This window comes from Drosophila suzukii, chromosome X (genome assembly GCF_043229965.1).
Source record: "Drosophila suzukii chromosome X, CBGP_Dsuzu_IsoJpt1.0, whole genome shotgun sequence".
NCBI lineage: Eukaryota > Metazoa > Arthropoda > Insecta > Diptera > Drosophilidae > Drosophila > Drosophila suzukii.
The window spans coordinates 17,793,024-17,906,149 of NC_092084.1; the positions used below are offsets into that span (position 1 = coordinate 17,793,024).

The following is a 113,126-nucleotide window of genomic DNA, read 5'->3' on the forward strand; positions in this document are numbered from 1 at the left end:
TATCTTAAGTAACTTGTATAATAGTTTTATAATAAGTATTCTTGTTTATTTAAATGTTTAACCGGACAAAAACCATATAATAGGAACAAAGTATAAAAACCCATTAAAAACCTGACTAACCGAAAAATATAAAATCAACCTAGAAGTTATTAAGCATAAATCTAATCGAATTAATCCTAAATGACCTCCTGACACCGTGATTGACACAGTTCTCAATCAATTTTTGCCCTTGAGGCGGCATTAAAGTGGACCCAGAAACCCAAAACCGTTTTCCAACTTAAAATTTGTTTTTTTTCTATCAGCTTTGCGCTATTTATAGAGTTTGTGCGCACGAAATGCTAACAAGCCAAAAAGTTTAAAAATTATCTTAAAAAACCAGCTTTTTGAGTTGTGGGGGGTGACCGGATCTGAGCTTTGCGGAAAACTCCGATAAATTATTAAATAAACAAGTCGTAAACTTGAACTACTACGAACTACTAATTAGATGGGCCATCAATGTTCTTTTAGGCTTTGCCCGATTCTAATACGAGTTTGATATACCGATCTGGAGATTTATAATACCTATAAAACTTTAATGGAATTAGTGAGGCAGAGTTAATTGAATGGGGGCCTTAAATGGTGACAGCTTCACTTTAATGCGAATTTGGGTTTGGTCTTTTAATTTTGAAACCTGGCTTTCTGGATTTGTGGACCTGTAGGTCTGCACTTTTTGTCACGCCCGATGAGCTCTTTTCATATGTAATCTATTATAATTATTTCAGAGGGGTACAGTGTGTTTCGTGACTGCAAGTGGTTCCAAGGATTTTAAAACCGCCATAGTTTCGTTAAAAAAAATAAAACATATTTGATTAATTTTCTGATTAAAAAAATGTACCAAGGATTTTAAAACCATCATAGTTTTGATAAAAAAAATAAATACATTTCTTAAATTAAAGGATTTTAAATTTTTTCTTTGATAAATTAATTAAATATTAAATGAGATTCAATAAGGTTCTAAGGTTTGCAGAGTGATTGCAAAAAATTGCTTAAGAAACATTGTAATTTAATTCTAATAAAACATTCTTACATATATTATTCTACTGGATTTTCAAAGTAAAGTTATAAAAATGGCTTACCTCATCCCAAAATCAGCAGACAGCAATTAAATTAATATATTTAAAACCTAAAAAGCTTTCGAATTTAATATCACATTACATTAAATTCGAACAAATGGCCTACTTAAGAGCCTTTTTAAACTCGTTTTAGAACAGGTATACGTAAAAGTACCGATTTAAATATCTAACGAAATTTAATTCCAAATATAGAATATTATTGAAGATTATTTTAAATAAATAACAAAGTAATGGCAATGCGGCGTCTACTTTCATCCCATAATTGCTTTATAACTTATACCACCGAAACGCACTGTATGCCTGCATAAATTTAAAGGAACTTAATACTCCCCTGAGAGCAAAAATAAAAAAACAAACTGGTCTTAATTATACAAAATTCGGCAGAAACTACAAAAAACGAAGCGCAGAGACAGATAGATAACTTTACGTTTTGGGGTAAAAGCAAAACGTGTTTAGCTTTCTATTTAAACTATGCAAATTCGCATTGATTATTTATTTCGTGGCTGTGGCAGAAATAACAAAAATAAAACCCCCCCCTTCGAGACCAAAGTAAAATAAAATGAATAGAAAAAAAAAAAACAGCCGTAGAAAACAGCCATAAAAAGGAGCGTTCGATCGATCGGCTCAGGTGGAATAGACATATGCATAACCGGTCAAAGACCACAGAGAACCTGATCGCAACTCGATTTAGTTGGTTCTGGACCCCAAGCAGAATCTCCACTGGGCTGCGGTACGGCGTATTTCCTTAAGTTGACCATAAAATATGATTTAGCCACATATTATTTATGGCCCGCAACCAGATCTCTCTGATTCAGAGCATGCAGCCATAACTGATTTTTAATATTCCATTCAGATTCAATCACGCCCTGGACATGCTCCACTAATGACAACCCGCTCTCGCCAAATAAAAAAAAATTAGGGGCGTTGTCATCTACGCCACCTACAAGAAATTAATATAATATTATTCCGGAGATGATTGGATAATGTGTACGGAGCACGGGGGTTCCTGCAAATGTTCCCCAAATGCAAATCAGTTTGGATTAACGGACAGAATCCAGTTCTATAAGGCTTGGGGGGGAGGTTTTTGTAGAGAGATGTGGGCAGTTCCGAAGATCAGATCGGGTATCAGTATCGCTTGGTTGATGGGTTGTTCCAAAATGGAGCTGCCCAGATTTATGGAACTGTCTTTAAGGAGAGGTTCACAAAGAGATCTGCATATCAATAGACTAATAGATGCACTGATAGATACTGCTTAATTTAGCCAATAAATTGAACAAATTATACACAAAGAGATTGGTTGGGTTTTGGAAACCATGAATTAGAAACGGTAACATGCATGCATGGATCATTAATAAATACTCATATGTGTAGGATAATAAATAAAGCCATGTTGGGTATTATACAGAACAAGAGCAATAGCTATGGGCTCTATAAGATCGAAATAAGAGTATACATGTTTAAAATAAACTATAGCACAGTTACTAAATAATACATATTTAAGTAATTTATGGCAAAGAAAATTTTTTGTTTCTTTGTCTGTTTTTAACAATCATTGTAATTTAAATTAGTTATTTAAAAAAAATTATTAGAATTATATATAATTAGATTTTTTAATTTAAGTAAGTCATCTTTGAATTCACATAACAATTATAATTGTTTAAAGTCTGGCCAACTTTTTTTTATCAATGAAACATTTATATAGAAGTATCTAATAGAATTAACCTTAGTCCAATTTGCTTGCCAACAAATTAAAGCTTATGCAAATTAAGTTTTCTTATCGAATGGCTTCCGTAGATATTGGCCAAGGATATATACGTACTACCTACACTTTTGGGTTAGTAAATAAAAATATGAAAAAATTCCAGAAAAGTTTCCTCTATCCTAAAGTGGAGACGCAGTGTCTCGTCAAAAATCCAATCAAGTTCTCATTTAATGACTCTTCGTCATGCCGGTCAATTTTAGGCCTGATTTCAGAGTATGTTTTTGTAGTCGATTCGATATTTTACATAAATTTTACATCATCCATCCCGGAGATGCCTCAAGGGCAAGAAAAAAAGGAGAGAATCGAATCATTTCGAATCGAACAGAATAGAACCAAATGGCATAGAACTAAATGTTTTGGTTTCTTGGAAATCTCGTTTCTGTCTCCTTATAATTGCTAATTTATTTATTTATTTTATATTCGTTTTTTTTCAGCTCTTTCTTTATTGTTTTTGTTAAGCTTGGAGGGGAAAAAATAAACAGAAATATGGGGGGTTGAAGTTACATAGGAGATATGAATACTCTACGAAATGTTTATGAAAATAGATACCTAGTATCTATGGAATATTTAATAATATTATATAGGATTTCGAAGGATTACCTCATTCAAAATATTTAAGTAAATTAATAGTATTCTATGGAACAATTAATAATATAATGTGGAATTTCGAAGGATGACCTCATCCAAAATAAAAATCACATTGAAATAAATAATATCCTATAGAATATATATTAATATTATATAGGATGTCGAAGGGATCGTAGCTATTAGTACAATTCCATGATTAAGTCTTAGTTTTGTAAACATTACTATCATCTTTAATAAGTAAATAAATAATAAATAACATATAAATAAATTTTTAAAAATGAAATAGGATATTATTAAGAAATGTAGCATTCTATAGAGTTTTTTTGTACTGTAGTATAATTAGTTTCACTGTTTGTCTCATCATCAAGCATATTAAAGGCTTTTTTTGGAAAAATGGTAGCCATTAATGTAAAAATTTAAAATAATATTTGAAATTTGAATATTCGAAAAAGAAAATATTTTTTTCCTCCTCCTAACTATTAGAAAACTATAAAGTTCTTTACCATTTCTTCTTGATACACCTAAAATATATTTTATTTTTATAGTCTTTAGAGTTTCCATTAAGGGTTCAATTAATCTCCAGAAATCAACGAATTTAGCTGGAAAACTTTGTTAATTTTTCCAAGAACCCCTCAAAAGTCGAAATACCCCAGAGATTCCGAAAATCGGCAAAATTCAAAGCGGCCAGCGAAACGAGGGAACTGGGGGCTGCGTAACAAGTTGTTCGATCTGTTAATTTGCCAAAGAAATCACGGGCAGACACGGGCGAAAGAGCGCAATAAAAATTAGAGACAAAAACACGGGCAAATGAAACACTTTCTTTTCTTTTCGCATATATGCAAATGGCGAATGTAAAGCCGTAGATTCACAAAATTCGCCTTTAATCGAATGGTAATTAATACGGCAGCTGCAGGCTTTTACTTGGAATAAAGGCGATGACAATTAATGGGGTGATGAAGAGCTGATGATGATGAGTCAGATCGATTGTTTAGCCATGCCCGTCGCCAAGTGCGATCCACTCCCTTTTCGGCCGGACTTTTGAGAACTCGTTTGGACCTACTCCAAGTGAGACATCAAGATCGGCTTAAAATCGTAGAAGACAAGACTTCGGGGCGTGTGCAAGTATGCATAACAAATGCGATTCGATATCAAAGACACAACAAACACCAAACACCACCGGGTTATTTTCCAAGGCGAACTAACCAACTAGTGGACAGCCATCAGGCATCTGACAAGTCGCTGAAATGGCCAAAACGTTTTCATTAGGCCAAGAAGATCGGCCGGCAACCAGAAGAAGAATCTAAAGAGACTCTTCTCCATCGGCGGGGTGATGAAAAATGAATGCCGTGCGGCATTCGGTTAAGTTATTAAGCTTAAAACTTAAATTAGAGGCACCATTAGCGATTATCATTAGAGCTGCGTGTCCGGTCCGGTTTGATTTCAATCCTATCTCCTCGATGGGAAAATAAAATTTGATTGACTCGAAAGCTGACAGCTATAAACTCGCCACTTTTCCTTGCTCAATATGATTTTTGCTTAGATTCGGAACTGGAAATATGCCATCAAAACATCGGTTTATATTCTAGGAATCGCTTAAAGCTCCATATCATAAAAAGTTCAAGCACTAATTTACTATCTTAAATTTCTTGAAATGCTAAGCGATTCATATAAAAATAAATTGCACAAGCAAAAAAACAATTGTGTTTCAAAAACTGTCATGTTAAATACTTCAAAATCAAAGAAAAATGCTTTAAATATTAAAAAAAATTATTGTACTTGATGAATTTGTACTTGATAAAATAAATATATTTTTTTCTGTGTACCTAAAAATTTAAGTCATTATATTTATAAAACAGTTAAATATGCTTGCATATTACGGTGATATATCAGGATTTCTATTAACTGTTTAACACTAGATCTTTAAAATGGTCAGAAAAAAATAACCGTTAATTAATCAAGAACTAGTTCATTAAAAAGTTGAACTCGGATATTTAATATTTAATAAGGTGATCTATTGGAATATGAATAATTAGAAGAAGGAAAATAAAAGTCAAGGCCCAGCATGATTTTGCAAGTTCTTCAAGATGTTATAAAAAGTTATAGATCAGAGACACAACTGAAATTTCCAAGTAAATCTCAAGATCTTTTTAAAGAGACTAGATCAAGATAAATAGAGCCATTATTGTAACCAATAACTCAGCAAATGAGGGAAATACAAAATGCTGAAAAGCTACCCCGCCTATGACCCTGTGCGGGTTAAATGGCTAGATGGCATTTTCGGGGTCCCAAGACCCCCTAGACAGACACTGATCCGCCAGAAGAATCGTTTTTGATAAATTTTGATAAGACCAAAAACGGAACGACTAATTAAGCGAAGGCTAAACGTTGAGATCTAATGCATTAGCATATGAAACCCAAGCATGAGAATGGGTCGTCTTATCAGTGGAGAAGAATCACCCAGTCGTCTGAAGAATCGGTTTGAAGATTCGCTAGTTCCATTCAGCAGTACTTTCGGAACTTGGAACCCGGGTGTCCGCTCAGCAAACTGGTCGCCCGAAATCGTTAATCGTGAATCGGCGCATATTTTATCGTTAGTATATATATTTTATATATATTCCATGCTTTATAAAAAATTAACGCAGATTTAAATTTACGCACACACAGAGGGAGCGAGAATCATCATTAAACGTGTATGCTAATTTGATGATGGCGGTTTTCTAATTTTGTTGCCCCGAAAACCAGATTTCTATGCTGCGATCTGCGATCTGCGATCAGTCTCCGTCAGCAACCGAAAAGCCAGAAGAATTGTCCAGTAAAATGTTACATCTTCTTGGGGGCTGGAGACTGAGCCAAGGGAACTGCCCATCAATTCGCAGATGAATGATGGCTTATGGAGCCCCCCTTTTTTCTTTTTTTTTTTGGGCTAATCCCCTCCCTCATATTTTTTTTCCAATTTTTTTTTTCTGTTAGCCCATCTTAACGTTGACAAACTTTGGCTTTTTTTCGATTTTTTTTCGATTCTAAGCGGCTGCGACGCCGGCAGAGGTTCAGTTCGTTGTCCGGTTCCTATTTCTGCCGACGTCGCTGCCGGCGTCGCAGATAATACCATATATAAGGAAACAAGAAGTGGCATCGTTTGTATTTATTTGCTAGAATCTGTGAGCATCGGAACTGTCCGAGCCGCCACAACAAAAAAAGAAAGGAGTAGAGTCCTCGTTTCGAATTTTTTTTCGCCACACAAACACACAGAAATGAAGAGTTTTGTAAGTGTCTAAAAGTATTAGAAATCTAACAAAAAAATTTGAAACATTTTTTTTGTGGTGTCCGAGAAAAACAAAAAGGATCAAGTGAAAGTGCGCGCAAAAAATGTCCTTAAAAAGTGTGAAGATTTTCAAGAAACAGAAATGACTTTAAATATGATTTGGAAATTAAAAGAAATTATTTTAAATTTTAATTTAATTAAAAAAATAAGTAAAAATAAATGAAACGATAAAAGTTTTGACCCAGTCTTTAAGGAAAGGTTCATAACTAAATTGCTGGGATCACCTTGAGCAAACGCACAGCTCATCAACGTCAAAACAGACGAACGACAAATATCGAAACGGTTGGAACCCATTATGATTAGTGCCTCGGTCCGAAACCAAATCAAATAAATCACGGCAAATATTGGCAAAAAATAAAAAAAGATATAAAAAACATTAAGAGAATCGCGAGACAAGGCGACGCTATGCGGTCAAAAACGCCAGCGAAACGCGTGCGACTTTGATTAATTGCCCGCTACGGGGAAATGCAAAATACGAATCCGAATCCCAATCCGAATAAATCGAAATTGAAACGTTGAATGAACGCCTGTGATCCACAGAATAACAAATATAAATGTTGAATCTATCGACTGAAAGGAGTACTAACCGGAAACTCTTTCTTTCAGCTGATCCTTTTGGGCCTCGCAGCTCTGGCGGCCGCCGATGTCAAGCACCTGACAGATCGCAACCTGGACCTCTTCAAGTACAACCCAAGTGACGTCTACACCCTGCCCGAGGACATCGATGACGACAAGCCGGCGGTCCACTTCAGCGGCGACGTCATGAAGGCCAAGACCGAGACCCTGCAGAACTACAATTCCGGCAAGAAGTTCAAGCTGGAGTGAGTATATTTGGAATATTTATCAAGAAAGTAGCTCAAGGAAAGGGGGAGAACAGATTGACAGAAATAATATTTATTAAGGATTATTCTGATGATTATCTCTTATAGGTCTTATTTTTCCAAAGCTTAGAGATCTTAAATTTATATTTTAACCTTATTAAAACCTTATTAAACCTTATTCTTACAACATTTTTGCAAGTTATATAGCGCAGAAGACTTTATTTTTTCAATCCTTATAGATTGTAGGATTTTCTAATACAACATTTTAAATATTTTTTGTAATATTACCTCAAAATCATTAAAACTTATTTTTCAATCCTTATACACTTTAGGATTTGTTAAATACAATAATATATCTTATTTTTGTTTTTTCAATTTCTTTGCACCATGGTATTTTAGTATTTAATCCTTATATGATTTGGGATTTGTTAAACAATCGTCAGTTCACAACTTAAATTTGTTATTTTTATATTTCCTAAATGGCTACTAAATTTAAATTTATTTTTTTGCAGACTGAAGACCCAGAACGGCATCCAAGTGAGCAGCGTGGGCAAGCTGAAGGACGACAAGACCTTCGTGGTCAGCGGTTCCTACTCGTTCACCGGCGCCGATGGCAAGCGGTACAAGACCCGGTACACCGCCGATGAGTTCGGCTACCATCCCATCACCGAGCTGGATCTCGACATTCCCGAGTGAGTATTCCATATTCAAAATAAAAAAAAATATGAAATTCCTAAAAAAATTGGGATACATTTTTACACAACATATGATAATCTATTTAGAAGAACATCATACAATCCCAGTAAACTAAAATAGTATTTTATATTTAAAGAATAATATTTCATTTGTCTAAAAAAAATGCAAAATATTTGAAGGACTTAAGATATTCTAGTAAGCCAAAAAATAAGCGTAATAATAATAAAATCTCAAACGACTTTGACTCCAACAAATTCGTTTCTTATATTGTATTTCAAATTGACTAATTTATTTATATTAAAGGGAACTACAAATTATACATTTAGTTATCTTACAATATCAAAAAAAAATCATTTTTAATCATTTTAAAGAAAAACTTACTATAATATTTTTCCAGCCTTTGGATATTGAGTAATACTTTCCAATTGAAAGGGATTAAAAGGATTGTATTAAAACAAACATATCATAGTTTCATACGAAAAAATCTTATAAAGTATTAAAAACTTTGATCAATATTTTCCAATTGACAGGAACAAAGAGAATAGGATAGAAAGTACTAGGAATATGAGAAAGATTTTAAATGATTTACAAATAAATAAGAAAAAATGATTGGATATATAATACTATAATATTTTCCCTTTCTTATGTAGGCCCCAGCCCTTGGGAGTTGCCGCCCAGCGCCAGACCGTCGACCCCAGCAGCCTGCTGGGCAACAAGAACCGCTTCCAGTTCCTGCAGCAGACCCTGGACTCCGAGCAAGGACCCCTGAGGGGCAGTGGCCAGAGCGGCGACGACTACAGCTATACGTCTCCCTACGGACACGGCTACGACTACCAGCCCCCCCAGGTGCCCCTGTCGACGCCCTCCCGTCTGTATCTGCCCACGGCATAAGGTGGCTGAGATATATAGGTATACCCCATCCAGAGGGTATAACCCATCCCAAAAGTACCCAAAATACCCCCCAATCCCGATCCCCGATTTTTCCCCAGCTGCAAGTATTTAGTTTTTTAAGTGCAACTCCAACAGGCAAATGAAGAGTAAACAAGGCAAATTCACAGAGATAGCGAAATTTTTTTTTATCATTTTTTAGTGTTATACACGGAGCACAATTTTATATGATATTATATATATATACACTGATATATGTTATATATCTAGGCCCACACACACACACAAACACACACGCACACAAAAAACAAACAACACACACACACAAAATCCCGACAAAAGACACAAATACGAATCTATGTATATACACTGAGTGATATTAGTAGTAAATAAAATGGCTAAACTAACGATCAATGTCTTAATTGGTTTTATTTGGGAGTATACTAATGAGAGATTTTATCGGGGGATTAGAATTGTTTAAAAGTTGGATAGACTTCTTATGAAATAAAGAATTTGATAGGCAAATGAAGTAGCTCAAGACTTTTACTTTTTATTCCGTCTTCGGGTCTAATGATATAGTATTTGCAATTTTGATATTTTTGCCACGTGAGTGTGTGGTTTCATTAAATTAATTTAAGAAATTTATAAAGCAGAGCGATATGGTTTTTTATATTGAAAGCCTAAAAGCATGCAATAAAGTTTGAACTCATTTTTATACCCATACATTGTAAGAATAAAACTCATTGAAATACATGTTTGTATTTACTGTGTACAAAATCGTTTATTTATAATAATAGGTTGGGCCAATGCATAGAAATTGCTTCTACTCGTGATTTTCAGAAGGTTCACGGAAGGCTTGCTAAAAGAAATGCTAACGTCAAGTTGCAGTTTCTTAATTGGTCAATCCTATAAAGGTTAGGCAACATATTATCTTAGTTTTGGGTTTTTTTTAGCAAGATCTAATTTGAGATCATTTTTGAGTGGATACACTTTTAAACTTTTAAAAACAAATTTATACAACACGGAAACAAAAATTAAACCATTTCGCTAATTTATCAGAAGTGTGAAATATCTTAAAAATATAATTTTGGAAATATAAATAAAATTAATGTTTGTATGAGCAAAAAAAGTTATTAAGCATTGTATTAATTTTAAAATGATTCATTGGTGACCAAAATCGGTTTATTAGAACTCAAAATAAAAAATAAATTTGGAGAACCAATAGAACAACAACTGTATCACACAAAAAATAAATATAAATGCCTTTTTCCTTATTAAATAAACTGGGTGAAAGTAACCTATTTATTTATACAATAAGGGCAATAAATATATATCCTATGTTCAAAACTTATTGATAAACAAAAATATTTTAGTACAGCAACATTGCAAAATAACAACAAACATCGCATTATGATGTGTATAAACTGGGAATCGTAATGCCTCCAAAAGTGCGAAACATTAGTTCTAAACAAACTAGAACACATTTGGTACATTAACATATTTAAGGGACTTCAAATAGAGAAGTTTATTGTATACCTAATTTGTTTTAATATACAAGAGCAGGGCTGCTAGCTCAGCCTGGAAGTATGCAGATGATAATGAGGCACAGTGTTCCTCAACTGGCTCCCAGCAGCAACTCGATCCGCTCCCTGGCCTCCACGAAGGCGGACATAACCTCGTCCAAAGTGGTGGCCCTATATGATTCCGTCTTCGAACTGGACTTGCCCTCCTCCTCATCGCTGTCACTATCGTTGGTATCATTCCCGAGATCCAGCTGGAAGTGCAGCTGGCTGGTGGTGTCCATTTGGCGCTGCTGAAGCTTCTGCAGCCGGAGCAGCAGGGATCCCGTGGTGACCATGGCCATCTTGGGGTTCAAGTCCAAGCGGGAATGCATTTCGGGTTGCTGGTGCACATCGAAATAGGTCTCGAAGTCGAAAAGCTTACGGCCGCCTATGAAATACCGATTGAGGGCATCCAGCCAATTGCCCAGCGGTCGGATGCACTGCAGCCGAATAGATTCCGCGGGCAGGGCGGAGGTCAGCGAGATGGCATAGTGGGCGTAGCCCTCGCAGCGCTCCCTCTGCCAGCTGTCGATGCTGATCACCTCGAAGTACAGATGCAGCAGCTCGCCGGGCTGATGTTGCTCCTCGCAGAGGATGGTCACCTGCCAGCAGTGACCCAAATTGGCGATCCGCCAGTCGCCGGCATTGCGGCACGTGGCTGTGGCCCCCTGTAGGGGATCCTCACCAGAAACAGCCTCATAGATGGTATTCGCCGGCGGTTTGAGATAGTATCTAACATGAATGTTGGGATTTTCGAAGTACTGGGCCTCCTTAAGTTCCAGCAGCAGGGACACCCGCTTCGTCCTCTTGGGCGGCATTTCGAATTGCAACAGAGTTCGCCTCTCGCTGGCCTCTGCCCGCCTTCGCTGATAGTAATCCAGGATCTCCAGGGCAGAGGCATCGTCGGGCAGATCCTCCTCAGATTCCCCATCCTCAGTCTCCTCCTCCTTCTCCGGCAAATTTCCCTCATCAAACGCCACCAAGGGTGTGGCATTCTCGAAACCATAGGCATACAACTGCCGACAGTCGTTCTCGCGCTCGATTTGCACCACATAGTCCAGATCCTTGGCACAGGTGCTGAAATCCGGGTACACATACAGCAGACCCTGTTCCGGATCGTATCGTATGCTGATCAGCAGGGTGTCCTCCTGCAGATCGGCATAGATGTACATCAGCTGGTAGCCCTTGCGATGCAGTTCACCAGCTTCGTCGGGCAGCATTTCCTCAGCATCGCCATCCACTAGGGTGTGTATGAGACAAGTTCGGGCCGCAAAGTTGGGATCATCCAGCATAGAAACATCTGACATATTGGCCGAGGACAGACCATTGCCCACAAAGGGCACTAGAGCAGTGCTGTTTTTTTGCCTGCGCTTGGATTTCCGTATCCTGCGACGCACTCTAATGGGTTCCGCATCCGGATCTTCGTCTGTTTCCTCTTCCTGCTGTTTCTCCAGTTTTCTGAGATAACGCTGCTGCAGTTCGAGGGTTTCCAGGGCCCAATTGTGATAGCGCCGCTGGAGTTTCGAGGCACAGCTTCCGGGATCGACTTTGTGGCGTTCCAGTTCCGACTGGCTGAAGAGCTTTTGCTGCCAGGCTATGCGTATTGTGGCGATGGCGCCATTGCAAAGCTCCCTGTTCCTCTCGTAGAAGGGGTCTCCTCCAGAGGGGCGATTGCTGTCGCTTCCCCCGATGCTCCACGAGGGATTGCTTTGGGACTCCACATACTCTATGGCCTCCACTCCCTGCTGCTGCTCCTCCTCCTCCTCTTCTTCCTCCTCCCTCTCCTGCTGCCTCTCCTGGGCTAAGGGACTCCGTCGTCGCCTCACTATATTCCCGGAATTTTCTCTATAACCGATGCCCACATTATAGTAACTGCAGTAGTAGCCCAAGCGATGAATACCACCAAACGAATCATCGTCCCGGGGCACGTGGATCAGGCAATCCTGCCAGAAACTCTCCTCCGACCCGGGATAGTGGTCACCATGCTCGTTGGCGGACTTAGCTCCCACGTACTCGAATTTCGGAACCGGAAGCCATTCGCTTATGTGGCGCAGTTTCAGTTCCAACTGCAAGTCCCCGACGTTGCCACTCAAGCGATAGACTCCTGTGCGCCTAATGTCGCTTCCTTGTTGCATGATTTCCTCCTGATTTCCTTTAATTTATTATTTCTAGATACAAGGCCTTCTAAGTTTGGCCTTTGTTTTGTTTTTGATTTTTGAAATACCGTTGTCAAGGCAACTAGTCGATAAAATACCAAATACTATCGATAGTTGCCGTGACAACAGTCGAGGGCTGACCACTATAGTAGGGAAAAATATAGCTTGAAAATAGCCAAACTGTTTTGTGACAACATTGCTCTTAGCATATTAACTAGGTTTAAAGAGATATTAAAATCAAAACCTATTTTTTATATTTTATGAAATTTGTATCCTTGTTTCTAGTTTTCTTTTTTCATTATAGGCATTTTTAGATTAAAAATGGGTTAGTTTTTTAATTTATGAAAGACCTATAAAAACTCAAAATCTGGTTTCTTATTAGTTGGCTCATAAAATTTCCATATTCATTAAACTCTATTTCACCTTCCTTAAAAATGTGTGATTTAAAATACAATATGCAATCAGTAGTTAAAACAAAGTTAATGCCGGTAAGTATTATTTTTTTAACTTTGATATGCATTTTAAATATTCAGAAACATATTATTTATTAAATAAAAGTATTAGGATAAGTCTATTTTATTCATAAAACTTGTGTAAATTAATCTTGAACATGGCAAAATATACATTTATAAAAAATATATTAATTCGGCTGGAAAGACATCGAGTCAGCATCCCTGGAAAATACCAGCTCCGCCTTGGTATTTTCGATAGGCAGGCCGCTGGCGCCATCGATTGCCGGGCGAGCTTTAGCGCCGTGTTTGTGTTATCGTCGGTTGCTCTTTGCACTCCACATTCCTCGCTTCGTTTTGGCCGCCAGTTGTGTTTTCGATTGCTCTGCGTGCTGGTCGCTCCTCCAATTCTCCGACTCTACGACTCTACGATTCTTCGATTCTTCGCGGCTACTCCAACTCCCATTCATCCGTCTGCTTGATTGTTTGTTTTCTTCGCTGCACTTTTGCGCGCGCGCAACCGCCGATAAACAGAGAAAAACCAGGAGAAAATCAGCAAGAAACACTGGAAGTGCATTTTTAATAGACGATTCTGTGAATGTCTCTCGATTGAAACATTTACTTTTGTTTTTTTTTTAAATTTTGTTCTGTTAAGTGTTGAAAAACTCAATTTGCAACGACCGCAATATAAACTTTTAAGCAAAATGCAGCAGAAAGTTGAAGAGGTTAGTACAATCCCTTGATTAAATGATATTAGTAAAAGCTTTTTTTAATTCTAAGTATATTATTACATATCAGAAAGGTGTGAATAATAGTTTTGTTTGATTCTGTCATATCAGGTTTCTAACTTTTCTTCTTCTATAGACAAATTATAAATTTTCCATGTTCACAAAAATAATATTTCCATTTCTTGTTAACTATTTTAACAATACACCACCAAATATTTACTGTATATGATACATTTAAATAACATATAAATCAATTCTTTTCGTGAGATCTCTTTTATTTTTAAAAATACGAGTATAAAGTATACACTGAAATATATCTAGATTTCATTAGAAAGCTTATAATAAATGTCATACGCCTTTTATTTCCAAAACTTGTGATAAAAATCTAACATTTTATTGTTAAACAAATATAGATCTAATATTGAAATGATAGATTTGTAGGTTTTAATGAACGGATGTCTCCAAAATGAATTAATACTCATAACTAGTAATAATTATTGAATTAGTAGATCATTTTATTACCTTAGTATTTTTTTTCCATTCCATTCCTATTGTTTTATTTTTACGTGAAAATATCAGAACACTTGAAACAAAATTGTTTATAAAAAATTAAAAAAAGTTCTTATAAAATGGGTTTGGTTTTTCTTGATACACAGAAAGAAAATATCTTAGGTGGTTTACAACATATGGTGGTTTTAGACATATGTAAATATAACTTTTTATATTGATTTGCACAAAATGTGAAACATTTGTATTCGTTATTTAAAAATTAGTAAATATATATTTTTTATGCTTAAAACTTTTCTTAGTTTTTTAAAATTCTAGTCTGGTTTTAAGTTAATAGAGGTGTTTTTTATGCCATCTGATAAAAACACTATTGTAATTATTTAGAATACATAAGTATTTACCACTATTCACATTTAAAATTTTAAGCTGCATATTTTTGTTGTGTGTACTATTCTATTTTTCGCAGTTTTTTTTGTGGTTTAGCTTTTTCTCCTTTTCCTCCTCCCCTAACTTCTCTCTTCGCCTCCCTTTTCCTGTATTTCATTGAACTTAGTACGCCCCCGATGCTGCGCTGCCTCTGCTGGCGTCGCTGCCGCAGCTCTGCCGTGACGTTCCATTGACTGATTTTCCCGACTTTCCGCAGAAAAACAAAAAAAAAACACACAAAACAACAAAAGCAACACCAACAACAATGCTTTGGCCACAATTGTAAAATGGTTTTGTTTTGTTTTTCATTTACATGTTGTTGTTCTCTTGGTTTTTTTCCTTTTTTCTTCTTCTTACTTTGCCCACAGGTGTGCATGTGTGTGCCCCCTATTGTTGTTTTTGTTGTTGCCGCATATTTGCACAGTTGGTTTTTTTTTTGTTTATATATTTTTGGAGCCGTCTTGATCTTTTTTCTTGGGGGCCAAAACCAAAGTCATGGTAAGAGCTGTGAAATTTGTGATCGCCATTGTTTGGACTCCAATTCTCTGCGTACTCCACCTCCTCTTTCTCTCTCTTGCACCCTCTTCCGAAGATGAACACATCAAGATCGGGAAGAATTGGGCCTCAAGTCTGAAAAGTGTGCCACAAATGTCAGGTTCGATAAACAATCTGTTCCCAAAATCATCCACATCATGCCACAAAAAATAAGTCAAGTCATTCTATCTATAGGATTTTTAAAAAATTGGATACTATTTTATATTCAAAAAGTTCTAAGTGGTAGAGTTCCTATATTTTATCAATTTCTTTGAAGTTGAACAAATTTTTAAAAATATTAAGTGCGGAAAATTATGTTTTCATAGATTATCCATTTCTAAAATAATGTGAAGGATTAAAGAATTGACTTCATTGAACGTTATACATGTATAAAAAAGTTCCATTGATAAAAGTTCCTATAATATATCAATTCAGGGAATGTTTTCTTAAGCAAATTTGTTTAAGTATTAGGTGTGGAAAATGTTATTTTTATAGAATATGCATATCTAAAATAAAGTGAAGGAATAAAGACTTTATATAAAAAAAAGTTCTATTGATAGGGTTCCTATAATTTATCAATTCGGGGAATGTTTTCTTAGAAGTTAAACCAATTTTCAAAGTATTCGGTGAGATAAATGTATTCTTTATAGACATAGCATTTCTAAAATAAAGTGAAGGATTGAAGAATTAACTTCATTGAATAATATATATAGAAAAGTTCTATTGATAGGGTTCCTATAATTTATCAATTCGAGGAATGTTTTCTTTGAAGTTAATCCCATTTTCAAAGTATTCGGTGAGGATAATTTTATTTTCATAGATTTAGCATTTCTAAAATAAAGTGAGGGATTGAAGAATTGACTTCCAGAAATAAGAATAATAAGAGAATAAGGAACAGCTGCTTCAAGAACCGACTAAAAACCCTTAGCAGAGATTACCGTAGCGCCCCGAATAAATAAAGTTCATATATAGTACACGACGACTATTCTATATCTAAAAACATAAAATTCATTTTAAATAAGAAGTACAAAAAATGATTATATTTATGTGGAATATAAAAACATGAATACAACCTATAAAAGGTGAAAAAAGAAAATTAAGAATAATGTGAAGCGTCAAAACAGCTGTTTAAGCAGCTTACTCAACAGCCCAGAACCCCGAAAAAAACCGATGTTTCGTTTTGAAAAACCTTAAAGACATGAAACACGGAACCGAAGAGACAGAAAAAATGCCTTTTTGGCCTGGCCAATGCCAGTTGCAAGTAAAAGTCGAAAAACCTGTAGACACGAGGCACTTTAGAGGGGAGCATCGAGCGAGATGACTGTCCATGACCCAAATAAAATGCCTCGAGAATTGCAATGGACAAGTCGACAAATGATCGAGGGGGCGACGCAGGAGCGGGTTTGTGAGGGGGGACCATGGTCAAGTGATTGAGACTGGCCAGCAGTCGATTGGCCATGGCAACGGATTGAGCTCGAGGATCTCCCCGATGCGATTCAGGCCAAGCTGAAGATCTGCACTCGATCACGAGTCCGTCTGCGAGAAGAGTTAAGAAAAGCGTCGAGATAAGAAGTCTGAGACCGAGAAATGAAGACTCCATTCCTAATTAACCGGGATACACTCAGACAACTTTTTATGATGATGCCTACTGCTTTGCCGTCGATAGAGAAAGATTGAAGCCAAGGAACCCGCAATGTCTTATCAAGCTTTCAATTACTCTTTTTTAATGATTATGAAACTCCCAAATGTCTTTTTTATCCCATTTTATTGTTTTATAACATTTAAAATTAATGAATAGAACGGTTTTTTAATATTATGTTTCCGAAGTAATCCGAGAAATTAAGAATCCATTCCTAATTAACCGGGATACACTTAGACAACTTTTTATGATCGATAAAGAAAGGTTGAAGCCAAAGAACCCACAATGTCTTATCAAGCTTTCAATCATAGTTTTTAATGATATGATAATGATTATGAAACTTCCAAATGTCTTTTTTAACCCATTTTATTATTTTATAATATTTAAAATTAATAAATATAACGATTTTCTAATATCATTTGTCCGAAATATTCCTCTTTAAGTGTTAAATGATCAAGAATTTTAAAATAAAAAATTTAGAAATACAAATTCGGTAGAAATTTTGATTCATACTAGAAATGGTAATATTATAATGGAACCTTATATCATTGAATCTGCCAAATTGATAAAAATATGTAGAAAAATGTAATCCAAAAACTTAAGCATATTAATTTCCTCTTTCCTGTACAATACATTCTCCAAAACAATTACATTTTCTTAGCTTGAGCATCTCCCCGTGTTTTCCCAATTTTCCGGCAGAAAATGCACCCAAAAAATAAAACGAGCAGAAGAAAAACCCCAAAAACCGGTTAGAATTTGATGCATCATTTCTGGTTGCTGGCTGGTCTATTAAAATTTCGCTTTTTTTGCGCATTGCGGACGCAGACGGCGGGCAGTAAGATTTTCACGTCGAATTTACCCGTTTTGCCAATTGAAAGTAAAAATGCCCGAAACCGGTCAGCCAAACAACGGAAAGCACCGTGAGATCCTGACACCAGCTTTGATAAATGCCTAATGAATGTCTTTATGCAGCTTCGCAGGCCATTCAAAGTTTTGTAAAAAATGGAAATTACCCAAGTCGAAAAACATGAACATAATGGTTGGATTGGTTGGTGGGGGAAAAGATGATACCGATTACCTGGTCTTGTAAGAAACTAAAAAAAAACCCCCGCCCAAAGTTGCTAGAAGAAAATTGGTTTGCTGGCGATCAAGGTGGACAAAAGCCACAAGGCGTATCGGTCTAAAAATCCAAAGAACCCCAGAACTCGAAACCCCAAAAATTCAAGACCCAAAACCCAAGAGTCCGATGTAATTACACATAAACGCAGATGGTCAGGTGGTCAGATGAAAGAGGTAATAGCCGAAAGTAACTTTTTTTTTTTTGGATGGGGAAGAGATGGCCCAAAGCCACAAAAGCTGGCTCAAATGAAAAACGCAAACAGCAAACGCAAAGTACGCTGAAAAACGAAAAGTAACTTGGAGAAATACAAAATAAAATACAAATAAAATAAAACAAAGCTCGAAACTTGTCGTGCGTCGATCGCCAAAGGGGTGGAGGTGGAGAAGGTGGAGGTCAATGTCTGGGTTCAACGACTCCTGACCTCTGGCAATCTCAAAAAAAAATATTAAAAAAAAAAACAAACAGAGAAAACCCCAAAAACAACAGTTATTATTGAAGCACTCAAACCGAAAAGATGAGAGATATTATCTTGAAAAACTGGAGCAGTTGAAGGTAGCCAAAGAGAAGATACATAAAAGATATGGAAAACGTAGCGAAGCCAATGGATCTGAGAATCCCCTGCAGTCGGATATGTTAATTATCTACTAATTATGGGTGGCTAAGCCGCACTGGATCGTATGGTAATCTGGAAATGGAGCTTAACAAAATAAGTCGTTAAACGATGTGTTTTTAATCAAATTATAATAATCACTTGGGGATCTTGAATTGTGGTATTTTATAAGTATAGAGGTGTATCCATTATGAACAATATCTCTTTATGTATTCCACAAGACAATGTGAATATTACTAAAAATGAGTGATTTTCATTTTTATTAAGTCAATCTAAAATATATTTTCTATGCTTAAACAATAAACCAATTTAAGATCTAAATCTCGAAGTAGTATTTCTGTATTCTATATAATTTTCCCTATACTTCATAAATATGATTATAACTAAGTGATCCCCAAAGAATTTCCGATTTATTAGCATCTATTCTATTCTATCATTTTTCATTCAGTAGTCCCATACTTTTTCTTAATTCTTTCTTAAATATGTCCAAAATTTGGAATCAGAAAAAATCTACAATAACTAATGAGCTTAAAAGGAATTTGATCACAAGAGATCAATCATTTTTGACCATCAAAAGAACCTATAAGAATTGTGATTAATAGAGGATTCCCGACTATTTCCATCATTCTTAGTATATCCATCAATTTTGGGGTATTATCTAACCCAAAGGTAACCCAAAAAAAACCGTTTAAGATCTAACTTTTAATAGATCGCTAAAATGACTAGCCCTAAGTCAGATTAGCTCAAAAAAAATGAGAGTTAATAAATTTGGTCTTAGCACTTGGTAAGCCCTAAGCTTTCTGGGAAACCCCCACTCAACTCATTTTCTGGGAACTCTCGACTGCATCTTGGAGATCATTTCAACATGTCGAGTGCAACGGGGTTTTTCTGCCTTTGACTATGACCACAAACAATGGCAAATAAAACAAATATTATGCATCATAAATTTCACCGACAACGAAACAGAAAACCGGTTCGCTTTTCAGTTCTGGCAATGAACTCAAAAGGCAAAGACCCAGACCCAGACTCTCTCAGATGAGATGTGGAATTGAAATAATAATGCCGAGGTGTAAAAGCGAAATGCTACCCGATTACGAAATCGAATGAGCCGCAGTCGAATCTGAATAATAATAGTAATAAGAGGCACACATAAACCCATTCGTTGGCCGATTAGAAATTCAAATGAGTGTGGGGCAGTTCGGTTTCTGGGGTCTGGGTTTCTTATGAAAAGTGAATGTGAATGCGACGAGACCGTTAGGACTGAGGCAAGCATTTAACTGCCCCACAACAATGCAATGTTTTCCTTTATATATTCGGCTCTGTTTTCGAAAGTGATTTGAACTACATTTTATGCGGCAATCGGCGGCTAACGAAATGAAACAAAACCAAACCGAAAACCTAATAATACCATATAGATACCATATACATACCATATACATACCATATAGATACCATATAGATACCATGTGGATACCAATATATAGCGATGCAGTCGCCGCGTTTCTTAATTGATCGATCGCAGCTCGTTTACCGTTGGCCGGCTGATATAATTGCCGGCCGCAAGTCGATTTTATAACTCCAGACCCGACTTGGCCAGAAATCAATTTGCCACCAACCATACCCCATAAGCCATAACCCAAAAACCCTGTCAATCAAAGTGAAAGAAGTCATCGCTGTCGTCGTCGCCGTCGTCGATTATCTCACAAATACAGATACTCCCGATTGCAGCGACCATAACACATAATGGCTAATAAATCGCTCGCAATTAGTAAATCAATTGATTGAACGGATTGTACCTCCGATATCGAATCGATTCGATGTCATTGGCTGTAATTTCGGTGGGACGAGACTTACTGATCCACGATCGCCGATTAGCTGGGTTAGTTATAGGTTTCCAAAATTGATTTTTCGCCATGGTACTCCAACTCACCAATTTTCTGTGCACTGTAAGAAACTATACAATATATACAGATTATTATCATCAGATTTAAATGGTTCAAAATTGGATATTTTAGACAAATTTACACATTTTTGAACCAATGGATATTTTATTAGGACGTCTCACCATTTTCTAGAATAAATTTAAAGTCTTAGAGGTCATCATTAAATTGATTAATTTTTATTATAAGATTAAATATTTATTATGCAGTAAAATGATTTAAAATATTTTATTAAATTTTCAATAAAATATTCCAAGAAAAACTCAACATTTATGGGATCAAAAAATATTCCATTCATGGATAATGTTCCGATTTTACCATTCACCTCTTTAAATTCTAAACATTTTCTTTTGGTTTTTTCAAACAGTGCACTATGGGCAAAAAAACCGTTTTTGGTGCATAAACTCTAGTTTTTAAGATATTGACTTGAAACTTTTTTTGGTGTATTATTTAAATTTAAACAAAATTTTGGTTTTTGTTTTTTTTTTTAATTTGTCCACCGCACAGTGGTTAAAAATACATTTTAAAATAAGTAATTATTATAAATTATAATTTTAATCCTATTTGGTGTTACATTATAGAAAAAAACCGGTAACATATTTGGGATCCATTGTTACATTTGAAGAACACTGAAAAAAAATTCGATTAATTTTTTTTAATAACTCAACAATTTTAACTTACTCTTTTTATTTTTTCCTTGTTTTTTAGTTTTCAATATCGTCTGGTACCTCTTCCTCTAATTCTATTTCAAAAGTGTCACTTACATCATCGTTACAATTTTCTTCATCTGTGTCTTCTGTGCCTGGGGATATGATTGGCGAATCCAAAAGATCTACAACCTCTGCTGGCAGAGGCATCCGGTTGGTTTTTGTTGAGCAAAAACTAGATAATAGGGGATCAGACGAATCCATAGCTCTGTGAAAAACATCTGACATATTGTCAACCCGGCTACATTTTCTGGCATGATCTTTTCTGTCAGCCTTAAAAAGTTTGTGTCTTGCTTCTGATGCACTTTCTGCTAAAGAGCCAACAGGAACAATCGATTTTTCAATGATTATGTATCCATGTACTAAAACTTTGTGCACTGTTGGCGACATGGGGTACCAAAAGTAATTAGCCATATACATAGAAAAAGTTTCTGAACAGAATATTTTGAATTTTTCCGAATTTATAGGGTAATGACAATTTATGGCGATCAGAATTACATGTAGGCGCTGAATCAAACTGTGATCTATTCCTAATATAGAGGACAATAATTTTGGGTTGGAGAATGCCCGCCTCGCCGTATTTCCGTCATTTGTATTGCCACTGCCGTTTTGTCTCGGCTTGTCCACATGAAGCCCCATATCATTCCAAAACGCTGCTTGAACTTTATGTTTACGTGCCTCCAATTCGATTTTGTCATTTCCCTTGACATGCCACTTTCTAAGCTCAATTCTGTACGATATTTTGAGCAAGAATTCAAAAAAGCGGATCCACGCATGAAGGGAACTTAATCCATATTGATCCGTATGTGGCTTCATATCAAACGTTTTGGAGTTAAAATCAGTAATAGTAAGAAGCTGGGTGGGCTTTGCCCCACACATTGGACACAACTGACAGGATTTCGTTCCTGTTAATATATTTAACACCTTGCCGTCTATAAGTGTCAGGTGCCCATCAAATTTTACAAAAATTTCGGCTGATTGATAAGGATGCACGTATATATCCAGGTTTTTAATCTGATTGTCCAAGTTTTCATTTTCTTTTAATATAAGAGACGTTGTTTCTTTTACGTAAGCAATTTTCACAGGACGGCAAAATCTTATGGACTGAGGCGATTTATTTAACCAAATGACCCTTTGTTTCTGATCTATCATTTTTATAGGAGTCATTGATGTAACAAAAAGAGAATCATCTAAAGATTGACCCTCTGCGATGCTAAATTTTTGTTTGTATAAACTGTGACCAGTAGACCCATCAAAACCGTAGCTAAAAATAAGAGTACAATGAGTAACATCTGAAAGTACTTCACAAACTTCCTTTTGCATCAGTAATATTCGTGAAGCGGTATGGTTCAATAAGTTTTGCAAGGAAACTTTGGCTTCATTTTCGGTCCATGCTATTCCAGCAGGTCTACATTTTAATTTCTCCTCAGCTATTTTCGAATAAGGGGGGTAAATATCGCAGCCATGTTGTTTACTAATTTGTTTTACATTTATGTATTGCTGCTTAGTAAATCCATTTTCCATAAAAAAAGCGAATGCCTTTTCAGAAGTTATTGGACTCGGAGCCAGCGATTCAGTTCTATCACTTTTTTTAATAATTTCATTTTCTGTTGATTTTCTGGCGGAAATGTTAGCAGCGTGTAGTAACAAAGGAGTTGAATTTTCATTTTCTACCGCAAGTTCAGATGCCAACTTTATTTTGAGTCGTTTACCAGCAGCTTCATATGACAATTTTGGACGACCACCTTTCTTCTGTGGGGATTCATTTCTATCAGAAAGTATAGTCATATTACCGGCTAGCCACATAGCGTGTTTTTGTCTAAATCGCTTTATGTTTCGGCAGCATCGAGGCAAATGTTTATTTATGTAATTTATAAAGTTAGTAATTTTAGTTGATATTGTTTTTATTATTGTTTCATTTTGATGATCGGCATTCAATTTGTCGAATATGTAAGTCTCCAATGCTTCTCGCGAGCGTTTGTTGCTTTCCCAAACTGCAAGAAGAGCCCCGTGACCAAACACATATGTCTCTACATAAACGCAAGTTTAGCGAAAAGGAGCAAAAATGAGCAAAAACGATTAGTTGTATGACAATAAGGACACTTTTGTAATCAATTTCTCGTTCTTACTCTTTTGCAAGTCTGTGCTATTAATAAGTTATACTCCACAAAACACAAACACAATTGTAAGTTCAAATCTATAAAGATACACATATAAAACAGTTCACAGGTGGACAACAAGACACATAAAATCAAATGTTTAAGCTAATTTGCATTAATAAATACCTTTGCAAGGAATTTCCATTTTCATATTTATTAAACTTTTTTTTCACAGAAAACAACAAGCACGTAAAGTTCGCCAATTTTTCGCGCCAATTTAACGACATAGCAAAGCCTCTCGAATAGCTGACTTTGTTGGAGTGGCAATACTACAGAGTTGCCACCAAAAATTTTTGGAGGGCGGTTTTTTTGAAATGAAGATGTCTAGATTCGATTAGTATGGGCCATTCATAAAAATTAATTAAGAAAATAAATAGGTTTATGCACCAAAATCGGGTTTTTTACCCATAGTGCAGTGGTAAATATTATTAGCCAAAATGATTGGGATATTACACTTTTTTTTTGTAGCTTACATTTCGATAACTGAATAGATTTATTTGAAAAAAAAAAGATTTCAAAAAAAATATTATATATATATAATTTTATAAAATGTTATCCAACACTAGAACTTTTATCCTGTAGGTTGCCATGACTGTTTTGAATAAATCCAATCAGTTTGTCGGAATTTTAGCAAGTATTATATGACCATTTGCAGAGTTCAAATTTCCCGTGGCTCCCCTATATCTAAAAATATGAACTCAGAGTGCATTTTTTTTCCAACGTGTGGCTACGGAAATCGTTGGCCAGATGATGAAAGATGCATGGCTAGTCCCCAGATCTTTTCCATTCTTTTCTCATGATCGCTTCGCTTTGAAAGTTGTTTTCTCAAATCAACTCAACTTAACTCAAATCAACTCGGATTCAACTCACCCCATCCTCAGCACAAGTCATCGAAGAAGAACGTGCAGGAGAAATAATGAGATTTTACATTTTCTTTTTCTAGAAAGTTTTTCTCTTCTGTGCAGCCTGGCCTTTTTTTTTTTGTTCAATTTTCTTGCTTATTGTTTTTCCAGTTGTTCAGATTTGTGTTTTTTTTTTGTATTTTCTGTGGCGGAAGAAGGAACTTGGGAAGTCGGGGAAGATGCAAGTTCATTGCGGCAGATGTCACGCCTATCTATAGTATATACATATCTTGCAGTTTTTCAATTACCATTTGATTGATTGCCTTCGGGGAGATAAAAAGGTTTCGCCAGTGTGAGAAATGTCAGTTGGAGATGGCCTTGTTTTTGCTCTGAACATCAGAACATCCATTCATTTGGTGTCGATTAGTTTGGAAAGATAAAGCTGAGTTCCAACTGGGAAGTTATCAGTTTTGGAATAGAGGAAGATGTCACGTTTCATCACTTAGTATTCATTAGAACTAAAAACAGATTGAATATATAACACCATTTAGGCAGATATCATCGGGAACTTATGGAGACACGTTATAAGATAAAGTATCTTTATCACTATTGTTTAGTTATATAGATCATATATTAATAGATGAAACTTAAGAGCTACAAATAAGGCTTTTTAAAACCTTACTGGAAAATAGACTATTTGGAAATGCACTTAAAATTGGGATTTTTAAAATAAATGTAGATTGACTTTAAAGATTAGGTTGTCTTATAAAAAGGAACTACTTAGTATTAATCAAAAAAAATATTAGGTGGTACATATAACACCTTTTAGGCAGATATCATCGGAAACTTATGGAGATATATTATATAGATCATATATATATAGATGAAACTTTAGATGATACGAGTATAATAAGGGGTATATATGTTACCCTAGAAGAAATACTATTTCTTTTTTTTAAAAAGAATGCAAATTGACTTTAAAGATTAGGTTGCTTTATAGAAAGGGATAATTCTTTGTTTGAAATGATCAACCGTCAATCAAGTGCTGTCAATTAAAATTAAAGTGCGAAAAAAACCCAAAGACTTGTGACGAATTTGAATAATTCAGGCCAAGATAAAGATAAGTCATGTGTTGTTTTGCAATGGCATGTCATGGAAACTATTGGAAAACTTTCCCCCACCCAAGGGTTCAATGTGTCGACTTCCCAGGCATTTCTTGCTCATAACTGACGCTCCCAAGCAGCGAACCCAAGCCCAATCCCAAACCCCCAAGACCGAACCCCAAAAACACTTTCCACTCCACTCCATTGTGTGGTGGTATATTGATAAAATATGCCTGGGTGACCTACCACAATTTGTTCGTTTCGGCAATGCGATTTGCATGGGGCAACCTTAACCCATTGGCACCGATGTGCGCACTCTACTCTCTCTTTCAATTAGCCCGCCGGCATTCGAACAGCAGTGCATTTTCACAGGCCTCACAATCCAAATCCAAATTCAAATTCAAATCCAAACCGAGCCATGCAAAATGCCAGTCAGCCCATCTAGTAGAAATATCAATTAGATTTGCCGGCAGAAGAGCCGCTTTCGATTGCATGTCGGATCGCTGGGTGGGCGGGCGAAATATGGTGGATAGGAATGGTATATATGCTATATGGTATGGTATAGGAGGTGCATTTTGTTTGCTCGACTTGCTAACATTTTGTGCTACTTTACATTTTTCCACACACAAATGATGAGGCATTGCATTTCGGATGGATAGATGGATGGATGGTTGGATGGATGGGATCTTTCTTTTCACACAGCTCTGCGAGGCGGTGGGTTCCATTGGCTTTTGACTGCGAAAATTTGAATGAAAGCGGGAGAGACAAGTGTCAATGGCAGACGTTGGCAAAAGCGTGTCGCAATTTCCACCATCAAATCTAAAAAAAACCAACTAAACAATGGGCCGTGGCTGTACTTTCTCCGATTCCAATTGAATACGACCGAAAGTATGGAACGATATTGTATGGGGTATGGTATGGTATGAGAGATATGGTATGATATAAATGGCATGGCGTGAGAGTCGCCAAATTGCTGGTCCCAAGTGCAAATGCAATTGTCTCGGCTAAATCGTAAGTTGTATTGCAAAGCCAGTCAGATGGTATGGTACACCAGATATTGACGGCTCCATATAAGTCAAGGTTCTATTGACTTGCGGCTTATTGAGTGATAAGCGTCATTATCAACACTCAGTGTCAGCGATAAGGTTCTTTCAGCCCCTATACCATGAACATTCCATAAACGAAATACTGTTGCCATTACCACAACTTTGGCAATTCATCAATGTCAAGGTGTTATATATGCATATATGTGGGCGGGGCTGGGGGCTAATTAGCATATGGCCGGCTTTGGGGGCATTAAGTATTGCTTGATAAGGTCCATTAGCCGGAAATGTTATATATACAGGTTTTTAGAAAAACCTCTAATTTTGATACTGGTTCGAATGGTTACAGGGTTCCTTTTTGTCTTATCATATATTGTAATCGATAAGTATTTATGACATATTGATCCGTTTCATAATATACCATATCAGAGATGGCATTATGTTGATAGAAATACGGTTTTTATAGATATTTCCATTCCTATTTAAGAACCAAATAGGTGCAGGCCGCAAATAGAAGGCCAGCAAGAGAATATAGTATAATATTAATGATATCAGCGTCTTTATCTAATCGAAAAGCTCTATTGGCCAAGCAATATCATTTCGCCAAGAGTACAATATTTTTCCAAATAAAGCCACAACTTGGAAAAATAACTACAGATTTATTACGTATTAATTATAGAGGTGATATCGTTTTGCCCTTACAGCAAGACCCCAAACTCTATAGTATTTCTTGGGCCCCAGAAGAGTTAGGAAAAAGTTTCCAGCCATGATGACTCAATTTGTTAACTGAACTTGAATGTCAGACCGATTGCAATTGTGGGCTCTATATGTATATCGATAACGAAGTGATAGCTGATAGGGCCTATCAGTCGGAACTTTCCTGCATATGTACATATTCGTATGCTGACAATTGTGTGGGCAAAGTGTAAACTGCTTTATAGACACCTGCTAGGGGCGCCAAGTTCCCCGGAATCCGGAGATAATATTGCACCAGAGGCCGTGTAATACCACAGAGTACATGGTACCCCTGTATGCGTAAATACATGGTGGTGCTATTCCGCTGGAATATGGAATATGGTGGTGCTAAACAAACGAAATAACAAGTGGGGAATGTCGGCAAATGGAGCAAAGGAAACCGGCGACCGACCAGATAAGATACTTTGGCAATTTACTTGGTCGAAAGTAATTGAAAATGCCGTTGCCAATTATAAATGGCCGGGTGACTCAGGCACTGCAGCAGCACTGTGTATTTCACCGGCGTATTCGGTGGTTTACCAAAAATAAAACAATTTGCTGGAGAACTCAATCGAACTATATGGTACTTCCCAAATTGGTTGTTTGTTAGGACTGTGTTTATAGCACAAATACAAAATATCAAGATCAATTTGAGATTAAAGTAAATGTATCATAAATATAAATTAATACTGTCAAATTAATATTGGAAATTTTATTTCTTTATTTTCTGTCTATGTGATAGAGAATAGCTCAAGGTGGCTACTTAAGCTCAAGAGTCGTTTTCGAAGTTTCAACTACGGTATATATATAGACCATACTCGATTTAACATTTGCGAATATATTAACAATGACTTATCCGTTCGGTGCACCCGTACACCTTAATTATCATGGGTGGTCCGTAGATATAATATTTAGGGTAGTACGTCATAAGACCTATGTGACCTTGTATGACAAGATTGGCTTAACTTTGTGGCCCACCCAGGTGGTCCTTAAGTATCTTAACCAGGATTGTAGTAGCCATATTCTTGTCCCATACACCATGTCTTATTTTTGTGGCGTCCCTACTTAGGATATTACGTTAAGAGAACTACATATGTGACCTATTGGTCGAAAGTTTTGTTTGATAAGCTTCGTTTAATTTTGTGGCGCCCCCGGGTGGACCGTTGATATCCTACATAGGATGGGACGTTAAGATACCTATGTGAGCTATTGGTCCAAAGTTTTTTATGTATGTAGATAGGATGAATGTAGGGTAGTATGGTAAGAGACCTAAATGATCAACATCGCAAATATTGCTCCCCTGTGGATTGCATAACACCAATGCAGCCGACAACAGAACCTCGTGCCATCCAGTTTATGGCCGCCTTCCCGTCATGAAGCCATTTCCTCTGCCACCTGCTGCTGCAAAGTGCCTCGAATGCCGCTGTCCATTTGCTTAACAATGCCTGGGTGTTTAACGGTCGAAGCATTACCACTAAGTAGCTCCGTCATCGTCACAACGCCTGTCACACAAACACGGTAACATAAATAAGCCAGCGGAGACAGTTGGCCCCCATCCATTTCAAATGGAGCTAAAGCTAAAAAAGAGTCACCAACTTAGCATTTGCATTGGACATTTCTGCCTTTCGCGTAATTTATCTCTGACATGATTTGGCAATTGCCTTTCTCAGTCTAGCTGAATTCAAATCTTAAACCCACCTCGGTGAGTAGTCAGAAACCGACGTCTCCGATGCCATTTTGTTCCTAAAGCGTGGGAAAGACATTCCCACATTTGTTATGCTTGTTATAAGTACATTTAACTAAATTAGACGCAGATATTGTTATTGTTTCTGTTTCAACACATGGCTGGTTTTCGCTGGGCGAATTTGTAAAGGTGTGGGCGGTTTAGGTCTCAGTTGACCTAGTTTCTTAACTGTTTTTTTTTGGGTATATATCTTACAAACTGCTAATTAGAAATACATTTTCCCAAAATATTTTCTCCTACTCCGAACTTTTGTTATATAGACAAACTACTTGTAAGTCACTGAAAATACAATATTTAACTCACAACTATGAGGACTTCTAAAGATTTCAAGATAATAAGTTTTCGGGTGGACTTAACTTAACTAAAATTTATTGTCATACAGAAAAACTATTTGTAAGTTCCTAAAAATAATTTCGACTCATAAAATACAATTATTGGGGAAGAACTATTAGTACTTTTAAGACTTCAAGATAAGACAGTTTTGTTAGGAAATGATTTACAACCACTATCAATGGCTTTACCTTGCCATTGATTTAACACTAGGCAGTGTCCACAGAACTTATCTGCCTGCACTATCAGTGAAATTCTAGAGAAGTGCATAACCGTTAGACTAGAAAACCCGGCTAACTTGGAGAAAGGCAACAGCGCTACGATAAATTTCCATAGCACTTGGTTTATCATAAATATGCACAGCCTTTCACAAGACAAAAAAAAAAAGAGAAAAATGGAATGCAAGGTGTTAGGGGAGTTGGGGAAAATATAGAAATAGCCCAGCGACGATAATGATAATGATAATTTTTACGATCCATGCCAACTGACGGACAACGGACAAACGGACAACGGACAAACGGACAAAATATGACGCTTATAAAGTGCAGTTAGCATGTCTTAAAGACGTCTAAACCGTTTACCGTTCGTTGGCAGTGGCTAAGCGGCCGCTAAATGTCATAAATGCGGACAATGGACAGCGGGGCATTTCATTCACAAAAAAAATATTATAAAAAGTAGAAAAAAGAAAACCGCTGCCCATTCAGTTTGGCCCAAGTTCAGCTCCAGTGGGTGTGGATCGTATTGGTTATAATGGGATAGTATGGATAGTACAGCTCGTTATCGAGTGGGTGGGGTTACCGAATGCTTAACGGTTGGTTGTCTCAGTTGGAAAATGACCAAAACCGTTCAGAAATGGGGGCCATTGTCACGTCTTCTGGAGTGTTGGCACTTTCTCAAGACAATAGCCAGTAGCCAGTGAAATGGTTTCGCTTTTAATCAGACCCGAAAAAACAAAAACTGAGGTAATTCCCGCCTGTCATTGAGGCGCACTCTCTTGACGCACCGACAGTTAGTATTTACCCCATCGATCTCTGTTTGTTCCGATTCCAGGTTTGCCAAAAAATAAACAAAACAATACTGAAAACAAAAACCAGAGCAAATAGCTCGAAAGCGAACAAAGCAAGTCAATTAACTTTGCCCGTGTATCTTGTATCTGAATCGCGTCTGTTTGTCCCATCCGTAGAAGAATCTTGCGGTTGTCGCGGCTCACCGACAAAGCGTTTCGCAAATATTTGCCATTGTCTTCGCGTACATATTTCAATCAGTCAGCGACACAATATGAAACACAGTTTCAATTACAACAGCCAGCTAAAAAAAAAGACATGGCAATTACAAAGGCCCAGATATGTGCACCCCAGCGATCTGATCTGGCCAGAAGAACAGACAACAGATGCCCAGGTAATGCACAGAGAGAAATGAAGGTTGACTCGAATTTGACAAGAATTATTGCCATAATGTTTTTAACAACATACAAAATTGTCTTGTTTATTCTTTTTAAAATATTGTGTTTTATATTACGAAATATTATAAACTTCAAACGAAAAGGTGTCAATAAAATAAAATTACACCTTAAAAAAATCAACAATATTGTAAAATTAAGAAAACGAAATTTTCTTTGTCTAAAAAGGTTAAACATAAGAATGGTGAGACCGTAAAAAACACAACGAATAACAGTTTTTTAAACTCTACAATATCTTAATAAAAAACTCTTACACTTTTTTTTATTAAAAAAAATTTCGAAATTTTTAAAATTTGAATGCCAATTTTGGTAGGTTTAAAAAACGTGATGAATATAATCTTCCCTTTAATGGCATTGAAGATGGATTTTTCTTAACGAAGGCCGAATAACAAAAACCGTTTAAAGAATTTTATTTTTAAGACCCGGGTTCAAATATCACCTCTGATTAATGAACACATAAAAAAGTGTTTGGCATGAACGTGATGTATATTATCTTCCCTGTAAAAAGAAAATGCATTTTATTTATATAGACTCAATGAAAAACACTTTTAAAACAATTTTATCTTAAAAATCCGGGTTCAAGTACCACGTCTGATTAAAAACACGTAAATACATATTTGGCATTAAATGATCGTGGTATTTTCTTTCTGTGGACTTTGTATCTTTTACGTGCTTCGTGGAGCGCCCCAAGTTCAAACACGCAACTGTCAGCTGCACTTACAGATGCAGATACATGTGTATACATGGGTTGTTCTTCGGTTCTTCGGTTCTCTGGTTCTTTGATTCTCCAGCTCTTCAGTTCTTCAGCTCTTCAGTTCTTCGGCTCTGGCGCTTATTTGCCACACCGCGTGTCAATGGCCCAGACCAGATGCCACTTTTCCCTGGGAAGAGGTTCAGCTGCCCCTGCATTTCGCAGTGGATAGATGACATAATGTGGACGCCTCTTGGACTTCCACTTCCACTTGCAATATGTGCTACTATACATATCTTGCAGATATGCTGGGCACGTTTTGTGGGTCTGGCCATTGGCATGCGGCTCTGGATCTACTCTGCATTCGGTGACATAATTTGTTTGGCTTTGTTGTTTGATTTCTTTGTTTTACTTCTTTTTTTTAGGGTTTTTTTTTCTTTGGTATTATTGTTATGGCATTTTCTGCGATTCAATGTGGTGCGGATCGCATATTTGGTGGGCTGAGTGCTCCAGTTGAGTGACCAGCCAACCTATTTGCATGGGAAATTGGCTTGAAGTACCAGCTGTTATATTTTTTTTCTCTGCTAATAATTGAAAGAACAATGTATCGATATTTTAAATTACCTTGTTTTTAAATTTTTAATCAGCGTACAAATTGATAGCCATTAAAGTCAAACGATTACTTCCATGTTAGTTTGTTTGTTTTTTAAGGAGCTTAAACAAGTCCTCCTAGAATGATACTCTAATATTTGATATTAAGAAAATATTTATTTTTATTAACATACAAATTACTAGACATTGGATTATATATTTATTTTCTACTCAAAACATTGAATTCCAAGCGTCCTTTAGTTAAAAAATTGTTTTTTTTAGTAGTAAAACATTTATTTATCTAAAATCCCATTGTAAACATTTAATTCTAAGCACCTTTTGGCAAAAAATAAATATTTCTCCTCAATTTATTATTAGATTCAAGCTTAACCAAAATGATTTTTTTTTTAAATAGTTGTATCTTGCCAACATTTTCTTAGATTCGAAAGTTAAGCATACTGTTTTTTATATAATACGATGTCATTAAATGGTTTTTTGTAAGAACAAAGAAGTAAAGAGCACAGAATAATAAAATTACCTTATTTTACGTTGTTTTTAGTGACTCCTTCTTTTTTTTATTGATACGAGATAGTTCTGGAACTAGAGCTGGGTCAGTACAATAGGTTTCCCGGACTGAATCATCCGGCGTGTCTATCTTCAGAGCCGAGTGCTCGGATCTCCCGTCAGCAGGCACTTAATTTAATGACCGACTAACTAACTAACTGTCCGGGGCCAATAAAAAGCTGGCCAAGACCGACAACCGAAGCCAAATTAATGGCCAAACAATCCGCAATCAAGTCGCCGAGAGTAACGAGGCGAAATTGAAAAAGCAAACTTTGGTTCGAGCCCCTGATTTGGCCAGGTCACGCATTGTGGGCAGGAACAAAAAAACGTAAATAAAGCAAAAAACTTGAAGGAGCTCGGGAAAAAAGTGATCGAATCGATGGGCTTTTTATCAGCACTCGCCCATTTGATTTCAGACCCCCAATTTCCCCTGCTCGCTTATCGCAAATTCATTTTGGTAAACACACACACACATAGGTATAAAAACCTTTCCGCCATATAAGATAAGGTTCGAATGAAAAGCCGCACGAACTATTTGTCCGCGAATTGCGCAAAAAAGAAATATCTTTTTGGCCCCAATTCCCAGCAATCCCACCCACAATCCTGGCCCTCCCGCCCCGCCCCCTTGGCCCACTTTTGGCCATTTATTTTAGCCTGTTTTCGCGTTGTTGACCAATTTGCTAGGTTTTTTTTTTTTTGGTTGCTAATGGAGCGCCCAGAGCTGGCGACGTGACTATGGCCATCATTTTGGCTGGTCTTTGGGTTTCTTGGTCTTTTGGTCTCTTGGTTTCTTGGCTCTTGGTTTTTTGGCCAAACAATTTTTTTTTGTTTGTGGCATGGCAAATCTACAAATCTAATGACAGCCATCGCCGTAACGGTCCACTCCTAATGGTATTGGTAATGCTAATGATATGGCGTCATAATTGACACATGCTCCAAGTGCATCCGCCTTAGATTTCCCCGCCGTCTCTTTTTGTATCTTTAAGATAGTATAGTGTATGGATCACGATCTGCTATGGGTATGCAAAAACTGGGTCGATCGGATCGTGGCTAAATCAGTGCCGAAAGCTCGTTCAGCTAGAGCCCATATTCAGTTGGGCAAAAAGATAATGGCATTGGCAAATACCTCCATGGGAAGTGAAGGTCTTAAGTTGAAAATAACTCAAAACACATCTTTAAATTGGATTTAAGAAGCAGCTAAGAAATGCAATCTTAAAACTTCATAAGTTCTATAAAAGATTTTGTCGAAAAATCAAGGTAAGATAGGGGGTCTTTAAAAAAGGTGCTATAATTTAAATTTGGCAAACGTAATTGTGATATTGTTAAACTTAAATAGACGTATTATTTTAGAAAAAAAGCGTATAACTTTTTGTGGCATATCGTATTTGATTGTAGAAACTGCTCATAAAAAACAGAACCACTAAAAAAATGAATCAACTTCTTGATAAAAAATCCTTAATAATATATATTTTCTAAAAATGTTTTTAAAGAGGTATTATACTTAGACTGGTGATAAGTTTTTAGTTGTTTAGTAAATAGATGAATCATTTTTTTTAGGAAAATCTCCAAGTAAAAACATGTTTATTTTAATTTGTTTTTAATTCTGGCTTACAAATTAACAATGACAAGTTTTAAAGTTAAAACCAACTAAAATGTAGGATGGTTTGTTTTCTAAATTTCTGTTTTGAACAGCAATCTAAACTTGCTTAAAATCCAAATCCATAAAGGAATCTTTCAAAAGTTGGTTAGTATTTCGTAGTTCTAAGGACAGGATATTATGGCAGCAATCTTTATATGCCATCTGGCGATATCCCCTTTGAGTCTGCTGTCCGAAATGCCAAAAATGTTTAGTACCGCCCTTCGTTGGCAAATGTAATGTATTGTTTTTTCTTTTGTTTTGCATTTCTGATGTTGGTTTTTTGCTGGTTTTGGCGGCTTCTTCATTGTTTTTTATTTGTACAATTCTTTTTTGCACGCTTCAGCTGCAACTGCGGCGGTCACTGAGGAAAACGCTAAATGAATTGCCCCAAATACGAGTGTTGTACGCGATGATCACGAAGGTGATGATGACGATAATGATGAACGCTATGCTAATGCTGATCGCTCGCCTGGAAACGACGTCGGCAGAGCACCAGCCCAAGCAAAGCAGAGAAGAATGCACGGGAAGAATTGGTGATCACGGCGGGATTCGATCTTAACTTGATCAAAATGCAAATAAAATTTACTTGGGTCTATTATGACCAGAAAATGATCTGAAAGTTAAGCCATAATATTGGTGAACTATAAGAAAATAGACTGTCATCTTTAAGTTGATCTTAACTCACTAAAAATCATATATAAAGTGGTTTCTGTTTTAAAAATTAGGTAACTACGAAGAGTCTATAGATACATCAGATACGTGGTTATAACTTAACGTGCATAATGCGTTATAACCTTGACATTTTTATAAACAAAAATTCAATGAGTGTAAGGATTATGATGTTTTATCATTATATGGTTATTCTTCCTATTGATAATATTATATCATATTGTATTCATTTGAAGTCTAAGGTTTATGTTGGTTATTAACCTATAATTATAAGATGTTAAACGTTTTTCAACATTTACATTTGTTGAAAACATACTTTTCTAAAAATGCTTACCCTATAAGATCAAATACGAAATCAATCATCAATAAATTAAAAAAAAATGTTTTCTGTGTAGCTGTATTGTTGCCAGAAGTGGATCAGTTGCCAGACAGAGATAGAGCTTAAAAGGGGGCGGAAGAAAGGGGTGGCGGGAAGAAAGAGCCACAGTCACGGTCACGTTTCTTGTCACGTTCTCCCGCTGTTTTTCGTTTCTTCTCTTGTTTCTTCTCTTCTGCTGTTCGTACCCCCTAATTCCACCGATGTGGGTATACGACTTTTCCTATCCGTAAACTAATTGATTTCCCATTTTGAGGTTGTCAAGTCAAAGGTGCTGTAAATAACTCAGGCTTTAGAAACTTTCTAGGTAATTTATCTTTATCGGGAAGGGATCCCCTGCTGTGAAGTGTATGATATCTATTTTGCTAGTGAAAATGTTAATATATCACTGAAATAGGTACTGCCAAACAATCTAAGGTTATTTATTATATTCCAGTAATATTTTACACTGTTCTTTGGGACACGAACTGCTGTAATAGAAACCTATACAATTTAAAACATGAAATGCTTTTTCTTTTGATTAATACATAATTTTAAATTTTAAGATGAATCATTAGTTATATTTGTAAAATGCATTTAATATACTTTTCAGTTAAATTTTGTTTGATAATGGGAATATGGATATGTAATATAGTCAATCATGTAAATTTACTTTGGTACATTTTCGGCAATTTAAAAATATGTCGAGAGAACTTTATTTGTATAAAAACTATATTGCTATATTTTGATTCAATTATTTGGAAAATTTACCAAAAATAATATATTTTCAGTAGAATTGTAAACTCTTTTAAAAGATAAAATGTTTTTTGGTTTTATGTATATCTATAGATATAATGCACTTACATTTCGTCAAGTTTTTAAATTTTTTATAGTAAGAGGTATATATAAGGCCTTTTAACTCTGCTTTTATTGGTAATTGTATAAGAAATTATATATTTATCTTTAAAAGGCATTTTAAAAATTATTTTATTAGTTGTTGTATATGATATTATATATTTACCTTTAAGATAGTTTTTCAATCTTCTTTTTTAAAATTTAGGCATTTTAACTCTGCTTTTATTGATCGTTGAATAATAAATGATATCTTTATCTGTAAAGGGAATTTTAAAACTAATTTAATTGGTTGTTGTATATGAAATTATATATTTATCTTTAAGATAGTTTTTCAACCTTCTTTTTTAAACGGAACATTTCAGGCATTTTAAAAATAATTTCATTGGTTGTTGTATATGAAATTATTTATTTATCTTTGAGATAGTTTTTCAATCTTTTTTGGTTTTTTGCTGGGCACTTTGAAGTCGAAACCACTACCATCTTGTTCTTATTTGTTCGCTTTTCGTTTCTCGTGTTGTGTTGTTTTCCCCTCTTGCCAATTTGCTTTCTGCCTTGTTGCTGATCTTGTTGTTGGCCGATCTTGTCGTGGCAGCAACAGCAGCAGCAACAAATTGCCCCAAAGTCTTTGGCTTATTTGCTTGTGGCATGCTTTTCGCTGTTTCTTGGTAGGCTGCCTCTGTTCACGCGACCCATTGGGCGTTTGACCCCGGCGAATGTGGCATGCAAATGGGTTCAGACTTGGACAAGACTCGAATGCCGCATGCCGCATGCCGCATGCCTCTTTGACTGGCAATTCCATTCGCATTTGCATTTGCATTTCCCCTTTGCGGTAAATTTGCTGGAAAAACGCGCGCCAAAAGTGACAGCCGGTCGAGGAGCAGCTGTCAACTTGACTTTAGGCAGCTGCCGCCAAAAGTTGCTGCAGTTGCGGCGATGTTGCCGCAATGTTGCCGCTGTCATTGCACTTGGACGCCAGCAACAAGTAGCGCCAAACGGAAGTATCGTACCACTTTTTTTTCACTTTTGCGTTTTGGCCATACATACATATATACCCTTTCTTTTTTTAGTGTGAAAAACAGTGGGTAGAACCCTCTGCAGGAAGCGTTTCCCATCGGGTTTTTTCTTTAATTAAACTTTGAACTCATGGTATCGCATTACTGTTTTGGTTCAAGACAACAAAACTCTTGGGGGAAAAGAAAAGATGCATAAAAAATCAACCACACTTAAGGGCTTCATTGAAAGTATTTACAGTATTAAATTACCCTAACTAAATGGAAACAAATTGCTTGTGAACATAATATGTCTAATCAAAAATGATGGACTACAAATTTTTTGTACCAAATTTCCTATATATATTTACATGTTGTTAATAAAAGCTTTGTGATTATTTTAAATTGTAAATTAAAATATTAACAACAAAATTACAAAGCATATTTGAAGTATTTAGACTTAAATGTAACATTTAATTTAAAAATATTATTGGCATTCTAGCAAAAAAAAATATTTTTGAGAAAATTAAAAGTATAATTATAGTATAGTAAATATCGTTGTATATAACAGATGACTTAATAAGTGTCAAAATAATTTATCTAAATATAATATATTATGATAATATATTATTTTAATAAGATTTTGGATAAATCGTATTTATTTTCTTGATAATTTGTATATGATTAAGTATTTCTGGTAAGGCTATTCCCCACTTCGATATCATTTATCAGTTTTCCCGTTTCTTTTTTCCAAGCTGTTTTGTTTTGTTTTTAAGTAAGTGAAAACGACGTCGTTAAACGCACATTTCGATTCGATTCGCCGACGTTTTGGGTGCCCAACCCAGACAAGTGAGTGAAAATCTGCATCGAATCGATGAGCTATGATGATTTTTCAGACTTTGACTGCGACACAATAATTTATATCGACTCGGACGACCAAACAAAACAAGACAATGGGGCGGAGAAAAAGCATAAATGCCGCATTCGCTCATTGGCGAGCACTTGGCGACTCTGAAAGGCTGGCACTTTCTAATGCGACAACGATGCGGAAGCCCACCGACGACACTCCACTGCCAACAGCAACAGTACAGCAGCAACAGCACAGCAGCAACATCAACGGCACAGCAGCAACACACACCTGCAACAGCAACATAAAATAGTTGGGAAGCACCCACATGGCGGTGTCACAGACCCCACAGACCTTTAATGCCACCCAAAGCCAACTCGGTGACCCGAAAAAGCTGGCCCCAAACCACCCTTATGAAGACCCCTTTCTTCCCTGAAAAGATGGGAAAATAATCATATATGGGCGTTGGGGATGGAGACCCTGTAAGTGCTGGAATTACGACTGCAGGGGAAGTATTTAGCCGTCAAATGGATGCTGATTGCTGTGGGAAAAGTTATTATTTCAAAAGGGTAGATGAGAGGATTGAGAAAAGCAGACTGAGAATAACTTCAATTGGTTCTCCCTCTCATTATGGGATATTTTTAAAAATATAGAAACTCTTTTTCTTAGCTTAGATAATCTATCATACATAAATTTATCTAATTTAGGGTACTGTATTACTATTTTATAATTTTAAAGTACATGAAAGGAACGATGCTTCTTACTACTTATACAATAAATGCAAAATTATCAGTATTCAAATAGTTTTGATTCCATATCTTTCAACACAAAACTTTATTATGACACAAATACATACATTACTTATCTTATCTTTGTCAGAATTTTCCTGTTCTTCACCCATTAAGCAAATATTTAAATGGTTAGTTTTTCAAATATCAAACTTTGGCATCTTGGTTCCAATGAACTATACAAATAATGTTCCCTAGATATGATAATATATTATTAGGTGCGCAAATGAATCATAACTTATAAACATAATAAAAGCTCTTTATTTTCCAAGTTTAACAATGGTTATAAAATAAAATAAAGAAATTAGCATGCAATTTCTAAATCTAAAACGAAATAGCCTGTCACTATTCATTTGAGCCCCGCTGTATGTGTTTATTGTGACAGTAAAAACTTGTTAATTAGCCGACAAATTCCTCTAAGCATGTACGCAGAATATAATAAAAACAGGCGCTGAAAGTGAGACTGCCAAACACTTTTACTCTCAATGGGTTGTTTTGGCTTTGGTTTGGCATTTTCAAAACCGATTCAGAAACCGCGATGCACAGAGCAGCAAAACAAAACAGTCAACGAACCGGAGAGGAAGCACCGAACCACCCAACCACCCAACCACCCAACCACCCAACTTTGTTGTCGATGTCACGCACAATAATCGGCTTAGGTTACGCTTGGGTCCACTCTGAACCGCTCTGCATGTCTTTGGGCCACCCTCAACCACTGCGAACCACTCCGAAAACCCCTCCGAAAACCACCCATCTCAACTCCACGACGTGTGTGGCTCTTGGCGGATCATTTTGGCAGCACGATCGAAGCCAATCAGCGGGTTATGCAAACAGCGGATTTGTCTCCTCCGATTTCGCTCAAGATGCAGCTCACGGATGCGGGTGTATCTTTTGTGCACTTATAGAAAAAAGGAGTAAATCCAAAGATTTCTTAATCAATCAATTACTTCCATTGTGGTTTTTATGACTTTTACATATGAAAATGTATTTAAAAATATTTTAAACATTAATCTTAGTATAAAATTATTTTTTTATGACATGAAATGTTAAAAGTATCTAATATTTTCACCTTGATTCCAATATTTTTAAATTAAATTACGCAATTTATTATGTTTGTGTATCTTATTTAAATTTTTAATACGAAATGTTGAATTCAATATGTAGATATTTATTTTTACTACTTAATTTTTTTACCAGTGTATCAATGCATCTTGCGGCTTGCAACTGTTTCGATTTGAGGCGGATCGAAAGTGAGTGGCATTCGGTTTGCGGCATATTCAATTACATGCATCTTAGAAGTTCGAAGCGTAATCGGAGCAGCTCGAGCACTTCCTCCGTTTCGGGTTACGAATTGCACTCCAAATGAAATTAGCCCAAGTTCGTTCTTCGATGTTCAGTCAATCAAAGTTTAGTTGGGTTTTAAAAACTTACTTACAAAATAAACATATCTATAAGCACTTAAAGCTAAAATAAGAAGTCCATTCATTTAAAAATAAAATCTTTTATTCTTATAATAAATATAAAAGTAGGTTCAGCAGTTGTTTTAGTTTGGTTTAGTTAAGTTTTAGTTTTTAAACTGATATTACAATGATGATTATTATTTATTTTTTAAATTCTAATGAAACTTTAATTTCTCTAACTTTCCTAATAAAATTCTTTTAAAAATAGGAAGGGTTCATTGTCTTGTTTCTTATAGTTCTTATAATAATACTTGTATATTAATATCCATGCTAAATAATATTACAAATATAATTATATTTTATTGTACATGTTCTGTCGAATTATCTATATCTCAAACTTTACTTCTTAAAAATTTGTAAAAAATATAGAACAGCTTACTCTTATCACAGAGATTATTATATATTTTTTGTAATATATAGTGCATTTATCATATCCCAAAAATCCCCACCCAAAGTCTTTAAAAATTGGAAGAATTTTTTGTTCGAGTAAGCGAAGTTCGACTTAATAATATAATAATAATAATAATAATGTTATAACTGAATATAATCTTCTGAGCCCAAGAAGCTTTACTCATCTCAGTACGTTTACCCTTTGTTCTTGCAGAAAATCGATCCCCTGACGCGCATCCAGGAGGAGATCAAGGAGGTGGTGCGTCGCGAGGAGGAGTACCGCCAGTTGGCCACCCTCTCGTCGAGCACCACACCCACCATCACTTCCGCCTCCTCGGGGCAGCTGGTGGACTTCGAGACCTACACTGTGAATGGCAATGGCAATGGCATTGACTTTGAACCGAAACTGGAGCAGGAAGAGGAGATCAGGGATCAGGATAAGGATAAGGTTGAGGAGCAGGGTGTACTGGTCACCGCCCAGCCGGTGACCACCTCGCTCCTGTTGCCCATCGACGAGCTGTCCAACACACCCTCGCTGGCCTCCAGTGTGAATAGCGCCAAGGAGGAGAGCCTCGATGGCCAGCACTCGGATGACTCCGGCATCTCGGCCTCCTCGCAGAGCAACACCAATGCCAATGTTGTGGCCAAGCAGCCACTCAAGCTGACCGTGGTGACCCGTCAGGAGCAGCGATACATTGGACCCAATTGCTACAACTTGACCCCTGACCCGCCGCAACAGAAGCTAATCACTCGCACCATCTCGACGCCCCAGCTGAGTGGTTTGCCCCAGAAGCGGCAGTTTGCCTTCGGTGGCGCCACCAAGGGAGTGATGCAGCGCTTTATAGCCTCGCATGGCAAACTGGGCCCCACCAGCCCACTGCCACCCGCCTCCCCATTGACCCTGACCCTGACCAATGGAAATGGAATTGGTAATGGAAATGGTACACAGAATGGACAGAACAACAACAACAACAACACCCTCAAGCTGAACACCCGCACCGCAATGGCCTTCTTGGAATCCGGCGGCTCGTCGACGGCCATCACCTCGGTGACCCTCTCGCCGGCGGCCATCGAACGGGACTCGGAGGGACGACCCCTGCGACGGGGTTACGTGCCCGTCGAGCAGAAGATCCAGCGAGAGCTGCAGGACCTCAAGTCTCGCGAGTCGGAGCTGAAGCGCCTGCGCAAGATCAACAGGCAGAACACACTGAAGGCCTCCCTGGACAAGCTGTGAGTACCTATAAGTTATAGGGAATTCTGGAATACTAGTTTTTCATTTTAATAGAGCCCTTACATATGTATACTACTGTCGGCAAAAAGTAAGATGAATTTCCTTTTTCGATTTTCGTGGTGTGGTGCACCATGAATTTCTCAAGAGAGATACAAAAATAGAAGATTTCGCTATACCGCAAAGCGACTATTTGGCATGTTTTGAGGATTGGAAAAAACCTTGACATAGGTGTATTTCATCGGGGGGGGATTATTTTGAGGGAGATGAAATTGATTTAGAAGAAGAAATAAAGAGGAGCAGCTCCGGAAATAGTTGGAGTGGCAGGAGGCGCCACCGGTTGCGAAGGTCTAGCTCCGGAGGTGGTTGGAGTGGCAGGAGGTGCCACCGGCTTGGATGAACTTGCTCCGATACGTGGCGTCTTGGCGACCCTGGGAGTGCGTTGTACAGGAGCAGCTCCGGAAATGGTTGGAGTGGAAGGAGGTTCCACCGGTTTGGATGAACTTGCTCCGATACGTGGCGTCTTGGCGACCCTGGGAGTGCGTTGTACAGGAGCAGCTCCGGAAATGGTTGGAGTGGAAGGAGGTTCCACCGGTTTGGATGAACTTGCTCCGATACGTGGCGTCTTGGCGACCCTGGGAGTGCGTTGTACAGGAGCAGCTCCGGAAATAGTTGGAGTGGCAGAAGGCGCCACCGGTTGCGAAGGTCCAGCTCCGGAGGTGGTTGGAGTGACAGGAGGTGCCACCGACTTGGATGAACTTGCTCCGATACGTGGCGTCTTGGCGACCCTGGGAGTGCGTTGTACAGGAGCAGCTCCGGAAATAGTTGGAGTGGCAGAAGGCGCCACCGGTTGCGAAGGTCCAGCTCCGGAGGTGGTTGGAGTGACAGGAGGTGCCACCGACTTGGATGAACTTGCTCCGATACGTGGCGTCTTGGCGACCCTGGGAGTGCGTTGTACAGGAGCAGCTCCGGAAATAGTTGGAGTGGCAGGAAGCGCCACCGGTTGCGAAGGACCAGCTCCGGAGGTGGTTGGAGTGACAGGAGGTGCCACCGACTTGGATGAACTTGCTCCGATACGTGGCTTCTTGACGACCTTGGGAGTGGGTTGTGAAGGTCCAGCTCCGGAAATAGTTGGAGTGGCAGGAAGCGCCACCGGTTGCGAAGGACCAGCTCCGGAGGTGGTTGGAGTGACAGGAGGTGCCACCGACTTGGATGAACTTGCTCCGATACGTGGCGTCTTGGCGACCCTGGGAGTGCGTTGTACAGGAGCAGCTCCGGAAATAGTTGGAGTGGCAGGAAGCGCCACCGGTTGCGAAGGACCAGCTCCGGAGGTGGTTGGAGTGACAGGAGGTGCCACCGACTTGGATGAACTTGCTCCGATACGTGGCGTCTTGGCGACCCTGGGAGTGCGTTGTACAGGAGCAGCTCCGGAAATAGTTGGAGTGGCAGAAGGCGCCACCGGTTGCGAAGGTCCAGCTCCGGAGGTGGTTGGAGTGACAGGAGGTGCCACCGACTTGGATGAACTTGCTCCGATACGTGGCGTCTTGGCGACCCTGGGAGTGCGTTGTACAGGAGCAGCTCCGAAAATAGTTGGAGTGACAGGAGGTGCCACCGACTTGGATGAACTTGCTCCGATACGTGGCTTCTTGGCGACCCTGGGAGTGCGTTGTACAGGAGCAGCTCCGGAAATAGTTGGAGTGGCAGAAGGCGCCACCGGTTGCGAAGGTCCAGCTCCGGAGGTGGTTGGAGTGACAGGAGGTGCCACCGACTTGGATGAACTTGCTCCGATACGTGGCGTCTTGGCGACCCTGGGAGTGCGTTGTACAGGAGCAGCTCCGGAAATAGTTGGAGTGGCAGAAGGCGCCACCGGTTGCGAAGGTCCAGCTCCGGAGGTGGTTGGAGTGACAGGAGGCGCCACCGGGTTGGATGAACTTGCTCCGATACGTGACTTCTTGGCGACCCTGGAAGTGCGTTGTACAGGAGCAGCTCCGGAAATAGTTGGAGTGGCAGGAAGCGCCACCGGTTGCGAAGGACCAGCTCCGGAAGTGGTTGGAGTGGCAGGAGGCGCCACCGGTTTGGATGAACTTGCTCGGGTCTTCGGCTTCGGTTTGGCCTGCTCAGCGCCCTTGTGCTTCAGATCGGCCTTCTTGCCCACCTGATCATCGCGAGAGGTGGGCAGCATTGGTCCCTTGCTCGAACCCGGCTCCTGGCTGGTCTCCTTGGCCAGGAGCTTCGGCGCCTGCGGGCTTGCCTTCGCACTAGTCCCCGGCTGGTCGGTCTTGTCCGGCTGCGCCATCTCCTTCTCCAGATTCTCGGTACTCTCCTTCGGGATCTTTACCAGCGGGACGGCCCGCTCCGGCTCCGCCATGTGCAGATCCTCGACACTCACGTTGGAACGGTTGGCCATCGTGGCAAAGCGTTGGGCCTCCACCAGTTTGTCCCTTGCCCAAGCTAAAACAAACCACTCACAAAATCCTTGCCTTTCAATCTTTCCCCGAATTTCAACTCACTGTAGGCCAGGTCCAGGATAACGCCACGTGTCGACGGATCCGCCTCCAGTCCAAGGTCCTTGAGCAGATTGTTCACGAACGCCATATCGGCAAGGAGATCCAAGTTGCGCTCGGGCATCTTGTAATTCGTTTTCTTCGCCATCGTTAAAGGGAATAAATTTTCCAAGTGCCTTCGGAATATATTGACAAGTGCTTTCAAATGTCATGACAGTTTGCCAAGGCCAACTTGATTGGCTAAAATCGTTTTAGGGTTGCAGGTTGGTTGATGGGAACTCTAGATTCATGGTATTTTCATGGGGATTTGCCCAAGAAACTTTATTTAGTGGGTATGTCAGAACAATGCACTAAAAAATATATAAAAATATATATATATATTATAAAAAATGCGAAAATGGGTCAAAAAATAAATGTTCCTCAAAGTGATATGGATCGATAGCATTTGTAGCAAGCTGTTCAAAACAGTCGGTCTTTTAGCTGTACGCCATGATTTGCCTTAACTACGACTGAAAAACCACTAAAAAATGAGTATTTTTGACCAAATTCTGAATCCCAAAAATAACCAATGTACCCCCTTATAAAAAATGAGAAAATGGGTCAAAAAATAAATGTTCCTTAAAGTGATGGGAATCGATAGCATTTGTAGCAAGCTGCTCAAAACAGTCGGTCTTTTAGCTGTACGCCTTGATTTGGCTTAACTACGACTGAAAAACTACTAAAAAATTAGTATTTTTGACCAAAATCTGAATCCCAAAAAATAACCGATGTACCCCCTTATAAAAAATGCGAAAATGGTTCAAAAAATAAATGTTTCTTAAAATGATTGGGATCGATAGCATTTGTAGCAAGCTACTCAAAACAGTCGGTCTTTTAGCTGCACCCCTTGTTTTGGCTAAACTACGACTGAAAAACCACTAAAAACTTAGTATTTTTGACCAAAATCTGAATCTGAATCTGAAGTTAATGTTTCTTAAAGTGATGGGGATCGATAGCATTTGTATTAAGCTGCTCAAAACTCCCTGCCTTTTTTTTGTACGTCTTGATTTGGCTAAACTGGCAGCATAGGAACTTAAGCTTATGTGGATATACCTATTTAAGAACTTCATAAAATATTAGTGATATCTAAATCACATTTAACCCTGCAGGCAACTCAGCACAGACGACGAGGCCGATGCGGTTGACGATGACGAGGACTCCGAGGTGGAGCACTGCTACGGCCCGGGAAAACTGCGCAACGCCCAGTCCACACAGGAACTGGACAGGAATGGGTGAGTTAGCATAAGAAAGCATCCAAAAATCATAGATTTTAATAACCAATTCCGTTGCAGAAACGAACAGGAGATCGTCCACAAGCCCTCCGGCAATCGCAGTTTGAATGCAGCCGCCTACATAGCCAATGGATTGAGCAATGGGAATGGCCACGGAATGCGTCCGGCGATGTCGCTGGCCCAGCTCTGTGACCTGACGCCCGAGGAGGCGCCCTCGTCGCGGGGCCTCATCGCCCAGTGGGAGAGCCTGATCAAGAAGAACGCCGAGGTTGGAGCGGTCGAGGCGATCATCTAAGGAACTAGGGTCCGGAACCCCCTTAAAAACGATAGAAAACAACCTACACACACACACACACACCAACGATCTGGTGCAGAGCAGACCAAATTATTATTGTAGTGTCCACACTTATACACTTGATCCCCTAACTTCTCCAAGATCATGTCCACGTCCACTTCCAAGTCCTCGTCCTTGTTCTCCTCCTGCGAAAGCTGCTTATCAACGAATTAATCTTAACGCCTACCAATGGCAATTGAAATTATAACTAAATTGAATTGCCTGTACTTAAAGCGATTTATGTGTAATTTATAATGTGTACGCGTACGTGAACTGTCCGAGAACTCTGTTGTATATATATAATTCTTCGCGTTTCCAGTGCGAGTACAGTCGACTTGCTTATAATTTATTACAAAACAACTTTATATATACCTTATATAAATATATATAAAAACTAAATACTATATGTACGAAACCCATATGCGAAAACGATTTAATAAAATAAAAAAAAACACAAAGACTAGAATGAGGAGAATCTATTTTAAATAAAACTCAGTTGGGATTTGGGATGGAAATAAATTTACAAAATATAATTTTTTAAAAGATAGAAATACGAAGAATACCCAAGAATTGGATTTTCCAAATTCTGTTGACCAACACTGAAATTATATTGCGGGCTTTTGGTTCAGCCTAAAAGTATGCCACGGATTTTACACCCAAAATAACCACTTCAGGAAAAAAAACTCGTTTGTTTTTTGGAAATTTTCATATTTATTTTTATTAAATACATTTCGTTTGTTTCGTTTGTTGTTACGGTTTCTGTTTGTTAATTTCTTGTTACGTATTCGCTCTGTACTAATTGAATTAATCAGATATTAGGGTGCCGTAGATAGAGAGCGCCTCTAGTTGGAGTACAAGGTTTCGGTTAGAGTAAGCCCGCTGTTCATCATCCACAGACCCACTAAAAGTACGTTCTTTTATTTTTATACACAACAAAACGGAAGCGATCGACACTCAGCGATTTTGCACTACGACCTCTTCTTCGATTGCAAGTGTAAACGGTGCCCGAGTGCTGCGATTATCTTGGAATTTTGGTTGATTTGTTGGTAGTTTGGTTTGGTTGTTTGGTTGGTTTGTTTTTTTACTGCTACGGAAGCCTCAAAATACATTGCTATGTACGTCGTTTATGTATGTGGATTTGCGGTTTCTATGTGAAGTTGAAATCTTAGCTTAAAAGTTGTATTGCAAATAAAATCATATCGACTTGTATACATCATATCATATGTGTCGTCGTGTCGTGTTTATATTCTGTATATTTACAAAAGCCGTTTACAAACTGGCCAAATGGCTAACAAATCATGGGGGGGCTATAAACTTATGGCTAAATTAGTCAAATCATAGATACATAACCGAGATATAAACGTATTCGCATATTGCACACTGCACATTGGATTGCTTGAGTATTAGAAATTAGGCAACAATCAACATATCGAAAATAAGATAACGCGCTGATATTCACATACATATGACTAGAATAATACGTTTGGCACACACATATATATAAACATAACTCTGGGTGAGATACTGGAAATCAGTTGTATTGCTCGGCGGTACGAAGGTTGGAACAGAAATGACTGCCAGAAACAATAATTAGTTAATTAGCATCCTGCCTGACACTTGCTTCTCTCTTTCGAACTGGAACTGGAACCAAAAAACCATTGACTGCTCTTTAATATCGTGTATATATATATATAGATGTATATATAGAAATATAAATAGTAAGTATATATCATTTTTTAGCATTCATAATATATATATATATATAGTTTGCCCTTCGTTCGCTCGCTCGCTGCCCCGTCCTCAACTAGAAACTAACACTTAAACCGACATTTCATATGCGTTGCTATATCCTTGCCTCGTCCTTAACCATCCATACCGATCGATCGATCTTTTAATCCAACCTATCCTATTCGATCCGATCCGTTTCGATCCTTTAACCAAAAGCGCTTTGAGCGTTCTATTTCGCGTACCTCTGACCTACAGCTAAGACAAAAAAAAGTGACATCGCTGCTAAAGTTAGTTCTCATTTATATAGATATACATATTTTAGATTCCATTTTTTTTTTGTTCGTTTTCATTGTTTTGGTAACATAAAATTAATCAACAAATTTTTAGAGTTGCTTGCTAAAACTTTTCTTAGTGTAAACGTGCCCTAAGCGATGCCCACTGGCAGCCAACAAAAAAATAAAGGATTTAAGATCTTGAAATAATGGTATAAATATCTGAATAATCGGACGATGCTGGGCGTTGCCAGTGGGCGAGTGTTTCAGTGTGTGTGTGCTACGGAAAGTTGCATAAGTTTCGACCATATAATCGCTATGTGTGTGGGTGGTGTGTTGTTCTACCGTAAATCTCCTGCCCCTTTAAATCTTCTGCTCGGTTCGGTGTAAACACATCTAAAAAACTATGCTCCTCTGCATCGGTACCATCTGGATAGGTACCTCCAAACTCCACCAGCTATTATATCCGCGCCTTCGGGTCGTGTACCACTACGTTTTAGCAACTGTCGTCAAGTGCTCTTTTTGGTATCCATATATATATATATGCTTGTATATATCGTCTTGCTTGTATATATGCCTTCTATATAAATATCGTTTGTTTGGTATTTTTTTTTTGGTTTTGGTTTTGTAATTTGCTGGTATTGTCTGAATGTGCTACGTACTTTAAACGCTAAACTAGTTCGTGTGTCAGAGTGAGTGGGTGTATTCTTTTTTTCGTTTGCTCGTTTGCTAGTAGACCGACATACAAAATTCGAGGCCACAAAAAAAACATGAAAAAATTGCCATCTTTCTTATACCAACTATCGCATATATAACTAGTGCATACACATGTTCACATAGGTTCCTAAGTCCTCTACAGGCTATTAATATGTAATTCTGTTTGGTTCCCCATCCTGGTTATCCCGCTCCTTGGAGTCTCTCCTGGATACTCCCTAGAGGTTTCCCTCTCCCTGGAGTTTTTGGATCCTTCCTAGAGGTTCCCCTCCTGGTTATCCCTCTCCTTGGAGTTATTGGATCCTCCCTAGAGGATCCTTTCCAGGTTATCCCTCTCCTTGGAGTTCCTGGATCCTCCCTAGAGCAGCTGGGCAATGACCGGCTCGATGAGACACATGTGCTCGGCTCCTCGAACGGGCAGCCGGTTGAGGCAAAAGTGACGGATCATCTCGGGAACCGTCTCGAAGGGACGGCTGAACTGGCCCAGGATGTACTGGCCGGTCTCGTTGCGCTGGATCCGCATGTGCATGAAGCCCTTGGCGCCCCTGAAAAGGAAGGAATTCGAATGCTTAGTTTTGAAATAACTAGGGTAATATAATATCTACTTACTTGAGTGATAGGGAATAGTCCTGCTTGGTTGACTCGCAGTTGCGCACCAGGAAGGATCCCTCGGACAGCGGACGCAGCGTAGTCTCCGCCTCAACTCGCGTGATGGCACCATGGTACCATCTACAAGATAGAAAAGAGAAAGAATATTATTAAAATACATAAATAAAATAACTTATTTATATATGTTCATAAAATTATGAAGAAAAACGTAAGCGGGAGAATCAAGAAATGACTCATAGACATGTTTGAATGTAAAATTTCTGTCTATCTCAGACAAACGGTTTATTTCCCAGCTCGTAAGTGCCGATTAACATTTCTCGGACAAATAAAGTTCTAGCTAAGGAAATTTGTTTTTAGTTTAAGCGTCAATGGGAGAGTTAACTTTAACAGGAACTCGGACTCCCAGTTTAATCTTCTTCAGGGATTTGAAAAAAAACAATTTGCTGTTACGAAAAGTTTTTCTAGTCTTTGACTTCCGACAAGTTAGCTAACAGTTACTTTGACAGGAACTCGAGAAAGCGGCCGTTAGCCCTGTTCTACTCCACAGTTTTCCGATAAATCAGCCAGTAACTAACTCATTTTAAAGAGTCCAGAAAATCAAATTGCCCTTAAGACAAGTTTAAGGAGTCTCTGTGTTATTGAAAAGTAATGGCTGTCAAAAACTTTAACAGGGACTTGAGTAATCGGCCCTTAGCTTAATTGTAACATTGTCTTTCTGATTTTCCGAAATTATAGCAAATAACTTACCCCTGCCGCTCCAGTGGAATGGTGACATCGATGAGGTCCACTGCGGTGACATATCCCTGGCTGAGGTTCATGTTCAGCTCCTTGTTGCTATTGAGACCCCTCAGATCCAGGCTGCCAAACTGCTTTGTGGCCTGTCGCGACTCGTTCAAGTTCAGGGTGAGGTTCTGCCGGAAAAGTGCTGTATCTGTTTGCAGGATAGAAATCCATGGTTAGTTAGGCTAAAAAACTTTAAGTACAGTCCCAACTCACCCAACTTGCTGGCCAATTTCTGATCGTCGCGCATCGAGTGACTGGAGGAGGCCTGCGAGATGCCGCTGGACTCGGTGCTGTGCATCAGCAGGTTGTTGATCTCGGCCTGGTTGGCCCGGAGGCGTCGCCGCAGCTTGGGCATGTCGAAGGGCAGCTCGCCGAGATCCACGGAGGTGGCACTGCCCGAGGTGCAGGCGGCCTCCTGTTGCAGCGTCTTGCGGCGCCTCAGTTTGGGCATATCGAAGGGCAGATCGCGCAGATCCTGCGGAATGCCAGCTGATCCTGAACCGGCTGCCCCTGATCCCGATCCCGAGACCGAGACAGATCCTCCTGCTGTACTGCCACCCGCAGCTGAGTTTCCTGCCCCCGAGCTTGAGCCCTCGGCTCCGATCAACTGAAGCTTGGGCAGCGTTAAACGCTGCAGGGCCAAGGCTTGGGGTTTGCCCTCCTCCCGGGAATGCAACGATATCCCACTATCTGAACCCAAGAGTTCATCGGCCAGCTGGAGCAGGGCTTTGTTGGGGGCAGCACCACGACTGCGTGGTTGCTTTAGGGAGGCATTCACCTGAACGTTCCCTGCTGGGGCACCAGTTGAATCCTCCTCTTGCGCCGCCATCGGCGCCTGGGACGGCTGCTGTGATTGCTCCGAGGCACTCGCGGAGGCTGGTTCCTGCGAGGATTTGTCGGAGATGGGACTGAGGATGTGCAGCTTGGAGTGCAGCAGCAGGGGCGCCGGCCGCAGGGGATAGGCCACACTGGAGCCACCACTGCCACCACTTCCGCTCTCCGAACTGTGCGAGCTCAGCGAACTGGAGTGCCTGGACTCGGAGCTGGAGGTGCTGCGATTGCCCTCACTGGTGCTGGAACGCAGGGATTCCATGCTGCCGCCACTGCTCGAGGTGGCGATGCTCTCCGTGCTGCTGTAGTTGTGACCTCCAGCTCCTCCACTTCCTCCTCCGCCGCTGCCAGCTGTTTGTCCCTGCCCCTGGCGATTCCTGCTTCGGCTCCCAGCTCCGCCATGATGATGATGATGGTGGTGATGATGGCTCGACTGACCAGCCTGATGATGACCCTGGGCACTGCGGCGTAGTTCCAAGACCCTGCCTGATTCCAGGACAAAGGATCGTGGCCGTCGGGCTGCTGCGGATCCCGTTGCAGAAACGGATGCCGAGGCGGAACCCGAGGCCGCATTCGAATTCGAGTTGGTTGAGGGCGGATTCACGTAGGCGCTGTCGGTGAGACTGTTGTCATTGCTGCTGCCGCCGCACTGATGCCGCATGGACTGGATGGGCAGGCGGAGATCCCGCAGACGTGGATGCGCTGGATTGGCGGCAGGCAGATTGGGTGCACTCCGTATGCTGTTCATGTTCAGGTAGCGCTCATGTTTGCCTGGGAATTTCATCGGCAGCGGTGCTGTCGATGGTGGCGATGGGGTATAGCCGCGCACCGGAAGCTGTTGGGTGCTGGACGCACTTACTCCACTGCCGGCGGCGCCGGATGCCTGGTTCTGATTCTGATTTTGCTGGTCCACCTGGCTGAGCTGCAGCTTGCCCAGCTCCGCCTGCACCTGATGCACCTGGACATGGGCCTCGCCCGTTTGCTCCTGCAGTGCCTGATTCTTCGAGTTCTTGGCCCGCTTGCACTCTGCCCGCGTCTTCGAGGAGGAGCCGGTGATGACCTTGCCCATGTCACCAGTGCCAGCACCACCATTGCCATTGCTCAACTGCAACAACACCGAACAGTTGGTGATGCGATCCACCTCGTCCAGGTCGTCATCCGACTTGGCTATCTTGCAGTCGAAGGCCGTCTCGTAGATCTGCCGCCGCCGGCTGCCCATGATGTCCTCGGAGTCGTCCTCTTCGTCCTCGTCCTCGTCGCCGTCCACTTCGTCCTCGTCGTCGCCGTAGAGATCGAGCGATGGATTGCTCAGCGTCGACGGTTGGGCAGTCGCTGTCGCAGTTGCAATCGATGGCTGAGCTGGCTGGGCGCACTCGGCGCACTCGTGGACGCCATGCGGATGCACATAGAAGATGCTGCGCGGCCGGAAGTACTCCTCCTCCAGATCATCGCCGGGCTCGCTGCCCCGTCCGCCGGCCAAGGAGGAGGAGGCAGGAGCGGATGTGATGCAGGCTCCGCACACGGCTGCTGGTCCCAGCAGGCGGTGCGGTGGCATCGGCTGGACCTGGACCTACAAACAGATAAGGATATGATGATTAATTTTGAATAATAACAATTATATTTATTCATTATTTAAAAACTACTAATTTCAGTATTTAATATGATAATTTTTTTTAAAGGCATCTAACTAACGTTGTAAAGTATGGGTTACATTTTGTATTATACTTTGATTCCATGGGTTTAATTGGAAAATTAATCAACTAGTATATCAACAGACTAGGATGGTGAATTTAATGAAGGTGAATTGTGATGGTGAATTGAATATCGAATAATTATCATTTATTTTCATTTTCCTTTTTATTTTTTTTTTTAATGGCGCCCAACGTGGGGCATTTGGTTGTTATAGATCCTTTAACATTTCTGTTCTACACACTACTACTTGATACTTGATTTTATTATAAACATTTGCAGATTATTATTTCATGAAGTTTTTTAAAAACCAATCAATTATAATTTAAATATGTACCAATAACTCCTCTATAAAAAAAATGGCGCCCAACGTGGGGCTTTAGTGGCTGTAGCTTCTCCTACCTCCCTTATAGCTTCTAGTTTAAACTAATTTACAGATTTATACTTTATTAATAATAATCACTAATAAAGTATCTTTTAACATATATGGCTCACCTGGATCTCCGCTGGAGCCGGTGGCGGTGGACAGCACTTGAGCAGCTCGCCCTCGCCGGCGTCGCAGTGCTGCAGCTGCAGCTGGAGCTCGCTGCCAGTGGGATTCTGTCCCTGGCTCTGATTCTGAATCGGGACTTGACTCTGGTTCCTTGGCTGGACGTTGCAGGTCTTGCGGACTAGGGCCAAGGCCCGGGCGTGCCACTCGCGTCGCTTGAGGCACTCACTGCAATCGGATTCCTCGGATGTGCTGGTGCTGGGTGTCTCGCAGCGTATGATGTGGACACCCTCCTCGGTGAAACTGTACCGCTTTGGGGTGGACTGCGAGTCCTGTCCTGTCCTGGGATCCTCCTCCTCGTGGCTCTCTGCTTCCGGCTGCTCCTCCGCCGCCGGCGGCACATCCAAGCTGGAGCTCTTGCGATAGCCACCCAATTGACTTTGTGTGGACTGCGGCGGTTCACTGGCCGTCGACTGGCGGCACTTGAGCTTAAAGTCCTCCCTATCCTTGTCCCGCTCCTTGTCCTTGTCCTTATCCTTGTCTTTGTCCTTGTCGCGACTCTTGAGGAGATCGGAGTAGTAGTAGGGCGAGGGTTGGCGCTTGTTGTGCTCCGCCGGAGCAACGGTCAGTTTGCGTGGACTGCGTTGAAGTTGCGGTGGAAGCGGACGCACCAGGTCATCGGATATGGAGTCCGGAGAATTGAGACCCGCCGCCGTTAATGGAGCAGTCTGGGCAGGAGGTTGCGGCACGGGCAGAGGCTGCTGCTCAACCTCCTCGTCGATGTCCGCCTCGTCGTCGGAGGATTTTGGCGCTGAGGAGTCTGCAAATGGTAATAGAAAGGGTGGATTATGAGATTTGCTCAAGTAAAATATAATTTATGTTTTAGCTTTTAATAAAAGCTAAGGCTTCAACATTTACCTAACCGATTATTTAAGTTACTATATGTTTCTAATATTTAAAATTCGAACACAAATTTAAACCAAGGTCTATTGTTAAATTTAAGTTTAAATCGCAGTAAGAAATCTTTATCTGACAGATAAAAAACTAGAACCTTAACACCACATTGAAATTAGTTGATGAACTTATTGATTCCGTTTCCATAAGTTTATAAACTTAAGATCCTATTCTTGCTTTTATAGTCTTTGAAAGAGGGAGTTTGGGTTAAGATATTTTCAGTGATTGGTTAACTCTGCTCGCTGAGAGTTGCCACCTAGTCTCAAAATGTATATATGACTTAATGTCGATTATTCCTATGTTTAAACTTGTCCTCCCTTCAAGTAAAGTGCTGTTTTAAGTACAGATGAAGAATGCGGTCCTTTGCATGCCATTTACACCAAGCCTAGTCTTTAATTGAATGAAGAGTCTTCGCAGGGATTTTCCTCTTTGAAAAATCTTGTAAGTAAAAGGACAACGTCTGGTTAATTTTAGATGGAGGGCGCATTTTTCCGAGGCACTGAGACGGCGCTGACAGTTTGTAATTAAGTCGCAGCGACGACACTGCGGCGCCGCAGGCCACGCAATCGGAACGCAAATGGAGTTGACGCAGTCTATTTGGCGCTTGGCTGCCCGCTGCTCCTCCATCTCCTCCAACCCAACCAGGTCCACACCCACTGCATCCCGGAAAGAAGACGACTCTATATTACTGCAGTCTTCCTCCAGGTTTTTTGCACCCTCTTAATCAGAGGCTGCCAGTTTCCATTTTCCGCTTGGATAATCGAAGTAGCCGCAGCGGGAAAAGTTGTCCCGCCTTCGGCTTTTCCTAATTGCCACTAGCCACTTGCAATGGACTGCTAGTTAAGATCCCTGGACCATGAACGCCTAATGAACTTTGGATGAATTTAATTGAATTATTGATTTAAAGTGGTTGTTCTTGGCTTGAGAAAAGTTTATAAAAGCTGCAACATATTTGCTGCCAAGTTAATTGCTAAAGAGATGGATTATCTTCCTGATTTACTTTCGATAGCAAAGTTTGGTATTGATTTGTCATTAAGGATGATTCATTGTTATTAAATTAGCCCGATTAAGGCCTATTTCTCAATGTCATGTTAAGGTTCTGGGTTTTTAACAGTCAGAGAAAGTTGAAGAAAAGAAAGAGAAAGGTGAAAAAGAAGAGTTGGTGAATTTCATGACAGAACATTGCCTCATATTGAGAAACTCGATTTTACCGAAACTCATTGGCAAAAGTTAACGTGACATTGAGAAATCGGGCCATATAAATTTTTTATAAAAAATAATACAATTTATTTAAAGCCTTAAACAGCCATTGCCAAGGCAACATTTTAAAAGCATTTACACACCCTATTAATAGTTTACATTTTTGTATTGCTATGGTATTTGTTTTGCAAATTATGTTGCAGAAGTTCATTTAAATGTTGCTACTGATTTAATTGGATTTATTTGCAATTTATTTGTGTGCTGTTGGCTTTTTATTCGATTTAAACAGTTTTTTTTGTAATATGAGATTTTCATGATTTAATTACTTTAATGTGCCATTTATTTTAAATTTTTAAACGTGATTTATAAATTTACTTTAAATATAATTAAACAGACATACCTGAATTATATTGGCTATTGCGTTTATCCTTCCTTAAGTTGCCGTTGTTGTTGTTGTAGGTGGAATGTCGCTGTTGCAATTGCTGCTGCTGCTGCTGTTGCTGGGCACTTCGGGGCGTTGGCAATGTCTGTTGCTGCTGCAACTGCAATTGTTGCTGCTGCTGGTGGCGCTTGTGGCCAGGGGCCGATCGTTTCTTGGCCTTTTTGTGGTAAACCTTCTTGTGATTGCGTGTATCCTTTGGATCTGAATAGCCTTCGATCAATTTAACCGAAGCCTGCTTGATGTTGCTGTTGGGCAATGGCGGATGTTGCAATGTTGCACGTTGCTGTTGTGGCTGCTGATGTTGCTGCTGTGCCCCTACTGGCAATGTATTGTTGTTGTTGTTGTGCGTACTCGGTTGGCTGTGTGTGTTGCCACCGTTGTTGTTGTTAATGCTGCTGCTCAAGTGCTGGTGTTGCTGCTGCTGTTGCTGTTGCTGCTGGTGGGTGGCCAAAATTGCAGCTGTTGCTGCTGCTGCTGCCGTTGCCGCCTGACTGGGCAATGTTGCCACGGGGGCGGGCAGCGGGGGCGGTAGTTGAGGTGCTGCTGCTGCTGCTGTTGCTGCTGCGGATGTTGTTGCTGCTGCTGCTGCTGCTGCTGGTGGTAGCTGCAACGCTTGTTGGGCTTCACCAAATGGCAGCTGTTGCAAACACAAAAAAACATGTAAAAAAGAGAAAAGAATGAAAAGGGGCATTAGCATTTGTTGGCGGCTAATTTGATTTGCATTTCAATTTGCAATTTCTTTGGAATTTAATTGAAAAGAATAAAGGCGGCCAGCGGCGAGGAATGTGCGTGGCCAACGCGTTTGTGGCTTTTATTGGGTTTCCCTGGTCGGTAAAGCCACGAACTACTGCCCGACCGCCAATCGAATCAAGCCAGCCCCAAAAAGTAGGCAACACTTTTTAAGCCAGCTTTTTATTGCGGTTCGGTGGCGTATACGTAACATCTGTTGGTTTTTTCATTGTGCTATGAACTTTATTGTTTTTGTTTTAAGGAAAATAACCCAATTATTATTTTTTTTTATTCATGTTACCAACTATTTTCATCAAGGTATTATATGAATATTAAATTCATTTATTCTTCATGGCTAGAGATCATATAAAAACGGTTTTTAATAAATTAAATTCAACAGACATCTGTATGCCTTCTGTAGAACTGTATGATTTTTGTACTGAATTGTAATAACAACCTATAAACACTATACTAAATGCCATTATTATAAACTTAAATAATTTATAAGGTGTAAAACCCTGCCTTTCTTTTAAGAAAATTATATCAAATATCCATTTGTTGAACATTTTACTTAGTTATCTAATGAATGAAACACAACAGTTATATTTCCCCTGGATTGAACTAAACACGATTCATCTGTCATTTGTCTGGGATATATTCCCCCATGATGGATGGTTTTCATTTGCCACATACCATTGCCAATTCCCATTCCCATTTCCATTCCCCAGCGCCAGTTTGTTCATAACAATTCCATGTCAATCACAATATCCTTTCCTACTTGTTTGTCCATCCCCATTCCCAAACCCCAAGCTCCATCTCCTCCGAAAACAATGTACTTCTCTCGATCCACTTCCGTTGAGTTTGACAAATAGCTGGACATTACGAAACTGCAACATCGGTGACATTAACAGGATCCTAATGCGTGCAAATTATGAGGCACTCTCCTCTGGCCTGTCTATAACCTCACCATAACCTCACAAATTCAACCATCCCCCCCCCCCCAGAATTCCTGTTCCCAACCATTATGTTAAACATAAATTTCCGTTTACATGGCCCTTGTCCACTTTGAAAGCCCATCCTGTGTGGCTGGTTGGGTATTCCTGATACGCTGCTAACGGAAATTGATGTTTGGCCACTGGCGGAGACAAGCTGACAACCCTGCCCCCAGGGTTGCCATTGTTCTGCACGAAGACTGCAGATGCACTCGAACATTTTTAATTGAAACTCATAAATTACAAGTGAAGTGGGGAACGGAGGGTTCGTGAATCAAAAACATTTTTAATGAATTTGAACTTGAAAACGAGTGCGCTACGATACACCGCCTGTGGAACAAAAGAGGCGTAGATTGTGAGGGGGGTTGCCAAGGCAGATTGATAATGGGGTTGTGGCCCGTTAACCAACAGAAGAAGGGGTCTCTCGGTGAAGCCATCCATTCACATATTCCTGTTTAAATATTTGCCTTTGATTATCCACAAACGATATAAGCAGACGTTTATGTGTGTAGTATACATATATATATATACTCATGCACGATTGCCCTTAGAAATCTGAGAGGAATGGGGTATTTCTAGAATAATGAAAACTGTTGGAATCCATCCACCTTCACTTCCGACTCCACTTGTCTGCGCTTGTTGCCGCAGCAACGTGATTTTTGTGCCAACTTTAATGAAAAAAAAAAAAGAAATCAACGCAAACGGGGAGTCAAAGGAGGTCTGATGTCCTGTCTACATATCTATCTAACATCTCTACCATTCCCCTGGTTTAGCGACTAATGCTGATGACGACCTATAGCTATGCTCTCTGGCTGGACATCCCTTAACCATTTAACCCACACAAGTAATCTGCAAACGTGTAAGCTGCACTGAGAAATAAAAATGAATTTAAGAGGCGGTTAATTGTCAAATTATAAAAATTATAACTATAATACCTTTATAATAAAAAGTCTAAGAAAAATCCAAACAACTCTTCTTTCCTTTAAGGAACTTATTCCTTATTTATTTTTATAACTCATTCAGTTCAATTAAATATTAAAATGTTAGGTCCCTACCATTTTTAATGATTTTTTGATTTATTTTTATGTTATTTCCTTTTTTGTAAACTCTTTTAAAAAATAAAATAAGAAGAAATAAGTAGAAAACCTGTATATTTACACAGCACACAAAATAAACACACATGATCCATAAAATATAAAGTAAACTAGTCAATAAAATACAAAATTGTTAATTATTAATTACTCTCAGGTTAAAGGGCAATTAAAAATTACCTATAAAATCAAAATAAAATCACCAAGGGCTTGAAAATATGTGAACTAATCTCAGCAGTGCATATAGGACTTCCTGTAACTTATCCCATTAAATTCAAAGATTTCCCAAAACCAACTTCTTTTGCAGGGCATCTGATGCTCTGTCAAGGAATGGAATTTCATACCTCAAGCGCAGACAACGCGGCGTATGAGTGATATCTAAGCTGACGCTGTCTGTTCATTTCACTCCGCTGTTCCTATTTTGTTTGCGGTGGTGGAGTTGTAAAAAATAAAATATATACATATATATATATATATATAAACCATAGCCAAGTTATTGAAATAAACAAAAAGCACGCACACAGGGACACAAACGTGTCCTGACTGCGGCCTTTGTGTTTGTGAGTTATCGTTGAATATTACTCCATGGAGAGTAATAGCAACAACTGCAAAAGCCAAACGAATTTCTTCCCTTTCCCTTACTTTCTTTTTTTTTGGTTTTTGTTTTTCAGAGCCCACTTCAGAGCCAGACGCTCCACATATATCGAAAAATGTCGCATTCACTTCCATTAAAACGTGAGTTGCCAACAAAAAAATGGGAAGAAAAAAAAACAATGGCCAACACACACACACATGAATGGTGAAAGCTATTATGGCATCATCACATGGATGTTTCTACACTTTGATTTATTTAAATTCCATATTTAATTTAGAATTTTCTTAAACAAAATTTCCTGTTCTTTTTGGAACCTGTTTTGTATGCGTAACTAAAAAAACAACTATTTATTCTTGGTTTATTAGTGCGAAAATCATTTTTTTAATGTTTATAAAAATTAAAAATAAATTAAGTCAACATAAAATAAAATTCTCCTTTGTATTATGTTTTTTTTAACTATTTTTGAATGATAAATATTTATATTTCAGAAATCTACTGCCTTTTTATTCTCACTGTAGCTTCATTCTCTCTCTTTTTATCTTCAATCTCCGTCTCTGTCTCTCCAATGTTTATGCCAAACAAAAGTCATAAGATAAAATTACATTAATAATTGTGAGGAGGCTCACACGCATACGAAAGCGCACACACACACACACACACATTAATATCCTGGATGGAACATTCAGAGGGAAAGAGAGCGGTATAGGGTGAGAGAAAGAGACGGGGGCAGAGAAAAACGAGCATCGAAAGGCGCTAAACGTTATCGCTTTGGGCCATTTGCTGCCTGAATATTTTTTTTCTGGCAGGAGGATGGACAGTCAGGATTACGTACATATAGAAAAGCAGGAGAAAAATAAGGGAAAACTGGGGAACAAATTAGGGAAGATTTTATTCAAAACATTTATGATCATTTAATTAGCTGTAATCTTGTTATTCCACTTCCGTCATATTAAAAACTGGACTTTAAATTAAATATGCTATGGTTTATTGGAAAAATTTACTTAAAAGTCTAATAGTATTTTTTATATTTTTCAGTATTTAATTTTTGAAACATTTTTTGGTATTTTTTGGGTGTTTAGATTTATTATTTATTTAAAATAAAAATAGTGTTTACTAGTCTAATCATTAAAAAAAGTTAAATAAAAATGATTTAATTGTCTTTCTTTTTGCATTTTAAAAATATATATTAATAATTTAATACAAACTGATTTAAATGTTTATAAGAAATTAAAACTAGGTATTGTTTTAAAAGAGTCTGCATAGAAAAAATTGATATAGAAATAATAAATTCAAGAGAATTTAAGAGCTAGTTATAAGCAATAAGTGAAAGTGAATTACACATTCAAGTGGAAGAATATTTGGGCATAGAATATTAATCCCTGAAGTAATAATATTTACACCCATTGATTGCTCTTGCAGTTGTTTGTTATTAATTTTGGGCAAACACTCGGCTCCAGCTTATGGCCCTCTGTTTGAGTTGCGAGTGTTTCTGGCCCACTTCCTGCCATCTTAAAGATTGAATCCTTGGCACTGATTTAGCCACTCCTCCCCACGGAAATTGTATCAATCTGCAGAAGCCCGTCGAAGGTCGTTGCCGCAAATCTTATTTTTTCGCTTCGCATGCCTCCATCCAGACCATTTGGCATTTTGACTTTGGCCCAGACACATCCACATTCCGGGCTAAACAAATTTCAATAAAATGAATTTCAAGTGGCAGGGAGGCCAGCTCCTTGATTCTGTTGTTTCGCTTTCGGTGCCCTGTGTTTTATGTGCGCGCCTCATGCGGCTTTCCTTTTCATTTTTAGTGGCAATATGCAAAAGGGAACAAAACACCAAACATTTCCGTATGGGCCATAAAAAAGCGACGCACCCCCCTAGGGGGATGCTTTCTTTTTTATATAGAGGGGGTCGGGGGTTTTTGGGGGTCGGAGGCCCGACGATTTTTTGGTTTTTGGGGCATCATTTGATTTGTGGCACGGCGCATTTGCTGCAGCCCGAGGTTATCTCTCGCTCCATCTCAGCGGCTTTTCTATTCGTTTTTTCTCTTCCTGTTATTGCCTCAGAGTTGGGAAATTTAAGTGGCATAAATAAGACAAAATGTAGCCCTAACAAAATAGTTTATACAAAGGTTCCTTGATGAAGTTGTCCTTTGGAATATTTTATTAAAGCCTTAATAGGCCTTCGAAGGAAAGGAAAATGTAATCAGCACTATCAAACCACATCAGTGTCTCTATAATTTCTATATTTTGTTTCTATATAACATTTTATTACTGTAGATAATGTAGTAAGGCATACGTTCTTGTTTTGTATGTCATCAAATACATTTATCTTTTACGAATTCCATATAACACTCAAGAAACCTTCATATCGATTCGTAGCGTTTCATTAATTTTTAAATTCAGTTTTCAGGCTTAAACTAGTTATGTATATACTCTTGTTTAAGATCTCATTAAAAAATATAAGTCTATTTAAACCATAAAAACCTTTCATATTGATCCTTAAAAACATTAAAAAAAAAATCAAAAAAAAATACTACTAACTAACTAATATTGAATTACTTATGAATAATACGTATGAATAAAATAAAAATACAATTATGAAAAAATATTACCCACAATATCAATCTACGTTCGTAATTTAATTGACTCCAAATTATATTTTTCTTTTTTTTGGAAAAATGAAAAAAAAAATACTGAACTCTTAGAAGTCAATTTTCGTTTAAGAAAACCCCTGTTCAATCATGTTTAAAAAATCTTTGAAAATTATTTATTATTTTTGTAATGTGTAAAAGTCAGCCAAGTTGTATAATTTAATTTTTTACCTCTAAATCTGGCTTAAAAGAAGCTAAATTGGCATCACAGCTTGGCTATTTTCCTATCTATGACCATTTTTTATGGTCAGCCACCGCCCGCTGGGCAGCTCCGTTTGTTTGTCATTTTGCCCCCAACCTCCCCGTTTTTGTATGTTCGCTTATTTTTCGCCTTTTGCCCTGGCTTTACCATGTTTTTGTATTTTTGTTTTCCTTTTCTTCCCTATTTTTTTTTGCAATATTTAGCCAATAGTCCGTGCATTGTTTGAGCAGCGCTTTGTTTGTCCGCCTGCCGCTGCGGGATAAGCCAAGAGGAAAACCAAACAGGACCAAGGGGAAAACTCTGGGAAATCATAAAGGAGGAGTGAGCTTTTCATTAACGCACTGCTGATGCGGCTGACGTTGATGCGACTTGTCCAAAAACCCAAACCACCACTCAAATCGACGGAGCGTGCAGTTTATCAATTAGCTGTCCAGAGCAGTTAATTGCCCCATCGCAACCGCCCAACCACCCAACCACCCAAACCACCCAAACCCACAAAATACCCATCCACCCACTTAACGACCAAGGACTTACAAACTCTGTCTGCGGACTGGGGGCTATCCAGTGCTCGGGATTCGCTGGTATCGCCTCCGCCAGGCACGGATCGAAGCTGGACGGTCGTTTTTTAACAAAGTCTACGGGCAGGCTGTAATCATCACAGATGGCAATCTGGAATAGAACGACAAAAAGAGGGATAAGCACAATTAGTCAGAGTTGAAGAAAAGCCACAGAGAACGACCCCCCTTGCTAAAAATAACATTCGCAAAGGTTGCTAAAAATATAAAGTTGTTTATATAACACAGCCACCGTGACCAACGCGACCTTGTAAAGCCGGTAATGGTTGTTATATAACCAGATAAAATAATATTTGTATACCTAAACATCAGAAAAGGCTATGTTTTCCACTTTTACATCCTTATTATTTTAAAATGGCAACTAAATATATATAAATAATAAAATATATCCTTTTATAATGTATATAAGATGAACTAATTAAAAACATTTTTAAGCGTATATATGTATAACTACAAGTGCATAGGTTTTATAATAAAACCATTATTTGTTTTAAAACTTTATTTTAAAAATATTAAACATCTTCCAAATAAATTTAAACCAATGATACATATAATATAATATGATACATATAATACTTCATACAGATCTTAAAACAATTTTAAAGCCATATAGATACAGTACACAGAGATCAATATCTCAAATTGTTGTAATAGATTATAATTACTTAATTATAAATATAAGTTCCTAAATCTTTATATATATTAAATTGCAAATAGTTCCTAATGAAAAAATAATTTGCTTATAAATAACCATTCAAATATATAAGATACATACCACATTTCTAAACCTTAGAGTATTTTTCACATAACGCTCTTCACGCAAATAAAAGCCATATATATATATAGATCAATTTCTTGGCTATTCCGAAACCTTAAAATAAATTTTTGATGGTTTATGCCTCGGCACATATATGAATACCCTTGAACTGAATGAAAGACGGGTGTATAAAAAAGTGAATGCAAGCGAGGGAAAAACAATAACGAACGCCACGACACGTGCACCTCAAGTGTGTGGACCTCCCCAGCTTTTCCTTATATTTTCTGCCACTCGCCCCATTTTCCCACCCACTCTATCTTTTGGGCCCGAAAGCAGACTTCTTGCCGTTTGGCTGAACGTCTGCGTCATCAAAAGTGTACAACAATGGCTAAATTACAGTTACAATTAAAAATGGCGACGATGCTTTTCCAGCTGGCTCTTTTGTTCGGACCCCCCCCCCCCCCCCATCCTTATCATGCCCGCCCACTTTTTCCACCTGAATCCAAAGTATCCAAGTCCAGATGATGCAAATGTACAAAGCTTTGTTGCCGTTGATACGAAGGGAAAAGTCTTGAGTATTGCAATTAACGTTAAGTGGTGGAGCGAGCAGGGGGTGTTATATGGTATAATATGGTGCTATATGGTGCTATATATATAGCGGGTTGGGTTGGGAGAACAGGAAAAGCAGCCAGGCTTAGCAGCTGATGAAAACGAATCGAGATGGATTAAAGCGGGCAACAAATTACCGGCTTAAGTCAAACTTGTTTCGGTTATCTTACAGTACTCTACTTAAAAATTCATGTAGTGCAGCAAGTACAGTAGGTGGCAAAGGGTTGGTAGAGAAAAGTTATTAGAAACCCATAAACTAGACATCACGGTTAGTCTTACAGTTAAGTTTATACTTTGAGTCAAACTGGTTCGTTATATTTCCTAGTTTGGACAAGTTTATTTTAAGCTTATTAAAGAAATAAGTACACTTAAGGTACACAGACTCTAAAAAGTACAGTTGACTCCAATGCTCATAAGTACATTTTTGTGCAACTGTTTTAACTTTCAAATATAGGCCTATTACATTTTCATAACATATTTTACAAATATACATTTTCTTATTAAGGAAATTTTTCATGGAGAGTCTAATATCAAATTCAACAGCTTTTAAAGCCACAAAAAGTACAGTTTACCCTCATTTTCTAAGTCATTATTTTGCTTGTTATTTGCCTAAAAATAAATGTAATAGTCAAGAAAAAGTACAGTTGCGTACAAGACACTAAAATTTAAAAATCTCAGTACAACAACTTTCCCCTTTTTAAAGTTGGCTCAATGCAAGTACAGTTAAGCACAAAACCTAAGCAACTTTAGATTTTCACACTGAATATTCCCAAAAATATGAAAATAAGTACAGTACCGTATAAGAACACTATAACAAGTACAGTTGAACACAAAAGCTATGAAACTTTAACTGTTTTACGCTTAATATATTTAAAAAAAAGAACTTAACACTATTTTAAGTACAGTTGCCACACCTGTGCTTAAGCTAATTACGTTAAGGCTGTTAAGATTATCTTATCCCTTGGAGCAGTAAGAGCACCAAGCACTATTTAATTGCTAGCTTGGGGAACTTGTTAAAGTCCTCGCTGCAAGGTCACCTCAGAACTCAAGAAGGAAAACACAGACGCACGACACAAATTCAATCAGAGAGTAAAGTTTCCGGGCAGCCAAGCGCGAATGGGCCGTAAATCCCAGTTCTCGAGATCTGTGGGATGTCGGGGCCTCACTTATAGCTACCTCGAAGTACACTTGCAGGCGATAAAGTTGACGACAAGTGCGGCAATACCATTCCAGGCCGGAATGTAAGTAACCACCGTCGGTGGCCAGAAGCTGCTGCGCCACATCCCCGGTGACATCGACGCAATCGCGGTGGAAGCGACTTCCGCAGGGACCCGCACACTCCACCGCCGCCTCGTCGGCATTAAAATCAATCCAACAGAGACGACAGAACATGTTGCCAATATTTTCAGCCACCGGGAGCAAGACAACACTTAAGAAAATTACAAAAAATAAAAATAAAAGTTAAAATGTTCCGAAACCGTGCGTCTCAGGTGTTGACATGCGAACGCCATGCAACGAAATGAAATGAAATAAACTTAAAATCAACGGTGGAGCACTAGGTCTGGTCTTCTGGTCCATGGAATGAAAGGGCAACTATGGCCAACTTTTGTGCACAGATGTTGTCGGTGATGTCCCGGGGCCATGATGTGCAATTGAAAGGCCAATTCAGCAGGAGGAAGGACCCGGCGATGGTGTCTTGCCCGGGCAATTGGCCGGTTAGTGCACCCAATGTCTGAGTCTGGAGGTGTTAACATCCACTGACATGGGTCAGTTGGGCTGTGGGCACATATATTACCGACAGCATTCATTGGCCATAGTTTGGATAGTTTAAGGGGCATTCAAAAGCATTCTGAGATGCGAATTACTTTACAACACTAGAACACTGTAAAAGTACTGTAATGACACTTAAATCATTATCCAACACTGTTATTTTGGTACTATTTTTTATATACAATCAAGATAATACTTATATATTTTATAAAATCAGGAATTAACTTTTACATTGACACTGGCATTTGTTGGGCAAAGTTTTGATAGTTTATGGGACATTGAAAAATATCATCGCTTTCTAAAATAAGAATCTTTGCACCAATTGCACAATCTTAATTCATGATATAATTATTATAAACTGGTTTCTTTTTTACAGTTCCTGCTTATCCTTGAATGAATTATACATATATTTTATCAGGGAAATAATTACTTTCCACTTCCTAACGCCTTTACAACACTGGATTGCTTATAGTAATATAAAGCACTGTAGTGTCAATTTAATCATTATGCAACACTGTTTCCTTACTAGCGGCAATTTATGTTATGTTTATACCAATAGTTATTATAAGTATTATCAAATATCAAAATTACAACTCTACTTTGGTCTTGAAAAAACAAAAAATCAATAAATATAAAGAGCTTTATCGTTTATTAACACTGTCAGAGCATTAAACCCACTGTAATAAAATGTTGTTAAGCGCGGAAAACATCTTGTTTCTTTCAGTAAAACTCAGTCAATAACAAACCCTTTAAGAACCCTCAAAAATAATGCAAAAGCAAGCTGGCAAAACCACAGATGCGGTGTAAAATTGGCTGCTCCAGTGAAAGTTGGGTGGTTGCGCTCCACCTTCGAGGGGAAATCAACTGGCAGGACGGCAGACATCGCCACGATGACGATGACTCACTAAAGCAGTACTCATTGGCTTGGCCAACGTCGTGATTGCCACTTTGGCTCTGGGCCCTCGACTCTCGGCTCACGGCTCACGGCTCTTTGAGCCAAATGCAAAATGCAAAATGCAGAATGTGAAAGGCACACACCCACGTTGCGAATCCGGAATGGAAATGGTTACGGGGATGTTGGTCCTCCTGGGCTGCCTGCCTCATTGCCCCGCTGTCTGGCTGAGTAAATATCATAAATTTTAAAGGCGGCATTAATGCGCTCGTTTCGCACAAGAGTTGCAGGTAAAAGCTGCAAGGCTGCCAGGCCATTTTCGGTGTTGCCTGCATTTTTTTGTTGGATTTTTTTTGTTGTATTCTCCTGCATAACCGCAGGCACTTTGGCACTGGGCCCACTGCAACGAGTCCTGGCCACATGTTGCCCTTGTCTCCGCCAACTGGCTTTTGTGTGACACATTTTGGCCGCGCAGGAAATGATGCCTCGTTTCTTGGCTCTGGGTTCTTGGTCCTCGGTCCTCAGTTCTCGTTTCTCGGCTCTTTCAACTGGCATATTGCGGAGATTGCGTTGCCACAACACACAAAATCGCTTGCATCTTGTGGCATTCTGGGTCCTCTAGCCACTATCAAGCGGGCTTTGTGCTGGCTTTGATTTTTATTAAAATGACACCGACAGGTAGCACAAAAGTGGTCGTGCTGGTGGGTGCCTCATATGCAATGCCATTTCTATCTATGCACATTGCTCTGGTGACCTCAGCGCCTTTCACTGAATAAATGGATGGGTATTGAAAGGAATGCAAGCCATTTAAATGTGTTTTTGTGGCTAGATTCTGTTGATTTGGCAAAGCTCTTTACTTGGATGTCCTTTGCATTTAAAAGTAAAACTCAAGATCAAAGGTAAGAAATTTTCAAGCCTACAGTTTAGGTTACAAATATATACATTGATTTAAAAACTTAGTTTTTTTAATGCGACCTATACAACAAATATATACATTTGTTAACCTTCTTAGAAATTTGGTCGTTCAAATCTTCTGTTAAAAATAAAATTATTATATAATCTTAAATTTGGGAAATATTCATTGAATATTATGAAACCCTACAATTCGTAACATTTTATTAGATTTTAAAAACTGAATTTTTTAACGTGACTAACAATATTTTCATATATGTGTTGACCTTTGCACAGATTTGGTCCTTCAAGCCTATTAACAAGGGGAGTATAAAGATATAATGATAAAATAATATCCATAATCTCCTTTTTTAATTTGTTGAAAACTCTAAATGAATCATTAATAATTCAGCTGGAAGCCCCATTGATAAAAAAAAATTCCCCATCCAGTATATACATTCTACTATGATCTTATTGATATTTCGATGACCCAAAGATACCTGTCCAAATATATTCGTAAGCCTCAATGGCCAACCCTTTTATTACTGACAGCTTCAATGGTGACCCCGTCAAACATAGATTATTGACCTAATGAAGAACCCATTTCTATATGACAATTATCTGGTATCTTAATTGAGTTAGCTGGAAGCATTAGAGGTAGTTTTGGGCCAGTATCAGTGGGTAATCTCCGCTTATTTCGGCGCCCTTGTCACTCTCTTTCGCTAATTCGCGGCCCTAATCCAGATGTTTAGCTTCGCTAATTGGCAACAAAGACCCGGCACCCTTTGACCTTTGCTTGGCAATCCGTTGGACAGTCTGCCTGTCTGTCTGCCTGATTGATTGATTGATTAATCGATTGGTTAGCGCAGTTCCCACCTTGTTCCTATCAACTAGTTGGTTGTTATGCGCTTCCGTTTGCCGTTTGATTGATTAGTTCGTCGGAATGGGGTGTGGGGTGGTTGAGGATAGGGGGCCAAATGGGCCACTTTCAATTACCAATTATGGGTCGAACACAAGGAGCCCTAAGCCCTAAAACCCAAACCCAAGCCCCTGTGCCCTTGTTGCCCTTATGGCCTTTAACGCTCAATTGATTTGTTTGGTTAATGCGTGGTCGATTACAGGTAAATTTCCGCCCTCTGACCGGGCAATTGCTTCGCGAACTGTTTACACACTCCACACACCACACACACACACACTTATTTTTCCACCCCTACTATAACCCATCTACCTTCATTATGTTTGGGAAACTTTTTAATAGCTCTTCGGACAAGCATTTTGCGGCATATGCGCCGGCAAGTATGCAAAATATTTTTAATTTTTTCCGCTTCTCCACAAGTCCCTGCAAATCCGACCCCTCTGCAGCGGAACCATTAAAAATGGCCGACGCGGCCTCGTCAATGGGACATTTGGGAGCACCAGACAGGACCTGCACTCAAAAAAAAACTGATGAACTTTTTATTATAATTACACACACAAAAATATTCAAGTCCATTGTTCTTGAATTGAGAACATTCGTTCTTAAAACCCATGTATGTACATTTTGGTATCAATGTTCTCAATATTAGAACGAAATAGTAAGAAGAGAAAAGTTAAATTGAGTATATTAAACAACTTTTTAATAAGTACACACTACTAGTTCGGCAGAAATTTCTCGGTGTATAAACATTTTTCGTCAGGTTTACAATAGGCATTTTACAGTCACTTTAAATGTCATATATCAAAATATGTAAAATATATTCTTAAATTAATAATATATAACAATTTGAGGATTTTTAAAACTTAATTCATCAGTTGTAAGCCTTTAAGAAATCATTAAAATCATATAACCAATATAATGCATTCTTTATTAATAAGCTTTTGTTTCAATATATATACTTCGCAAAATTGAGTTTTACATTATAAGAAAAAATATAATAAATATCTCTATAAAACTAAGGTAAAAACATTTCTTCGCCCAGATAAATTTTAGTATTATATATTGTTTTTTATTTCGTTAAATAAGAAATATAATTTTCTTTAGCTACGCATTATAGTTTCTTAAAAGCACAAAAACCTGAATAATCCTCATGTTATCAAAATATACCAACTAGCTAAATACCAAAAAAATATACCTTTTTTTCTTTAAAGTAAGTATTTTTTAAAAATTCATTTGGTATTTAAGAGAGAAAACTTTATTATAATAATACAATATTAACTATTACAAAACAGTTGTATCAATTATAATAAAATAATAATAACTCAAGGAAGTCATTTGCAACTTTTAAATGCTATGTTTACATATATTTCTTTAAGTGTTGGAGCAAAACGGTAAAAAGCAAAGTTTCAAGTGCTCTCCCCCAGCGGATTCAGTGGATTCAGTGGATTCTGCAGGTTGAGGGAGGTCGCTGAAGGGTGTCATCTACAAAGCGTTCCCTCGACTGCAGCCGTCACTTTCCGGGGGTTTCGAGGAGGGGTGAGGGGTCTGGGGTCAGGGGTGAGGGCAACCCGCTGACTTTGCTTTTGGGGTTGCACATAAATTTTAATTAAATATTTTTCGTTATGTTTCGATGTGTTTCTGTTTGTGTTTTTAAAGCGAGCCCAGCCCAGACAGTTGATGTGGCACGAAAGCTGCGGATGAGTGGTGCGTGGCACCCGTATCTGTGCACCACTTGAAAAGCGCACCACCTGACTGCCACGAGCAGACCCAAACCAAAACCAAAAGCCAAAACCAAACCAACAGGAAAATAAAGGAAAAAAAACATGAAAAGAGGCTGGAGGTCTATAAATTTCAATGTCGCAACACTCAAACCCAAAGCGATGCGTGCCGGCAGACAACTTTGACTTTGCCAGCGAGTCAAGGGTGGCAGGAGATCAGGAGTGCAGCAGGCCAGGAACCATCCACACACCCATCCTAAACTCCATCCCCATCCTCATCGACATCCACATCCTCATCCACGGCCAAGTGGCAACGACCACCCCTTTGGGCCACATAAATTGTTTGGCCAAATGTAATGAAAATCACAAAAAATGCGAGACCCAAGAAAAAAATGCCCAATTGATTGCGGAAACGAAGTGGAAATACTCTAAAGGTCACAGGTTCACATAAAAAATGGGAACATTGTTTTACAAAGCTTATATTATTGAGGTATTGTATTTATTGGGCAATCTTTAGGAAAAATAACATCTATTAGTATTATTTAAGAGTGTTATGACACTTGCTTGTTTTATTTACTCTAGATTTATTTTAGAAAGTCATGGCAAGCTTATCTGTTGTGATTAGAAATTTGTATTATATAAATATATGATATTTAGAATAAAAATCCTGAAACTTGAAATTAAGTGGCATGTAATCATAGGAACAGCGAAGATAAAAGATGATTATCTTTTGTTTGACAAACTATATCTTATGATGTTTCGTTCTAGCTTACATATGTAGGTAATCTGGGATGGGGCTTACATAACCGACCGTGTGGCCCAATGGATAAGGCGTCGGACTTCGGATCCGAAGATTGCAGGTTCGAGTCCTGTCACGGTCGTAATACAATCTTTTTTTTTTGTTTTTACTTTAACCTAATGTTTTTTAAGCGCTATTAAATAATACTTTGGAAAATACCAACGAGGTACTATCTGTGTAAAATTGTAGAAGACTTAATTTTAATTTTTTTTTGTTTTCCGGTTTATAAGACTTCGAAGAGTTCACATTAAATCCTACATATTGCTGTGAATAAAAAAAAACAATAGCCTAAACTTTGTTTAGATAAGAAGTTATAAACTGTTTCCTAGTATATATTTAGTAAATTTGTATAGTCTTCTCAACTCATTGTGATTATCATAACCCAAGCAGAGATTAATAATTCAAATAATATACCTCTTAAATTTTTGCGATCGTTTATTTTAATATTTAATTAAAGCACAGAACAAAGAAAATATTAGCCACTTTTTTATTTTTTTAAAAAAGTGCCTCGAAATGGAATTCAGACATGTGTAATCTTGTTTGAAATATTTTGATAACCTTTTTATAGGGTATCGAAGAGGTTAAATCGACAAGAAGGCTGCGAGGGGAGACCGTAAAATAAATAAATTCATTTGTGGCCGCTGACCAAGGCCGGTTGAGTTTTAAATACTACACATGTTGCTAAATGTATGGCTACGAACGCCCCCTTCTTTTCTTTTTCCCTTTTTGGAGGGCAGTGCAAAGCGAAGCCAACTTCCTGTTTCCGGTACGAAGTCGCAGTTCTACAGTCCTAGAGTCCTGCAGTCCTATAGAGTCCTATATAGACCTGTAGTTGGTATTGGTATTTGTATACGTATTCGGGCTCCTTTCGTTGCCACCACAGTTGAGCGAACATTGGAAATTGTTCTGCTCACGGGAGCAGAAGTTGAGCGGGTGGCACTTTATCGAGTGGGTGAGTGGTTCAGTGGGTGGTTCGGTGGGTGGTTCAGTGGGTGGGTGGTTCAGTGGTTGGGTGGCTGTACCGAACAGGGCTTGTAGTTTTGTGAACTTTGCAGAAATGCAGTGACCGGAAAGTTGTAATATCCAATCGCCACTTTATTTGCGAATATTTCCACCCATCAGCCATTTTATCCCTGGAGTCCCCCCCCCCACATTTTGCTGTTGTGCCTTTGTTTAAATGGGCATTACGACGTGGCGGGGCCAAATGAATTGCCCATTGCCGAGTGGCCATAATTGAGACCCAATGGCCATTCCCATTCCCATTCCCCAGATCGGAAATTACAGTACAGTCGCTCCAGTTAGCCGCTAACCTCAAAATGCAATCAAACTTTGGCAGTTTGCGGACCGTGGACTATGGTAAACGAACTGCGGATTGTGGGCTAGGTCAGCCATCATCCTGGGCCATGGGCCATTATCTAATCCGAACTCTTCTTTCTTTTGCACTCGGCTTTTTATGGTTATTTCATCAATTTGGGTGGCTTGCAGTTGACCACATTTGATTTGTATTCTCTGTGATGGACATTTTCTAATGGTTTTCGGTTGAAATTGGATGGCCAGTTAGTCATAGTTGGTCAGCTCCAAGCAAACAAGAAATTTAATTACAAGTTGAGGGGAAATGAACTACATGTTCATTATGGGTGAGAACATTTCCAAACAAATAAGAAATATGAATATTTTCATAAAAGAACTCCACTGAAAAATAATCACATGGTTATAGGCATAGTCTTGTATTATATTTAAATATATTATTATACTTAAATACATGATTTATTTAATACATATTTAAGTCAGGACAAAAATACTGAATACTTAATAAGAAATATAAATATATTCAAAAAAGAACTCGACTGACAAAATAATCGCATAGTTATCGACAAAATTTCGTATTATATTGTGTTATAATAAAAACAAAAACGTAATATTAAGCATATGATTTATTTTTTAAATATTTAAATCAGGATAAAAATACTAGATACGATGATTGTTATATTATCTTTAAACATTTTGCGTCGTTAAAAATCTCTAAATTAACAATTGCTATTAAATTTATTTAAAACCTAAATTAAATATGAAGTCTTTGGATATTCTAATTTTTTCCTTTAAGCTCAATTTGATGCTAAAATACTTCTTTGATCGACCGTTCAAAACGGTACACAAACTTCCCAAAAACCTATGGAAAAACTACTTCGCTTCTTCTGATTCATTTACCCTAACTAACTTATCCACTATAAGGCACTAAGACAACCTCAATTTTCAAGGATCTCAGGCATTTTTGAATATTTCCTCTCTCACAGCTGGAGATTCTCCCGAAGAAGGGGCAATTGCCCGAGTAAACCGCAACCCAGGGCCCTAAAAACAACCCAATGAAATTGGATTTCCTGCAGAAAACCTCACTATTTTTTGTTGTGGCTCCTGGGAAACCCTTTTTTTGTCGAGTCACAAGGACACAAACACACACACAGTTCGGCAGGGCCTGACTAATCTGGCATTTGATGGGACAGTTGGCAGGTTCCACTGTGTCACCACCATTGAGAGACCGCACCACCACCACCACCACCACTAGAAAGAAGCAACCCAAGATGTGGCCATATCCTTTTTCCACTCCATCCAATGCCTGAAATTCCTGAGCATATGGGTCCAATTACGCAGCATTTCCGGCGCTTCCTTGGGGGAACCCCCCTTCCCACGCCTTATAAGGGATATACATACATAGAAGTATGGCAGCGCATCAACAAACACTTCACGCCTGACATTTGACAAGACATTCTGGGTTTTTCTTGGTTGGTTCTTCCTGCATGACGTCTACAAAATGAAATAAGCGGGGAAAAGAAAGAAATCCAAATGCGAAAAAATGGCAATAATATTTTTATGGGCATAAATAATACAACAGCCAGAGGGGATGGTTCCTTGGCCTGGTTCCTTGCAGAAGGTTGGGTGGGGGGGGGAAAACTGTTTTTCACGCCATTTTCCCTTTGGAGAGAGAGAGAGAGTTGGTGGAAACTTTTGGGCTTGGCTAACCGCACGCATTTAATGTCGGCAAAGTCGATTAAGCTTTGTCCGCCGCCAAAGGCAGCTGCTCACTTGGAAAGGGAACACCACTGCCAAGGACTCGCAGGACATCCCCCATCAGGATTACCCCACCGAACAGTTAATGGCTTGTCTATGACTCAGCCACAGCTGGGAATGGACCCACTCGTAGCCCCCTAGTCTTAGCCCATTGTCAGTGTTATTAGTCCGGCGAGCTCAAAACAATTTCCACACAAAAAATTCCCTTGCCAAAAAAAAAACCATGGCAATGAGCTAGATTTATCTAGAGTAGCGACAGAAGCAGCCTTGGAACGCCAAATTTATGGCAAGCAAATTGAAAAGATTGCTTAGCGAAATTGAAAAGAAATATTTAATTTTTAATGCAGCGTATAAAGCAAGAGAATGCCAAGAAAAGCTTCAAGGCACTTTTAAAATATTCTTAGGAGTAAAATGATGGGCAGTGCACACTCAAATAATGATACTGTTAAGCCAATAAAAAATTAGTGTTACCAGCTCAGAGAATTTAACCATATATAGGCAATTATAATATTTATTTTCTTTGTTATTTTGATATATTTTTAAAATGTTATTCGAGAGGAAATCAGTTACTTAAAGGATTTATCTTCAAATTATTATTACACCTTAATTTATTATTTTGGCACCCACATAAAGAATAAAGCTGTAAAACCAAAAAAAAAATTAATGTTACCAGCTCTGAGAAAGTATAATAACCAAGTATAATATTTACTTTTTGTTATTTTGATATTTGTTTTTAAAAGTAATTTAAGAGCAAAATATTTGCTTGAGGGAAATTAGATTACAATTAAAATAAGAAGCCCCACATAATTATTACCTCGTATCCAAAAATATTCACCCCACCCAACCACATATTCAAATATTATTACAGCATATTAAATTTCAATATGGCTAGACTGGAAAACTTCAAGTGGATAACTTATAGGTTTGCACAAGCTCCCTTTTCGTAATTGTTGCTAGGCAAATAAGTTCCGTTTCGCCTGCTTTTGAGATGTCTCAAAACGTTCTATTGCCGAAAATATTCGAGGAATTTAATTTATGAATCTGCACTCGAGGGTTAAGAGCACGAGGCCCTGGCCGCGGGGTTAAAACATCAAAAAACGGAGCTCGGCATAATGCTAAGCAAATACGGCATTTCTGTGGATAAGCCTGAGTGAAGGCACCACCCACACAGCCTCCCAACCACCCAGAAACCCCACCACCCACTGGCCCCGCAAGATAAACAAATAATTGACGATGATGTGAGGTTGATGTTTTTCGGCGAGTGGAAAAGTCGCTGACAGGTGGCAGCCGTACACCCAGCCACCCGTTTTCGGGGGAAATCCCACACTTTTCCAGCCTTAATCCCTTATCCCTCAAGTAAATGTTTTCATTTCGCTGTCGAGACTAACGGCAATTTGTCTGCTCTTATAAGTGCCTGTCTGTGTGGAGCTACACTGATAGAAATAGTTATCTACCAGAAGAGGTAAATTTTAATGTAATTTTAACAGTATCCATCAAGCAATTTAGGATATTTTCAAATACGGAGCCTAAAAATAAACCATACTTAAAATCATATCTAGGGATTTCAAATCACTTATGAAGCTGCCTGAAAGTATGCAAAGAAAATTATAATATGGCTTTTTAATGACAAAATATTGTGTTGCATACTTTTAGACACCTCTATAATGGTTTTTCAGTCAAGGCCCATAAATATAATACGTAAATGTCTAGAAACTTGGACTTTTTAATGACTAGCTTTCTTTTTCTCTGTGTATCACTGCGTGAGTGTGTTTAAGGATATACAGCTCATTAAATACAAATCAGCTTAGGCAGCAGCCGCAAATGGCGCACATTTTTGTACGAACCACTAAAGAAACCAAGAATGTGCCCCACTGCAATTAAACAGACACCACCCATCACCCCCCAAAATTTCCCACCCGACGGAAAGGACAAGTGTAATCCCCCATGCTACCTCCCCCAGAAAAACCCTCGAGGAAATTTCACTTAAGCCGCAGGTAAGACCTGAAACATGGAACACGCTTATCAGACAGACGCCATTGGACAACTCAATTTGCCAACGCGGCGGCCAAAGTCAATTTAAAAAGCAAATATAAACGAAAATACCCCATCCAAAAAAATTTTTGGGGTTTTTATGAGGATGGTCGGTGGGTCGGTTTTTCGGTGGGTGTTCACTTAAGCCGAAGGACATAAACAGCAACAAGAGCAGCCAGCAAAAACCTCATCATCGTGGTCGTCAACGTCCAGACACTAATTAGTAATCCTTGACACGAGTTCCTTTGTCATTAAATATGCTACATGCGCACCACCCATTCAAGCAAACCCACTCATCAAACCACTCAGATGTTGTTGTAATTATTTGTCCACAGGTATTATGGTTTTGGAATGGAATAACTTTGCTGGGTATCAGGTTGTGCCAAAGCGACCCCAGGAGCTAAACATCCAGGCCACCTAATCCTCGTCCCCATTCCGAAAAAAAAAACTCCTCCCCCATTCCCACCGCTTTATCCCCTCTTATGACTCTATCTATTCCACTTTCCGGCAGACATCCATGAGTCATAACATCAACAAAAATCTATCTTAACTACGCACCAACACAGGGACCGTAAAAACACACACACACACGTGCAAATTATGAGTAATAAAGGATGTACACTGACAAAATAACTTTATAAGACACTAGTTTTTACAGCTTTGTAACTTACTCGGTCACATTAGATCTAGTTTTCGCTAGATGGCATGGTCACACTAAGATTATTAGATTGAATGAAATAAATAAATTAACTTATTTAATTATTAATTCATTCTGAATCATACATAGTTTTTTACTTCTACGTAATTATTTTTATTAAAAAAAAAAAAAATTATTTTTGCTTATAAAGAATATATACTAATTTAACTGAATAGATTCTTTATTTGAGGATGAAAATTTAGCTAATATGACATAGAATAAGACATTTTTTTACGCAAATGTTTTTGCCTTTTTGATATTTAACAAACATATGCACTCTTATTTTTTTTAGTGCACTGTGAGTGGTGTACAAGATCAATAACCGAAAGAGGCTACAACTAAAGCTGATTCCCAGCTGGGCCAACGGCATGAAATACCATTTCCATAATCTGACAATTTGTAATTCATAGTAAATATGAAAATTTGATGCGAATTTGCTGAGATTTCTTCCAATCTCTATCTCACACTCGCACCCACATGTGGCCACTTCCAAGGGGCCGGCAAAAGCCAGGGGCATAAATCAGATTTATATTTTTCTTCATTCACGCTGCACACTTTCCGGCTGCAGCTGCCGGCACAGTGGAGCCAAAAGAAGCTTTAAGTATATTTAAAATATAGAAACTATGTATCTGTATGTTAAGATAAATAGTTTTCCTAAGATTTGTATAGGTTTAATAAAGCTCAAGTCTAAAAAAAGGTTTAGAGTCGGTACCCATTAGCATTTCAATTTCAAAAACTTAATTGTATACGGTTGTTGATTATGCTTCCAGTTAGGATCTTTATATGGAAAACTTACTATATTAAATCCACATTTTTAAATCAAATATATCTTTAAATATGTATTATTATATGTATTATATGTAATAAGGTATTTTCAAATTAAAATAGTTCCTATAACCCAAAAACGTTGTATATTATAAGATTGGTTTATAATATTTCAAAAAGTAGTTATGAATTATTTTAAAGTTTTTGGAGAGACGATCTTGATTATGATTTTGCATTTGGGTAGCCTAGGAATTTGAAATTTAATTTCTAAATACAAGCTTTTTAGTTTTCATCTGAGTTCCCCATTTTTTCTGCACTATTTGATTTCAGCCAATCAAATTATTGTAGCATACCATAGTGCAGAAAAGCCATCTGTCTGATTCGATTCTTGGGTTCCTTTTGCCATCTGAGCCTTCTTCATCTTCTGGCTTTCTTCCTGCCCCGCCTCCTGATTTTTCCTCTCCTCCTCCTCCTCCTTTTTATCGCCTCTTTGCCTTTGGCTTATTGAAATGCCGTCGATGTCGCTGTTGTCGCCTGTCGGTGCAACGGAAATGTAACCGCAAAAATTCAAAGCGGCAGACGCAATTTGTTGCGCACATGTGACGACGCATTTGTGTCGGTGTATGGGTGTGGGTATCGGGTGTTTGTATGGGTGTGAGTATCTGTGTGAGCCGGTGTAACGGCGTAACGGTAGATATAAGGGCACCGGCGACGATGACGCATTATGCCCCATGTGGAATCTCTGGGGACGGTGACTGCTGCACTGAGCGAAAATATGACCTAAACGGGTTTCCCTATTTTTGGGTTATCATTAGTGGTTCTTTTACTTTAATCTCTCGAAGATTATTCAGCTAACGAACATTTTAAAAATACTAGGTTTATTAAAACATTCAACTTTTAAAGGAAAACTACGAACATGAAATGAACCACATCGAAAATGGTATAGTACCTGGTATAATTGGATTTTAAATCATTTATTTATTATTATAAATTGTAAATATAATAATAAGATAACAAGAATTTGGAGTTATTATAATAATTATTTTTGTAGTATCTCTAAAAATGTATAACTAAGATATATATTTATAGTTATACTTATCTCATCTCATAGAGATATTGTATATAAAGTATTTTTTTTTCGGTGTACCAACCATTGACCGTCTCTCATCTCTCTCCACCCCCTTTCTCCGCCCCCTTTCACCAGCCCATCCCACTTTTTCCATTCCCCTTTGTGCATATTTTATGAAACATAACACTGCCCGGTAAAATCGAATGAGAGGCGGAAATGTAGCAAACTAGATTTTTTGGCACGTTTACAAGTGTGAATTTAAGCAGGAAGAAGGGGAGAAAAGGGCCAGAGAAAGTGAGAGAAAGCGAAGGAGGAGGAGGAGGAGGAGAAGAAAGCGAGAAGCAGGAGCAAAGCAGAGAATGCAAATTAGCATAATTCGCAATTTGAACACGATGGCGCCAGCCAGTGGTCACTCACCGAGCGAGACCGCAGCGCCATCTGTTGGCCAAATGCCGATGGTCCCTCGTTATTGAAACGTATTTCACATCTGGTATTCGGCTGTCCTACGTGACAAATCAACGAAAATTGCTAAAGAGGAGTGGGTTTTGAGGGGCGTTTGAGGGGGTGACCGCAACACGGCTGCCGAAAGCAAAAAAAAAATCATACAGCTAAGCGCACTTTACATAACTAATAGCTGCAGATGTTCTGCAGGCGGTATTATTCACCTATTGATACCTCTTATATAGGAAATCAAGTATACATGTTAATTGAGAACCAATGTAGCTAAACAATGTAGCTAAACTAACAACTTAATTAAGGTTTTATTATAGTACTCAAGGCTTCAAAATGGTATATAGATTACAAAATGTTTAAGGATCTGTGTCTTTTGTGAAAAACAGATCATGGAAACTATTATTACATCAAAATAATATATACATTATAAAGTATTTTTAGGATCCTTTTCCTTTCTGAAAATCAGTTCATTGAAACCATTATTATATAGCAAACACCTTGTGAATAATAGGGATACTTAAGTTCACCATACTTGTTAATATTAAAGATTTTAGTATTAAATATTACTATATTTTTATCATATTAAAAAAGTATATTAAAAGATTAGAGGGTTAGGTATAAGGTTGTTTTTTTAAAATGCCTATTAACCTTCTCATTAAACCATCTTCAGCATTATCATTAAAACCATACATCCCAGGTTTCGGGTCCTCCGATTACTGGGTATATGCGAACATAGAACAACATGGGTCACATACACATAGGCAGACAGACGTGGCACATGGCATAAATAAGCAATTTGGGCAAACTGTTGCCAGCTTTTAGGCGTAGACTCATTACTGTCAATGGCCAACGGAAATGGCGAATGGCAACTGGCAAATGGGGAAACGGAAAATTATGAGGGTTTGGCCCCACCTAATGGACGATCTATATTTCTATAAACCGCACCAACCCGACTTTCACCCGGCAAGTTGTTTACTGCCCCAGCACTTGACACATGACAAGGACAAGTGGCCAAGGAGCTGGAAAACAAAACAAGTTTTAGCCACAACTCACGTCTCACATGGCAATGGTTGCATAAGCGACCAAAAAAAAAGAAAAATGAATCCACACCCACTTTTACCCAAAAAACAACTTCACCTTATCGGAAAACAGGAAAACTTTTTTCATTTTGGCGTGAAAATTTGTAAACATCAGCAAATAAACGAAACTTACATGTTGAGGGGTTCTTTGTTTTTTTTTTTTGGATGGCCCTCACACGAAAAAGGGGTGAATATTTAATAGAGCAAGTGCCCAGGTAAACCTCTCCAACTTTTTCGGTTCTTTTCTTTCATTTACCAAATGACAAATTGCGCTGGCCAGTGGCATTTCGGGTGGGGGGTTGGTACAAAAGGTGTTTGACTTAACACTTGTTGTTACACATGTTACACCCCCACCATTCCACACCATATCCGGCAATTGTTGTTGTTATTCTACACCCCCCAAACCACCTTCTCAAATATATTCCCACATATACGTTCATATATGAAGTAAGTTTTTCGAGAGACCCCAGCTTTCAACGCAATTTACCCGAATTACACTTGGGAGGCATTAGCCAAAAGATTTTTACTTTCGGAACCATTGGGGAGTTTAGGGTGCGTAATTGAAATTGAAAAAGTAATGTTCCCAACGTTCTCACAATACATATATGTAATATCATTAAGTGTTGAATATATGATGAGCTCATCTATCTGAGCGGGGAATTATTTACACCTGCGAAGGTGTAGCCACCGTTGGTAACAGATATGTTTGGACTCGCAGGTGTAAGGCATATTAATAATGAAGGTTCTTCTCTAGATTGGGTATACAATACTTATATAATGTACTCAAATTTTCAATCTAATATTCCAAAAATGCCTTTTTTTATATATATTCATCCATTCTCTATAATTTAAATAACTATATGTGCATTATATTACCTATAAGTAAAGATTTTATATTTTTCGTAATATATATCGTCTAATTTATATTGAAAAACCAATAACCCCTTGACCTAAGCAGTAGAATTAAAATTAAATACATTTTCAAAACGCATAAATGAATCATAAAATGCAACCCCTCCCCTATTCTCCCACATCTTAATCAGCTTTTTTAATAAGCAATTAAAAAATGTCATCGTTCAGCTATCGAATGGTTACGCAACCCTCTAATCTTTAATGAAATAATTGTTTGAGCCATTGAGCTATTCAGTCATCAGTCGGAAAAACACTATGATGATTCATTGTATTTGTTGGGTAATAAAACAAAGGCGTGCTCTGTTTAGTCAAAAAGTCACTTTAGTTAATTAACATAAAGTCACTTAATGTCGGATATAAGGTAATTTAATTTGTGAAACTAATGAATCATTAAATCACCACATAGCTGGCATTCTATGAGTTTTGTAAAGAAAGGAGAAATTTACTTAGCATAGAGTAGAGACTATTTCAACAGATTTTTTATATATTTTCTTATTTCTTGTATGAATCATTCTTTTTAAGTAATTTTCCTGTAAGGCAACTCCCAAATTTCTTTTGACAATCGAGTGCCTAATCAATCGATTGACTTCTGCCTTTTTTTGCTGACACCTGTCAGGGATGTTTTTTTAGAGGGATTCGCATACAAAGGATGAGATGAAGCATTTTAAAATTCCACAAGCGTTTTACACCCAACTCCAAGACATATTTTTCTTTGCCTTTCGAATTTTCTTTTGTCATCCGGTTTATTTATATAAACACTCAACGCGTGGACGTGTGTGAGAGCTTGTCAATTTTCATTTGGTTTATCGCTGGGACGCAAGTTTTCCACTCTAACGCTGTCAGGTGGCAAATGCCACTAATGAACCCAAATGAATGGCAGACACTTACAAAGCAGTTTACAACACTAACTCCTGTGTGGAGAAGGGGGCTAAAAAGCAAATCGGGAGAGAGAGAGAGAAATGAAGGCAAAAGCTAAAGCAAAAAAGTGAGTGGGCAAGGAGGGAACACCTCAAGATTGAGACCCGATAAGCTGGTTACTTAAGACCCATGACAAATGTCAACACAACACGCTCGGCTTGCATTTATCAACACTGGCTGTTGAGATTTGCAACAGCTGCAATCGACAAGTGCGGAAAAGCGGGGAAGGCGGGTGGAAAATCATGGGGCTGGGGCTTCGAGGGAGTTACATTTGAAACTCCGAGAGTTTTGCATTTGAAAGCCGGAGGCGAGGACAGCAGCAAGACTTCCAGGACAACGACAGCCATTAATCATTAGCGCAAAAGTGCGACGTCTGTCTAAGGAAATGGCAGCAATACACACGAAAAAATATCAATTTACAAGGGAGGATAAGGTTTAGCTTATGTAAAACAGTCTGTAGTATTAGAAGCTTTGACCAAAAGAGAATTTATAGGCAAAGCTTAAAAGAGTGTTAGTCCTTAGGGATTTTTATAGTAGTCTTATATGTTTTGAAACAGCTTAAGATCAAGTTATGCCTTTAAACTATCTCATATCCAATCGATCATTGTCTTATATCTTTTTCTCTGTGTAGTTGAGGCTTGGGGTATTGGTAAAATGAGTGTGGGCAAAAGTATAACTCTGGTTGGAAGTCCCAGGTCCAAGCTTTTCCGCTAAGCGGCTTCTGACTGTTCTGTTGCTTCTTTTGTCAAGTATTTTCATCTCTTAGCCCCCATCCCGGATTTTTCGTAACTCCCCCTTTTCGACAACAATAGACTGGGCCTAAAATGTTTTTTATCTCGGGCCGCAGACGTCTGCATGAAAATTGCGGAAAATCACTTCATGAAACACCGACTTGTACCTCTCTGCCTCCTTTTCTTCACATAATTTATTATTCATGTCCTTATATGCAGAATGTTCTCGGGGAACACGTACTTTTCACTGGGATTATATAATTTGACAGTGGCTGGCATAAGTAATGCGACAGTTGCCTTTTTCTTTGGGGGCAATTGTTGTACATTAAATAAGCCTCAAATTGATGGCCAAGCCATTTGTTAATATTACGTCTGACCGAAAATGTAAAGGGATATCAGCCGAAAAAAAATGGGCTTCTTGCTTTTTGATTACATTTCATTTTTTTTTGGGTTGCGAACTCTATTTGCGGGATTGACATCAAACCCCCTCTTGAAAATGAAAGGAGATCCATCCCGGCAACGCCTTAGCTAAGGAGAAACTTTTCCCCAATTTTCCTGCTATTTTTGGAAAATTCATTTGCATATTTTTTTCGGTTGCAGCTCTTTCATTAAGTTTGACAGGCGACCTCGAGGCTCATTAAAAGGCTTAAAACTTGACACCACCGCCGTCGACCCTCGCTTTTCGCTCCTTTTGTCCTCCGGCGAAAACTGTTCAAATAAAATAAAAACATTTAAGCGAAATTCGCATGACACAGGCCAAAGTTCTAGGAATTAAAATACTCAAGCTTAATTAAAATGAATACAAAAAGTTGTTAACTTTCGTTCAAAAGTTTGCGTAAAATTAAAAAACTTTATAGGCTATTTAGTAGGCGTTTTATTAAGAGCTCTTAGTGCAACTGGGCATTTAAAAAAGTACATGATATAAAACTAAATCTTTAGAAATGGATACATTTGGTTCTAAATAAAAATGTTACAGATGGAATTTAACCATTTATTAGATGTACATCGATTTAACAAAATTAAATTTATGAAATCGAGTTCTGTGTTATATTTATCAAAATGCCCTCATTCTCAGTTTAAAATTGTCACTACTTTCATTGATATTACAGAAAATAAGTTACCTTTCCTTACACATAAACTATTATTTTTAAGAAATTGGCTATATAAACAAATATATAGTGATTTTGGTGATTATTGTTTTCAGTTGCAAAAAAAAAGTAATATTTTTTAATTTTTTCACAGCAAAAACTAAAAAAAATTATTAATTTCGAAAAAAGTTTGGTCAAAAATACCTATGTAAATGGGCACCTCCTATCTTTTCTTTATGAGTCCCATTTCTGGTCTTTATCGATTTGGAACATGTATTAATGACAAAAAAAATAGTTTGTTTTAGGAGATATTGAAATTAAAAACTTTTATAATTATTTGAAAGAGATGACCAAATATTACCATTCAAAACATCCAAAGATATATAACATTAAAGCCTGCCGAAATTCCTAAAAGTATGCTGCAAAGTTTTCTCACTGATTTCGAAAAAACAATTGGTTAAAAATATATATGTAAATGGGTACCTTTTATCTTTTCTTTAATAATCAAATTTTTTGTATATATATTTTTAAAACAAATAAAAAGAATTTTTTGCGATAGCTTTATGTATTTAGGACTAAAATAAAAGGTTTTGCTCGAGAGATCATTTATAGTATTTATAAAATATATTTTAGACGTTGAATACTTATATAAGTATTTGTACAAAATGACCAAAGATTACCATTAAAAACATCTAAATAGCACAAAGCCTGCCAAAATTCCTAAAAGTATGCTACAAAGTTTTCTCTAAATGATGTACAGCTAACGAAAGTACGCAATTTGAACACACACGCGTAAAAACCAAAACAGGACAAAAGGTGTGGCCAAGTGGCAGAAAAACGCAAAAAAACAAACAAAAAACAGTGGGCAACGGAGGCGAAATTAATAAACACAATGGGTCAACTATAAATTACAGGCGCTCCAATTTGATGCGGCTAATATGTAAAGACAATTTAATTAAATGCGCAGGCGAGAAAAGTGGAGCAAAAAAAACAAGAAGGACGAGGGGAGAGAGAGGAAACAAACGAAAGAGAGAGGGAGAGAGAGGGACTGGGGAAAACGGAGGGGCCTTCCCCCAAAACGATGAGTCATGAAGGTCATGACGAAAGCAGCGGCAAAAGTCGCTGCCAAAACGCGCCGCTTTGATTAGGCGCTGTTTTTGTTGTTGCCGTGACAGGTTGACTGCCAGACAGTTTGGCAGCACTCTCTCCCGCTCTCCCACTCTCTCTCTCTCTCTGGGAGAGCGAGCAAAGTACCGCTAGCAGATGAAAAATCAATTTCGCAATGTTACGACGTTGACTTGCGCACATGTTTGTTTGTGTTTGTGTTTGTCCTGCTATTATTATTATTATTAATTTTTTTGCGCCCTTAACCATCAGCTTAAATTACGCCAATCAATTACCTAGTATTCGCCGAAAAGAAAATCACTCACCTCTTTAGCACACTTTCCTCGTTTTCACTGATATGTGTGTGTGTGTGTGTGTTTGTGTTTTTGACTTTACACTGAGAGTTTTCCTCACTCACAACAACAAAATATTTAGAAAAAATGTGAACAAGAATTTTACAGTTTTTAAGCTGTTTGGCAAGTCACTCTTCGCGGCTTAAGTCTTGATTTGTCTTTGCGTATTTCTTGCTATTGTTCTTCCAATGGAGTCACTTTTAGCAACTGTAGTTTTGTTCGTTTTAATATGTTTTTGGGCCGTCGGCGGCGACGTGACAACGACGCCCGCGTTTTTTGCGTGCAGTTGCGTCCGTTGCAAAGTCTGATGCTGAACTAACGGCACTTCCACCGACAGCCGCCAAGTCGCCTCGCCACTCTCTCTCGCTCTCTCCGCCTTTCTCCCGCCTGCCCACTAAGGCTCTCTTCCGCTGGAGAGGTAACAACCCCCGCAAGCGAGAGAGCGCCGGAGAGAAAGCAAAACAACTGAGAAAGCTTTTACCGGTGTTCCAACTTGGAAAATACCCGGTACTTACTTTTAAAGGGTACTTGGGTGGATACCAAAGAGGCGAACCGTACCCAAGTTCTTGAACTTATTATTTATTTTTATAGATCTCCCCGGTTTATAATGGTTTTAAGTAAAGAATAATGGTTTAAGTAAAGAAATAAGGTACTTAATATACATATTATAATGTTGTAGTTCATTTTGTTTGATTAATTTTGATAATGTTTTTATGTATCTTACGTTATACGCAATTAATCCTCAGAAAATAGGTACTCCTCTCATATATTTTCATTTCATAGTTATTAACTTTTTCTAAATTAAATAAATGTGTTATACCAACAAAAAATAACTGATTTACCATAAGTAATTACAATTAAAAAAAATATTTAAAAATTATCTTGTTAAAGTCAAGACTGAATACAATAAAATAGATGAAGACATTGTTTATGCACTTTAAAGGATAGAAACCAAGTAACACTAACTACTTAGAAAAAAACTTAAAATATATCTAAACAAAATTACCAATACAAAATTAATAAACTTTACGGAGGGACTAAATTCAATACTTATAGAATACAACATACTCCCGTAATCTACGTCTACCGGGTATCACAACAAGCACACGGATGCGGATACGGCACGTGCGGCGGCACCCACAACAGAGCGCAAGAATGGGCAGGAGAGAAAGGACGAGGAAACGGGAAGGATTCCGGAGAAGGACAACAACAGAGATGCGCACCCTGCGTTGCCGGTTTCCAGAGTCTGCGCACAGTGGCAACTCTGCAACGCAACTGATTCACAGTGCGGTCGAAAAGTACTCGTACAAAGTAGGGACAATATAAGAAGTGATCAAATCTTTTTCTCAATCATATTTTAAATTTGTTTATTACTGTATTTTAATATTTTTAGTTATATATAATATTTTTATATAGATTTTTTCGGACTTCTTACTATTTATAAGCAAGTATTTCAAGATAACACCTATAAATTCAAAATTTGAATTGAAAAAATTGAATTTTAAAGGAGTATTGAAGTACATCCTAATTAAGACTGCGCCTAGTTTTAAGAATTATAACTAATATTTTTTCAAAACAGATCTTTATTTAAAACCGGTCGGCCACTAACTTACCACGACAACTGTGCCCGGAAAGGCAGAGAGAGAGAGCGAGCCGGAAAGCCCTCGAGAGACCGCATCGAAACGAAGAAAGCCGAACTCACCCGAACGAAGCCGAAGGATCGGAAGAGCGACTAGCATAGCATACTACAGAGCGCAGCGCGGCAACTCTGGATGTGGCACTTGTGTAATATTGGCAATTAACTAACTGAAAATGGGGTTGATTCCTGAATGCCAGCTGGGCGTAAGGATGGGGGCGGAGTGGCGGGGAAAGGACGCCTTGGATGGATGCTTGAAATCAGTTGAAATCTGATTATGCATCAACTTTATTGCCTAATGACTTGCATCTAACTCAAAAGCAATCTGCTGGAAAAGCTCATTGCTGTCCTGGAAACCTGTGCTGAAAAATGGTGCATCCTTTTTGATCCTTTGAAGGTAATTTTAATAAAAATCGAAAATTAAAAAAAAAATAGACATTTACATTTAAAAGTGAAATACGTTTTTTCCTTTCTGATCCATTGGAGGTAATTATAATAAAAATCAAAAATTAAAAAAGAAATAGACATTTATATTAAAAACTTAAATACGTTGTTTGTTCCAAAATAGAACATTTTAATAATAAACATTTACCTTAAAAAACTAAAAATCGTTTTTTATTCCAAAATATTTATTAAAACATATGTATGAACATATGTATGTAGTATGTAAATTTTATTTGGATCAAAATATAAATAGCTAGGTAGGTTAAATTGAACTGTTAATATGTTTTATTGCATTTTAAAGTAAAAGGAAATTGCCTAAGAAATAATATTAAAACCTAATCTAAATTTTCATTTTATTTTTTTTTTAAATACAAAATTGTCTACAATTTTTACAATTGTGTTTCCTATGGGAATAATTGAGCCGTCAAAAGTAAATTTCTTATTTAAATAATATATAAAGAGATGATCTTGTTACATAAAGACGTAGTTTTTCTTTTGAAAAGCCGGGGATAATAGGTACCCTACAACCGAGTTTAGTAATTCATCAGGAACCCTGTCATGCCCCCACCACCTTTGACCCCGCCAGCAATTAGCAGACGCCTGGAAATGAATTTTCCGCACCAGGTGGACGTCTCCGCCCAGTGATCCCTCAGCGTGTACCATGTTTTCCCATTTTTTCCGCACTGACAGACGTACGTTTCAATTATTTGGTGGACCTCTCACGCGAGATGCTCCAAATTCGCATGCCACAACAACTGACCGTGGTCCAATAAATCATTTGATTTGTACACTTGCCAGCGGGCAGGGGCGGAGTTGGGAAAATGGTGTGGGAGGGGCGGGGGGGGTTTCGTTTTGGGGGCTTCCAGGGGACTTGAACTCGGGGCACGTGGTGTGCGTGCCTTCCGGTGCTAAATCAAGGCGAGCGCTTTCGAATTGTCTTACCTTTCGGTGGAACCATGGACATGGTCCAACCAACCCACCACCCATATAAACCCCCTATCCAAATGGGAAAACAACTGTAGTTAATATTTATGGCGATTTAATCTTCTCACTTGAGCGCTGCTCAGTTAAGTTTGATAGAGACGAACCCAAGGGGGGGTCAAAGCTGCCCATCTCTCGCTTTTCCCCTCAGGATGACCCTTTTTTTTCCTGTTTACTGGTAGTGATCCTTGGAGCAGCTTTTCCAGCTCACAGTTTGTTTTGCGTGTCCATTTAATTTCCGCCTGGAATTGCTTAATCAAACACAGCAGTGGGGATAAACCTTAACCAACCCCCCCCCACCCTTGAAAAGCCCCGCCCCTGACATCCAGGCATCTCATCTCCCCCTTTTTTTCTCCGAAACTCTGAACAAATCGCTTGAGTTTCATATGGACAAACGCCAAAGTTGGCTTAATGAGTAGTTTAGCTCATGTTCCCACAGCCATTCATGGACGGGGAAGTCAACTTTTCTAGGGGGGTTGGGGGTGACTATATGAAAAGGTGCTGGGGGGTGGTGGTTTCTGTGTGTGTGGGTTAAACAAACAGCAATGTGCATTAGCAACAAATTGTTATTGTTGCCAGGCTAAAGGCGATAAGAACAAAAAGTTAAAGTTCCTTTTTTGGGGGGGGATACAAGAAAAACAGGAAGGGAAGAAACCAAATAGATGAAGATACTCATGAAATTATTACACTTCTCTTTATGAATCTATGAGAATTTGGGAAAATATATTTTTAAGCCCCATGAAAATGCATTTATAAAGATTTGATGTATTAACGAGTGCTTAGTAAATCTTGCATAACCTTTGAAATGGTATAATAGGGCTTCTTATTCAGGAAAAACGGAGAGGGAAGTCACCAAAGAGAAGAAGATAATCATGAAATTACTAAGAAAAAATTTAAATCTAAAACAATATGTTTAAAATATTATTGTTAGTCCCCATTAAAAGGCATTTATAAAGATTTTTTGCATTTACGAGTATTTAGTAAAATTTGCCTAACGTTTTAAAGGTATAATGGGGATTCTTAGGTTAATCCCCTAAATTCCGACGTATGTGCTAAAGTATTTTCACTACTCCCCCATGAGTTCACTTTATCTAGCTGATCACATAATCTGCCGACTTTCAACTCCAACCCCATTAAACGTATCCAGTGAAGTAGCAAATCGATGTGGAATGGAAATCGGGTCTTCAAGCTCTAATTTAAATTAATGACACACAACAATTGGACACGCCCCGTATGAGGGCCTTGCAGCCCTTATTCTTTATTTTCAATTAAACAAATAGCTGAATTTGACATTTTTGTGCTGCGCAATGGCAGGAAAAGTTCAAAGGAAAAATCATAAACGGAAATAACAAGTCGATGAGGACGCAAAAGAGGAGGAAAAACGCGATAAGAGCGATGACAGGCTATTCCCAAACCCCCCCTCCGCACTTTTTCTTTCGACGTCACTGAAGTTCTTATCGCGATGGCATCGAGAATCCTGCCGGGAACGATGGGAGTGGAACAGGCTCTTGGCCTAGGCAAATGTTTACTTTTACCCCGCACTTCTTTCTTCTTTGTTATCCATCTCGTTTCTTTAAGGCGATTACTTAAATTTCCCGGAAAATGAAAACTTGGACAAAAATGAACACATTGCAGTTGGGTTTTATGATTCAATTAGCCACAGACGAGTGAATTCTTGGGGGATAAGCTAAGCCTTCTGCAAATCAGATAAAAGTACTGGGAAAAATAAACCTACCAAAGGTTTGCCTAAGTTCGAAAATGTAGTAAGTTCATAGCATGACTCCCTAATCAAGAAGCCCTAGAATGTAACAAAAACTTTACTAAAGAAATTTTTTTTTGTAGGTTAGAGGTTTTTAGTTTCCACCGCTTACTTAAATTACACTCATCTATATTTTGAAAACTAAGTACAAGTTATATCAAGCATAACCAAAATTAGCAAATCCCTTCCAACACCATCCAAGATAACCAGCTTGCTTTAAAACCCCAGATTAAGTTCAGCCAAGAATCCGTAAAGCACTGACCAAGTACCCTCTGCAAAAAACGAGTACAAGCATCGAGTACCTGGGTACAGTCACCTGTCAGTTGTCAGTGTCAGATGCATTGTAAATTACAAGTTCATTTGCGACTGGCATTACATCCGCTTAAGAGCTTAAGCCGGACCGACTTACACGAAAACTTTGCCAAGCTGCATAAATTATGAAGCTATGGAGTCAAGCGGGCAAGCAGTGGGTTAGAAAGAGAGACAAGGAGAGAATAAGAGGGGGATGGACTGTGGACAAGGTACAGTCACCGCTAATGGAACATAATGAGGAGCCATTAGCGAGTGTCGCGTCTAACTGTGCATTATGCACTTTTTGGCGCCAGCGAAGCGTTCAATTGGTGTGTATGTACTTTGGTTTTAGTGTGGCTGCACTTCATGTTCGTTCAATGGGTTTCCTTTACTTAAGTGAGGCTGTACTTCACCTTTAGTGTGGCTGCAGTCTAACAACATACTGGGCACACTTACATATGTGCTACAAATTAACTGACACGCACCAACTAATGAATGATCTGCCCCTCAAGCATCATTAACGTCGCAGCTTCACTTGCCACGCTTTTATTTGATTAGTTCATCATTTATTATTATTAATTAATGGATGGTTTTGCAGCGCTTGTTATTTATTATTAACCATTATTAAATACCCCAAACAATAACAAATTCGACGCGATTATCACCATAATTGCGGATATGGACAGAATTCAATTTGTACAATATTCTTTGGTGGGAAATCCTAACAAACATAATAAGCCCCTCGAAAACCAGTTTCATTCGTATATTTATTTCGGTTTTTGGGTTCAACTGCAGCCCACTATCGACTTGTGATGATGCTGCAAAAGTATTTTTAACCATTAATCCCAGTTGAATGGGTTTATTGTGGGATGAAAATGCGATGCGAATAAATGAGGAAAGTAAAACTTAACTGACTCAGCTGAAAGTTGCTAAAGATATATGGTCACCCTTGAACTTATCAAATCATTTAGGATCCCCCATCGTTTTCACAGCCATTTATTATATTCGGTCATGTTATAGTAAACAATAATTTTTTAAATTGTTGTTAAATTGTTTTCATTTCCGTTCAATAAAGATAGTTGACTAATTTTGTTAAAAAATGTATGGAACGATAAGAAACCCAATTAGGTTCCACTGAATTTCGACATGGACCATCAACCCTGAACTTTTGAACCTTCTAATACCCCCAGCTGTTTCAACACCTATTAATTGTCATAAATCTTATTCACAAATCCATTGAGGAATTTCGTCAAACTTTGCTACCGTTTTCGGCCCATACAACATCATCAGATCTTAATCGACTCCGCTCTTCCCCAACATCATCTGTTCATCAACGTCCACTGATCCCAATCAGCATCATCATCATCATCATCGTCATCACAGCCGACTTTGATGCCCCTCGAGTTGTTTTGTTAGAATCGAGCGGCGACTTTTGTTGTAATGGCCCTCGAGTGAGGGCATTTTTGGGTAGCCCCAAACACTCGAGCCAGCGAATCGCGAACCGGAACTCCGCAAAAGTGTTTTTCTTTTTGCATTTATCGTATCTTTTTTACGATTCTACCTTTAATAGCAGACAGGCGCGGAGATCTTAGATTATTTGAAACAAATAGAATCATGGATCTGCTCAAAGCCTAAAATTAGAAAACTGTCAAGCAACAATTGGTACAAACTGTAGGGGGTTTCAATAAAGTCCACAATGCGAACAATTTTGCTGGCTTAAAAAATTCAATATTTCTTACACTAGTTCCTCTATTAATTCATTGTATTTTAATTTGCTTTTTACGTATTTTTAGAAATTAATAATAACCGCATTAATAAAATAGGACAATATTTGGAAAGATTTACTTTGTATTAAAAAATTATTACAAATTTCAAGTGAATACACCACTAAAAAACAGATTTTATTTTGAATTCCATTATTCTTTATCATTTATTTTTTAAAAATGGTACTCAAGCTCTTCCTTTGTTTTTAATACATATCTTAAAAAAGATTATATTTTTAAATAAACTAAAATTACACGTTTTTGTTATTTTATTATTGGTCTACAAAAATAAAATCATTAGGTTAACAAAAGAATTCTTTAGTTTTGTGAATATGATAGGAAATTGATTTATTCTAAATCATTCAAATTCTAGACAATAAATTGGTGATTTCAACCTTTAAAATATAGCATATGATTTCAAATTATTATTACTATTACTATGGTAATTATTATTATTATTATTAAATTTTGTGATCTGATTCTGGCTTAGAACTTCAATACTACATTCTTCAATATAAGTACTAAGTACTGTAGAAAAATCCTAAAAGTCCCTATTGCAGCATGTCGGCACACAAAAGACAGCCCCAAAAGTTGACCCCTCTGCCCAGTTGTTGCTACATATAATTAGTTTAGCCGCAGAATTTTGACCAAGTGCCAAGTGGCATGTACTAACAATATAACAATATGCACCACTCAGCGGGCTGCAGACCAAAAACCGAAGCCACAGCCTCACCCACCAGAGCAAAAAAAAAGAACCAAAAAAGGGCGGGCCTTGGGGGGATCGCAAAAAAAAAAAAAACTATTCCAAAAATTGTTTGCTGGTCGCGTCTGCCTTTGGCTAATTAAACGGCCAAAGCAAACACAAACAGAAAAAAAAAACCAGAGAAAAAACTAAAATCTGAGCCAAGCAAAAAAGGCAAAGAAGAAGTTGAACAGAAAACAATTAAAACCGAGCATGGAATGTTTGTCGGAGTGTGAGTGTTTGATGGAGGGGCTATAAAACCAAATCACTCCAGCGGATTCGCCAGCAGTTGCCGTTCGAACGTTCCCAGATCGAGAATTCGCATCCATATATCATCTATCATATCTATTATTTTTTTGTTGGTTTTTTGCAAGTGACCAAGTGTGATCTGTGATTCTTGAAAGCAACGAGAATATGTTGCGACTCCAGTTCTTGACCATTGCCCTTGTGCTCTTGGGCTTTTCCTCGGCCGTTCTGGCCGGTCGTCTTAGCCAGCGGTACTTGCCCACTCCGCAGGCCAGCCAGTTGCACTACCACGGCGTCAGTGGCCAAGGACACGCTCGTCCTGGCGCAGGAGCCCCCTTCGCCGGCGGCTCTGGTTTCCAGCGCCAGCAGCAGCAGCCCCAGATCCCCATCGTGAGGAGCGACTACCAGAGCGATGCCAATGGCAACTACAACTTTGGGTGAGCTTTTTACTTAAGTCTTGTAACTTTAATCTGAATTGACATGTTCTAGAACTAGCAAGTTCCCCAAATACAGGCTCTTGAAAAACTCTAACCATAAAATTCGACTCAGAAACCCCAAAATTTAAGAAAAACCGTTCTCAAAAACCCCTTTTTGATCTTAAAAGTCAACCAAGAACGATTTAATCTCAAATTCTCAAAATCATGATGTGACTTCTTTCATTTCTGTTTTAAAGTCGCTTTATAATGAGTCGCTTATAATCCTACTTAAGAGAAGTTTCTTCTTGATTTCAAGTACTTTTCCTCTCAAATATGTTTCTGACGAATTTTTGAGTCAAAAGCATTGTTCTTCTTTTCCGTATATTTATATAATTTTTGTTTTAAAGAAAAACACATTGACTTAATTTACTGGAATGTTAAAAAAATTATTACCCATTTAGAACAATTATAAAAACTTAGGAAAAACAATTTCAAGTTCATTAAGCCTATAAAATATTTTTTTACAGTTTGTATGTCCCAAAGAAATACATTTTGATCTTTAATCCATCCACTAGGTAAAAGAAAATAAGTATAATTAGCAGTAAACTATCTACAGAAAATGTACATTTAAATTTAATTCTATACCCTTTAGAAAAGTATATAAGCTAAGCACAATAAGGAAAAACATGTAGATGTTCCATCTATAAACTAGAAATGCCGAAATAAAAGGCATTTTACCTGTTCTCAATTCTTATACATTTGACAAAGCTAATTACAAATCCATATTTTCCCAGCTTTGACACTGGCAATGGAATCCATCGCGATGAGACCGGTGAGTTCCGCGGAGGCTGGCCCCACGGATCGCTGGGTGTCCAGGGATCCTACTCATATACCGGCGATGATGGCAAGCAGTACACGGTGAACTACAAGGCGGATAAGAATGGATTCCAGGCCGAGGGAGCCCATCTGCCCGTTTCTCCATCGGTTCCCGCTGTCCCAGCTGGGTGAGATTTTTAAAATCCACTATATAACTATAATATTATATATTTCTATTAAATATTATGTTTTTTCTATAAATCAGACGCAGTTCTTATGGGGCTGGTGGCTACCGTGGATCGGCTTCGTCGCATGTTGCTGCTCCTGCCCCGGCTACCCGATATCTGCCCCCAGGATATCGCCAGCGTAGACACTACTAAAGGATATATCGATGATATAATCGATGGAAGGATTAGCCCCTAACAACCAGAAATTTGAATTTTAAACTGTAAACCTTAATAAATTGACACCCTTTTTGGAAATTACCAAGGATTCATAAATTTTAATGGTATTCAAAGTAAAACTATTTTGTATTATATCAGATTCGTTAGCTTCCTTATAAAGGTGAGTTAAAAGGTTTGACCTTTTTAAAAATCAATAAAATTTACATTTTAATATAAAAATGTTTTCCCCTTTTAATCGCTATTAAATTGGCTATCCAATATTAAAATATACATATAAAATTCGTAGCAAAAACCGAGGAAATTCCAAAAACCGCCTTTGTTGCCAATTTGAGCCAACAACTTCTGGGCCCCGCCCACAAAAGGCTGCCAAAAGAACACACGGCCACGCCTCTTTGCTGTTCGCCTTTTTTTGTGGTCTTTTGACTTTTGGCCAGAAACCAAAATAAGTGCTCAATACAAACACAGAGTTTTGATGGAAGGAGCGAATTAATATGCAGTTAAGCAGTTACAGTCTGCAATCAAAACAAGCTAAATCCCCACTTTTGCCACGTTGCAAACTTTTTTGGCCACCCTTTTCGGGCAAAAAAGTCGTAACTTTTTGGCCATTGTCGCCAGGCATTAATCATAAGTAAAGCCAACTTTTACCAAAGTCTGAGGCTCTGTTTATTTTTTGTCTCCAAGTCTGAGCTTTGAGTTAAAGACCCTCAAAAAAAGGAAAAAGGGCACAGACAAAAGGTGGGAAAACATGATTTAAATATTCTAGGTTGAAGAGATTTATTGATACTTATCTAATTATAATTTATAATGCCAAAGGATAGGTTATTATTAATTATAAAATAAGTTATTAGTCATTAGGAACAGAATCAGGGAATATTTATTAGTTATAGACAGTAATTATGGTTAGTCTTTAAAGAAGGTCTTTGTTCTTAAATAAAAGTTATAACTGTCTGTGCTAGCAGATCTTCGGTTTCATCATATCAAAATAATATATGATTCTTTGTTATTCGAAAACTTAGGAAAAAAAGGAAAGCCTTTCACCGCCTTTTCAAATGTAAACGCTCCCCGTTTTCCCACTTCTTTCTCTCATTTTCCCTCCCATCCTCCTCTTTGCTGTCAATTTTCCTTCTCGCATTGTCTCTGAACTTTCTTCTCATTTCTTTTTTTCGAAATTGTTTTCGTTGATTTTTCCCAAGCTATTCTTGTGTCTTTGCCTTTTTCTAACAGTCGCCTGGTCGTTTAGCATTCGCATTCCGTTTTAGCATTAATTAAAATTACACTGAATTGCTCGGGGCATCAGGGGGATTCCCAGAAAGGAGCAAGATTGGGAAAAGGGACGGGGCGGTAGTGGGGGCGATGGGGCAAAGGATGTTCACATAAATTAAAGGCGCTTATGAATTTTATAAATTATTTTCCACGTTGCGGCCTCGCTTGGGAAGATGAACAATTGCAAGGGGGAGAAGTCTGGGATACGTGGAGGAGGTCCTAGCTTAGATGGGAAGAAGTGGTACACTGGAAGAAATTATTGTTTTAAAATGTATTTATATTACTCTACATTAGGGGTGAAACATAAATCACCACGTGCTTGAAATCACTTCTAAACATCATTCTATAGTAAAATATAGTCGTTTGAATAAATTAATTGAACTTCTGAGTTGAAAAAATATTGTTGCCTACTTTTAGACACATAAAATAACAAAGTGATTTTTAAACCCACGTGATTTGAATGGCACTATTTTTGTTTTTATTTTAAAAATGTTTAATTAAAAATATTACAAAAATTATATTTCTTAAGACTTAAACTTCTTTTAATGCTTATAGAAAAATGAGTTGATTAACTTATAATTTATTTTATATTTTTATACTAAGTCATTGTTAAATATTTTCAGATAAAGTTAACTCCCTCTCAGAAACAAAACATTATTTTCTTTATTTTCAAAATTTGAAAACCTTAACTTAAAATTAAATATTGACACTGATTTTTAGTATATTTTATGTAAAGAAGAATACGATTATTAGTTATTAATTATATTCAATAGTGATTGGTAATTTGGAATCAACATCTTATTAAAATTACTTTCAATTCCGATATATTTTTTCGGAATTATAGATTCATATGATTTCTTTGAGTGCATAAGGACCGGCCATTATGAACAGGCATCGTTCTGAAAGCGCCCGAAAGTAGGCAGCGCTTATTGAATTTCATTAACATGTGAACTGGGTCTCCCATCCTTGGGGGCGGGAAAATCAGAGGTTCTCGGGGGTGTGGCAACTGCAATCATTTGCATGCATGTCTGTGCATGTTTAACTACATTTCCACCCCCTCCATCCACAATGAACTCACTTAATTTTATGCCAAAACAATGACACGCCATAAATTTAAACGGATTTGGCGTTGTGCCGCGAGCAAAAAAAAAACGAAGAAACGACCAGGGAAGAAGCAACCCTTAAACGAGGGGGGGCCATTCGACGACTCATGGGTGTCGTTCCAGGGGGGTTCGGGGGTACTGACATTTGCCAGGGGCAAGAAACACACTTTCAAATAAGTTTTAATGCCAAAGAAAATGCTAAAATCACACACAATGACACGAGAAAACAGGCTAGAAATTCCGCAAATGCAAATACATTTAGTATAATGTCAGGTGTTTACAATTTGAATAGACTTAAAATTAATTAACAATCTTTTAGGCAAGTAAACCACTCATGTGTTAATTATTTAAGTCTGCAAACTATCAAAAAATGCTTACAAGAATAAAAACACATTATATATAGATAATATATTTTAATGAAAATATTTATATTATTAGACTTATATTTGATTGTAACATATTGATTGGTTTGGCAAACACTTATAATGGTGTCTAAAAATATACATTACAAATATGAATGTTCCCTATTGACATGAATTCATAGACTTCAAAATTAAAATAATTATTGTTGCATACTTTCAGACACCTCCCACTTAAGAATTTAAAAAAATATTGTTGCATACTTTCAGATACCTGAATTGTAGATTTTAAGACCCTAGGGGTTTCTTTAAAACTCTGAAAATTATTCCGATTTAATTGAAACATATTAAGCGAAATATAATCTAATAAACAAAAGCTTGACCCCTGCTAAACTTTAACCCTGAGCTTAAACACATTTTTACTGCATATCAAGTATAATTGCGTGCCAATCCGCCCCAGGTGGAAATTGAGAATGGCGAACCTTGCGTTTGTGTCAGTCAATTTCAATGTTAATCCACCTGTATTCGGAATGAATGTGCTACGCTATGTGTGTGTTGATATTGATATCGCAGTTGCACGCACATTTTCCCCGCAATTTCCCCCTTTCGCCACATTTCTCCCCTCGGCAGTTACATTATTTAGCCTTAGCCAGAGCTTTTCCCACTTTTCCCCGCTTTTCCAACACGGGTGAGTCATCTTCATTGGCAATGCGAAAACGTTGTTACCCGTCCCAGCGGACATCATTTTCATTAAAATTTTAATAGTCTGTGTGTGTGGGCCCCACTTTGGCCCCCCGATTTTCCCCTTTTTGGCTCCCACAGTGTGTAACACGTAATATTATAAATTTAGCAAGTTATGGAGGAAACAAAAGTGCCTTTAGCTCTTGGGGGGAAAATATACTCGCTCTATAACGTTATTCTGAAACATAGAAAATCCTATAAAAAGTTTGTATTAACAATAAACAATAATACCTTTTAGAAACACTTTTAATTTAGAAAATGTTTAATTATCTAGTATATAATATATTATTATATTTAATATAGTGGTTTTAAGAGCTTTACAAATTGTCATAACGTAATCTTCTAGTTATATGTATATATAACATATAAATAATTTATTGTGTAATCATAAAGTCTATATTATTATTCTTTATATAGTTGTTTTAAGAGCTCTGCAAATTGCTATAAGTTTATCCTTTCCGAATTTTTAAAAAAAATATATATATTATTTCTTTGATTAAATCTTTTGTTACTTCTGCAAGCTAAATATTTCTCAAAAAAGAACTAAGTAATTGAATAAAAAACCATAAAACTTTCTAATAAGCACAAAGATCTCGGGGAAACTATAAATCTTTACGCACAAGCCACCTCGTTTTCCCGCCAAAAATTTCCCCTCTCTTTCCAATTCGAAAGGAAATAAATCGAAGCGAAATGGAAAACAAGAAATTCCAATAAACTAATTTGCACAAAGCGTCGAGGAAACTTTTGGCAGCTGGTTGACGGGAGACCTTATGGACCAAAAGAAGGACTCGAGCAATCTTCTAAGCCCCCCCTTTTAGCCAAGCCCCTGCCAATCTGCTTAGCCCCCCTTTTTACCAACCCCCCAACTCCTCTAAAAAAACTTTTCCCCAAGTATTTGCGTATGAATTTTAAGCAGCTGGAACAAATGCAGAGCCAATAAAAGGGATAAAATTGAAAAGCAGCCAGCACATACAATATATATAGTATCCCTTCCCTATATATATATGTTTATATATACAATTTGCATATGTGTTCGTTAACTGGCAACGGTATTCCCTGCTCGTAATTGTAACTGCTCGGAAAACCCAAAGCTTTGGGAAAATATAAAATTTCCATACATAAAAAGCGTAAAGCATCTTGTTGCGCGTATTTGGTATAATAAATTAGCATCGCGTTTCGCATTATTGACTGGATTTTGAATAATAACACACAAAGGACCTTTCGACCGGCAGGATAAGGAAGGTGCCGCCAAGGAATCCACGGGATACATGTAACTGTAGACCGGCGACAAATGGAAAACTCGAGGCAGGACCTCTAACGAAAGTGAACAGTTTTACACGGGGAGAATTTGTTGTAGATTTCAAAGCCAATTCTTATATATAATAAGTAAAATCTGAATTATTAGAAAGGGTTAAATACGAAAAACAAAAAATTAGTTCTATTTATTTTCACTACACTTTTTTTTGTCTAGAACCAGTTGGGAATTATAGTTGCGTAGAACATAATATATTTTGAAATAAATATTTTTCAGCAACTGTTAGTTTTTGTAGTTTTTCTGCAATAATCAAGAATCATCGAAATAATCGATAACAATCGAAGTACACCAAAACAATTTGAGTCAAGCCTGTAGTTCAATTTTTATATTTTTTAAAAAATGTAAATATTATAATGTCTGTTCGATTTACAATTATAATTTTTTCCAGAACACAGTTGGGTATTATAGGAGCATAAAACATATTCTAAATATTTTTCAGCTACAGATTGTAAATCAAAAAATCTATTGAAATAATCAAAAACAATCGAAACAATCGAAGACAATCGAAATAATCGAAAACAATAGAGTAAAAAAGTCAAATTTAATTTGATTTTTTCTCGCAGTGCATCGCATATCACCAGCACAAAGGCAGTGCCATGTATTACATTCCAAATGCTGCTATAGAGAAGGAGATGTGTAGAATTGGGCAGAATATCCTTCTGGTGTTTTGGGGCGTTTCACACAACTCAGCACAATTGCGCACATAAATTTAGTGCGCCAAATTATGCGGCGGGCGGAGTGAAGAAAAGTGAAGTGAATGGCACACTCAAGTCGACGGCATGACGCCGCGGATTTCACGCAACGATGGGGAAAAACAAAAATAAGCTCAAGCTAACTTTAATAAAAGCAAATTATTCAAAAAGAGGAAATTATGAAATTGAAATTAAATTAAATTATGACCCAGTTCTAAAAGAAACCATTACGTGACTGGAATTAATCGATAAATACAAAACCATAGGATTACGGATTATTAAATAAAGAACCTGTTCTACAAATCTAGTTCTAGTTATAGTTAAATTTTGGTATAGAATTTAATTTAATAAGTCATAAGCACTTGTTAAATTTTAAAATTGATAGAAGTGAGATCAGAAGTGAGTTCTTTGGTCCCCAGCTTCATATACCCCTGATTCCACTGTACGAGGAAGGGCATTCCACTTCTCCCTTAACCTCTTACAGTGTTTCAATTTTTTTGGAATTGTTTATTTCTTTTTTTTAGGTTTTTGGTATGTACAACATGAGATTTTTCTCATGTGTGTTGGTTGGACAGTAGTTCTCCCTTCACCCTATTTTAGTTCTTCTTACCTCCTTCCTTTTTACCACCTTCCTATGCCCTTCTTTTTCCCTTCCAAACCCCTTCTTTTTCCCTTTCCAACACCCTAGTTTACCCCCATTTTTCCACCTCTTTCCCACCTCCCCCAAACATACTCATTTGAATGTATTACAACAAGTTGAAAATGTTGCAGAAAACACTCCAAGCTAAAAAGCGCCCAGAACGAATGCTGCCGACATGAATTATTTAGAGCGCCAACTGGGTTGAGGATGCCCGTGCCCCCCTTTTGCGCCCCCTGCCGCCGCCCATGTGTGTTTGATTAAATTTGTAGGAGAAATTATAGAAGGTACGGGTAAGCTCCTTGAAGTTGAAGCAAGTTTCGGGAACTTGACTCGGAAATTAACTCGTTTTATTGCGCCTTTTATGGAACTATCCAAGGTGAAGTTTCATTTTTGGGGGAGTGGCTACTTAAGTTTTATCTACATAGAAAAAGATTATATTAAATGATTTTGATTTTGATTTTCAATTTATAGTTATAAATTTCTTTTACAAAGATAGTAATTAATTGGTATTTCATTCGGATATTAAAATACCAATGGAAAATATATTTAAAAAATTAAAATACCAAAATGGTATTTTTGAATACCAAATGATTTATATAAAAATCGAACATCTAAAGTTTTATCAACACAGAAAATAGTTACATTAAATGTTGATCTATGAGATCTATGATAATATACCAATTGAAAAAAGTTAGTATTTTAATCTAATATTTAATTAATAAACTTTGAAAACTATAATCATATTTAAATACCAAATAAGTATTTTTGAACTTTTTATTTCCATGAAAATCGAAAATGGTATAAAGTTGTATATATGCAGAAAAAATCATATTCAATGCTAATCAATGAATATATTCCAAGCCATTAAAATACCATTTTAAAATACTAAATTCCGACTTTTTCATATCAATGTATATATATAAAATATATATAGATTTCCCATCGCGATTGATCTTATATTTTTTGTGTGTAGCAAGTGAGCCTTCATTTCTCGCAGATTGCTGACTGACAAGGCAATTCCACGTTATTGCCAACAATAATTCACACGCAACAAACGATGGATGGTGGTGGGTGTTTCTGGGGTTTTTTGGAGGTCGGGGGCCACATCCACCCACTGGGGTGGCAATCAACAATTGTTGCATGAATAAAGCGACAAGCGGACAGGACATTGAGGCTAATGATTGCCAGCGCACACAGATCACTGAGCAATCTTCGGCGAAAGTGTGGGGAGTGCGGAAGCCTTCCACAGCCTCTAATGCTCAAAATTGTGCCATCAAAAATAATGCGTAGGCGGGTAATTTTCCTCTGAAACACCCAACACCCCCCCAAAAAATTTCCAGGCACTTGCTGGCCCAAGATAACGCATTAGATGATGGAAATTTTCCGGGACAATGGGAGAAAGCCTGTCGTCAGGCCATTGTGGTTCTCATGGTTGAAACTGGAGGCCAGAAAAGGGGCGGAGAAAGTGGGCTAGCAAGTGCTGGAGAAAGCCAAAGGTGAACATTGACAAATGAAGGTCCTCAAATTGCGCAGAAATTGAAATGGGGCAGCGCCCCCTTTTGCCAAAAAAAAAAAAAGAAAAACCAGTTGGGAATTATAGGAATAAAAAATGATTCAACTGCCTTTGGCTCTCGGTGAGTTGTAGAAAGGACATTAGTAAAGCTTAGTTAAAAACGGTCATTAGAAGATATTTCTTTGAATAAGTGAAATTTTAATTTAAATTTATAACAATTAGCAAATGATACATTAAGTTAAAAGTGTAGTTAAGACGTTCATTTGAATGTAGTATTGGAGTTATTAAGAGTTTTTTTTAAAATTCTTTGAACAACGTACATGTAAAAGTCAATAAACAGAAGCTAAAATATTTTCTTTAAAGTTATATTAAATATAAATTTGTTAAAGATATTTGCTTTAAAAAATGTACATGTAAAAGTCAATAAACAAAAGTTAAAATATTTTCTTTAAAGTTATTTTTAATATTATTTTTGTTAGAGATATTTGCCTCAAAAATATATTGCCACAAATATTTTTTAATACTTTAAACACTCAAAGAACTGTTTTCTCATCCTCGTGGTAAAACTAAAAGTTAGTTCTTAAACCAAGAAAACGTATGGAAGTTTCCAGTTTAAAAACTACTTTAAGCTTATCAGGAGAATAAAAAAGTCCCTTAAAGTGCTACAAAAAACAAACTTTAAATACTCCCCAAAAATAAAAAGCCCTTAACCATTTTTCCAAAAAACATCCTTCAGTTATCCCATAAATTGATAAACTGTTTCACTTCATGTTTAGGTCAATCTAATTTGAATAAAGTTCAATCAAAGTCGAATTTAATTCCCCAAAGTTAACCCACCAAGCCCCGAAAAACCATTAGACGAGGTGTGCTCGATTATGAAAACAATTTGGAAGTTTATTCACTTTTGATTGGGTTGAACTACTTAAAGTGCCAGGTAAATTTTCAAATGCCATTTGTTTCCCATCCCAGTTTGTTTATCTTCATTTTTTTGAAGCGTTATTCTGCTGTTCCACTCATATTAGGGGAAATCGAATTGACAAGGACAGCCACAAGTGGTTGGTTTTATTTTTTCAGGAGTGCCTTGAGTTGGGGAAATGGGAAATATCTAGGGACTCCAACTTCGTTGCCTGATTAGTGAGAGTGCCCCTCACGTGAGAGTGTTGTCACTGGGCGCCTTGGGGTGCATAAATCCAAATCCCAGCCCAACGGATTGCCGGATCCGTCTGCCGCACAGCTGATAAATCCATCAAAATCCGGAAGCCTCGACAGTCGGATGGAGAATTGCACTCCGCCGATTTGGAGGGAATGGGATTATTTTACACTTGCTTTTTTGGGGTATTTCGGGCCTCTTTCATTGGGATTTTATATCAATTTTATTTTTTTAGTTTAAAAAAAAATCATTAAAAATAGACTAGTTGAAGATTTTTACATAAGAGAATGCGTTTCTAATTTTCAAAAAATATTTAAGCAATTTCTATTGAAGATTATTAGTTATAAGAATAATTTACTTTAAGGGCATTAAGCTAGAACTGAAATATTATTAACATTATCCTGTAAAACAATTATATAAATATATAAAACAATAAGGCCAATCATTTAGCTATAGACAGTTACGTTTGTCTGTTTTTTATAGAATTATTAATATAAGTACACCTTTTTTATAATTTTTAAAAATATTACAAAATTGTATTCACGATTTTGAGTATGCACACATTTTATAAATCGAAGTATTTGTTTTACAATTAAATAATTTTGTGTTATATTTAATAATTATTTATTTTAATGTATTAATATCAGCACACCTTTCTAGTTATTTTTAAAAATATTAAAAAAATGTATTCACGATTTTGAAATATGCAAACATATAGTAAATCGAAGTACTTGTTTTAAAATTAAATAATTTTTGTATAATTAATATTTATTTATAATTATGATATAAGTTTTATTTAAAAACTATTTTTTTAATGCTTTAAAAATTCGTTGGCAAAATACTTGTCTTTGTTTTATGTTTGACCTTAAAGTGATAATGGCATCTAACCACAAAACTGAATATTTTATATTTGCTTTAAAGCAGAGTATGGTCAATATAGTAATTATGAATGTTTTACTTAGGGGAGCAAAATCACCTGGTTATAAAATATTCAATTTAATATTAGGGATTTATAAGAGTATTTTTTGATTTCTTCAGAGTATCAATGATGGTGCTGGAACACTTCTGCCATCCAACTTGTCCTGTTTACTTATTTATCGAGCGAACTGCGGCAGGTGAGCAAAGTTTTGGATTTGTACTTCCGGCTTTGGATTGGTTTTCGGTTGGGGTTTGGGTTTTGGTTTGGGTTTCGCCAAGGGTTTACGTTTACTGTCCACGCAGCTTATCGAATCGGACAGCTGACAGTTGGACAGGCTCGCAGGAGCCACTACTTGGATAGATGGGTGGATACACAGATGGATAGATGGATGGATGGATGGATGGATTGGAGGTTTCTCGGGAGGATGGGAGCGATGATGAGGCAGCGAGACAGCGATTTGAAGTGCTCTGCAGACAGAGACCGCAGCGTACTTAGACAACGTTTGCCAGCTGATAAATGGTTGCCTGTCACTTAGCCGCGTTCTTGATGGAGTACTAAGCCAAACATCCATCCCACCATCCAAACCACCCACCAAAAACCACCCATTTAACCCCCACACTCCCACCATCAGACAAAAGTTGCCCGAAGGCGTGCTAAAAAATAAAACAAAGTTGGAGTCCCCCAAACGAGAAATCGCATTAGCGAGCCTGTGGTTGAGGTTGCATTTGGGGTTTGAGATTGAGTTTGAGGCAGGAGACTGGATTTTAAGTTGAGGTGGAGATTGAGTAGCCGCCGGCTAAGTCCTGGATAAAAGTGTCGTTTTCCTAAGGCCATAAAATACTTTTTAAAAGTTCTTTTCATAAAATATAGCACCGGGGTAGCACCATATTTATCCCAAAGCCAATGCTAAAATTCCTTTAAAAATAATACAACACAGCTGTTTAGATATTTATGTTTCAAAAATTAAATATTATTATTAAATACCAAACTATTTTTAATTGGCAAAGAATTTGTAAATAATTCCACATTTAAGGAAAGGTTTTGAAAGATATCAAGCTAATTAAAATTGCTGAAAAATCTCCCACAATTCCACATTTAAATAAATGTAAACCATATTTTTTAGTGTATTTAAATATGCCAAACTATTTTCAATTGTCAAAAAAAAATCTTAAAAATTCCCTATTTAAATAACTGTATTCCATTTGATGTTTGGTTTTTTAAGAAATACCAAACTGTAAGGAATTGTTTAAAAAATCTCAAACAATTCCATATTTATTTAAAAGTATTTAATTTTTGTTTATATGTTAATAATGTTTATCTATATAATAATCATTATCTATACATTTTAAATTTCGAAATATTTTTTACGATTTTGAGAATGAAATTTTGAAAAGAGTACTGAAATTTTCATAAATTTGCTGATTTTAATGCACTTTGCAGTTTGCTTTTAAAAATCAAAATACTTTAGTACCAATCACAGTAGTATTTTCAAAAAATCTTGAGTAACTGTTTTTTTTTGCTGACTGATTTTTAAAGCTAACTTAACACAACTTTATAATTTTGAGGCGTAGGATATTCCATTTCCCAAAATTAATTCAGATAATTGACTTAGAGGTGTCCACCTGATGGCGCCCGAGGCTTTCAGTTACAGTTTTTTTCCTTAGGAGCGCTATTAGGCAGTGACTTTAATTATGTTTAAATATTCATTAAGCTTGGCCCCGGGGTTCTGGCCACTTTCTGCAGCCTCCCTAGCCGCCAGGCTCACTTTCAATTTAACTTTGTTATCGGCTGTGGCTCCCCGGGGCCTTGGATGCGTTTTCGGCTGCCAAATCAAATTCGACGCCCAATTAAAATTCAATTTGTTGCGCGCCATTAATTAGATTCTCTCCCCCTCTTTTGGGGAAAAAAAAGAAAGAATTTCGGGGGTGCACGAGGAGATTGAACTCACTTCAAATGGCAACGAACGCCACCTGAGACTTGCCTCCCCAAACATTATTATTGTATTAGCCAAAAACACCCGGCAAACCCATCTTTATGCAATTCGGGGCACATCCTTTGATGAGTCTCGCCACCACCTGCAGCGAGTGGCGGCCCCACTAATTAGTGTGGCCGACGCCGCAGATGATGCTGCTTTTCCTTCGGACACTTCAATTAGGTGTAATCTATGCGCATAAATTAATGGGGTGTGTGCAACATGTGGTGGTCACTGCAGCACTTACAGAAATTACTTAAAAGTTATGAACACTTTTTTATAAACTCAGAGGGAAACAAGTGACGGATAAATATTAGTCATAGTTTCAATTTTTCTTGTTTTTTTCTCCAAACATTTTGTGTTTGTATTTTTTTCTCTCTGTGTAGCCCCCGAATCAATCATTTGGCATGACTCACCTGCTTCTGCAACGTGTTGGAAAGCTCCTCCAGGCACTCCTTCCGCTCGAAACGCTCAAACTTGAAGCTATTGGAGCGGTACAGTTCGTTGTCCTCCCGCCGACGATTGCGGCAAAGGCGGCGGGTGATTATGTTGCCACCACTGCCGCTCAAACGAGGACTGCAAAAGAAGGTAATTAAAATGGCTTGGATTAGTGGTATGATTTGGGTTTTATACCAAGAGGTTGGAGGTAAACAAAATCCCCAAATCAAGAGGAAAACTCTTGACAACGTTTTTATAAGCTATTTTTTCAAAAATTGTTATCCTAATAATAAAGAAGATGCCATAGAAATCACTAGGGGCGTAAAATCACTTATAAAAGTGTCTAAAAGTATGCAATACAAAACTTAACTTTAAAAAAATATTGTTGTATACTTTTTGACACCTTTATAGTTATTTATTTCAGTGGCCCCTTCGACACTAGAAATGTAAATTAAATTCTATATAAAACATAAATAAATTTATATATATTAAGAAATATTAAATCTTTAAATTTTACAGAACACATTTGCATTTTAAAAATATTTTTTTAAATATATTTATATTTTTTAAAAAATATTAAATGTTTAAATATATCAGAATATTTTTGCATTTAAAAAATATAATTTTAAAATAATTGTCCTTAATACCTCATTTATTTTACACATTTTGTGTTTAAAAATTCATTATTAAAGTCATGTAACTTAAGAAATCATAAGCTTATAATATTTCAGAATATATTTACTTTAAAAATATATTATTTTTAAGTTGTAGTAATAACAGCTTGATTTATTTAAATATTTTGTGTTTCAAAATTAATTGCAGTTTTTTCTGCAATAACAAATTAAATTTATCATTCAATCTGTGCTCTGAATAAAAAAACGAAACCATTTTAAATGACCCCCATAATCTTATAAGTAACCTATTGGCAAATTAAATCCACCAGCTTGAACCCCACTCGGGCGCCATCAATTTGATTTCTCTGATGACAGGGTCTTTCCCCAAACCCCGTCACACATTAACCATTAAAAAAAAAGGGAAAAACAACATGATGATATGCAAAAAATAACACAAATGAAGCAACTGCAAGGGCGGAAGGGTGAAATGATGAAATGGTGGGCGGGTCACATTGGAGCTCGTTAGCTGGCGCTTCATTAAAATTTCACACATTCGGCGGTAAAGAAAACTCTGCTCCATTTACCGCATTATGCGCGTCCTCCGATGTCTGATGTTGGCTTAAAGCCTCGAAAAGTTAAGCCCATCGCCCAATGGAACGGCGACCCACTTTGCATTCTGGGTTCGTTCAACGCCAGCGGCCACTTCAATGGCTAAAAACTGAAAACTGAAAACTGGAAACTGAAAACTCAGTTGCAACCGAAACTCCACCGCCTAACTTAACCGAGCTGCAAAAAACAAATGAAAAACTTTGAGAGGGCGGAAGAAAATGGGGGGGAAAAATGGTTAAAGAAAAAAGGGAAAGGCCGAGGGAACAGGGAACAAAAGTAAAATATACAAAAAAAATATATATAAGGCAACCCGGTGAAAACTCTGCGGCAAACAAAAGCACAAGCCACTGGAGCAGACTCAAGTGGCAGCCACTTGGGCACTCCAACTCGCTGGAGCTCCAGTTGCAACTCCAGTTGCGGCTGCACTCACAGAAATCAGGGCTCACAAGGTGCTCTCGAATCTCTCAAGTCCCCACGGATTTAATAAAACTTTTAAATGCCGTTTTTTAAGTGTCTAAAAGTATGCAGTGAAAAGGTTTGGCCGTCATTCTAAATGAATTCAGTGTACATCTTAGTTTAAAATATATAGTTGCATACTTCTAGACACCTTAAATTACATTTAAATATAATTTCAAAAATCTTCAAAAATGCAAAGGATATTCCTTGCACCAAAACATTTCTAAAAAGATTTTTACGCATTTAAAAAGAAAGCATTATATATACATACAATTAAAAAATAAAAATGAGTAAAAGTAGACATTTTTAATGTTTAAATTTTTAGTTTTAAGTTTTTTGTCAGAAATTTTCTCTTATTATACACATATTTTATGGTTTCAAAAGAAATATCTTAATTATCTTTATATAAAGCACTTTAATTACGTCAAACTAAAACCACTAAACATTAAAAAAAAATTTTTTAAATATATATATATTAATATTTAAGAACATAAGGCCTTTTATAAATTTTTTTAAGAATCTTAATCAATCGTATATATATTTTTTTCAATTAGTTCTTGAGCATTTCAAATTATATGCCGATTTTACATTTATTATATTCATTTATTTCAAAAGCTGTAGTTTTAATTTGTTTAAATTATCTTATACTACATTGTACACATTAGGGTGTTCCAAAAATATAATCTTGTTCTCATCCTTACATTTTGTAGATATTGGTGTGCAAAACATTGTATTTTAAGATTTAGATTATAAGCAAAGTTTCCTTAAAAATTACTCATACGACGCGTATGCCAGTTAGAATTTAGTGCAATAAAATGGTTTTCCCATTTCAAACCTTTATAAACATATTAATTTTGTTGAAATAGTTCTTCAAATAGGGGAGAGCGAAAAACAAATGTTTAGATGAAACCTTCATAACCAAAGTTGGATTAAATTTTTCCTCAAAGGCTACAGTACGTATGAGCAACAATTTTAAAAGTATTTTTCTCATAAAATTTCTCTTGGAATGCCTCGAATTTCCATGAAAATGTGAACCGACCCCTCCTTAATTTTGGCTTGGAAAGCTCTCAAAACACGCAATAATTTTTCTTTCAGTGCAGCAGTGCTACTCACCCGCAGGGCTTGCAGTGCGTCATGTGCAGATCCCAGTTGAGATGGAAGTTGAACATGCGCAACTTGGCCACCGCCCGCTGTCGCAGCGAGATGTCCGGCTGTCCTCCAGATCCAGATCCAGCTGCTCCTCCTCCAGCTCCTCCTCCTCCTCCACCACCTCCTCCTCCGCCTCCTCCTGCTCCTCCTCCTCCAGCCGAAGTGGATGCCTGTCCGGCACCAGATCCTCCTCCAGATGGTCCCAGTGCCGTGGCTCTCTGGGGATTCGGATACATCATCACCGTGCCGCTGGGCGCCGAAGTGGCGAACAGACGCCGCGATGAGCCACCTCCTCCGCCGGAAACGCCCCCGCCATGATGGTGACTGGGGCGATAGTGCTGGTGCTCTTTCAGGGTGTAAAAGCCGCCCGAGGAACTGCAATGGAAAGCGAGTCAAGGCCTCGTTAGAATCTCCTTTCGTAACGCCCCTAACCAACATTAAATGGCATTGTCTTGTGAGAACATTGAAAATAAAGAACACTACAACATAGTATAAGAGGGGTGCTAGAGAAATCTCTAGAGTTCTGAATACCGACACTTAAAGAGGTGCCCAAAAGTGTGCTGTGGAAAATAGTTCTTTGTCTTGCGGCTTTGATTCGCCAGACATCCGGACTCGGAATATATCGTGGCATACTTTTAGACATCTCTATTAGTGGTTTGAAACTACAAAAGATTTCTGTGGCAAATAACTTCTGCTTGTAGATATTGGGAGTGTCACGAATATCACTATGGTTGTCAAATCACTTTAGAAAAAAATATGAAGTGAATAAGGAATAGTTTTCTTCTTGAATAAATTCATTGTACTTCTATCCTTAAAACATATTGTTGCATACTATTAGACACCTAAACTTACATTTAAAGGTGATTTCAAAACCCTAATGATTTTTGTACCAGCTCCGATTTTTAAAACTTTACACATCTTTTAGAAAAAATATGAAGTGTCAAAGAATCACTTAAGAAAAATATGAAGTGAATAAAGAGTACTTTTCTTCTTGAATAATATCATTTTTCTTCTGATTCTGCATACTTTCTGACACCTAAACTCATATTAAAAAGTGATTTCAAAGCCCTAATAGTTTTTGGTGCAGCTCCGATTTCTTAAAACTTTACATATGTAGTTTTTAAGTGCCTGCAGTGCCACAGAAATCGCTTAGCGCTTAATTCAGGATAATTTTTTACATAGATTTATATAATTTGTTTACGACATTCTGTGGCATGACTAAGAACTTTATATTAAAATATATCTGATAGGCTTCTTAAATCTTTAAGTAAGTTTAATATAAAAGCATAAAAGAGAAAACCTTTAAACTATTCATTGCTAGTGGTGAAAGGGTACTTAAAATGGTGCCCGAAAGTAGGCAAGCATTTATAAAACATTTGAATTCGAATTATATTGTAGCATAATTTAATACACCTTGACTAGGGATTTTAAGTCATTTACAATTTTTACCTATTAAGTTTATATGGAAAAAATTTCAACTTACGACATATTATCGCCTCCGGTATCCCCGACGCAACTGGTGACTCCCATTCCTCCGCCGCGTCGCGGTCGACTCTTCCGCCTGCGTCGTCTGCGGCGTTCCGAGGATGCGGTACGCGTTTGCAGGACATGTTGGCTGAGGGACTTGTTGCAACTGCCACCCACTCCGCCGCCACTGCTGGCCAGGCGTCTGCCCGTTGCATTGCTGCCGCCGGTGGCGCCAATCCCTGATCCTCCACCACCGCCGGTGGCCAGTCCCTGAACGGCGACCACCAGCTGACCATCGCCAAAGCCACCCGCCGAACTAATCGTATCCGTGGATTGGGGTGTGGCTGCAGTGGTTCCTATGGTGGCACCACCACCACCGCCAATTGCCTCGCCACCTGGCTGCTGTGGTTGCGATTTGGTGTTGTTGCGCAAACTGTGATTCACTTTTCGCCACATGCGCTCCATCTTGAAAAATCCGCTGGATTACTTATACAACTGCTATGTGGCCTTGTTGTTGAAAATGATTGGTGAAATATCTTTGTTAGCTTATTATAGTTTCCATTACTCTATGCGGTATACCCCAACAAATAGTTTACTAATTAATAATTGTCAGGGGTCTCTCTAAGTTAATGACAAATGCTCTCCATGTTGTAGAATCTGCTAGTTTTGTAATGGTGGTTCGTTGTTGAATAATTGGTGAGTTGTTAAAAATGATTGTTGAATATCTTTGTTATCTTTTCGAACTTTTCTTTAGTATATTTTTGGTATACCAAAACCGTATTGTTGCACTATAATCTTCCCAATCAATTTTATATAATTTTTTTTGTTTATAAAACTACTTATTTGTTTGTTATTATTATTTATAGGTCCAAAATAACTTCTTGATAAATGTAATTGTGCGTTTTGTGAATTGTTGCTTAACAAATTTGTGACTTTACGTAATATGATTAGCGTATTATGTAGGTATTCTTTTGCTATTCGACATATATTAACACTGTCGTTAACTTTATTTAATTAAATTTATGGAAGCCGTAGTTTTAAGATAATGTCGTTTTGCGTAACCCACAACAATTATTAAAATTCAAGCCTTCTTAGTTGTTATTAAAATGTTATGCCAGTTTAAATTTTAGTGCGAGTTTTTGTTAGTTGTTTGCCATTAATATGAACTAAGCCTATAGATTTAATGATGATGATTTTGGTAAGCACTTTGTTTTAATTTGTTTTTGGAATGTTTTTTACGTCTTAGCAATTGCTGGGAAGGTTTAGGCATTCGTATAAACAGCTAGTTGTTAACCTTTTCGTTGTTGAAGTTTTTAGTTTGCAATAGTTATTCTTGTAATTTGTTGATATATTATTTGTTGTTGAAGGTTTTTTGGGAAAACATAGTATAAAAACATTTGATGCTGTAAGTTTTGGTTGTTTCGGTTGTTGTTGGATATCGTTGTCAATTGTTGTTGAAGATTGTTATACTTGGCAGTTGTTGTTAGTTGGTATTTTCTGAGATTGTTCTTGACGTTTGTTGTTGCAGATTGTTGTTCTTGCTAGCGATTACTATAAGTTTTTGCTATAGTTTAATAATGTGGGCTGTTCTTTTGGGTTGTTTTCTTGGTTTTTCTTTTTCCTAAGGGAAATTGAAGCTAGCTACAAGGGTTGGCCACACTCCATCGTTTTTTTTTAGCTTTTTCTTCCCGTCTTCGGGGTTTTCTATTACCCTTTGATGTTGTTGTTGTTTGTTGTTAACTTATTGTTTGTAGGCGGCAGTGTTTAGTTGTTGTTGCGGTAGTTGTTGTTGTTGCTCGATTGGATTTCATCTTGGTTTACCTTGGATTCGGATCTCATACAAATACACAAAAGGACACTCATTCGATTATACAAAAAAAGCTACTCAGCAGGAACTATGCATTGTT

General features: G+C 37.8%; 6 protein-coding genes, 1 long non-coding RNA gene and 1 other non-coding gene across 11 annotated transcripts; 4 read left to right on the forward strand and 4 right to left on the reverse strand.

Annotated features, from left to right (window-relative positions):
* Positions 1-6,570: 6,570 nt before the first annotated feature.
* Positions 6,571-9,596, forward strand: Cpr11A (Cuticular protein 11A). Its single transcript, XM_017068445.4, has 4 exons — positions 6,571-6,725; positions 7,391-7,605; positions 8,118-8,297; positions 8,952-9,596. Exons 1-4 carry the CDS (start codon positions 6,714-6,716, stop codon positions 9,190-9,192), a joined length of 648 nt encoding a protein of 215 aa, XP_016923934.2. The 5' UTR covers positions 6,571-6,713; the 3' UTR covers positions 9,193-9,596.
* A 1,093-nt stretch (positions 9,597-10,689) lies between these two features.
* On the reverse strand, positions 10,690-12,949 carry Mks1 (Meckel syndrome, type 1). The gene has a single exon (XM_017068446.4). It carries the CDS (start codon positions 12,884-12,886, stop codon positions 10,805-10,807), a length of 2,082 nt encoding a protein of 693 aa, XP_016923935.2. The 5' UTR covers positions 12,887-12,949; the 3' UTR covers positions 10,690-10,804.
* Positions 12,950-13,706: 757 nt separating this feature from the next.
* Positions 13,707-46,623, forward strand: mdu (mitotic spindle positioning protein meduse). Its single transcript, XM_017068808.4, has 4 exons — positions 13,707-14,081; positions 41,035-42,050; positions 45,701-45,823; positions 45,884-46,623. Exons 1-4 carry the CDS (start codon positions 14,061-14,063, stop codon positions 46,116-46,118), a joined length of 1,395 nt encoding a protein of 464 aa, XP_016924297.3. The 5' UTR covers positions 13,707-14,060; the 3' UTR covers positions 46,119-46,623.
* On the reverse strand, positions 21,256-24,133 carry LOC108005988 (uncharacterized). 3 transcript variants are annotated; one of them, XR_011604711.1, is made up of 4 exons: positions 23,853-24,133; positions 23,697-23,764; positions 21,542-23,597; positions 21,256-21,489 (listed from the first exon to the last, which is right to left on the reverse strand). It is a non-coding gene; the product is annotated as an uncharacterized lncRNA (long non-coding RNA). The 3 variants fall into 3 exon arrangements; XR_011604710.1 differs by having other exon boundaries at positions 21,542-23,764; XR_010654987.2 differs by lacking the exon at positions 23,697-23,764 and having other exon boundaries at positions 21,257-21,489.
* Positions 46,624-48,924: 2,301 nt separating the features above from the next.
* On the reverse strand, positions 48,925-111,987 carry LOC108005386 (SH2 domain-containing adapter heavyweight). 2 transcript variants are annotated; one of them, XM_070997527.1, is made up of 11 exons: positions 111,236-111,987; positions 109,717-110,127; positions 106,903-107,062; positions 62,663-62,797; positions 55,828-56,506; positions 53,279-54,093; positions 50,477-52,664; positions 50,228-50,411; positions 49,481-49,600; positions 49,197-49,416; positions 48,925-49,145 (listed from the first exon to the last, which is right to left on the reverse strand). In XM_070997527.1, the coding sequence occupies exons 1-10, from the start codon at positions 111,682-111,684 to the stop codon at positions 49,230-49,232; spliced, it is 5,328 nt and encodes a 1,775-aa protein (XP_070853628.1). In that variant the 5' UTR covers positions 111,685-111,987; the 3' UTR covers positions 48,925-49,145; positions 49,197-49,229. The 2 variants fall into 2 exon arrangements, with proteins under 2 accessions (XP_070853628.1, XP_070853627.1); XM_070997526.1 differs by having other exon boundaries at positions 48,925-49,416.
* Positions 65,108-65,775, reverse strand: LOC139353336 (uncharacterized). The gene has a single exon (XM_070997237.1). The coding sequence runs from the start codon at positions 65,459-65,461 to the stop codon at positions 65,108-65,110; it is 354 nt and encodes a 117-aa protein (XP_070853338.1). The 5' UTR covers positions 65,462-65,775.
* Positions 71,065-71,137, forward strand: TRNAR-UCG (transfer RNA arginine (anticodon UCG)). The gene has a single exon. It is a non-coding gene; the product is annotated as a tRNA-Arg (tRNA).
* On the forward strand, positions 93,210-94,905 carry Cpr11B (Cuticular protein 11B). The gene is made up of 3 exons (XM_036821368.3): positions 93,210-93,620; positions 94,394-94,603; positions 94,681-94,905. Exons 1-3 carry the CDS (start codon positions 93,352-93,354, stop codon positions 94,793-94,795), a joined length of 594 nt encoding a protein of 197 aa, XP_036677263.2. The 5' UTR covers positions 93,210-93,351; the 3' UTR covers positions 94,796-94,905.
* Positions 111,988-113,126: the final 1,139 nt, after the last annotated feature.

Excerpts from the sequence above, each read along its gene's own strand:
- Mks1 (XM_017068446.4), bottom strand. The coding sequence starts at position 12,886 with ATGCAACAAGGAAGCGACATTAGGCGCACAGGAGTCTATCGCTTGAGT.
- LOC139353336 (XM_070997237.1), bottom strand. The coding sequence starts at position 65,461 with ATGTTCTGTCGTCTCTGTTGGATTGATTTTAATGCCGACGAGGCGGCG.
- mdu (XM_017068808.4), top strand. The coding sequence starts at position 14,061 with ATGCAGCAGAAAGTTGAAGAG. Across the intron at positions 14,082-41,034 it reads TGCAGCAGAAAGTTGAAGAG|AAAATCGATCCCCTGACGCG; the intron begins GTTAGTACAATC and ends TTGTTCTTGCAG. Across the intron at positions 42,051-45,700 it reads AAGGCCTCCCTGGACAAGCT|GCAACTCAGCACAGACGACG; the intron begins GTGAGTACCTAT and ends TTAACCCTGCAG.
- LOC108005386 (XM_070997527.1), bottom strand. The coding sequence starts at position 111,684 with ATGGAGCGCATGTGGCGAAAAGTGAATCACAGTTTGCGCAACAACACC. Across the intron at positions 62,798-106,902 it reads CCAACACGTTGCAGAAGCAG|ATTGCCATCTGTGATGATTA; the intron begins GTGAGTCATGCC and ends GTTCTATTCCAG. Across the intron at positions 49,601-50,227 it reads ATTCCACTGGAGCGGCAGGG|ATGGTACCATGGTGCCATCA; the intron begins GTAAGTTATTTG and ends TCTATCTTGTAG.
- Cpr11B (XM_036821368.3), top strand. The coding sequence starts at position 93,352 with ATGTTGCGACTCCAGTTCTTGACCATTGCCCTTGTGCTCTTGGGCTTT. Across the intron at positions 93,621-94,393 it reads AATGGCAACTACAACTTTGG|CTTTGACACTGGCAATGGAA; the intron begins GTGAGCTTTTTA and ends ATATTTTCCCAG. Across the intron at positions 94,604-94,680 it reads GTTCCCGCTGTCCCAGCTGG|ACGCAGTTCTTATGGGGCTG; the intron begins GTGAGATTTTTA and ends TCTATAAATCAG.
- Cpr11A (XM_017068445.4), top strand. Across the intron at positions 7,606-8,117 it reads GGCAAGAAGTTCAAGCTGGA|ACTGAAGACCCAGAACGGCA; the intron begins GTGAGTATATTT and ends ATTTTTTTGCAG. Across the intron at positions 8,298-8,951 it reads CTGGATCTCGACATTCCCGA|GCCCCAGCCCTTGGGAGTTG; the intron begins GTGAGTATTCCA and ends TTTCTTATGTAG.